General features: G+C 42.3%; 4 protein-coding genes across 12 annotated transcripts; 3 read left to right on the top strand and 1 right to left on the bottom strand.

Annotated features, from left to right (window-relative positions):
• Positions 1-28,840: 28,840 nt before the first annotated feature.
• LOC106589450 (protein mono-ADP-ribosyltransferase PARP9) lies at positions 28,841-45,259 on the top strand. Of its 3 annotated transcripts, none has more exons than XM_014179447.2 (8): positions 28,841-29,048; positions 36,118-37,050; positions 37,222-37,443; positions 37,626-37,844; positions 38,100-38,175; positions 38,323-38,801; positions 38,906-39,065; positions 44,161-45,259. In XM_014179447.2, exons 2-8 carry the CDS (start codon positions 36,157-36,159, stop codon positions 44,463-44,465), a joined length of 2,355 nt encoding a protein of 784 aa, XP_014034922.2. In that variant the 5' UTR covers positions 28,841-29,048; positions 36,118-36,156; the 3' UTR covers positions 44,466-45,259. The 3 variants fall into 3 exon arrangements, with proteins under 3 accessions (XP_014034922.2, XP_014034921.2, XP_045565961.1); XM_014179446.2 differs by having other exon boundaries at positions 38,100-38,205; XM_045710005.1 differs by having other exon boundaries at positions 28,890-29,035; positions 36,114-37,050; positions 38,100-38,205.
• A 12,742-nt stretch (positions 45,260-58,001) lies between these two features.
• LOC106589232 (tudor and KH domain-containing protein) lies at positions 58,002-61,200 on the top strand. Of its 2 annotated transcripts, XM_014178955.2 has the most exons (4): positions 58,002-58,758; positions 58,985-59,136; positions 59,358-59,533; positions 59,725-61,200. In XM_014178955.2, exons 2-4 carry the CDS (start codon positions 59,104-59,106, stop codon positions 59,831-59,833), a joined length of 318 nt encoding a protein of 105 aa, XP_014034430.1. In that variant the 5' UTR covers positions 58,002-58,758; positions 58,985-59,103; the 3' UTR covers positions 59,834-61,200. The 2 variants fall into 2 exon arrangements, with proteins under 2 accessions (XP_014034430.1, XP_045565960.1); XM_045710004.1 differs by having other exon boundaries at positions 58,002-59,136.
• A 5,385-nt stretch (positions 61,201-66,585) lies between these two features.
• On the top strand, positions 66,586-86,667 carry LOC106589448 (MBT domain-containing protein 1). 4 transcript variants are annotated; one of them, XM_045709942.1, is made up of 18 exons: positions 66,586-66,779; positions 67,733-67,934; positions 68,255-68,388; positions 68,530-68,650; positions 68,816-68,898; positions 69,051-69,168; positions 69,387-69,521; positions 69,668-69,756; positions 72,558-72,783; positions 72,900-72,955; positions 73,078-73,182; positions 74,306-74,453; positions 74,682-74,764; positions 78,557-78,791; positions 80,424-80,470; positions 80,570-80,641; positions 81,342-81,500; positions 82,002-86,667. In XM_045709942.1, the coding sequence occupies exons 1-18, from the start codon at positions 66,759-66,761 to the stop codon at positions 82,017-82,019; spliced, it is 2,052 nt and encodes a 683-aa protein (XP_045565898.1). In that variant the 5' UTR covers positions 66,586-66,758; the 3' UTR covers positions 82,020-86,667. The 4 variants fall into 4 exon arrangements, with proteins under 4 accessions (XP_045565898.1, XP_014034919.1, XP_045565899.1 ...); XM_014179444.2 differs by lacking the exon at positions 80,424-80,470; XM_045709943.1 differs by lacking the exon at positions 81,342-81,500.
• Positions 86,668-87,633: 966 nt separating this feature from the next.
• Positions 87,634-95,312, bottom strand: nme2a (NME/NM23 nucleoside diphosphate kinase 2a). Of its 3 annotated transcripts, none has more exons than XM_014179441.1 (6): positions 95,173-95,312; positions 91,435-91,537; positions 90,680-90,852; positions 89,668-89,769; positions 88,173-88,285; positions 87,634-87,937 (listed from the first exon to the last, which is right to left on the bottom strand). In XM_014179441.1, exons 3-6 carry the CDS (start codon positions 90,803-90,805, stop codon positions 87,823-87,825), a joined length of 456 nt encoding a protein of 151 aa, XP_014034916.1. In that variant the 5' UTR covers positions 90,806-90,852; positions 91,435-91,537; positions 95,173-95,312; the 3' UTR covers positions 87,634-87,822. The 3 variants fall into 3 exon arrangements, with proteins under 3 accessions (XP_014034916.1, XP_045566371.1, XP_014034917.1); XM_045710415.1 differs by having other exon boundaries at positions 91,435-91,534; positions 95,173-95,296; XM_014179442.1 differs by lacking the exon at positions 95,173-95,312 and having other exon boundaries at positions 91,435-91,553.
• Between the last annotated feature and the right edge of the window lie 20,689 nt (positions 95,313-116,001).

Raw genomic sequence — 116,001 nt, 5'->3', positions numbered from 1 at the left:
TTCCATAAAAAATCTGCCGTTTCCAGCTACAATAGTCATTTACAACATTAACAATGTCTACACTGTATTTTTGATCAATTTGATGTTATTTTAATGGACATTTCTAAGTGACCCCAAACTTTTGAACGGTAGTGTATATAAAAAGAAAATGCATATAGGGGAAACACTGCCCGAGTAGAGTATCCCAATACCAGACTAGAAAAACACCTACCATCAGGTGATGTCTGGAGGAAACTGGATTCAAGTCAATATGGGGAACCTAGGGAAACACACTAAGCATTTCTCAACAAAGCAATCTCAAGGCTACTCTCTATAACCCAGCCTTTTAGCCAGATAATGAACATGGCATTTTCTAAACCAGGATGTAAGAGAATATATATATATATTTTTTTTCTTCTCCTTTCTAACAAATATTTTCTTTGTTTCACACACATGCTCCGTCTCCCGAGCTAAGCCAAGGGCAATCCTCCTGCTGTAATGCAATAAAGAATACATATTAATATAATGTACTTTGAAAAGTACAACTGTATTAGTCTTGTTTAGGTCAGTTGTATTTGAAGAATGTGCTAGCATGCCACTTTGAAACTCATGTACTGTAGGAAAGTTTTGTTGTTTTATAATCATCAATCATCATAGACTGGTTTGATCCCTGTGTACATTCTTCCATCCTATTCTTCCCACCAGAGTACTGTAGTAAAGAGGGGACTATCTTCAACTGTAGCTAACAAGGTTTCGTCTGTGGTGTTCTCGATTACAATCCCTTCTAGAGCGTCCCAGGGTATTCTGAAGGTGCTTCATATCATTCAGTTGCCTTTTTACTAGCCTGGGTGCATGTTTCTGCATTCGACATCAACAACACACAAGCTGACTAAGTCCGGGATTCAATCAGATCACGCTTGTAGACAGTGCTGCTTTCAAAGGCAATTTTACTGGGTTCGTGGAGATCGCGTTTAAGGTAAACACTGCGGATGTCGGCTCAATTGGAAATGACCAATGTCAAGCGCGCTGATGCACCGTTTCGGATTGAATCCCGGCCTAAAAGCAGAAAGACTCACCCACCAGGCTACATGTCTGTGTTGGGTGATCAAATCAGTATATCCATTTGAGCTTTTTTATCCCTGATTACGACTTTTCCGTGTCCGAAATGGCACCCTTTGTACTGCTTTCGACCATGGCCCCATAATGTTCTGGTCAAAAGTAGGGCACTATAGAGAATAGGGTGCCATTTGGGAAGCAGATTGTCATTAGTTGCCATTGCCCATGCAGCTTTTCCCTTTTATTTCTTTCTATCCTGTGTATGTATAAGTTGTATTTATTTATTTATTGATGCCTTCGTTATAGCAGATGTATGTATCGTGCTGTCAGACAAACTGTCATGCTGCACAAACCGGCCTTTTCCATCGTGCTTCTGGTGAATTACCTATTCAGGGCCAGGAGTTTTTTTTCTGACCATGACATCTGACCGTGAGACCCAGAGTTGTTCCCTGGTTGGCTCACGGGGTCAGGAAAACCTCCTGTCCCAAGTCATACTGTATATATAAATGGATATATTTTATCATGTGTGCGCCACACCTGCTCTCTCTATTTTGATTGTGGGCTACAATGAAGGTCAAATGCTAAGTTGACTAGGAGTCTGTTCCGGGCCTAAGATGGCACAAAAACATGGTGCCTAGGATTAACACCTCGACTCAGGGCGCTTGCACACTTGTTCCCTTCATAGGCTCTCTTTGATTGGAGTGTACCACAGGAGGTTGGTGGCACCTTAATTGGGGAGGACGGGCACATGGTAATGGCTGGTGCAGAATAGGTGGAACGGTATCAAATATGGTTTCCATGTGTTTGATGCCATTCTGGCCATTATTATGAGCCGTCCTCGCCTCAGCAGCCTCCACTGGAGTGTATGTACTTACTTTTTAAGTACACTATTTCATAGGCTAGTTAGTAGTTGCATAATCTGATAAGAGATGTGTGTGAGGAAGATATAACGTAAAAACACTGATCTAATATGTATCCTAGATAGGGTAGTCTGGTAACCGATTTTGTCTTTTATTTTATTGCTCGGAGACCACTTGAACTAAGCCAGTCATTTTCTATAAATAGTAAACTTACATCTGTCTCCTAATCATTCATACCAGGGGGCAATTAACTATTAACTCTTGTATATATTGTGTAGCATGCTAGCCGCTAATTGTATCCTATCAGGTCCAGATGGTGAATCCAGGGCTGCCGTTGGATCAGCCGATGGCGTTGGGCCTGGGACTGGAGCGTAGTCAGCCGGTGGGTCCAGGACAGGGCCAGACGTTCTCCCGAGGTCAGGGCTAGTTCTTGAGGACTGCAGTTGATGCTGGAATCAGAACAGGATCAGGGTCAGCCGACTGCAGGTCCAGAGTACATGGCGCTGGAGGCTCTGGTGCTGGATGGGACGCCAACTGGGACTCTTGCTGGAGAGTCGTCGTGCGCGTCAGGTCCAGGCCGAGCAGGTCTGCAAGGGCAGCAGGTAGTGTAGGGACCAGCACCGGAGTTGAGTCCGGTTATGGCTGTCCCAGGAGTGACAGTAACTGGAGTGTTGGCTAGGGTGCTGGCTCAGGCACTGGTAGCTGCAGGTCTGGCAGGTTGTCTGCAGGTTGGAGCTCTGACGCTTGCTGGACTGGCTGCAGCCCTGTCAATGGCTTCACTGGCTCAGGTGCTGCTTGTGGTGGGCGCCTGCTGGGCTGCAGGTTGGAGCGGAGCTGGCTGCTGGATGTGCTCAGGTTCCAATGGTGGCCGTTTTGACAGTCTGAGTAACTAGCTTGGGAGCACTGGCTGTCATTGAAAATAAGAATTTGTTCTTAACTGACTTGCCTGGTTAAATAAAGGTAAAAATATATATTTTTTAAAGTCAGTTAAGAACAAAATCTTATTCACAATGACGACCTACCGGGGAACTGCTTTGCTTGAAGTGCATGCTTTTGGGTGCTGCTAGTAGCCAGGCGGAGGTTGTGGAGCTAGTGGTTGCTGGACGGGCAGGACTCAGGACCGGCGCTGCGGGTTCTCTATGCCCACATAGTGCCTTGGGTTCGTCCTGATGTTCGTCCCATGCCACCCCTCGCATCTACCGCCCCCAGTTTCTTGATGACAGCATCTGTCATACGCTGGAGCCTCTTCCCTATACACTGGAGTCTCCGGAGTTCCCGGTCCTCCTCTTCTTGCCGGTGTGTGTGCCTCGTCCTGGGCATGGTATGCAGCATGAACTGCATCCCTTCACTACTGGTCATAGTCCAGGACAATTGCACCTATCCGGCTTGAAGGACCGTGAAAAAGAACCGCACCATTTGGTGGTCTCTGAAAGAGGTACCGGTTTAGATTTGGTACAACTTTCCCAGCACCCCGGTTAGAAGGCGTAAATGACCAGTAGGAGATAGGGATATAATTCACACCTTTATTTCCATACACCAAACACACACACGGCAAACAGGAAGAAAACACTAGACTGTCCTCATGGGCTGATGAGGGCCATGGACCCAGGGCTGGAGCTGGGTCAGCTGGTATGCTGAGGACAGGAACCGACAAGCGCACATACATGGCAAACAAGAAGAGGAGAAAACAACTAGTGGAAGTGATAGTGTAAAGACTCACTAACACCAGTTGGGAGGTAGTGTTGTCCATGTGGAAAGGGTCCAGATGTGAGTTGAGGTGGAGGACAGGAGTTTAGAGCCCTTCTCAACCTGCCCTACTGGAAAGAGCTGAGAGGCAGAGTGGGGTTCTGATGCTCCCAGGCTAAGCCACTGATTGGCTGACCAGGTCAGCTGACTGTTCCCTGGCAACCTGGTCCCTAGCACATAGGTGTGAAGTGGTCTTCTGCAGCAGGACAATAGATGGGTTGGTTGTTTAGCAACAAAACCGATGCGTGCGCAACTATGGGTCCAAACAGACAGGATTGACTTAGTTTACATGTTGTCAACAACCTATGTTTCGTCGACGGTGTTTATTGAAAACCTAAATAAATGTTGCACAATGAGCACTCGTTACAGTTGTTGGTTAGTTACCGAGCTAATTTTAGCCATATTAGCATTGACATGAAATCAGTCAAAACAAGACATGGTATCAAGAAACTAGCTGAAACGAGTCACTTACGACTCCCCACGTGGCAGTTTCTTGTCATTGTTAGTAGCCATCTGGCCATCCAGAATCACAACCTCGCAGACTTCTGCCCCATTTGAAGCGTGCACATCGTTTTCGTGACGTTGTCAGCTAGCCCATCTATAGACTCAGGCTACCAACCCTCGACCTCACACTATCTCAGCTGTAAGAAGTACCAGGGCCAGAGAGAGGGTTTGAAATATGTTTTTTAACAGTAGCTGGGGTTAAATGTAACACCTAAAAAATAAAGCAAATAAATTCACTTAACTTAAAAAAACATTGTTTATGTATTATCATATGTAATGATTTTGCAACAAATTAGTATTTCTATGTAGTAACCAATAATTACAGTATGTTTGTGCATGGGCATTCGGTTCCTCTCAAAACGTCTGATGGTTCCTAGACTACTGTTTACAACTTCTTTGGTACACTACAGGACCCCAGGGCTAGTTAGTATTTGTATAATGCATGTAAAAATCACTTGTTTTCATAATTTGGCTGCTTGGCTCAGGGTAATTTTTAACACTGCTTTACAATTGCCCCCCACCCTAGCAACCATGACAAAACCTCATGTGCCTATCAAGAGACAATAATAGTGTCACATGACAATGTTCAGCCAGTATATAGTGATGAAAATTATGCTAGTTTGAATTATTGGACAGTAAAAGAAAAATACAGCCGATTGGGGTGGGCGGGGAAACTACATTCACCCCTAAAAAAAAAATAACATTTGACCATAAAATGTGCAAAGAGTGAGATATTTCGCTGTAACTTTTCAAGCAGGGAGAGACCTTACATGGGCATGTACTGTGTGAGTTTCATCACTCAAGCTTGTTTCTGTTTGGAGAAATGCACGGTGTTACAATTGTCCCGTTACAACTGCCTCCAGTCTATCTTACTGTTGTTGAATGAACCTAGCTTACGAGGGAAAACAGTCTGAAGTAAGCAACTGAATGTCGATTTTTATACACTACAGTAGAACGCATCCACACGTTGCATTTCAATCCATTGTTTTAATTTTCCATTTTATATCACTGCTTTAAATATATGCATGAATGAGACCTTATGGATGCCCAGTCTTGGTCATGATGATATTGTTTCAGTATGTAATGTGAACTCAGTGGATCTTGGCACTGCAGGTGTCACTAGTGTTTTTTCACCACACTGACCGACCTAGATACCTACTTACTTAACCCTCTGCTACGGTTCATCTCCAAATCTACCCCTAGGCACGTGTAGATCTGAAAGGATTGGATTGGCATAAGCAACACGGTGATAAAAATCCACGTTGCTCATACCTATCCAATCTTTTAGAAAGCTCACACCCCTTTTTCCACATTTTGTTACCAAGTGGGACTAAAAAAATTATAATTGTCACAGATCTGCACAAAATACTCTGTCAAAGTGGAAGAAAAATTATTATAAAAAAAAGAAACCCTATTAAATCTTGATTATATTCAACCCCCTGACTGTGAGTCTTTCTGGGTAAGTCTCTAAGAGCTTTCCACACCTGTATTGTGCAACGTTTGCCCATTTTTTTTTAATTATTTTCAAAATTCTTCAAGGTCTGTCAAATTGGTTGTTGATCATTGCTAGAAAACCATTTTCAGGTCATGCCATATGCAGATTTTAGCCAAAACTGTAACTCTGCCACTCAGGAACATTCACTGTCTCCTTGGGACTCTCGAGTGGTGCAGCGGTCCAAGGCACTGCATCTCAGTGCAAGAGGCGTCACTATAGTACCTGGTTCGAATCCATGCTGTATCACATTCGGACGTGATTGGTAGTCCCATAGGGCGGCGCACAATTGGCCCAGCGTCATCTGGGTTTGGCCGGAGTAGGCTGTCATTGTAAATAAGAATTTGTTCTTAACTGATTTGCCTAGTAAAATAAAAAAGCAATTCATGTAGATTTGGCCATGTGTTTTAGGTTATTGTCCTGCTGAAATGTGAATTCATCTCCCAGTATCTGGTGGAAAAGCAGACTGAATCAGGTTCTCTTGGATTTTGCCTATACTTAGCTCCGTTTCTTTTTTATCCTGAAAAAACGGCCCAGTCCTTAACAATTACAAGACTACCTATAAGGTGATTCAGCCACCACTATGCTTGAAAATATGGAGAGTGGTTCTCAGTAATGTGATGTATTGGATTTGCCCCAAACATAACACTTTGTATTCAGGACAAAAAGTTAATTGCTTTGCCACATTTTTGCAGTATTACTTTAGTGCTTTGTTGCAAACTGGATGCATGTTTTAAAATATTTTTATTCTGTTAAAACTTCCTTTTCACTCTGCCAATTAGGTTAGTACTGTGGTGTAACTACGTTGTTCATCCATCGTCAGTTTTTTCCTATTACAGCCATTAAACTCTGTTTTAAAATCACCTTTGGCCTCATGGTAAAATACCTGAGTGGTTTCCTTCCTCTACCATAACGGAGTTAGAAAGGACGCCTGTATCTTTGTAGTGACTGGGTGTATTGCTACACCATCCAAAGTGTAATTAATAAACTTCACCATGCTAAAAGGGATATTCAATGTCTTTTTTTGCGCATCTACCAATCTGTGCCCTTTGTGAGGCATTGGAATACCTCCCTGGTCTTTATGGTTGAATCTGTGTTTGAAATTCACTGCTCGACAGAGGGATCTGTATGTGTGGGGTACAGAGATGAGGTAGTCATTCAAAAATCATGTTAAACACTTATTGCACACAGAGTGAGTCCATACAACTTATGTGACTTACACGCTTACTCCTGAACTTATTTAGGCCTGCCATAACAAAGGAGTTGAATAGTTACCTCAAGGCATTTATTTTTTTATTAATTTGTGTGAGGAAAAAAAAAAAACTTAATTCCAGAATATTTTTTTTTAACTAGGCAAGTCAGTTAAGAACAAATTCTTATTTTCAATGATGGCCTAGGAACAGTGGGTTAACTGCCTTGTTCAGGGGCAGAACGACAGATTTGTACCTTGTCAGCTCAGGGATTTGAACTTGCAACCTTTCGGTTACTAGTCCAATGCTCTAACCACTAGGCTACACTGCCGCCCCAATAATGACAATGATCTCAATTTAATTTAGTCTAACACAAAATGTGGAACAAGTCTAGGGGTGTGAATACTTTCTGAAGACACTGTACATGAGGTGTTGAAGGTACAGGCTATGGGTTGATTGGGATAGGAATACACCAGTTTGGGTTAAGCAACCAAGGCTCTGGAACTCTGTTCATACAAATGCTTGAAGCTGAACCCTGTGTCGATTGACTTGCTGTGATTGACTATTTGTTGTGGTTCACAAATGTATATTTTGCCGTTTTATTTTAAAGGTCTATCAATGTAAAATGATTTGTTTTTTGCAAAAGTTGATTTGTGAATCGATTGTCAATAAATATGGTATTTTAAAATAAAACAGTAGGCTTATATGAATTTATTGACTTCACCTAGCTTTGTATACCACATAAATAACAAGCATACAATGGCCGTAGCGATACCAAAGGGATTTTGTGGTGTTCAGATAAAGGTGGCTGCTTGAGGCTTAGAGAAGGACATTTTGAGATTGGATAGAATGCACTTATTGAAAATGTCTTTGAATAGCAATACACGGGAGTGCAACTATTTATTCAACACAACAAAACTAGATAACTATAGAAGGTCAATATACTACGCTGACCCTATAAATCAGAGCTGTGGCCTATACAGCACCATAGTACAGTCAGATTTGCCTCTTTTCCCATGGTACAGGACACACATTAGACAGAGTAACCTGGGGTTTAAAGGTCTTGGATGGAACATCGCTGTCCGGTCCAAAATTGTTGGCACCCTTGATAAAGGTGAGCAAAAAAGACAAAGAAATTACACAAATAGGGAGCTATATTGTATGCAAAGAATACTGATACCATTGCTCAGAAAAATGTATTTCTCAAAGATAGGGGTCAAAGTTATTGGCACCTGTTTTCAATACCTCATCTTGTGAGGGTAATGCCACTGAGCCTTTTTCTAAAATGTTTTATGAGATTGGAGAACACATTGGGAAGGATCTTAGACCATTCCTCCATATAGAATCTTTCCAGATCTATGATATCCTTATCCTGCGCTTAAGGACTGCCCTCTTCAATTCAAACCACAGGTTTTCAATGTGGTTCAGGTCTGGAGACTGAGATGGCCATTGCAAAATTTATTTTTTGTGGTCATTTAACTTTAATTGGGGATTTTGATGGGTGCTTGGGGTTATTGTCTTGCTGGAAGATCCACTTGCGGCCACGTTTTAGCCTCCTAACAGAGGCAACCTTGCCTGGCTCCCCAGACTCCTTGCTCCGACCAAACTCTACACCCATGGACGTTAGTTTCTTTTCCGCAATGAGTCCCTATCGGAGTACCTCCCCTATGAGTTCTAGAACGCAAACATTCTAACCGTTCTGATTGGTCCCAAAAACCAATGGGTTGAGCCAGAACACACATGGATATGCAGCGTTAAGAAAATGTTTCTGGCTTTGATACTCTTATTGGTTAGAGATTATCCAATCGCTGATGACTTTGTTTTGAACAAAACCACTAATTTCGACGTCACCACAAATGACTTCAGCGATGTCAGTCTCAGACTTAAGTATGTAGCAACTATAAGGCAGCGGAAGAATTCAGTTTTAGTCGTCAAGCAAGAGGCAACCAGAAGCAAAATAGCTCCATAACATCAAAGATCCACCAACATATTTTACAGTAGGCATGGGAATCTTTTCTTTTGACGGAAAACCCACCACTGGTTTGCATGGCCAAAGAGCTGTATTTTCATGTCATCCAACAAATGTAAACGCATGGAGTTTGCAAAAAGGCGTTGGCACTTGGTTTGGACCCGGTGCTATGTTCAAATTACATGAAAATAGAGCTCTTTGGCCATGCACACCAGCTCTTCACTTTGTAGTCACATGGGTCGCGTCATCCAGGCTATGTCTCTGGAGCCGCTGAGCCAGAGGAGCATGTATCATACTGTAGGACTCATTGCAGCCAGCAGGTCAAACAAACAACAAAAATTAACGAGACACGTGATTCATCACTCCAGAGAAAGCGTTTCCACTGCTCCAGAGTCCAATGGCGGCGAGCTTTACACCACTCCAGCCGACGCTTGGCATTGCACATGAGGATCTTAGGCTTGTGTGAAGCTGCTAGGCCATGGAAATACATTTCATGAAGCTCCCGAAGAACAGTTTTTGTGCTGACATTGTTTCCAGGGGCAGTTTGAACTCGGTAGTGAGCAGTGGTGATTTTAGCATGTAAATCTTCGCGGGGCAAACTCAATTTTTTTTTTAGATGCATGCCAGCAAAGCCACAATACAAAACAAAACAACACTAAACAATACATTCATTGCACTATAACGGTGACAAACGGTGCCCAAACTGTTGGGACAGCTTTATGCAGGCCCTAACAGCAAAGCTTTCTTTTCAGCACAATGGAGTGAATCCTTACCACTGCTACACCTGGCTATTTATTAGCAGAGCCTTGTCTGGCAGCGAAACAGTTCATTCAGCCTCATTTACTGCCTTTAAAAAAAAACATAGCTGATATGGCTGACTTGTTTAAACAAATGTGCTTTCTACTGACAATTGAGATGTACAACCTTTGGCATAAGGGGACAACGAGCGGATAAGGGGCGATCCGTAGTTTCGATAAAGACATTAATGAGCAAGCTAGGACGGACGTAGTCAAAATAACTATTTGTTCAGCGCTTTTGAAATGTATAGTGACAGAATTCAGAACATGTGCCGTTCTTACAGTATTCTCCCTTTACACCAAGTCAAAACTGTAGGATAAATAAAGGGGACATATAAGCAGACAATGAAAGCTCTTACAATATTTGATGATTACATTTCTCTAAAACAGGCTATAGGCTACATGTGCACCACCAAGTCAGAAGTGCAATTTGGCTAAGTTATGAGGGGGAAAGGGACTAAATTATTAGGGATTTACTACACAACATACACTTAGTATTACTTTCTTAGCAACAGTAGACATATCTCCCTGGCATATTACATCATTTATGCAGCAGCATACAATACATTTTTGGATTCACCTTGGTGTGCTGTGCTCACTTGAACAGAAAGGTGGCACGGCAATCCATCTTGTGGGCAAATTTTGTAATCAAACTTTGCTATCAGAGTCTGTCATTCTCTGGATTTATGGCGCTTTCAAAACAACTGGGAACTCTGAAAAAAACAAAGTTGAATCATGACATCAGGTCAGAGCTCAAGTAAGAGGCCTGAGTTCCCGACTTGGAATTCCAAGTTGGATGACTGTTCAAAACACATTTTCCCAGTTGGAGCTAGTTTTTTCAGAGTTCCCAGTTGTCTTGAACTCACTGAAGTCTGAGATTTCCCAGTTCCGAGTTATAAGTTGTTTTAAACGCAAGCATGCTGGATTGAGAGCATGACCAAGGCATTCAACCTTTTCTGGCCCATGGTGTTGAATGTTTATCCTTTTAAGCTTGGAAAAGAGACCCTTAAACCCAGACTTGGACCACACACCCACTCCACTGAATAGGAGGCTAATGATTGCTTTGCAATGGTTGCAGTTAGCCATTGATTCCTCCCAAACCAGTCATTGTTGAATTTGTGATTTCCCACTTGTGTAATGTTTATGTCCAATGGCCGATGAGCACCGATACATTTTATCTATAATTTCTCTTCATATGACAAGGATTGAAAAGGATTTGCCAGTAGATTGTTGACTTGATTCATGACTGCTTGTCTAGCTTGCTAGCTAAGATTTTGAAAGTATGATGTTGACATGATCAGTCCAATTAAAGCTACGGAAAATAGCTTTAATTGATCATTAATATGTCATTTTATCGGCCTTGAGCCTTCTTGCATTGGCACTTCTAATGTAACTCTATGGCAGCACACAAGGCGCTTGAATTTTCTAGCTCTCCCCGTAGATTTTGCAGTGACGTAGTGAGAGAACACTGAGCCAATCACGGCGCAACTAGAGAACATTATCAACCCCTACGCTCTGTATTTTCTGCTGGCTGCCCCACCACCACAGAAAGCACAGAGCTAGGCTGAAACCCCTGCATTTTTTTACTTCCTTACTCAAGAAAGCCAAAAAGAGAACATGTTTGTATGCGGCTTTATTAACTCAATGATTATTACATTGTTTGCTAACTGATATGTGACACGTATTAATGCCAAAATAACATGCAAAACAGGCAACAACAACTACAAAAAAAGATTTTTGTTGAACAGTTGGGGCTCAAAACAGGCTCTGTCCCACCTGCCCTGAATGACGGGTCGCCACCGTCATTCGATTTTGACGCTCCATGCACTTCAGCACTCACAGTCCCGTTCTGTAAGCTTGTGTGGCCTGACACTTAACGGCTGAGCCGTTGTTGCTCCTAGTCGTTTACACTTCACAATAACAGCACTTACAAGATGGCGCCGGAAGAAATTACAGCCGTTTTACGGGCACCTAACCAATTGTGCTATTATGTGTTTTTTTTTGTACATAATGTTTCTGCCACCGTATCTTATGGCAAAAAAGAGCTTCTGGATATCAGGACAGCGATCACTCACCTCGGATTAGACAAAGACAGGATGTGTATATTTGTAAACAACAGCTGGGGCACGAAATCTAAGGAAGTCTCTAGATTTTGCTTGCCTGAAGTAGAGTATCTCATGATAAGCTGTAGACCACACTATTTGCCAAGAGAGTTTGTTTCAATTTTTTTCGTGGCTGTTTATTTACCACCACAGACATTTTTTTCGTGGTTGTTTATTTACCACCGCAGACGGACACTGGCACTAAAACCACACTGAGTCAGCTGTATAAGGAAATAAGCAAACAGGAAACTGCTCAACCAAAGGTGGCGCTCCTAGTGGCCGGGGACTTTAATGCAGGGAAAGTTACATCAGTTTTACCTAATTTCTCTCAGCGTGTTAAATGCGCAACCAGAGGGAAAAATATTCTAGACCACCTTTACTCCACACACAGAGACGTGTACAAAGCTCTCCCTCGCCCTCCATTTGGCAAATCTGACCATAATTCTATCCTCCTGATTCCTGCTTACAAGCAAAAATTAACGCTGGAAGCACTAGTGACTCGGTTTATAAAAATGTGGTCAGATGAAGCAGATGCTAAACGGGCATGTGCTGTTCAACTGGCAGGTGTCTTCACTGATATTTTCAACATGTCCCTGATTGAGTCTAATACCAACATGCTTCAAGCAGACCACCATAGTCCCTGTGCCCAAGAGCACTAAGGTAACCTGCCAAAATGACTACAGACCCGTAGCACTCACGCCCATAACCATGAAGTGCTTTGAAAGGCTGGTAATGGCTCACATTAACACCATTATCCCAGAAACCCTAGACCCACTACAATTTGCATACCGCTCAAACAGATCCACAGATGATGCAATCTCTATTGCACTCCACACTGCCCTTTCCCACCTGGACAAAAGGAACACCTACATGAGAATATAATTCATTGACTACAGCTCAGCGTTCAACATCATACTGCCCTCAAAGCTCATCACTAAGCTAAGGATCCTGGGACTAAACACCTCCCTATGCAACTGGATCCTAGACTTCCTGACAGGCCACCCCCAGGTGGTGAGGGTAGGTAGCAACTCATCTGCCATACTGATCCTCAACACCGGAGCCCCTCAGGGGTGCATGCTCAGTCCCCTCCTGTACTCCCTGTTCACCCACGACTGCATGGCCAGGCACGACTCCAACACCATCATGAAGTTTGCAGACGACACAACAGTGGTAGGCCTGATCATCGACAACGACAAGACAGCCTATAGGGAGGAGGTCAGAGACCTGGCCGGGTGGTGCCAGAATAACAGCTTGTCCCTTAACGTAATCAAGACAAAGGAGATGATTGTGGACTACAGGAAAATGAGGACCGAGCACACCCCCATTCTCATCGACGGGGCTGTAGTAGAGCAGGTGAGAGCTTCAAGTTCCTCACCAACAAACTAGAATGGTCCAAACACACCAAGACAGCTGTGAAGAGGGCATGACAAAACCTATTCCCCCTCAGGAGACTGAAAAGATTTGGCATGGGTACTCAGATCCTCAAAAGGTTCTACAGCTGCAACATCGAGAGCATCCTGACTGGTTGCATCACTGCCTGGTACGGCAACTGCTCGGCCTTCGACCGCAAGGCACTACAGAGGGTAGTGCGTACAGCCCAGTACATCACTGGGGATAAGCTGCCTGCCACCCAGGACCGCTACAACAGGCAGTGTCAAGAGGAAGACCCTAAAAATTGTCAAAGACCCCAGCCACCCCAGTCATAAACTGTTCTCTATGCTACTGCATGGCAAGCAGTACCGGAGTGCCAAGTCTAGGACCAAAAGGCTTCTCAACAGCTTTTACCACCAAGCCATAAGACTCCTGAACAGGTAATCAAATGGCTACCCGGACTATTTGCAGTGTGTCTCGCCGCCCCCCCCAACCGCTCTTTTACACTGCTACTCTCTGTTTATCATCTATACATAGTCACTTTAACTATACCTTCATGTACATATTACCTCAATTAGCCCGACTAACCGGTGCCCCCACACATTGACTCTGTACCGGTACCACCTGTATATAGCATCGCTACTGTTATTTTCACTGTCATTTTACAGTTGTTGTTTTTTTTGTATCTATTGTTTACCTAATACCTATTTTTTTACTTAAAAATTGCACTGTTGGTTAGGGCTTGTAAGCATTTCACTGTAAGATCTACACCTGTTGTATTCGGCGCACGTGACAAATAAACATTGATTTGATACAGTTGACCTAGGCAGATCTAGGAGGGCAGAAATGTTACAAACTGACTTGTTGGAAACCTGGCATCCTATGATGGCGCCACGTTGAAAGTCACTGAGCTCTTCAGTAAGGCCATTCTACAGCCAATGTTTTTCTATGGAGATCGCATGGCTGTGTGCTCGATTGTATACACCTGTCAGCAACGGGTGTGGCTGAAATAGCCGAATTCACTAATTTTAAGGGGTGTCCACATACTTTTGTATATATAGTGTATTTTACCTACTTGCTTTTCAGTTTGGGAATATTGGAGTTCCCCTCCTGCTCAACAAGCAGGGCAATTGCGTATGCATCTGCCATTGCAGCCTGAATAACCTCAACTGGCAAACAACAAATATATTCACTGTAGGTGTGGTAGCCTGTATCAGTTTAGTTTCACTTTTGATTCGTGTGAAACTATATTATATAAAGGACATTGAAACTTGATCGGTATCGATCGTTCGTCTGTATATTTGCTTTATTTTTTGTTGACATCAATACATTTGCACACTGACTGTACGCATGCTTTTTCTTACAGTTTGCATGCATCAAGTCTTAAATTTATTTTTTTAACTAGTATTCTGCCAGCAGCACAAATGATGACATCGCGTTTGTATGGTAATATAGGACCTTCAAAATAACAGCACGTATTTCAAAACTCCTTCAACAGATATTGAATTTTAATCAATTGACACTTTTATTGTGCCAACAAGAAAAGGCAATAAGACAGTTTTGAAAACAAATACAAAATATGGTTAATAAAAACCAAGATCAATAATGAAAAAATACAATGTTGACTCTGGTATGTTGAGATTATTGAGCTGCAGAGAGAGAACTTTTCGACCTGTCTCAGCTAAAGTGGGGTGGGAAGTACTCAGTAAGGTCTCTCTACTAACCAAATATGTGTAGTTTGGAGGGGGGCTATGTAGCACGGCCTGCTGCTGGCTTTTTACTCCGCCCACTAAATAGCCTTCAATGCAATAATACACTGTAATAGTCAGTACATGGGATCGATACTGGCTTGTAGAGAGAACTTTTTGACCTGTCTCAGCTAAAGTGTGTTGGAAAATACTCAGTAGGGTCGATACTGTAGGTGTAGTTTTGGAGGGGGACTGTGTCCTATATATCCATCAGCACTTTATTTTACACCCCCTCCATAGCCCACAATGCAATACATTGGCTTGTAGAGAACTTTGGGGTTTGAAATACTCAGTAGATAAAATGCAAAACTTGTAAACCAGAGAACATGCACTACAAAAGAACATCCTTATTTGCATTATGTATATATTTTTTTGCCGTTTACACAGTTATGCCAATTAAACCATTGTAGGCCTGTACATTTTGAATGACTAACAATAACAAAGAAACAAGCTTTTGATAAATATACACAGAGTAAAAGTGTAAATGAAAGTGACTTGGGTAGCCTATGAAACAGTAATGCACTGAGTGCAGTAGGATCCTCATCTCATTTTAGTGTTGGATTTGGGCCCCAGGGTTGGGATCAATTTGAATTTAAGGCAATCAATTCAGGAAGATAAATTATATTCCAATGCAATAATTGAAAAGAGGTAGGCATATCTATTTTCATTTACTTCTTAATAAGCTGATAAGGAAAAGCTATTCATGTCAAGTTCTCCCATTTTGTAAATTCAAATAACTTCCTCAATTGACCCCAACTCAAGTAGGACTATTAAATTGCCAACACATATGCCTACATACACAAACCATAATAGCACCAACAACATTGACTAATAACAACAAAAGCATTGTTGCCTACCTGATAAAGCAACGAGGTCTCTCACCAATACTCTCGGAATAGAAGGTTGAATCACCAAGCTGAGTCAATCAAGGTGTGTCCAACCAAGGTGTGTGTTAATGTCCATTGTCCCATTTCTCTTGTTGGGGGGCTATGACACCTCTCCTCTTTTACAGCTAGGCCTATCAAATGAGAGATTTCTGTAAGAAATGCTATCCAGCAATTGGAAGGAAGGTTGGAAGGAGCGCAAGTTAAAACAACCAAACAACCATTGCTTAGGACTTTAAGACAGGAGTTATAATAAGACGAAGGCCAAGTAATAACATTTTATTTTCTCACAAAAGACAATTTGGAGAAATGGGTGATGATGTATGAATAAGTCCAAAACCCAAGTCCAAGAGGCAAACCAAGAGTTTAAGAAACTTGTTGCAAAGCTATGCATAATTGGGGTGATATAAACCTATAGCAAGATGATTTTATTTGTAAGGCCAAGCCATTGATCTGATGCATTTTTGGCACATTTCAAAGCTGGCCTTGAATGTGTGAAGGTGCAGCAATTACCATCACCATTAGGTTAATCTAGGTCGTTAACAGGTATCAAATCCTATTTTATTTGTCACATGCGCCGAATACAACAGGTGTAGAACCTTACAGTGAAATGCTTACCGTAATTTCCGGACTATTAAGCGCACCTGAATATAAGCCGCACCCACTGAATTAAAAAAAAATCTTATTTTGAACATAAATTAGCCGCACATGTCTATAAGCCGCAGGTGCCTACCGGTACATTGAAACAAATTAACTTTACACAGGCTTTAACGAAACACGGCTTGTAACAAAAATAAATAGGCTTTAACAAAACACGGCTTGTAACAAAAAATACAAAATTTGCAGTAAACAGTAGCCTACCAAGAAAGTCATTGCTCCAGACCAAGCTCCCGTGCAGCAGCTCTATTTCCTTTTCCAACAGCCAGATCAATCGCCTTCAACTTGAAAGCTGCATCATATGCATTTCTCCGTGTCTTTGCCATGATGAGGTTGACAAAATGACTACCATAATCAGAATGATGGGAAGTTTGAGCGCGCTCGATTTAATCTAAACAGTAAACAAAAAAGTTGTTTGACCTTAACCCGTTCGGCAATTTCATTGGTCTAATGAAAGCTTCATGCCGCCAAAAAACTGAGCATGTCACAGAATGTGTTTTTTTAAATTTTGTATTATTTGAAAGCGGGAAAAATCCATATATTAGCCGCGTCATTGTTTAAGCCGCGAAGTTCAAAGCCTGGGAAAAAAGTAACGGCTTATAGTCCAGAAATTACGGTACTTACAATCCCTTAACCAACAATGGAGTTTTAAGAAGATACCTAAAAAAAAGTGAGATAAGAAAAACAAATAATTAAAGAGCAGCAGTAAATAACAATAGCGGGGCTATATACAGAAACAATGTGTCAATGTGCGGGGGCACCGGTGTTGAGGTAATTAAGTACATACAGGTAGGGTTATTAAAGTGGCTATGCATAAATAATAACAGAGTAAGCAGCGTATGGGGGATGGGTGCAAGTAGTCTGGGTAGCCATTTGATTAGCTGTTCAAGAGTCTTATGGCTTGGGGGAAGAAGCTGTTTAGAAGCCTATTGGACCTAGACTTGGCGCTCCGGTACCGCTTGCCGTGCGGTAGCATAGAGAACAGTCTATGACTAGGGTGGCTGGAGTCTTTGACAATTTGTAGAGCCTTCCTCTGACACCGCCTGGTATAGAGGTCCTGGATGGCAGAAAGTTTGGCCCTGGTGATTTACTGGGCCGTATGCACTACCCTCTGTAGTGCCTTGCGGTCAGAGGCCGGAGTAGTTGTCATACCAGGCAGTGATGCAACCTGTCAGGATGCTCTCGATGGTGCAGCTGTAACAACTTTTGATGATCTGAGGACCCACACCAAATTTTTTCAGTCTCCTGAGGGGGAATAGGTTTTGTTGTGCCCTCTTCACGACTGTCTTGGTGTGCTTCGACCATGTTAGTTTGTTGGTGATGTGGACAACAAGGAACTTGAAGCTTTCAACCTGCTCCACTACAGCCCCATCGATGAAAATGGGGGCTTGCTCGGTCCTCTTTTTCCTGTAGTCCACAATCATCTCCTTAGTCTTGATCACGTTGAGGGAGAGGTTGTTGTCCTTGCACCACACGGTCAGGTCTCTGACTTTCTTCCTATAGACTGTCTCATTATTGTCGGTGATCAGGCCTACCACTGTTGTGTCATCGGCAAAGTTGATGATGGTGTTGGAGTCGTGCTTGGCCATACAGTCATGAGTGAACAGGGAGTACAGGAGGAGACTGCGCATGCACCCCTGAGGGGCTCCTGTGTTGAGGATCAGCATGGGGGATGTGTTGCCTACCCTTACCACCTGGGGGCGGCCCGTCAGGAAGTCCAGGATCCAGTTGCATAGGGAGGTGTTTAGTCCTAGGGTCCTTAGCTTAGTGATGAGCTTTGAGGGCACTATGGTGTTGAACGCTGAGCTGTAGTCAATTAATAGCATTCTCACATCGGTTTTCCTTTTGTTCAGGTGGAAAGGGCAGTGTTGAGTGCAATAGAGATTGCATCATCTGTGGATCTGTTTGGGCGGTATGCAAATTGTAGTGGGTCTAGGGTTTCTGGGATAATGGTGTTGATGTGTGCCATGACCAGCCTTTCAAAGCACTTCATGGCTTCAGACGTGAGTGCTACGGGTCGGTAGTCATTTAGGCAGGTTACCTTAGTGTTCTTGGGCACAGGGACTATGGTGGTCTGTGTGAAACATGTTGGTATTACAGACTCAGTCAGGGACAGATTGAACATGTCAGTGAAGACACTTGCCAGTTGGTCAGTGCATGCTCGGAATAGATGTCCTGGTAATCCATCTGGCCCTGCGGCCTTGTGAATGTTGACCTGCTTAAAGGTCTCACTTACATCGGCTACGGAGAGTGTGATCACACTGTCGTCCGGAACAGCTGATGCTCTCATGCATGTTTCAGTGTTACTTGCCTCGAAGCGAGCATAGAAGTAATTTAGCTCATCTGGTAGGCTTGTGTCACTGGGCAGCTCGCAGCTGTGCTTCCCTTTGTAGTCTGTAATAGTTTGCAAGCCCTGCCACATCCGACGAGCGTCGGAAACGGTGTAGTATGATTCAATCTTAGTCCTGTATTGACACTTTGCCTGTTTGATGGTTTGTTGGCGGGCATAGCGGGATTTCTTATAAGCTTCTGGCTTAGAGTCCAGCTCCATGAAAGCGGCAGCTCTACCCTTTAGCTCAGTGCGGATGTTGCCTGTAATCAATGGCTTCTGGTTGGGGTAGGTACGTAGTCACTGTGGGGACAACGTCATTGATGCACTTATTGATGAAGCCAGTGACTGATGTGGTGTACTCCTCAATGCCATCGGAAGAATCCCGGAACATATTCCAGTCTGTGCTGGCAAAACAGTCCTGTAGCTTAGACTCTGCTTCATCTGACCACTTTTTTATTGACCGAGTCACTGGTGCTTCCTATTTTAGTTTTTGCTTGTAAGCAGGAACCAGGAAGATAGCATTATGTTCAGATTTGCCAAATGGAGGGCGAGGGAGAGCCTTGTGTGTGTCTCTGTGTGTGGCGTAAAGGTGGTCTAGTTTTTTTCCCTCTTGCTTCACATTTAAATGTATCAATTGAGCAATTCAGCACATTTGGGCAGACTTGATACAAAATATTGTCCAGTATTGAAATGCTTCACTGGATCAATCTGAAACTTCGCACACACACTGCTGCCATCTAGTGGCAAAAATTGGGCCTAAACTGCAATAATACATGGCCTTTCCTTTGCATTTCAAAGATCATGGAACAAAAATAAAATAATTGTTTGCATTATCTTTTACCAGATCTAATGTGTTATATTATCCTACATTAATTTCACATTTCCACAAACTTCAAAGTGTTTCCTTTCAAATTGTATCAAGAATATGCATATCCTTCCTTCAGCTCCTGAGCTAGTTAGATTTGGGTATGTCATTTTTGGCAAAAATTCAAAACAAGTGTCTGATGCTTAATAGGTTTAACATGCTGGTAGAAATGAGGTAAAACGGATTTAAGTTACGCTGCATTAAAGTCCCCAGCCATTAGGAGTGCCGCCTCTGGATGAACGTTTTCCTGTTTGCTTATGGCCGTATACAGCTCATTGAGTGCGGTCCTAGTGCCAGCATCGGTTTATTGTGGTAAATAGACAGCTACGAAGAATATTGATGAAAACTCTCTTGGTAAATAGTGTGGTCTACACATTATCATGAGATACTCTAACTCAAGCGAGCAAAACCTCAAAACTTCCTTAAAATTCATGCACCAGCTTTTTTTTTTTTACAAATATACACAGACCGCCACCCCTTGTCTTATCGGAGGCAGCTGTTCTATCCTGCCAAAAAAGCATAAAACCGGCAGCTGTATGTTATTCATGTCGTCGTTCAGCCACGACTCGGTGAAACATAAGATATTACAGTTAATGTCCCGTTGGTAGGATATACGTGCTCGTAGTTCGTCTATTTTATTATCCAATGATTGTACGTTGGCTAATAGGACCGATGGTAAAGGCAGATTACCTACTTGACGTCCTATCCTTACAAGGCACCCAGACCTACGTCCCCGATATCTCCATCTCTTTCTCCTGCGATGACGTGGATGAGGGTCTTGTCGGGCGTCTAATGTAAATCCTTCACGTCCGACTCGTTAAAGAAAAAATCTTCTTTCAGTACGGGGTGAGTAATCGCTGTCCTGATATCTAGAAGCTCTATTTGGTCATAGGAGACGGTGGCAGAAACATTATGTACAAAATAAGTTACAAATAACGCCAAGAAACACACAACATAGCACAATAGGTTAGGGAACTGTAAAATCTCCTCCGGTACCATTATTGTTCATCAAATGAAATTTTATTGGTCACATACACATGGTTAGCAGATGTTATTGTGTAAGGGCTGTCGTCGTAAGAAAACCAAGATGCAGCGGAGGATGTGTATTCATTTTAAAGATTTAATCAAATGAACCACTATAAACAAAATACTCGACAGAAACGACAGCAAACAGTCCTGTCTGGACCTACTTGAACAAAACAGAAAACAATCACCCACAAACCCCAAAGGAAAAACAGGCTGCTTATGTATGACTCCCAATCAGCAACAAAGAACTGTTCCTGATTGGGAGCCACACACGGCCAACCAAAGAAACAAACCAACATAGAAAAATAAACATAGAACGCCCACCCAATGTAACACCCTGGCCTAACCAAAATAACGAACAAAAAAACCCTTTCTATGGCCAGGGCGTTACAGTACCCCCCCCAAAGGTGCGGACTCCGGCCGCAAAACCTGACTCTGAAGAGGAGGGTCCGGGTGGGCCTTCCTACGGTGGCGGCTCAGGTGTGGGACGTGGCCTCCGCTCCACCCTCGGCTTTGCCCACTTAGGTGGCGCCCCTGGCCGCGCCGGAGGACTGGTGGGCGACCCTGACTGCGCCCGGCTGGCGGGCGATTCTAGTTGCGCCCGGCTGGCGGGCGACCCTGGCTGCGCCTGGCTGGCGGGCGACCCTGGAAGCGCCCGGCTTGCGGGCGACCCTGGCTGCGCCCGGCTGGCGGGCGACCCTGGCTGCGCCCAGTTGGCGGGCGACCCTGGCTGCGCCCGGATGGCGGGCAACTCTGGTTGTTCCGGCGGTTCCGGGCAGGCGGGCGGCTCCGGTGGCACTGACCCAGGATTCACCAGGCTGGGGAGACATGAAGGAGGCCTGGCCCTGGGCGCAGGCACAGGACTCACCAGGCTGGGGAGACATGAAGGAGGCCTGGGCGCAGGCACAGGACTCACCGGGCTGGCGGGCGGCTCTGGCGGCTCCGGACAGGCGGGCGGCTCTGGCGGGTCCGGACAGGCGGGCGGCTCCGGACAGGCGGGCAGCTCTGGCGGCTCCGGACAGGCGGGCGGCTCTGGCGGCTCCGGACAGGCGGGCGGCTCCGGACAGGCGGGCGGCTCTGGCGGCTCCGGACAGGCGGGCGGCTCTGGAGGCTCCGGACAGGCGGGCGGCTCCGGACAGGCGGGCGGCTCTGGCGGCTCCGGACTGGCGGGCGGCTCTGGCGGCTCCGGACTGGCGGGTGGCTCCGGACTGGCGGGCGGCTCTGGCGGCTCCGGACTGGCTGGCGGCTCTGGCGGCTCTGGCCCAGGACTCACCAGGCTGGGGAGACCCACTGGAGGCCTGGTCCGTGGAGGAGGCACAGGACTGACCAGGATGGGGAGACCCTCTGGAGACCTGGTCCGTGGAGGAGGCACAGGACTGACCAGGATGGGGAGACCCACAGGAGGCCTGGTCCGTGGAGGAGGCACAGGCTTGACCAGGATGGGGAGACCCACTGGAGGCCTGGTCCGTGGAGGAGGCACAGGCTTGACCAGGATGGGGGGACTCACTGGAGGCCTGGTCCGTGGAGGAGGCACAGGACTGACCAGGATGGGGAGACCCACTGGACGCGCTGAGCTGGCACAATCCATCCTGGCTCGATGCCTGCACTCGCATGGCACTTTCGGGGGGCTGGCCTATAGCGCACCGGGCTATGAACACGCACTGGAGACACCGTGCGCTTAACCGCATAACACGGTGCCTGACCAGTACTGCGCTGCCTCCCGTAAGCACGGGGAGTTGGCTCAGGTCTACCGCTTGACTCCGCCAATCTCCCCGTGTGCCCCCCAAAAAATGTTTTTGGGGCTGCCTGCCGTGTCCGTCGCTCTCCCTCTGCGGGCGGCGATAATCCCCAGCTTGAGCCCTTGGTCCTTTACCGTCCAGGATTTCCTCCCAAGTCCACAATTCTAGATAGCTCCTCTCCTGGTTCTTCTCCTTGCGCTGCTCCTTCCTCCACTGCTTGGTCCGTTTTTTGGTGGGTGATTCTGTAAGGGCTGTCGTCGTAAGAAAACCAAGATGCAGCGGAGGATGTGTATTCATTTTAAAGATTTAATCAAATGAACCACTATAAACAAAATACTCGACAGAAACGACAGCAAACAGTCCCGTCTGGTCCTACATGAACAAAACAGAAAACAATCACCCACAAACCCCAAAGGAAAAACAGGCTGCCTATGTATGACTCCCAATCAGCAACAACGAACTACAGCTGTTCCTGATTGGGAGCCACACACGGCCAACCAAAGAAACAAACCAACATAGAAAAATAAACATAGAACGCCCACCCAATGTAACACCCTGGCCTAACCAAAATAACGAACAAAAAAACCCTTTCTATGGCCAGGGCGTTACATATTGCGAGTGTAGCAAAATGCTTGTGCTTTTAGTTCCGACTTGTGCAGCAATATGTAACAAGTAATATCTAACAATTCCAAAACAAATACACACAAATCTAAGTAAAGGCATGGAATAAGAATATATAAATATATGGATGAGCAATGTCAGAGCGGCATAGGCTAAGATGCAATAGATAGTATAGAATACAGTATATACATATGAGATGAGTAATCCAAGATATGTAAACAGTATTAAAGTGGCATTATTAAAGTGACTAATGTTCCATTTATTAAAGTGGCCAATGATTTCAAGTGTGTATGTAGGCAGCAGCCTCTCTGTGCTATTAATGGCTGTTTAATTAAAAGTCTGATGGTCTTGAGATTGAAAAATAAATTCTGTCTCTGGGTCCCAGCTTTGATGCACCTGTACTGACCTTGCCTTCTGGATGGTAACGGGGTGAACAGGCAGTGTGCTCAGGTGGTTGTTGTCCTTGATTATCTTTTTGGCCTTCCTGTGACATTGGGTGCTGTAGGTGTCCTGGAGGGCAGCTAGTTTGCCCCCGGTGATGCGCTGTGCAGACTGCATCACCCTCTGGAGAGCCCTGCGGTTGTGGGCGGTGCAGTTAACGTACCAGGCGGTGATACAGCCCAACAGGATGCTCTCAACTGTGCATCTGTAAAGGTTTGTGAGGGTTTTAGGTGACAAGCCAAATTTCTTCAGCCTCCTGCCTCTCTTCACCACACTGTCTGTGTGGGTGGACCATTTCAGTTTCTCCGTGATATGTATGCCGTGGAACTTAAAACTTTCAAACTTCTCCACTGCTGTTCCGTCGATGTGGATAGGAGGGTGCTCCCTCTGCTGTTTACTGAAGTCCACGATCATCTCCTTAGTTTTGTTGCCGTTGAGTGAGATGTTATTTTCCTGACACCACACTCCGAGCCCTCACCTCCTCCCTGTACACTGTCTCATCGTTGTTGGTATTTAAGCCTACTACTGTTGTGTCGTCTGCAAACTTGATGATTGAGTTGGAGGTGTGCATGGCCACGCAGTCACGGGTGAACAGGGAGTACAAGAGGGGGCTGAGCATGCACCATTGTGGAGCCCCAGTGTTGAGGATCAGCGAAGTGGAGATGTTGTTTCCCCATCTCCTCCCCCTGAGGGCGGCCCATCAGGAAGTCCAGGACCCAATTGCACATGGAAGGGTTGAGACCCATGGCCTCAAGCTTAATGATGAGCTTGGAGGGTACTATGGTGTTGAATGCTGCGCTTTACTCAATGAACAGAATTCTTACATAGGTATTCTTCTTGTCCAGATGGGATAGGGCAGTGTGCAGTGTGATGGCGATTGCATCATCTGTGGACCTATTGGGGCGGTAAGCAAATTGAAGTTGGTCTAGGGTGGCAGGTAAGGTGGAGGTGATATGATCCTTGACTAGTCTCTCAAAGCACTTCATGATGACAGAAGGGAGTGCTACGGGGCGATAGTCCTTTAGTTCAGTTACCTTTGCGTTCTTAGGTACAGGAACAATGGTGGCCATCTTGAAGCATGTGGGGACAGCAGACTGGGATAGGGAGAGATCGAATATGTCCGTAAACACACCAGCCATCTGGTCCGCGCATGCTCTGAGGACTCAGCTCGGGATGCCGTCTGGACCTGCAGCCTTGCAAGGATTAACACATTTAAATGTCTTACTCATGTCGGCGACGGAGAAGGATAGCCCACAGTCCTTGGTTGTGGGCTGCGTCAGTGGCACTGTATTTTCTTCAAAGCAGGCAAAGAAGGTGTTTAGTTTGTCTGGAAGCAAGACGTCGTGTCCGTGTCGTGGCTGGTTTGCCTTTTGTAGTCCGTGATTGTCTGTAGACCCTGACACATACGTCTCGTGTCTGAGCCGTTGAATTGCGACTCAACTTTGTCTCTATAGTGACATTTTGCTTGTTTGATTGTCTTGCGGAGGGAATGACTACTCTGTCTGTATTCTGCCATATTCCCAGTCGCCTTGCCACGGTTAATTCCGGTGGTACACTCTTTCAGTTTTGCACGAATGCTGCCATCTATCCACGGTTTCTGGTTAGGGTAGGTTTTAATAGTCAGAGTTGGTACAACATCTCCTATACACTTCTTTATAAACTCACTCACCGAATCAGCGTATACGTCGACATTTTTCTCTGAGACTACCTGGAACATATCCCAGTCTGTGTGATCAAAACAATCTTGAAGCATGGATTCCAATTGGTCAGACCAGTGTTGAATAGTCCTTAGCACGGGTACTTCCCGTTTGAGATTCTGCCTATAGGAAGGGAGGAGCAAAATGGAGTTGTGGTCAGATTTGCCGAAAGGAGGGCGGGGGAGGGCCTTGTATGCATCACAGAAGTTGGTCCAGTGGTTTTCCAGCGCGAGTGCTACAGTCGATATGCTGATAGAATTTAGGTATCCTTTTCCTCAAAATTGCTTTGTTAAAATCCCCAGTTACAATAAATGCAGCCTCACGATATATTGTTTCCAGTTTGCATAAAGTCCAGTGAAGTTCCTTGAGGGCCGTCGTGGTATCGGCTTCAGGGGGGATATACACGGCTGTGACAACAACCGAAGAGAATTCTCTTGGGAGATAATATGGTCGGCGTTTGATTGTGAGGAATTCTAGGTCAGATGAACAAAATGACTTGAGTTCCTGTATGTTACAATTACACCATGAGTCGTTAATCATGAAACATACACCCCGCCCTTCTTCCTGGAGAGATGTTTATTCCATTCGGCGCAATGCACTGAGAATCCAGGTGGCTGTACCAACAGCATATCCCGAGAGAGCCATATTTCCGTGAAACAGAGTATGTTACAATCCCTGATGTCTCTCTGGAAAGCAACCCTTGCCCTGATTTTGTCAACTTTGTTACCTAGGGACTGGACATTAGCGAGTAATATACTCGGAAGCGGTGTATTGTGTGCACGCCTCCGAAGTCTGACTAGAAGACCGCTCCGACGGCAGTGTTGTTTTGGGTTGGCCTCTGGAATCAGTTCAAATGCCCTGGGTGTTGCGGACAAAGGATCCGCTTTGGGAAAGTCGTATTCCTGGTTGTAGTGCTGGTAAATTGACGCCACTCTGATATCCAACATTTCTTCCCGGCTGTATGTAATAACACTTAAGATTTTCTGGGCTAACTATGTATGAAATAATACATAAAAAACAAAATACTGCAAAGTTCCCTAAGGACTAGAAGCGAGGCTGCCTTCTCTTTCAGCACCATTTCCATCCGTATGTCTGAATGTCAGTTCATTATAACGTATGTCTGAAAGTTATCAAAGTAACAGTAAGTAATATACTCGGAATTACCTATTATTACACAGCATGTAAAACTCCCAATAAACCCGCCTGCAACTTACATTTCGATGGTGCACAACATTCAGACATTCGTGTTACTGTCGACAAAAATTCCTCTGAAAAATGCATCTTCTCCCTTTGGTGACTATAACACTGACCTCAGTGGGCGGGTGCAGTGTCCAGATGCGTATTTCTAAGCGCTATGATTGGTTGGGAATGGTAGGGTTATGATGGGTGAGGGATAACTAAGGTAGGCTGAGCAGACAAACTAATGGGATTTAAGGGAAACTGAATGGACTGTGAGGGGACTCTAGGTAGTGTCACGCACTGATCTGTTTCACCTGTCCTTGTGATTGTCTCCACCCCCCTCCAGGTCTCACACATTTTCTCCACTATCCCCTGTATATTTATACCTGTGTTCTCTGTTTGTCTGTTGCCAGTTCGTCTTGTTTGTCAAGTCAACCAGCGGTTCGTCTCTGCTTTTTACACTTGACTGTCCTGACTCTGAGCCCGCCTGCCTGACCACTCTGCCTGCCCCTGACCCTGATTCTGCCTGCCGTCCTGTACCGTTGCCCCTACTCTGGATTTCCGACCTCTGCCTGAGCCTGCCTGCCGTCTTGTACCTTTGTCCCACCACTCTGGATTATCGACCCCTGCCTGCCTTGACCTGTCGTTTGCCTGCCCCGGTTGCTGTAATAAACATTGTTACTTCAACACAGTCTGCACTTGGGTCTTACCTGAAACGTTATAGGTAGAGAGGAGCAGAACTGCCTTTTTTTACATCCTGGATGATCATCAAGACTCTTGGAAGAATGTTCTATCGACAGATGATTCAAAAGTATACCTTTTTGGACTCATGAAATGTAAAACAGTTAGGAAGGGAGACTTTCAAAACAGGGTTGAGTGAAGTTGCAAATATGTTGTATGAGCATGGAGAACCTTGCGAGCCTGACGAAATGACCTTATATATTTCAGTATAATACGGCTATTTACTTACTTTTGTAGCTCTTTGGCAGAAGCACACTTTTTGTAAGTATATAGTTAATCCTTACTGTCCTCCAAATTATGGACATTGGCCTACGATCGTCTTGCGCTGCGGAGAATATCAGATCTCAACAACAACTATTGGAGAAGTGTTTAACATCACCAGTACCCAGTTCATTCAGCCTCATTTACTGCCTTAAAAAAACATAGCTGATATGGCTGACTTGCTTAAACAAATGTGCTTTCTACTGACAATTGAGATGTACAAACTATTGCATTAGGGGACGACAAGCGGATAAGAGGCAATCTGTAATTTCGATTAAGACATTAATGAGCGAGCCAGGACGGACTAGTCAATATAACTACTCGTTCAGCACTTTTGAAATATACAGCGACAGACTTCAGAACGTGGGCCGTTGTTAGTGTTACTTTCTTAGCTACAGTATACATATCTCCTTGGGATATTATATAATTTAAGCAGCAGCATATAAGACATTTTTGGACTCACTTGAACAGGAAGGTGACGCCGCGGTCCTTCCTGGGCAAATTTTGTCATCAAAGTAAGAGAAAGAATTTACAATTCCAAGATGGATGACCGTTCAAAATGTATTTTGAGCTTGTTTATTCCCGACTTCCCAGTTGCAATGCTTGCAGTTAGCCACTGTCACCGATTCCATCCAAACCACTCATTGTTGAATTTGCGAGTTCCAACTTATTGTGTAGTGTTTATGTCCAATGGCCGATGCGCACCGATATATTTTATCTATAAATTCTCTTCATTATTTATCTTCATATGACAAGTATTAATAAGGATTTGGCAGTATATTGCCTACTTGATTCATGAGGATGACTGCTAGCTAAGATTTTGAAAGTAAGACATTGACATGATCAATCCAATCAAAGCTACTGTAGATATAAAGTGATTTGATGTAATCGTATCTGTGGCCTTCTTGGAAGGGCACTTCTAATGTAAGTCTATGGCAGGACACAAAGGGCCTACATTTTTTTTTATGTCGACCCTTACTAAGGGTGGGTGACATAGTGTCCCCATGAGTGACAGAACACTGAGCCAATCACGGTGCAATGCTCCTATTTTCTGCTGGCCAGCACCACCACCACAGAAAGCACTGAGCTAGGCTTAAACACCTGCATTTTGGAGCTGCCTGTTTGTATGCGGCTTTATTAACTCAATTATATATATATTTTTTACATTGTTAGCAAACTGATATGTGACACGTATTAATGCCAAAATAACATGCAAAACAGGCAAGCCCCAATTTTATGTATTTATATATATATATATATATATATATATTTATTTTTTTGGTTGCTAAAAATGTAGGGCTCAAAACAGGTGGGGCTCTGAATGACGGATAACGGGTCGCCACTGCCAGTACCACATCCGTATAATATATCTTTCCATAACGTGACTGCAGGAGACAGGTTGGAATGTGACTGGAATACGGGAATATGTTTGAATTTAGTGGGAAAATGCGGACATGATTGCGAGACGCAGGACAAAGGGCTAAAATTCGGGACTGTCCCGCACAATACGGAACATGTGGTTGCCTTAGACCGCCCCCCCCAAAAATCGATATTACCAAAGTTTAGCATGTCTTTGCAGGGGGACTCTTATTTTGAAGAAAACAAATCCGCGATCGTGTTGCCAACATAATATCCTGCTGCTAGGAGAACGGTAGGCACGTTAGGTTTCGCATCCAAGACTGGGCGTGTTTAAATGTCATTTTACTGATCATTTCTTTCAGTTTTGAGCTTTGTCGACGACGACTCGACGCATTGAATTCCATATTTTTTAATATCCAGTCGACTCGTCAGGTGAGTAGACTACGTAGCTTTACTATTTCTTTGCTGGTTGGTTCGATTGTAAAAGTACAGCAGGTACGTTGTGACAATGTACGTTAGTTGTTGGGAGGGATACTGTCATCTGGAAACTGATTGTTAGATTTAGGTCGCTTTAAAGTTAGCCCGTTTCTGTATTGGGCTAGAGTGTGTTTTGGATGCGTGGATAGTAAGCTGTTGTCCATTTATGGCGCGCGTGCAGGATGTTTAACATGAGGTGTAAGTGTGTCCAACAAGACCGACATTTGGAAAGTGTTTAGAACTGCTACACAGTGTGCGTTAGTAAATTCACTCTGGCTATCTACTCCGATTTCAAGCGCTCTCATCCGAGTGTCAGAGCGCAGAATAACTGAGGAATTTACGAACTGGCAACACGTTGCATATGACCATGTCAGTGAACGTAATTAAATTGCCTGTAGCACAGGACCAGTCACCAACGCTCTAGATAACAACATGAAAACAGCCTAACCAGCTATGCTAAGGCGAGTAGAATGGTCAGAGTGCGGTGTTCTCATTAGTGTCTGGAAGTAGCTGGCCAGTTAGCTTGGGTGCCGTTGATGTCCGAATTTACGAACACACCCATAGAATTTCTCAGGACTTAACCCCTATGTGAAAGCTAGGTGAATTGAAACAGAACTGTAACTTGGCAAAGATTCGCGCTTGAGCCTTTCTCTTTCGGTTTTGGTCCACCAGCTTCAAACTACTCCAAAACCAAATATTTTTGCTTATTGAAAATATTTCACTGTGATTTAGATGATTCCCAGCACCAGTTAGTGCTTGTTTTCTCACAAACTGAATTTGAGCGAACAGTGTATAATTTCAGCAACCATGACATGACAGAGTATTGCATACACACCTGCGATTAAAACGTTTGAGTGCTCACTTTCCGACGAGATATAAAGTAAACTGGCACTGTGGTAAAGTTGAAACTTCCACGGTGGTTGGCATCCAATACATGTTGCATTACCGCCACCTACTAGATTGGAGTATAACTCCCTTATACTTTGCTCAAAAACATGAAATACAATCAACAAATACCCTACACACACTAAATAATTGATTTTTTTTTTAACCCACCACCCTACTCCACTATTTCAATCTATTTAGTCCTACCTCAGGCCACCAGCCAGAAAGGATGGGACACCACCACTTAACACACCCTGTAACTTTTCAAATCAAATTTTATTTGTCAGGTGACGAATACAACAGGTGTTGCAGTGAAATGCTTACTTACAAGTCCCAACAATGCTTTAAGAAGTTAACAACAAATAGTGTTAAGTATTCTGATGTCATAAGTACACTTTAGTATATTTGAGTGTATCAGCATTCAGCAGGTAATATTCATATGTGCATTCATTATATTAATTATGACACTTCCTATCCAGGCATGCATCTGGATTACAATATGTGTCTACTTTATATATGGGCTTTTCTCATGCTATACAGGTATGATTACAGGTTCCTTTAAAGCTTTTAATAATTTCATTACATTATTTCACAATATGCTGCAAAAAAATTACTATAGCCCCTAGCCAACAATGCTTTAAGAAGTTAAGAAAAAAATGGTGATAAGTATTCTGATTTCAAGTCTCGCACACCCAAATACCTCTGCAGCTGCCACCACAACCTCAATTTTCTGCGACTTACATTCCATCCCTGCAGTACAGTTGATAACCATTGCTATAAATGCTAAAAATCCAATCTTACTGAAACATATATCACTTGTTGGCCTATCCCTCTGTACTGGTACAGATCTACTACTCACACCGCTCCTCTCACGAGCCTACCAGACAAGCTAAACTAGTTCTATGCTCGCTTCGAGGCAAATAACACTGAAACATGCATGAAAGCACCAGCTGTTCCGGAACACTGTGTGAAAATGCTCTCCGCAGCCGATGTGAGTAAGACCTACTGCCGGGCTAGGGGGCAGTATTTTGACGTCTGGATGACAAGCGTGCCCAAAGTAAACTGCCTGTTACTCAGGGCCAGAAGCAAGGTTATGCATATCATTAAATTTGGATAGAAAACACTCTAAAGTTGATAAAACTGTTAAAATAATGTCTGAGTATAACAGAACTGATATGGCAGGCGAAAACCCAAGGACAAACCACCCAGAAAGAAAAAAATATTTAGCCCACCATTGATTCCAATGGCTGTTATTTTTAATATGAAGGGAAAACCTCTCAGATTGCAGTTCCTAGGGCTTCCACTATATGTCAAGTCTTTAGAAAGAGTTTCAGGCTTGTTTTTGGAAAAATTAGCTAGAATTTGTAGTTTTTCTAAGTGGCTCCCATTTTGGCTGTAGTGTTTGTTACGCGTACTGGCAAATGCGCATACTTTGTTGTTTATCTCCGGTAATGACAATGACGATTCTCCGTCTTAATTTTTATAATTTATTTACGTATTAGGGTACCTGAGGTTTGATTAAAAACGTTGTTTGACTTGTTTGGAGAAGTTTATTGGTAACGTTTGGGATTTATTTTGAAGGAGGGAAATCGGTGTATTATTGAATGAAGCGCGCTAGCTAAACTGAGTTTTTGGGGATATAAAGAAGGACTTAATCGAACAAAACGACCATTTGTGATGTTGCTGGGACCTTTTGGAGTGCCTGATTCGAAAATGTTTTTAATGCTTTTGTGTGCTGGGCACTGTCCTCAGATAATCGCATGGTGTGCTTTCGTCGTAAAGCCTTTTTGAAATCTGACACAGCGGCTTGATTAACAAGAAGTTAAGCTTTTAACCTCTTACATCTAGACGTTCCGCTAGCGGAACACCTGCTCCAATATCCAATGATGGGCGTGGCGCGAAATACAAACTCCTCGAAAATCCGAAAACTTCAATTTTTCCAAACATATGACTATTTTACACCATTTTAAAGACAAGAATCTCCTTTATCTAACCACACTGTCCGATTTCAAAAAGGCTTTACAACGAAAGCAAAACATTAGATTATGTCAGGAGAGTACCCAGCCAGAAATAATCAGACACCCATTTTTCAAGCTAGCATATAATGTCACAAAAAACAAAACCACAGCTAAATGCAGCACTAACCTTTGATGATCTTCATCAGATGACACTCCTAGGACATTATGTTATACAATACATGCATGTTTTGTTCAATCAAGTTCATATTTATATCAAAAACCAGCTTTTTACATTAGCATGTGACGTTCAGAACTAGCATTCCCACCGAACACTTCCGGTGAATTTACTAAATTACTCACGATAAACATTCACAAAAAACACAACAAATATTTTAAGAATTATAGATACCGAACTCCTTTATGTAATCGCTGTGTCCGATTTTAAAATAGCTTTTCGGTGAAAGCACATTTTGCAATATTCTGAGTAGATAGACCGGCCATCATGGCTAGCTATTTTGACACCCACCAAGTTTGGCACTCACCAAACTCAGATTTACTATAAGAAAAATTTGATTACCTTTGCTGTTCTTCGTCAGAATGCACTCCCAGGACTTCTACTTCAATAACAAATGTTGGTTTGGTCCCAAATAATCCATAGTTATATCCAAATAGCGGCGTTTTGTTGTGCGTTCAAGACACTATCCGAACCACATTTCGTGACAAAAAATTCTAAATATTCCATTACCGTACTTCGAAGCATGTCAACCGCTGTTTAAAATCAATTTTTATGCATTTTTTCTCGTAAAATAGCGATAATATTCCGACCGGGAAACCCTGTTTTCGTTCAGACTGAAAATGTAAACATGGAGTCGTCTCGTGCACGCGCGCACCCGTCTCATTGTTCTCAGATCGACCACTATCCAAATGCGCTACTGTTTTTCAGCCAGAGACTGCAAAGTCATCATTCAACGTTCTGGCGCCTTCTTAGAGCCTATGGGAGCCTTAGAAAGTGTCACGTTACAGCAGAGATCCCCTGTTTTGGATAGAGATGGCAAAGAAGGCCAAGAAATGGTCAGACAGGGTACTTCCTGTACAGAATCTTCTCAGGTTTTGGCCTGCTGTTTGAGTTATGTTATACTCAGACACCATTCAAACAGTTTTAGAAACTTTGGAGTGTTTTCTATCCAAAGCTACTAATTATATGCATATTCTAGTTTCTGGGCAGGAGTAATAACCAGATTAAATCGGGTACGTTTTTATCTGGCCGTGAAAATACTGCCCCCTATCCATAACAAGTTAACTGATATGAGACTTGTATTTTCATGTATGTTAAATATGACTATTTCTGTAATTTGACTTTCGTACACTGCAATTTCACTGGAAGTTGGGCTGCCCCAGATGGTAAAGGGTAGATAACAAAACGTGCGCCACGCTGATCCTCAACAAAGGGGCCCCTCAAGGGTGCGGAATCAGTCCCCTCCTGTACTCCCTGTTCACTCGTGACTGCACGGCCAGGCACGACTCCAACACCATCATTAAGTTTGCAGACAACACAACAGCAGTAGGCGTGATCAATGACGAGACGGCCTATAGGAAGAAGGTCAGAGACCTGACCGTGTGGTGCCAGGACAACAACCTCTCCCTCAACATGATCAAGACAAAGGAGATGATTGTGGACTACAGGAAAAAGAGGACCGAGCATTCACCCATTCTCATTGACAGGGCTGCAGTGGAGCAGGTTGAGAGCTTCAAGTTCCTTGGTGTCCACATCACCAACAAACTAACATGGTCGAAGCACACCAAGACAGTTGTGAAGAGGGCACAATAAAACCTACTCCCCCTCAGGAAACTGAAAAGATTTGGTGTGGGTCCTGAGATCCTCAAAAGTTTCCACAGCTGCACCATCAAGAGCATCCTGACGGGTTGCATCACTGCCTGGTATGGCAACTGCTCGGCCTAGGACTGCAAGGCACTTCAGAGGGTAGTGCGTACAGCCTAGTACAACACTGGGGCCAAGCTTCCTGCCATCCAGGACCTCTATACCAGGAGGTGTCAGAGGAAAGCCCTACAAATTGTCAAAGCCTCCAGCCACCCTAGTCATAGAATGTTCTCTCCGCTACCGCATGGCAAGCAGTACTGGAGCGCCAAGTATAGGTCCAAGAGGCTTCTAAACAGCTTCTACCCCCATGCCATAAGACTCCTGAACACCTAATCAAATGGTTACCCAGACTATTTGCATTGCCCTCTCCCCCTCTTTTACACCTATGCTACTCTCTGTTGTTATCATCTATGCATAGTCACTTTAATAACTCTACCTTAATGTACATGCAGTTGAAGTCGGAAGTTTCCATACGCCAAATACATTTAAACTCAGTTGTTCACAATTCCTGACATTTAATCCTAGTAACAATTCCAAGGCATAGGTCAGTTTGGATCACCACTTTATTTTAAGAATGTGAAATGTCAGAATAATAGGGGGAATATTTCAGCTTTTATTTCTTTCATCACATTCCCAGTGGGTCAGAAGTTTACATGCACTCAATTAGTATTTAAATTGTTTAACTTGGGTCAAACGTTTCAGGTAGCTTCCCACAATAAGTTGGGTGAATTTTGTCCCATTCCTCCAGACAGAGCTGGTGTAACTGAGGCAGGTTTGTAGGCCTTGCTTGCACACGCTTTTTCAGTTCTGCCCACAAATTTTTCTATAGGATTGAGGTCAGGGCTTTGTGATGGCCACTCCAATACCTTGACTTTGTTGTCCTTAAGCCATTTTGCCACAACTTTGGAAGTATGCTTGGGGTCATTGTCCATTTGGAAGGCACATTTGCGACCAAGCTTTAACTTCCTGACTGTCTTGAGATGTTGCTTCAATATATCCACATAATTTTCTGCCCTCATGATGCCATCTATTTTGTGATGTGCACCAGTCCCTCTTGCAGCAAAGCACCCCCACAACATGATGCTGCCACCCCTGTGCTTCACGGTTGGGACAGTGTTCTTCGGGTTGCAAGCCTCCCCCTTTTCTCTTCAAACATAACGATGGTCAATATGGCCAAACAGTTATATTTTTGTTTCCTCAGACTAGAGGACATTTCTCAAAAAAGTACGATCTTTGTCCCCATGTGCAATTGCAAACCGTAGTCTGGCTTTTTTTATGGTGGTTTTGGAGCAGTGGCTTGTTCCTTGCTGAGCGGCCTTTCGGGTTGTTGATATAAGACTCGTTTTACTGTGGATATAGATACTTTTGTACCTGTTTCATCCAGCATCTTCACAATGATAAATTGGATTTCCATTGATTATTTTTGTGTGATTTTGTTGTCAGCACATTCAACTATGTAAAGAAAAAAGTATTTAATAAGATTATTTCTTTCATTCAGATCTAGGATGTGTTGTTTAAGTGTTCCCTTTATTTTTTTGAGCAGTATATTACTGTAGCATAGGCTATGCTGCAGCAAATGTAGGCCTTCCTGTCACAAGTAAAAAAGGTACCATGATGAGACGGGCTGTCTGACCCCACCTTGAGAGTTGATTAATCATGCAGAGGCCATAGAGAAGCCAGATGTAGACATTGCATATCATTTAAAAGTTCCATTTCATGCCATGCTGTTCATATAAATAAGTTATTATAATTGACCAGTTTCTCGCAGGTACTTATCCCGGGAAAAGTGATTTTCGGTGGTAAATCTCGGTAATCGGGTTCCCACCATTCAACCCTAATCTACACCCTGCAATATTTGTGCTTTACTCAAATGTAATATTAAATTCAATTTTGTTGAGCTTGTGAGTGATATTGACTATTGTATCTTTTTAATTTACTTATTTAACCAGATCAGTCAAGTCAGTTTACTTTCAGTTTTGATTATAGCCTAGTCCTCAAGGTCACAGTGTTGTTCCAGCAAAACTGCTTTCTGATGTCCCAATAAAGTATTGTTTTCATAATTATCAAATTAATAAGTGGTAACACATTTAGTTATTAGAACAACATGCACCTTGATAGGGTGTTGGTAATGTAAGCTAGGCCATGTGAATGATCTATGAATGGGAAAAAATTACATAATGTAGGCTATTACAAAAAAAACTAATATATGAAAGCTTGTGTCATGTTCATAAGAAGCTCATTTGACTTGTGTAATGTATGCCTTAATTGCATATGACGTCTTACACTCAAATGTTTTCCTCAGTCCGCAGAACAACATTGGATACCCTGTTTTGTGTGAGCCATGGCCAAGTCAGATAATATCCCTGTGGAGGAGGAGATGGTGAGCATCCTGGGCCAATGTGGACCAGCTCTGACTTACGCCCTGCAAAGCAAGTTTGGATGCACTGCCGTGCTCCATGGTGTGAATGCTGCCAGTGCAGGTGCAGGACAGTCCATGAAGCCTGAGATTACGTTTTCTACCCAGCTGTCCAAGGGCCTCAGGGTGTCTGTATGGAGGGACGACCTTACCACTCACTGTGGTGTAGATGCTGTGGTCAACGCGGCCAATGAGCACCTCAGTCATGTGGGAGGTCTCGCCAAGGCGCTTAGCGATGCCGGTGGCCCAGATATCCAGCGAGAGAGTGACCGGTACATCAACGCCCACGGAAGGTTGTTAACGGGATATGCCATCGTCGCCTCACCTGGATACCTTCCATGCAAGAAGATCATTCATGTCGTTGGTCCAAGCCTACCATACAAACCCCAAAAAGATGATGTTAATATTGCCACACCAAAACTTGAAAAGGCTGTTAGAAACATTCTAGAGGAGATGAAGAAACATAATCTGAAGTCTGTTGCCATTCCTGCCATAAGTTCTGGCCTGTTCAACTTTCCCCTGCCGCTCTGTGCAGACGTCATTGTTAAAACCCTGAAACAGTACCATGATCACAATTACTCCGGAGCTCCTTTAGAGGTTCGCCTGGTCAATCACGATGACCTATCGGTCGGGGAGATGAAGAGAGCATGCTGTGAAATACTGGGGTCAACGGTTTCACACAGTCAACCAGCGGCAGCTTGGGGGCTGCCACCTAAAGCTTCATACAGTAAAGTTGTAAGTCACGGAAACGGCTCAACTTCGATGAAAGTCAACAATGTCTCTCTGAACCTCAAAAAAGGATACATTGAGACACAAAAGGTACAAAATAATAGAAAATCTAGCATAAAGGATAAATAATCAGAATTTAATGGTAGACATGACTGATGGAGGAATGTGTATGAATATTTGGCTTTGGTTCAGCATTTGGAACATATTTCCAAATATATGAAAACATTAACTGGTATTCTGGCTTGCTCGTCTTTTTGACAGACAAGCGGCATTGTGAACACAATTTCTTCCGACCTTGATTTGTCATACGGGGCAATATCCAAAGCAATTCTGCAAAAGGCTGGAAAAGGCATACAGGAGGAGATATCGAAATGCTACAACTACAACAAATACGGTGACGTTATTGAGACCACTGGACACAAATTATCATGCCGTTTCGTGTACCACACGATATGTCCTAACAGAAAGCAAGCATTTGAAAAGGTAAATACAAATAAGGCTGTTGAGATCAAACATAAAATAGTTATCCTACCTTGTTCCTAGCAATATGTTAAGGGTAGTATATCAAAGATCTAACTATATATTTTACTATGGCTCTAGTCCAGAAGTATAACATATAGAATAAAAAACTGACTTGTAAGCTTTCTGTATTCTTGTCATGACAGATTCTTGGTGATGTCATCTCAAAGTGTCTGAGCATGGCCCAAAAAAAAACGCTGTCATCAATCTCCTTCCCAGCCATTGGTACTGGTATGTTGGGCTTCAACAAGCAAGAGGTTGCCCAGATTATGGTGGACACAGCAGTGAAATTTGCCAAGAAAAACAATGGAACGATCATGGATATCTATTATGTTATATATCCAGCGGACACTGAGACATATAGGGTATGTGTACGATCAAAGTATTATCAGTCACTTTCATACTAATCCTTCGTGGCCTGGTAATAGTCCCACAGCTCTTTGACGATTTCACTCTTTTGAAATTAAATTACTTAACCGTTTTTGAACCGAAGAGTTGCGAATATGATACATTTCTAAACCAAAAGACTTCAGTTCTTTGCTGTCGTCTTATGACACCAGAGTTGATATAGTTACCAGTGATAGTTACCAGTGATCACATATTTCTGCTCTTTTCCACAGGCTTTTGAAGACAAACTGAAATCTCTTCAAGGCGCAACACAATATTCTAGCTCCTTCAACAGCGCCTCTGCTCAAGGTGAGATCCCAGTCAAAAGAAGTAGAAGTGGTATGTTATTATCATTTGTGTGTTAACAGAACTCTTGATACATATTTATTACAACGGTTTTTGCACTATGCATGCAGTATTTTGGATTAAATTATTATTTTGTGTCTTGTGTGCAAGGATTTCAGCCCACAACTGGCTATTTTGACTCCAGAGATCCAAGGGAAAGTGCACAACCATATATCGAGCTCAGCAGTGCCTTTGATGAGACATTGAGAGAGGCCAGACACTGGTATTTTTCTGTTCTGTACCCTCCCTTCAAGAAGGACTTCACCATTCGCAACAATTTCATCCAGCACTTTGGTCAACATGAGTTTGAAAAGCTGCTGACCTTTCAGACCAAGTTCAAAGTTTCCATTGAGGTGTTCTTTAAAGATGGTTGTGCCGGCATGAACATCCATGGGGCTTCTAGAGATGTCATAGCTGCTGTATTCGAGGTGGAAGCCATGTGCTGCAAAGTCCAAGAGGATTTCGCAAAAGAAGAGGAGCGTGACATTGGCCTGAGAACTTCCACCAGTTCCCCAAGGAATCCTGTCAGCGAGAGCAGTTCTGACTATAGACACAGCCGGCTGGATTTTTCCGGGCTAGAAATTGTCAGGGTGAGTGTCCGCACAAGAAACAACAGATTTAACAATAAAGGTGCAATCTGAGATATTAACTGCCTGATGACCAATAAAATATGGTTATGGAAAATGTGTTACAGGTTGAGAAAGTGGAGAACAGTGCCCTGAAGCAGGTCTTCGAGCTTAAAAAGAAGCAGTTGGCGGTGTCTACCTCTCAGCGAATGTACCAGCGCCTGCCAGCACAATACTGTGGTCTGCTCAACAGGGTGGGCTTCCAGAGGGAGTTTGCACCACCAGACGGTAAGAGAGAAGCCACATATTCATGGGTTGTACGTTGCGTCACAATATTGCATTGCACCCAACTGCATATTCTGCTTAATGCATTCTCAATTGGAGCTGATGAACTTTGCCCACTAAAGGCAACATTGCCGTCTAAAGTAAATTTGACATCATAATGATGTTTCCGACTAATAATTTGCCTACTTTAGCAATGTCATCGTATTACCTGGCTGCTATAGTGTAATTTAGACCAAACAGTCACGAGCCCCCATTCAGAATGACTGGTCACGACTCGACTTTTGGGCGCAACTATGGCTGAGGCGTCTGTAAAACTTTGATAACAATGGCATGCCGCAACCGATTGACGGAGGTGGAACCCTTGAATAAAAACAAATGACATTCTTTAGAATTACATTCTATTCATTCTAATGACATTCAATGTGTTCTATTTTGATGGAACCAGCAATGTGTTTGGAGAATAGCTCTGAAATAATTGTTGTGAAGCAATTAATTTAATGTATTACTGCAATATGTAACCTTTTGGGTGACCCAACTAGGGTTGCAAAGGGTCAGAAACTTTCCGGTAAATATCGGGAAATTTTCCATGGGGACTTAAGCCTGGGAATTTGGGGAATTCTGCTTAAATTCATCAAAAACAGTTGGCTTATAACAGTGAACCTTTTTTTGTGGGATACACATAGGCAATTCTAGGTCTTGTGGCATATTTTGGTTAAACTGACCCCAATTCAAAGGAATTCCAACCCTCTGCATACGCAGTGCATTCTTTCATCACATGCACAGTGCATTCTTCCATCACATGTGCAGCTGATTCTCAAGTTCTTGCACACTAATGAGATGCTATTCAGCCCACACTACTACACTGTCTGAGCCAAGGACTACATGCTTTCTGGTAAGTATTGATTACAATACTGGATGGGGTGAATATTTTATGACATACATGATTTTTTTGTTAACTAGTAAATAGTAGCCTACAGCAAAGTATGTTTTAAAATCATTTCTAACTTGTTAACAATTTCTGCAAGTTAGTTTTTGCTACCATGTGGGTTTTAGCTTGCTTGAGCCTGCTAACTGAGGAGTGTTAATTCACCTGTTTGCATACATGTTTCATTTTAAACATTTATCTTACAAAGGAGTTGTTTAATCTAACTGCTTAACAATTTATCTGTACATGGAATTGTATTTGGAGGTTTTTTTTCTTCATTTTTTTTCTTCTCATCTTTACAGGAAAATGCCACGGGCACTATCTGATGTGTGGAGACATTTCACTGCAGCTAATGTAGAAGGAAAAGCTGTGTACATTTGCAAATACTGTGTCAAATCACATGTGAAGAATTCAACAAAGATGCAGAATCATCTAGCCAAGTGCATAAAGTTCCCTCAGCGCTCACAACAACCAACCTATGACAAAAGTCCCTTTACTTTTATTCGAGGTGAAAATGATGCATCAGACACCTTATCGACAGCAACAGCTCATTTTTTTTTTTAACTCAATGGAGGAACGTAGTCAGAGAAATGCTGATGAATGTCTTGCTCGAGCTGTGTATGCGACTGGTTCACCTCTGATGCTCACAGGCAATGTGTATTGGAAGAGATTTTTGAATGTTCTTCGCCCAGCATACACCCCTCCAACCAGACATGCTTTATCTACTCATTTGCTGGATGCAGAGTTCAAGTGAAGGTCAAAATCATAGAGAAAGAAGACTGTATTGCAATCATCTCTGATGGGTGGTCGAATGTTCGTGGGAAAGGAATAATTAACTACATCTCCACCCCTCAACCAGTATTCTACAAGAGCACAGACACAAGGGACAACACACACCGGTCTCTACATTGCAGATGCGCTGAAGGCAGTCATCAATGACCTTAGACCACAGAAGGTATTTGCACTGGTGACAGACAATGCTGCGAACATAAAGGCTGCTTGATCTAAAGTGGAGTAGTCCTACCCTCACATCACACCAATTGGCTGTGCTGCTCATGCATTGAATCTGCTCCTCAAGGACATCATGGCACTGAAAACAATGGATACCCTCTACAAGAGAGTCAAGGAAATGGTTAGGTATGTGAAGGGTCATCAAGTTATAGCAGCAATATACCTCACCATGCAAAGTGAGAAGAATAAGAGCACCACATTGATGGTGCCCAGCAACACCCGTTTGGGTGGTGTCATGTTTGACAGTCTCCTGGATGGGAAGGAGTCTCCAAGAAATGGCCATATCACAGTCTGCCGATATGGACAGCCCCATCAAGAGGAACCTCCTGGATGATGTATTTTGGGAGAGTGGTAAGCAGCCTGAATCTCCTGAAACCTATAACAGTAGCCATTGCACGGATTGAGGGAGACAATGCCATCCTGTCTGATATTCAGACTCTGCTTGTAGATGTAAGAGGAGAAATCCGTACTACCCTGCCCACTTCACTGTTGCTCCAAGCAGAGGAAACTACAGTTCTGAAATACATCAAAAAGCGTGAAGACTTCTGCCTGAAGCCCATACATGCCAGCATACCCCAAGTATGGTGCAGAGATCAACAAGGCCTATGGTGTCATCACGACTGTGTCTCGCCACCTTGGCCTGAATGAAGGCAAGGTTCTTGGCAGTTTGGTTAAGTACACTTCCAAGCAAGGGCTTTGGGATGGAGATGCAATATGGCAGTCATGACAATGGATCTCATCAGCCACCTGGTGGAAGGGACTTTGATCTGAGGCTCTTTCCCCTGTTACCTCCATCCTCCAAATCCCACCAACATCAGCCGCCTCAGATCGCAACTGCTCCTTTTTTGGGAACACACGCACCAAAGCATGTAACAGGCTGACCAATACAAAAGGTTGAAAAATTGGTGGCCATCCGGGCAAATTTGAGGCTTTTGAGCCTGACAACGAGCCATCCTCAACAAGGTTGGAAAGTGACAGTGAAGATGAGGCCTCAGAATCTGATGTTCAAGAGGTGGACATTGAGGAGGTCCAGGGAGAAGACATGGAAGCCTGAGAGGAAGACAACCAAAGCTTTAGTTTCTAGACTATCATTTTACAGATGCATGTTGAAAACGTTTTTGGGAGATGTGATGGATCATTCAATATTCCTTTCTTTTGTTCAGTGAATTCATCCCATGTGAAGAGTCAACTCATTTAATTAAAGTTCCATTTCTAACTCAAGTTTTTTTTTCTATTGGAAGGATTTAATCATTTGCAATTATGTATACTTATGGTAAGGTAAAAGGTTTATGTTTCTGTCTCCATATGGTAAATAAACCCAGCAAAAAAAGAAACGTCCCTTTTTCAGGACACTGTCTTTGAAAGATAATTAGTAAAAATCAAAATAACTTCACAGATCTTCATTAAAAATGGTTTAAACACTGTTTCCCATACTTGTTTAATGAACCATAAACAATTAACACACACCTGTGGAACGGTCGTTAAGACACTAACAGCTTACCGACGGTAGGCAATTAAGGTCACAGTTATGAAAACTTAGGACATTAAAGAGGCCTTTCTACTGACTCTGGAAAAACACCAAAAGAAAGATGCCCAGGGTCCCTGCTCATCTGCGTGAATGTGCCTTAGGCATGCTGCAAGGAGGCATGAGGACTGCAGATGTGGCCAGTGCAATAAATTGCAATGTCCATACTGTGAGACGCCTAAGACAGCGCTACAGGGAGACAGGACGGACAGCTGATCGTCCTCGCAGTGACAGACCACGTGTAACAACACCTGCACAGGATCGGTACATCCGAACATCACACCTGCGGGACAGGTACAGGATGGCAACAACAACTGCCCGAGTTACACCAGGAACGCACAATCCCTCCATCAGTGCTCAGACTTTCCACAACAGGCTGAGAGAGGCTGGACTGAGGGCGTGTAGGCCTGTTGTAAGGCAGGTCCTCACCAGCAACAACGTCGCCTATGGGCACAAACCCACCGTTGTTGGACCAGACAGGACTGGCAAAAAGTGCTCTTCTCTGACAAGTCGCAGTTTTGTCTCACCAGGGGTGATGGTCGGATTTGCGTTTATCGTTGAAGGAATGGGCGTTACACCGAGGCCTATGCTCTGGAGCGGGATCGATTTGGAGGTGGAGGGTCCGTCATGGTCTGAGGCGGTGTGTCACAGCATCATTGGACTGAGCTTGTTGTCATTGCAGGCAACCTCAACGCTGTGCGTTACAGGGAAGACATCCTCCCTCCTGCAGGCTCATCCTGACATGACCCTCCAGCATGACAATGCCACCAAGCACAGAACAAGCAGTATGGCTGATTTCCTGCAAGACAGGAATGTCAGTGTTCTGCCATGGCCAGCGAAGATCCCGGATCTCAATCCCATTGAGCATGTCTGGGACCTGTTGGATCGAAGGGTGAGGGCTAGGCCCATTCCCCCCCAGAAATGTCTGGGAACTTGTAGGTGCCTTGGTGGAAGAGTGGGGTAACATCTCACAGCAAGAACTGGCAAATCTGGTGCAGTCCATGAGGAGGAGATGCACTGCAGTACATAATGCAGCTGGTGGCCACACCACATACTGACTTTTGATTTTGACCCGCGCCCCCCCCGTTCAGGGACACATTCAATTTATGTTAGTCACATGTCTTTGGAACTTGTTCAGTTTATGTCTGTTGTTGAATCTTATGTTCATACAAATATATTTACACGTTAAGTTTGCTGAAAATATACGCAGTTGACAGTGAGAGGATGTTTATTTATTTTTTGCTGAGTTTATATCCAATGCAAAAAACATCTACATTTAACATGTTAGTTTCCACCTCTGAATATCCCCGAAATGTGCCAGCCTAGACCCAACCAAATTCACGTAAAAATGTGTTTATAGATCTGTCACTCATTGAAAGCAAGTCTAAGAAGTGGTAGATCTGTTCTATTTCTATGCTTCCCGTTCTTAAGTTTAGTTTTGTATACCAGCTTTGAACAGCTGAAAATATATTTCAGTGGTTTAGATGATACAATGATTCTCTGCTCTATACTTGCTTGTTTTGTCACAAACTGAAATTAGGCTAACTATTCAAATTTTAGCAACCAGGAAATGGAGGAGCGATTTCTGGATAGCACATCTTTAATTTTAATTGTTAATGTGTTCCTTTCATCCGTAGTGCAAAACTACGGAGAGGGGATCTACTTCAGTGGCAGCGTGGATGGGGCAAAGAAGCAGTGGAAACGCTTGGCAGACGAGGTATACCTGTACTTCGTTGAGGCGCAAGTGCTTACAGGGAAGTCCACACATGGCTCACCAGGTCTTATTGTGCCACCGGTGATCCCCAGTGGAAACCCCATCACTCTGTATGACAGCGTGAAAGGGGGTGTGGACACCTGTGTCATCTTCAATGGTCACCAGGCGCTACCTGAATATCTGATCATCTGCAAAAATAATCATGCTATGAGTTCTGATAAGAATTAAGTTGATAATGGGTGAAAATTGTCCTATGAAGTAATTTTGTTTTAAAATAACCATATTGATCTTTATTTTGTGCTCTACTGTAGACTATGCAGGAAAACTGGATTTAGATCCACTTTATTGTCCCACCAGGGGGAAATTAATTTGGCCATGTGCTTAAGACTGTTCATGAAAACACAGAAGCTACACAAAAGGATTCATTCAAAGAGCTACACATTTAAAGTGAAAGTGCAAAATGCTGTATACTGGAGGGACACAGACTATTATACAGCCTAATGACTGTTGGAGTAAGAGTCCCTATATCTATCTGTTTTGATTTTCTTTCGAAGAAGTCTCTTTCCCCTTGTCCGGCTGCTGCTGCGACTGAGTTTTGAGTGAAGGGGATGTGTACTGTCCTGTAAAATGCCTTCAAGTTTTAGTTTTGTGTATAGGTTGGTGGCTGATTCTTGATCTATGCCAATTATCCTTCCCGCCGTCTTAATCAAGTGCTGAAGCTTGACTTGGTCTTGCACTCGCATGTTTCCAAACACGCATGTCAGACCAAAGGATGGCGCACGCTGCAGGACAGATTTATAGAGGGTTGGTCTGGGTGGAGGGAAATTGAATTCGACATGTTTACTTCACATTTATATGGTTTTAATTTGTAATGGTTTTGTTTCATTTTATGCTTCAGTATCTAAGCACTATGGTTTCAGTTTATAACCAACAAAATGAATGCAGTTTGAATAAATGTTACAACATTTACAACCCATTGCTGAAATTATATGTCAGTATTATCAATAAAAATGACAATCGTTTGTTTTGTAATGAGTGCGTATTGTGATAGCATTATGTAAAAGTATAGCAACATGCTTTGGTAGACAGTAATTTGCTTTTATTACACTGGATGATACTGTTGCATAAAAAACAGAACTCTACTCTAGCCATCAATGAACAAGGCAATAAGCTAGTTTTTTTGGCGGCATAAAGCTTTCATTAGACCAATGAAATTGCCGAACAGGTTACGGTCAAACAACTTTTTTGTTTACTATTCAGATTAAATCGAGCGCTCTCAAACTTCCCATCATTCTGATTACGGTAGTCATTTTGTCACCCTCATCATGGCAAAGACACGGAGAAATGCATATGATGCAGCTTTCAAGTTGAAGGCGATTGATCTGGCTGTTGGAAAAGGAAATAGAGCTGCTGCACGGGAGCTTGGTCTTAATGAGTCGATGATAAGATGTTGGAAACAGCAGCGTGAGGAATTGACTCGGTGCAAAAAGACAACTAAAGCTTATTGCAAATTTTAAATGTTTTGTTACAAGCCGTGTTTCTTTAAAGCCTATGTAAAGTTAATTTGTTTCAATGTACCGGTAGGCACCTGCGGCTTATAGACATGTGCGGCTTATTTATGTTCAAAATAATATATATTTTTTAAATTGAGTGGGTGCGGCTTCATATTCAGGTGCGCTTAATAGTCCGGAAATTACGGTAGATGTATGTAAAAAGGTTATGGTTTACAACATTCTGGCAATGAGCGACTTGAAAGGACTACAGAGTAGGATTTTGCCATGTTGCGTTAAACAATTAAATATACTGTAACTGCTTACATACTGATACTGTACTTCCACCTAGTACATCAATAATTAAAATATGCTTGCGGATATATTGGGAAGGGTGTTGTTAGGCAAACCATGCCAATATATCCTCAAACACCGGCTTTAAGGGCATTATCACTTTTATACAACGGGTTACCAACATATTCAAATAATAATTGACATTTTTATTAAATGTTATTTTGATGAATTTATTCATACCATTTCATCCTTCCACAAGATATTTTCTGGAAACAAATCTAGGGTTGCTACCCAAACCGGTTGGTCGTTCGTTCTATTGGTTCGGTTGCCAGAGACATGACCCAGACATTCAGTCTTTTTGTTCTGTATCTATGGATGCGACCCAGTCGTTCGTTCTAAATGTTCCATTGCCATACTGGCTAGCAATGTTCTTATCCCTTGCTTGTTAGGTAGCTAGCCATCTACGACTAACTTACGGTCACGTCAAACAGTCCAGACAGAATAACAACAGTAGCTGGATTTAACCTCTTAGGAATCCTTTAACGCTCGAATCCCGTTACCGGGATAGATTTGACAACATCCGGTGAAATTGCAGAGTGACAAATTCAAACTACAGAAATATAAATATTTAACATTCATATAAATACAAGTGTAATACATCAAAATAAAGCTTAACTTCTTGTTAATCCAGCCGCTGTGTCAGATTTCAAAAAGGCTTTACGGCGAAAGCACACCATGCGATTATCTGAGGATAGCACCCCGCATACAGAAACAACCATTTTTCAACCAGGCTAATGCAACACGAAAGTCAGAAATAGCGATATAATAAATGCCTTACCTTTGAAGATCTTCATCTTTTTGCAATCCCAAATATCTGACACAATGAATGGTCGTTTTGTTCGATAAATTCCTTCTTCACATCCCCAAAATGTCCATTTATTTGGCGTGTTTAATTCAGAAATACACCGGTTCCAACTCGCCCAACATGACTACAAAGTATCTAATAAGTATCTAATAAATTTCTAACGACTTGACATCTAGTGGAAGCCATAGGAACTGCAATCTGGGCTCTAATAAATCAGGTTTCCGATAGAAAAGTATTGGAAAACAGAATGACCTCAAATGTTTTCCCTGGATGGATTGTGCTCGGGGTTTCGCCTGCCAAATCAGTTCTGTTATACTCACAGACATTATTTTAACAGTTTTAGAAACTTTAGAGTGTTTTCTACCATGCATATGCACATCCTAGCTTCTGGGCCTGAGTAACAGGCAGTTTACTTTGGGCACGCTTTTCATCCGGACGTGAAAATACTGCCCCCTATCCCGAAGACGTTTTAAGCTGTTTTCTAGTGACATTTATTTGGATACATCCATAACAGTGAGCTAATGAGGCACGATTTCGCCTGGAATAGAAAATGTGCTCTCTCATTAGGCCACTGTTGTTCAGAGGCGGTATCTAACAATACAGCTAACACAGTAACTTCAAACCGAAGCTGGAAAGACTGCAAACTAGCTGCACTTCGTTTCGTTTAACTTTTTTTCAATTGACATTTCTTTGTATATATGCATAAAAATGATGCCAGCTGATTCATGATTTCGACTGGCTGAGAAACACTGCATGCCTCACTCTCGTCCCGACCCCTACACATTCCTTACTATGGGACAGTTGGTGATCGAATTTGAATATTGAAACAATGTTGCAGAGACAGACATCAAGGTTTATACAAATCAGTACCGAGTCGATGTGCAGGGGTACGAGGTAATTGAGGTAGCTTTGTACTGCACATACAGGTAGGGGTAAAGTGAGTTGGCAACAGGATAGATAATAGACAGTGTGTGGCATCAGTATGTGTGTGTGGGCTTATGTAGTGTGTGTTTCCACGTGTTTGCTATTTATCAATCTTGTTTAGAAATGTTATGTGTTGGGGTAGATGGGTGGGTGGGCGAGCTCGGCAAAATCGGTTTCCTGTAATCCATGATCAGCTCCTTTGTTTTATTGACATTGAGGAAGAGGTTGTTGTCGTGGCACCACACTGCCAGGTCTCTGACCTCCCTATAGGCTGTCTCCTCGTCGTCAGTGATCAGGCCAACCACTGTCGTGTCTTCGAGTGTCATTCCTATTTCTGACGCAGATCGCACTGCAAGTCCTGCCTCTCCCATCTCCTCATTGGTTTATAGAAGCAGGTACCCATGTGCCATCTCATTGGTTATACCCACGTGGGTGATTGAAAGACGAACTGTTGCCGGTTGTCGTGGTAATACTATGAAAGGTTAGATGCCAATCACCATATAAGTTAAACGATGAAAAGCCTGGAAGGAGGAGAGATGACTAGAAACAATTGTGTGGATTAATTGCCGGAGTAGAGGACCTTGTGCATTTCAGGTAAAATAACTCCCTAATGTTTATATCCCAGGACAAATTAGCTAGCAACAGCAAGCTAGCTAAATAGGACAAATTAGCTAGTAAGTGCAAGCTAGCTAGCTAAATTGCCATACATGTTTAATGCTTTTCGACCTGTCCCCAAATTAATGGAATTGGTTCAGAGTTTGTTTTGATATTTTAACCTGCGTGTCGTGATCACGTTTGATGTGGGGGGACAAAATAAATTGACGCACGATGACGCACACGCGCAGCCGGTTTGGGTCCCGTGTTAGGTTGGAGTCATTAGAACTTGTTTTTTAACCACTCCACAAATTTCTTGTTAACAAACTATAGTTTTGGCAAGTTGGTTAGGACATCTACTTTGTGCATGACGCAAGTAATTTTTCCAACAATTGTTTACAGACAGATTATTTCACTGTATCACAATTCCAGTGGGTCAGACGTTTACATACACTAAATTGACTGCCTTTAAACAGCTTGGAAAATTCCAGAAAATGATGCCATGGCTTTAGAAGCTTCTGATAGGCAAAATGACATCATTCGAGTCAATTGGAGGTGCACCTGTGGATGTGTTTCAAGGCCTACCTTCAGACTCAGTGCCTCTTTGCTTGACATCATGGGAAAATCAAGAGAAATCAGCCAAGACCTTAGAAAATTAAATGTAGACCTCCACAAGTCTGGTTCATCCTTGGGAGCAATTTCCAAACGCCTGAAGGTGCCACGTTCATCTGTACAAACAATAGTACGCAAGTGTAAACACCATGGGACCACGCAGCCATCATACTGCTCAGGAAGGAGACGCGTTGTGTCTCCTAGAGATGAATGTACTTTGGTGCGAAATATGCAGATCAATCCCAGAACAACAGCAAAGGACCTTGTGAAGAAGCTGGAGGGAACGGGTACAAAAGTATCTATATCTGTCAGGATCGTCAAAAGGAGTGGACCAAAGCGCAGCGTGGTAAGTGTTCATCGTAGTATATTTATTTACCTCAGAACACTAAAAACAAAAGGAATAAACAATGAATACGACCGTCACGTCTTCATTGCTTAACAAGCCGTACAAAATTAAGATCCCACAACTACAGATGGGGAAAGGCTGCAAAAGTATGATTCCTAATCAGAGACAACGATAGACAGCTGCCTCTGATTAGGAACCACACTCGGCTCAAAACAAAGAAATGGACATCATAGAATGCCCACCCTGACCTAACCACATAGAGAAACAAACCCTCTCTCTCAGGTCAGGGTGTGACAATATCCACAGTAAAACGAGTCCTATATCAACATAACCTGAAAGGCCGCTCCGCAAGGAAGAAGCCACTGCTCCAAAATCTCCATAAAAAAGCCAGACTACGGTTTGCAACTGGACATGGGGACAAAAATCATACTTTTTGGAGAAATATCCTCTGATCTGATGAAACAAAAATAGAACTGTTTGGCCATAATGACCATTGTTATGTTTGGAGGAAAAAGGGGGACGCTTGCAAGCCGAAGAACACCATCCCAACCGTGAAGCACGGGGGTGGCAGCATCATGTTGTGGGGGTGCTTTGCTGCAGGAGGGACTGGTTCCATTCACGAACTAGATGGCATCATGAGGAGGGTATTTATGTGGTTATATTGAAGCAACATGGGTCTTCCAAATGGAAAATGACCCCAAGCAGACTTCCAAAGTTGTGGAAAAATGGCTTAAGGACAACAAAGTCAAGGTATTGGAGTGGCCATCACAAAGCCCTGACCTCAATCCTATAGCAACTTTGTGGGAAGAACTAAAATAGTGTGTGCGGGCAAAAAGGCCTACAAACCTGACCCAGTTACACCAGCTCTGTCAGGAGGAATGGGCCAAAATTCACTCAACTTATTGTGGGAAGCTTGTGGGAGGCTATCCAGCATGTTTGACCCAAGTTAAACAATTTAATGGCAATGCTACCAAATACTAATTGAGTGTATGTAAACTTCTGACCCACTGGGAATGTGATGAAAGAAATAAAAGCTGAAATAAATCATTCTCTCTACTATTGTTCTGACATTTCACATTCTTAAAATAAATTGGTGATCCTAACTGACCTAAGACATTTAATTTTTACTAGGATTAAATGTCAGGAATTGTGAAAAACGGACTTTAAATGTGTTTGGCTAAGGTGTATGTAAACTTCCGACTTCAACTGTACATGAGGTGACTAAGCACGCACCCCTGAGGGGCCCCCGTGTTGAGAGTCAGCGTGACCGATGTGTTGTTGCCTACCCTCCCCACCAGGACATGGCCCGCCAGGAATTCCAGGATTAAGTTGCAGAGGGAGGTGTTCAGTCCCAGGGACCTTAGCTTAGTGAACACTGAGCTGTACTCAATGAACAGCATTCTCACATAGGTGTTTCTTTTGTTCAAGTGGGAAAGGGCAGTGTGGAGTGCAATAGAGACTCTTTCATCTGTGGATCTTTTGGGGTGATATGCAAATTGGAGTGGGTCCAGCTTATCTGGGATGATGGTGTTGATGTGAGCCATGACTTTCAAAGCATTTTGTGGCTACAGATGTGAGTGCTACATGACGATAGTAATTTAACAGGATACCTTGGCTTTCTTGGGCACAGGGCTATGGTGGTCTGCTTGAAACAGGTAGGTATTACAGACTGGGTGTAGCAGGATTGGATCTTAGTCCTGTATTGACGCTTTACTTGTTTGATGGTTCGTCTGAGAGCGTAGCGGGATTCCTTATAAGCATTTTGGGTTATTGTCCCACTCCTTGAAGGCATCAGCTCTAGGGCCTAAAATGTATTTTTTGGCTAATAAGCCACTGGCAGGTAGATGAGAAAATTGACCAACCATTTTTTACCAGACCAAATTTCTGTTCGCCATAATTACAACCAGCAGACTCAAACTAATATTGAAAAACAACCGAGCTTGTGAACAAAACAGTGTAAATATCCAAGAAACAGAAGGACAAAGTCATAAAGTTATAGACTTTCAAGTATTTAGACCAACTTTTATGGCTGTGCGCAGGGCCTCCAAAAATGAATCTCTCAGCACTTCACTCAGTGCTCACAGCTCCCTTGCCAGGCAGTGTTGCTGTGCGAGGTGGGATATAGGATTTGTATTTCTTTGTGAGATTAGCTGCTATGAAACAAAACAGCAGAAATACTGCAGCATTTTTCTGCTACAAATCGCAACTCGCATGTGATCATACTTGACTTTTGACAATTTTTATTTGCGAATGTAATGCTCACACTGTATCCCTGGAAATTGACCACCCGCCAACATGGCTGGTGAAATAGACATTCTTACCCACCAATACCTAAATCTACCCGTATTTGGCAGGTGGCGGGTGTTAATTTTATGCCCTGGTCAACTCTAGCCTTTAGCTCAGTGAGGATGTTGTCTGTAATCCATGGCTTTTGATTGGAATATGTACGTATGGTCACTGTGGGGGACGACAATGCACTTATTAATGAAGCCAGTGACTGATGTGGTAGACTCCTCAATACTATCGGATGAATCCAGGAAAATATTCCAGTCTGTGCAAGCAAAACAGTCCTGTAGCTTAGCATCTACTTCATCGGACCACTTCTAAATTGAGCATATCATTGGTACTTCCTGTTTGGGTGGTTGCTTGTAAGCAGGAATCAGGAGGATAGAGTTCTGGTCAGATTTGCCAAATGGAGGATGAGGGAGAGCTTTGTATGTCTCTGTGTGTGGAGTAAAGGTGGTCTAGAGTTTTTTTCCCCTCTGGTTGCACAGGTGACATGCTGGTAAAAATGAAATAAAACGGATTTCAGTTTTCCTGCATTAAAATAACCGGCCACTAGGAGCTCTGTTTCTGGATGAGCATTTTCTAGTTGGCTTATGGCCCTATATAGTTTATTGATCGTGATCTTAGTGCCAGCATCGGTTTGTGCTGGTAAGTAGATGTCTATGGAAAATATAGATGAAAACTCTTTGTAAATGGTATGGTCTATACTGCTCTATGCCACTACGCAAATGTGATGATATGCATGCAATGCTTTATTAGAAAGGTTATTCTTTTTGGAAAAATGATGCATTCCGGTACCTCAGAGCTCCTCAGGTCAATCCCTCTTGCGCTCATTTTTTGTTCCGGCATCTCCAGATTTACAAATTAAGCACTGTGAAGACCCTTGTTTTATAGTAATACAATTGCTCAGAGGAAGAGATTTTGTTTACCAACTAACCTTTTTTTCTGAAAAGGTAACGTTAGCGGGCTTCTGGAAACTGCTTTCTTCTGGAAAATGTGAAGTCCAAGATGGACAAAGGGGGCATTGTTGGGGCTGTTTCTGGACCTAAGGAAGGCTTTTGATACTGTTAACCATGAGATTGTCATCACAAAATTGTCCAAGTTCAACTTTTCCCCCGATGCCTTGAGATGGATGAAATCATACCTTGAAGGCAGAACTCAGTGTGTCAGAGTGAGCAATGAGCTGTCGCCCACTCTTAGCTATGATGTGGGCATGCCCCAAGGGTCAATACTGAGGCCCCTCCTGTTCAGCCTGTACATTAATGATCTGCCTTCTGTCTGTACTGGGTCTGAAGTTGAAATATATGCAGATGATACAGTGATATATGTTTATGCAAAGAGCAAACAACAAGCTGCACAAGAACTCACTACTGTAATGGTCCAGGTTACAAAGTGGCTCAGTGACTGTCTGCATGTTTTTCACAAAGAGGGCAACAGATGCTACTGAGCCAGATGTCAATGTGTCAGGGGAGAAGCTCCAGGTGGTATCTGATTTTAAGTACCTTGGCATCATACTTGATTCCAACCTCTCTTTTAAAAAGCATGTGAAAAAGGTAATTCAAATAACCAAATTCAACCTAGCTAATTTCCGATTTATACGAAATTGTTTGACTACAGAGGTAGCAAAACTGTACTTCAAATCTATGATACTCCCCCACTTAACATACTGCTTGACTAGTTGGGTCCAAGCTTGCTGTACAACATTAAAACCTATTCAGTCTGCCTACAAACAGTGCTTGATAGGAAGCCCAATAGCCATCATCACTGTTACAACATCAGAAAGCATGAGCTCCTAAGTTGGGAAAATCTTGTGCAATACACCGATGCATGTCTTGTATTCAAGATCCTAAATGACCTGGCTCCCCCTCCACTCAGTATTTTTGTTAAACAGAAAACCCAAACATATGGCAGCAGATCCACAAGGTCTGCCATGAGAGGTGACTGTATAGTTCCCTTAAGGAAAAGCACCTTTAGTAAATCCGCTTTCTCTGTGAGAGCTTCCCATGTCTGGAATACACTGCCATCAGACACACATAACTGCACCACCTATCACACTTTCACAAAATGCATGAACACATGGCTAAAGGTCAATCAGATTTGTGAACATAATCCCTAACTGTGTATTGCCGCTTTCCATGTTGTCTGTTGTCTGTAGCTTGTGAGGTGTGGAAACACTTTGTTGCTTTTATGGATTTTGTCTTGTTGCTTTTTGTTCTATGTTGCTCTGTCTGTTATGCTACGTCTTGCTTGTCCTATGTTGCTCTGCGTGTGCTCACTGCTCAATGATTGTCTATATTGTAATTGTTTTTAATAACCTGCCCAGGGACTGCGGTTGAAAATTAGCCGGCTGGCTAAAACCGGCACTTTTACTGAAACGTTGATTAATGTGCACTGTCCCTGTAAAAAATAAAATAAATAAACTCAAACTAAACTCAAAATTATTGACAACCCCAAATATTCGTATAAATAAAGTAGTCAAAAATGTAGATGTGTTTTAGCAGTTTCTTTTGGTTGTGTTTTAGATTATTTTGTGCCCAATAGAAATACCTGGCTACCCAAACTCCTTGCTCTGGCCAAACGCTAAGCCACGGACATTAGTTTCTTCTCCGCAATGAGTCTGGTTCTGAGTACCTCCCCTACGATTTCTAGAATGGAAATACATTCTAGACCATCTGATTGGTCCCAGAAACCGATTGGTTGGGCCAGAGCCAGAACACACGTGGGTAAAGCGACATTTTGAAAAGATCATACCCCCAAGACATGCTAACCTCTCAACATTACCAATAACAGGAAAGGTTAGCATGTCTTGGGGGTATGATCATTGACCCTGTGGTGGTTAATTTCTTTACTAGAGACAAACTTATCGCACAAGTTAGAGTTATACTTAAACTAAATCTTTAATCACTTACAGTGGGGGGAAAAAGTATTTGATCCCCTGCTGATTTTGAATGTTTGCCCACTGACAAAGAAATGATCAGTCTATAATTTTAATGGTAGGTTTATTTTGACAGTGAGAGACAGAATAACAAAAAATCGAGAAAAACGCATGTCAAAAATGTTATAAATTGATTTGCATTTTAATGAGGGAAATAAGTATTTGACCCCCTCTCAATCAGAAAGATTTCTGGCTCCCACGTGTCTTTTATACAGGTAACGAGCTGAGATTAGGAGCACACTCTTAAAACCTGTTAGGGCTAGGGGGCAGTATTTGCACGGCTGGATAAAAAAATTTACCCGATTTAATCTGGTTACTAATCCTACCCAGTAACTAGAATATGCATATACTTATTATATATGGATAGAAAACAGCCTAAAGTTTCTAAAACTGTTTGAATGGTGTCTGTGAGTATAACAGAACTCATTTGGCAGGCAAAACCCTGAGACATTTTCTGACAGGAAGTGGATACCTGATGTGTTGTATTACCTTTAAACCTATGCCATTGAAAAACACAGGGGCTGAGGAATATTTTGGCACTTCCTATTGCTTCCACTAGATGTCAGCAGCCTTTACAAAGTGTTTTGAGTCTTCTGGAGGGAGATCTGACCGAACAAGAGCCATGGAACGATGATGGCCCATTAGACACCTGGCGCGAGTTCATGTTGGGTACCCTCGTTCCAATACGTTATAAAAGAGAATGCATTCGTCCACCTTGAATATTATTCATGTTCTGGTTAAAAAAGGCCCTAATGATTTATGCTATACAACGTTTGACATGTTTGAACGAACGTAAATATATTTTTTTCCCCTCGTTCATGAAGTGAAGTCCGGCGGGCTTAGATCATGTGCTAACAAGACAGAGATTTTTGGACATAAATGATGAGCTTTTTTGAACAAAACTACATTCGTTATGGACCTGTGATACCTGGAAGTGACATCTGATGAAGAGAATCAAAGGTAATGGATTATTTACATAGTATTTTCGATTTTAGATCTCCCCAACATGACGGCTAGTCTGTATCGCAACGCGTATTTTTCTGGGCGTAGTGCTCAGATTATTGCAAAGTGTGATTTCCCAGTAAGGTTATTTTTAAATCTGGCAAGTTGATTGCGTTCAAGAGATGTAAATCTATAATTCTTTAAATGACAATATAATATTTTACCAATGTTTTCTAATTTTAATTATTTAATTTGTGGTGCTGACTTGACTGCCGGTTATTGGAGGGAAACGATTTCCTCAACATCAATGCCATAGTAAAACGCTGTTTTTGGATATAAATATGAACTTGATAGAACTAAAAATGCATGCATTGTCTAACATAATGTCCTAGGAGTGTCATCTGATGGAGATTGTAAAAGGTTAGTGCATCATTTTAGCTGGTTTTATGGTTTTGGTGACCCTGTCTTTGAATTGACAAAACATTACACACAACTCTTGTAAATGTAATGTCCTAACATACTCTAAATTTATGCTTTCGCCGTAAAACCTTTTTGAAATCGTAAAACGTGGTTAGATTAAGGAGATGTTTATCTTTCAAAGGGTGTAAAATAGTTGTATGTTTGAAAAATTAGAATTTTGACATTTATTTGGATTCAAATTTGCCGCTCTTGAAATGCACCTGCTGTTGATGGAGTGCACCACGGGTGGGACGCTTGCGTCCCACCTAGCCCATAGAGGTTAAAGGGAGTGCTCCTAATCTCAGTTTGTTACCTGTATAAAAGACACCTGTCCACAGAAGCAATCAATCAATCAGATTTCAAACTCTCCGCCATGGCCAAGACCAAAGAGCTCTCCAAGGATGTCAGGGACAAGATTGTAGACCTACACAAGGCTGGAATGGGCTACAAGACCATCGCCAAGCAGCTTGGTGAGAAGGTGGCAACAGTTGGTGCGATTATTCGCAAATGGAAGAAACAAAAAAGAACTGTCAATCTCCCTCGGCCTGGGGCTCCATGCAAGATCTCACCTCGTGGAGTTGCAATGATCATGAGAACAGTGAGGAATCAGCCCAGAACTACACGGGAGGATCTTGTCAATGATCTCAAGGCAGCTGGGACCATAGTCACCAAGAAAACAATTGGTAACAAACTATGCCGTGAAGGACTGAAATCCTGCAGCGCCCGCAAGGTCCCCCTGCTCAAGAAAGCACATACACATGCCCATCTGAAGTTTGCCAATGAACATCTGAATGATTCAGAGGACAACTGTGTGAAAGTGTTGTGGTCAGATGAGACCAAAATGGAGCTCTTTGGCATCAACTCAACTCGCCGTGTTTGAGGGAGGAGGAATGCTGCCTATGACCCCAAGAACACCATTCCCACCGTCAAACATGGAGGTGGAAACATTATTCTTTGGGGGTGTTTTTCTGCTAAGGGGACAGGACAACTTCACCGCATCATTTGATGGGGCCATGTACCGTCAAATCTTGGGTGAGAACCTCCTTCCCTCAGCCAGGGCATTGAAAATGGGTCGGGATGGGTATTCCAGCATGACAATGACCCAAAACACACGGCCAAGGCAACAAAGGAGTGGCACAAGAAGAAGCACATTAAGGTCCTGGAGTGGCCTAGCCAGTCTCCAGACCTTAATCCCATAGAAAATCTGTGGAGGGAGCTGAAGGTTCGAGTTGCCAAACGTCAGCCTCGAAACCTTAATGACTTGGAGAAGATCTGCAAAGAGGAGTGGGACAAAATCCCTCATGAGATGTGTGCAAACCTGGTGGCCAACTACAAGAAACGTCTGACCTCTGTGATTGCCAACAAGGGTTTTGCCACCAAGTACTAAGTCATGTTTTGCAGAGGGGTCAAATACTTATTTCCCTCATTAAAATGCTAATCATTTTATAACATTTTTGATATGCGTTTTTCTGGATTTTTTTGTTATTCTGTCTCTCACTGTTCAAATAAACCTACCATTAAAATTATAGACTGATCATTTCTTTGTATGTGGGCAAACGCACAAAATCAGCAGGGGATCAAATACTTTTCCCCCCCACTGTATTAACAAGGGAGCAGGTCAATACAACGCACACATATAAAGTGAATCGATTGAGTGCTCTACGATAATGATGACTGGTCATAGCTGGTCGACAATTCACGCTCAGATGATTCGTTGAGAGCCCCGAGACAAAAGTACAAACGTCTTTTATAGCCAAGATACACCCCTTTCAACCTACATGACGAACAACAGATACATAGAATGGGTCACAAGGTTAAGATCTGGATGAAAGATACCTATAATACATAGCATACAGTATCTGCTGTGTCAACAGTTTTCATTGTATAGACCAGAGTCTGTCCCTCTGACTCCAAACTGGAACCATCTCTCCCTGGTACGGTATAGAACAGAAACATTAACTCATGCTCTGGAATGCTCTTTAGGTTTTATCACCCAAAAGACCTCATAAATCTCCTCTGTCAGTGTTATCTCCCAGAGGCCCATCCTCAGTAGAACACACACACACAATAGTTAATAGAATACTCTATTCTGTTCCATAACACAACCATTTGATGCAATAAAGGTAGTATAACATAGTCTTGCAGTTTTGCTCTCACAACCCTCTATAACGTTCTCATTTATCATTATTCACGATTCATTCAGGATTATCCGTAAATTTGTCACAAGCTTGATGTAGTCCTTACGTACTAAGAATATGGAACCAAGTACGACATTTCTGACTACTTTATTTATAAGAATCTTTAAGGCTGTCAATCATTAATCACCCCTATAAAAAAAATACTTAAAACAATCTATTTTTCTGAGCAATTGTATTAGTATAAAATAATATAATTTCCCCTTTTTTTTTGCTTACAATATACTGTAGCTTAGTATTAGATTTTTTACATTTTATACAGTCATTATTGTTCATATTCATCAATGGTGTCAATAATGTCGGAACCCACTGTATGTATAAGAGCATCTGGGTGTGTGGACCCTACACTGTTACTACAAAGTTCAGAGGTAACTGATATCAAACCCACACAGGAGCTGGAGCCGGAGGAGGCTCCACAATCTTTCAGGGTGAAGGAAGAGGGGCTGGTCCAGGCTAATGGAACCTCTGCCCAGGCAGCAGGAGAGGAGTTACAGCTGGCTAGAGAGGCACGAGAGGAGGAGATGGAGGAGGATGAAATTGTCTCACCTTGCTCCCTATCAGAGGTTTTCAAATTCTAAAGTAGGTTTGGAAGTTCTGAAAATGTGGCTTTTTGAGTAGTTGTACCCATTTTGAAATTGGCTGTACAATACTGAGATTAATAAAGGTGCGCTGTCATTGATACTAAACATTTTGTCAAAAATCATTGACTACGGAATGAGTTTTCCTTTTCTCTGCACCACAATGCAATGGCGTGCATGTTGATATTTTCGTCCAATTATATCGACCTTTCTCTTGTCCTGTCCAGTTCCCAGTCCAGACCTGAGCTTCCAGCCAGATGAGCACCTGGAAGTGTATGTGTCAACGTCAGAGAACCCCCACCACTTCTGGATCCAGATTCTGGGGCTGGACAAACTTACTGCCGAGATGAGCCGCTTCTACAGCAAAGGAACCCGGCAGGTCAGTCATACCTTGCTTGTGTTCTATAGACACCAAACAGACAAATGCTTTCCGTTGTGTGCCCTAATGAACATGACTTTCTAGATTCCATCTACAATGAACCACTGAAATAGAATGGTGTCTAGAGCTGACACTATTATTTTATTCTCCATTACAGAGAAACACAATATGTTTCTATAGTGTTGAACTCTAGTGTTGAGCCCTATGTGTGATGTCTCCAGGAGCAGCCAGTGGAAATCTTCATGGTGGGGGACATTGTGGCTGCTCTGTACCGGGACTGTAGCACCTGGAACAGGGCTAGGGTCCTGGGGGAGATGTGCTCTGGTTTGGTGGACCTCGACTATGTCGACTTTGGAGACAGTATAGAACAACACAGGGACAATCTACGAAGTATGAGGTGAGAGGTCAGGGTTATGAGGTTAGGGCTCTGAAATAAATAATTTTGTTTCCAAGAAAGAGCTGGACAATACATTCCAGCACTCCTCGTTGTATTGCAAACGTAATAAATCATAGATGAAAGCTGTTACTCTAATAGCTGTTAGCTATTTGGCTAATGGTTTGTATTTTCTTCTCTCATGCCCCTTTTAGGAGTGACTTCCTCAGCCTACCATTCCAGGTCATCGAGTGCAGCTTAGCTGGAGTCAACCCAGCAGGCAGGTGTGGAGAGAAGAAGTCCTGGATGACTTTGACCGCCTGACATAGTGGAGACCCCTGCTGGCCAAACTGTGCAGCTACACCCACTCTGGCCCAGTGTACTGTACAGCCCTACGACAACACAGAGGGCAAGATCAGTACTAAACTGGACTGGGGTGGAAAATGGCACTATATCTCTCGCCTATCTCTTACTGTCTCTCATTCACTCACTCACGCTCTCTCTCTGTCCTTCTCTGTCACGGTCTTACAGGCACAGTCTCTCTCCCTGTGTATGTTATCGCTGTCTCTCTCCCTGGAAGATGCCTTGTCATTTGTCTCTTACCATGATCTCCCCCTTTGTGTGTGACTGGTTTCTCATTCTCTCTCTGTCAGACTGTGGATCTAGGAGAGGAGCTGGTGAGTCTTGGCCATGCTCTGCCTAGCCAGGATAATTGGAACGGTAGGGGCGACAGGTACTACCCCGGATCACCACAGAGGATGTTGGTAAGAGCACAAGGCAGAGGAGAGGGACAATAAATTAGAGCGATTTAGAGATACAAATGTAAAGTATGTAACTATATCAGGGTTTCCGTTAGCTGGTAATAGACGGCTTTTGGATGATATATTTTGTTTGTTGAAAAACCAATAAATAAAATTGGGTTTGTGCAGATTTATAGAATATTATGACGTTCAAAATGAGACTGATATGAGGTAATAATAATTAATGGATGATTAATACGATAATGATATGTTCTGATATTGTTGAGTTTATTTTGGGAAACGGTAACTCATTAAACAAACTTTTTCTGTGGTGCCCCAAGATTGCTAATGAGTTAATTGTTACATGATTAATTTAACCATCGTATTAATTAAACATAGTTAAGTTGATTTGATAAAATAATCATCATCACATTAATGATATTCACATTATATACAAAATAAGTTACAAATAATGCGAAAAAAACATACACAATAGCACAATTGGTTAAGGGATCGTAAAACGACAGCCATCTCCTTCGGCGCCAAAATCAGACCATATCCGTGGAGGCAATTATTTTATATAAACTTTCTTTCATTTTCCAGTAGCCAAAGGCACAAACCTAGTCATATTAGCAACTCATGCTAGTTGTTGCATCTTAGATCTCCCCTCTTTCAAATTTTCAAAAGGATATTTTCATCTTGGTCACATGATATTCGTCACATGAAACCGCTCACATGTGCGGTGCGCTTTTGACAGTGGTATTTTCCTGCTAATTGAATTATTGTGCACATTGCTGCCCTTATAATGTCATGAAATAATAAACTGAACAAGAACATAAACACAACATGCAACAATTTCAAATATTTTTATGAGTTACAGTTCATATAAGGAAATCAGTCAGTTGAAATACATTCATTAGCCCCTTTTCTATGGATTTCATATGAATACAGATATGCTTCTGTTGGCCACAGATACCTTAGCGTGACCCTGGACAACACCCTGTCGTTCTCCGAAAACATCAAGGCGGTGACCCGATCCTGCGCACAATCCACTGGCTTCCAGTTGAAGCTCGCATCTGCTACAAGACCAAGTTGCTTGCCTACGGAGCTGTGAGGGGAACGGCACCTCCGTACCTTCAGGCTCTGATCAGTCCCTACACCCAAAGAAGGGCACTGCGTTCATCCACCTCTGGCCTGCTCGCCTCCCTACCTCTGCGGAAGCACAGTTCCCTCTCAGCCCAGTCAAAACTGTTCGCTGCTCTGGCACCCCAATGGTGGAACAAGCTCCCTCATGACGCCAGGACAGCGGAGTCAATCACCACCTTCCGGAGACACCTGAAACCCCACCTCTTTAAGGAATACCTGGGATAGGATTAAGTAATCCTTCTAACCCCCCCACCCTCCCCCCCCCAAAAAGATATAGATGTACTATTGTAAAGTGGTTGTTCCACTGGATATCATAAGGTGAATGCACCAATTTCTAAGTCGCTCTGGATAAGAGCGTCTGCTAAATGACGTAAATGTAAATGTAAATGTAATACCTTAAATAAAGGTAGGGGCATGGATCAGAAAACCAGTCAGTATCTGGTGTGACCACCATTTGCCTCATGCAGCGCGACACATCTCCTTCGCATAGAGTTGATCAGGCTGTTGATTGCGGCCTGTGGAATGTTGTCCGACTCCTCTTCAATGGCTGTGCGAAGTTGCTGGATATTGGCGGGAACTGGAACACGCTGTCGTACACGTCGATCCAGAACATCCCGAACATGCTCAGTGGGTGACATGTCTGGTGAGATTGCAGGCCAATAACTGGGATATTTTCAGCTTCCAGGAATTGTGTACAGATCCTTGCGACATGGGGTCGTGCATTATCATGCTGAAACATGAGGTGATGTTGGCGGATGAATGGCACGACAATGGGCCTCAGGATCTCATCACGGTATCTCTGTGCATTCAAATTGCCATCGAAAAAATGCAATTGTGTTCGTTGTCCGTAGTTCATTGCTACCCATACCATAACCCCACCGCCCCCATGGGACACTCTGTTCACAACGTTGACATCAGCATACCGCTCACCCACACGATGAAGCCGTACACGTTATCTGCCATCTGCCCGGTACAGTTGAACCTGGGATTCATCTGTGAAGAGCACACTTCTCCAGTGTGCCAGTGGCCATCGAAGGTGGGAATTTTCCCACTGAAGTAGGTTACGACGCGGGAACTGCACTCAGGTCAAGACCCTGGTGAGGACGACGAGCACGCAGATGAGCTTCCCTGAGACGGTTTATGATAGTTTGTACAGAACTTCTTAGATTGTGCAAACCCACAGTTTCATCAGCTGTCCAGGTGGCTGGTCTCAGACGATCCCGCAGGTGAAGATGCCTGCAGTCAGCATGCCAATTGCACACTCCCTCAACTTGAGAGTGCAAGTTATTGTAACCTCTTCAAAGTGCGCATCAGAATTCGGTAAGAAGGACTGCACATCGTTGCATCCTCAACTTGCATGTTCTGTTAAGATTAATTACCATAAACTAAATGTGATTTCTGTCATTCTGAGCACCATGGGTGGATGCCCTAATCAGGTTACACACACAATACATGTGGGTCCGGTAAATTTTTCAAATGTCTGATAAATTAAAATGCTTCTGGTCAAATGTCCGGCGCCACGTTTTCCTAACAGAAACCCTGAACTATATATGACTTTACTGTGTCTGTATTTCGTTAGGATGATGTGACGGAAGCCTGTCCTGCATCAGCTTATCAGGTGGGTTTACACTGAGAAGGGTTACATTCAGTAGCTAAGAAATTGACTAAATGTTTTGAAATAGAGGAATGGATTATGTTCTACCTGAATGTGTGAAATCACTTACTTTCATTTTCTGTTTCAATACATTTTCCACATTTATGAATTACATTATATTACATTATTACCATATACTACCCACCACTGCGACCTGTACGCTCTCGTTGGCTGGCCTTCGCTTCATAATCGTCGCCAAACACATTGGCTCCAGGTCATCTACAAGACCCTGCTAGGTAAAGTCCCCCCTTATCTCCGCTCACTGGTCACCATAGCAGCACCCACCTGTAGCACGCGCTCCGGCAGGTATATCTCTCTGGTCACCCCTAAAGCCAACTCCTCCTTTGGTCGTCTCTCCTTCCAGTTCTCTGCTGCCAATGACTGGAACGAACTACAAAAATCTCTGAAACTGGAAACACTTATCTCCCTCACTAGCTTTAAGCACCAGCTATCAGAGCAGCTCCCAGATCACTGCACCTGTACATAGCCCATCTATAATTTAGCCCAAACTACTACCTCTTCCCCTACTGTATTTATTTATTTTATTTATTTTGCTCCTTTGCACCATGTTATTTATATTTTAACTTTGAACTTTCTTCAAACTACAAATCTACCATTCCAGTGTTTTACTTGCTATACTTTATTTACTTTGCCACCATGGCTTTTTTTGCCTTTACCTCCCTTATCTCACATCATCTGCTCACATTGTATATAGTCTTATTTTTTTCTACTGCATCATTGATTGTATGTTGTTTTACTCCATGTGTAACTCTGTGTTTTTGTATGTTGTCGAACTGCTTTGCTTTATCTTGGCCAGGTCGCAATTGTAAATGAGAACTTGTTCTCAACTTGCCTACCTGGTTAAATAAAGGTGAAATTAAAAAATTCAAAAATATTAAACACAGTTGTCCACAGGTGTTTTCTCTCCTTTCAGTATGAACAACTCCTTTTGGCGGCACATGTCTTGATTAAAGTACAGGCCCTCATAATGGAGAGTGGGTGTCAGAACTGGCCACAACATCATCTCTGTTCCCATTGTCTTCAGGTTCTTTGAGGTTTCTGGAGCTGCAGCGGGCTGATGTTGAAGACAGCCCCTCCTCTCCCCAGACCACCAGGTCCCAGCCCAGCGCTTTCACACGCTCAACCGAACCACCAACCTCTACAGCTTCTCGGTGCCCCAGCTGCCGCTCACACACACTTACTTTAATGTATTATTATTTTATTTTATGGAATATTAAAACATACAATCTACTTGCAGTGAAGCCGCTCAACATCTACATCACATTCACTCATCTAACAGACTCCCGTCCAGAGCGACCCACAGAAGCAACCAGGGTCAACACCCTGCTCAAGGGCACGTCGACAGATCTCCCACAAGATTAAAAACGGGGACCCGAACCAGTGACCTATCAGCCACTGGCCCAAGCTCCCAACCGCCAGGCCACCAGCCCTCCAAAATGTAATCATTCCATTCCCCACCCCACCCCCAAGACCGCCCGTCCCCACAAGCCCCTGTCACCCAATGCACTAACAACCAAAAAAATTAAAAAGACAAAGGCAAAGAAAAACAAAAGACATCAAGGACAACAAAAATCATAACAGCAAGGCCAACTGAATATGTTTGAGTGCATGTATGGCACTATTACCTGTGTGTGTGTCCATGTATGTGCACATGTGTGCATTTGAATGGGTGTGTGTGTGTATATGCATGTGTACAAACACATGCACGGCAGCAGCCTCAGGCAAACCGGCATTAGCTGTAAAAACGCTGCCCCTCAGTTTCATTCAAATATACTTTTTGTTATGTTTTATTTTGACTTTGTTGAATTTTTTTAATACTTTTATCTTTGACTGTTATTCTATCCCTGCCCAGCAACTCCACTCCCTCTTGTCTCTAATTCCACATTCCAACCCTCAGCCCCTCCCATCTATCTCTGCTGGCCACCCTCTTCGGATTTTTATGCACCATATATCTTTCAACTATGCTGTGATGTTTAACATACAATTTCAATCTATGTAATTGAATAGAATCCACAGATTGCAAGTTGAAGATACATACTTTTACTAAGAATATTAGTATATTCTTAATTGACTGACCCGGTCTCTCCAGATCTCCCAACAGTACTATTTCTAGGGTCAATTTTAGATCAATGTTCTGCATTTTTAGCCATTCCTGAACCTGAGACCAGAAACAGGCTACCTGAGTGCAATACCAAAATAAATGGTCTATTGATTCTGCATCCTCACAACATTATCTGCAGAGCTTCGATGATTGAATGCCCCAAATATTCAAAATTTAGTTGGTGGCAAGAATTGTATATAATCATTTCTGCTGATAATTTTATATATCAACTCATACACCCTGTAACATGGAATTGGTGCGTCAAAAATCTCTTCCCTACTATTTTGCAATCTGTATGGCACAGCTGTCAACATCCTGGTCCTCAAATGAAACTGGTATACTTTCCGATTTATGAATATTTTTATTCCTCCACCCTTTTTGATCCTTTATATTGGGCAGACAGACCAGTTCCCTACTGTACCTCCTCCCGCTGCCACCTGCCTCCTCTATTTTTGGGATAATGCTGTAATCAATTGGTTGTAATCTTGGATTGAGCAGACCTTCCCATACAATTCTGCTAACTCCATGAAAGACAACTCTACCATTCCAATTTACAATATCATTTAAAAACAAAATACTCTTTTCAAACATCTTTACCATAAATACAGGTATTTTATTAACCAGGTTTTATCAATAGGTGCCCTTCTTTGCGAGTTATTGGAAAACCTCCCTGGTCTTTGTGGTTGAATCTGTGTCTGAAAGATAATTGTATTTTGTGGGGTACAGAGATGAGGTAGTCGTTCAAAAGTCATGTTAACCACTATTATTGCACACAGAGTGAGTCCATGCAATTTATGTGACTTGTTAAGCAACTTTTTACTCCTGAACTTATTTTGGCTTGCCATAACAATGAGGCTGAATACGACAATTCAGCTTTTAATTTTTTATTAATTTGTAAAAATGTCAAAACATATGGGGTATTGTGTATAGGCCAGTAACACAAAATCTAAATATAATCCATTTTAAATTCAGGCTGTAACACAACAAAATTCAGAAAAAATCTAGGTGTGTGAATCCTTTCTGAAGGCACTGTAGGTAATTGTGGCTAATGTTTGGATTGTGTTTGGTTTTCACTTATTTTCTATCTGTATGGAAATGCAAATGTAGGCCTCTGTAATATTGTGCTTCAGATGTTTATGTTGTGAGAAAGAATTAAGATATATTACACTTTAAAATATTTCAATATAAGAAGGGTTTTCTGATTTTATTTCAAAGTACACTACAAATTCCTTTTCAATTATCTTGAATCTGAACCTTTTGCCAGTTTACTTTGATCCTTTTACTTTTATGATCAAAGATTGTGGTCATTTAGTAATCAATTTACATGGAGGGTAATCTATTTACATGACAAGAGGGATGGTCTGTTTTGTTTTCTACAACTCTCGTTCAACTCTGACCAATCACAGCAAAGTGGGTTAAACACGCGCGTGCGCTTTCGATGCATTGTGTTTTTGTTGATATCCTGATATTTTCAGGCTCCGACTTTAGCTTTCTGAAGCTAATAAACCTCCCCTACTTTGGGGGGTTTTACTATTATAGCCAATTGAGACAATAATAAAATACCATAGCTAGCTATATGAAGGGCTGATGGAGAACACAAGGAATTTGGTGAGTTCATTTCCCCGATATGGTTCGTCCGCTTCCGACTTGTTGTGTAGCTAGCTACGTTAGCTAACGTCGTTAGTTGGCTAACATTAGCTAGCGCTCCCCCTTCGTTGTTATCAGATTATAGTAAGAACAGCTGATTGAATCACCAAAATTGCTAGATAATGTCCAATAGCCCTGATTTGGAAAGTGAATAAACGGATGCTTTATTCGTTTTTTACACGATAAAGGTCTACTCGTTTATTGAAATAATTTATTGCAAACGGTCTTGTTACTAGCCAACGTTAACTAGCTAGGTCTGGCTAGCTAACTAACGCTATGGTGGAACTGAAATAACAGATATGCTAAGGCCCCAGCTCTCACATTCATTCTACACAAGTCGGTTAGTTACTTAGCCAGCTAAGTGTGCTAACTAGAACATTCTAAATAGCTAGCCAGTAACGTAGTGCGAAACAGATCATGGGGAAATCATTTTACAGTAACGTTACTGTCATATGCAGAAGAGGAAGTGGTAAATAAATGCATACTCTGAGACGGCTTTGTAGTTGTATAGGAAGGTAACTGCTATTATATATGCTAACTATGTGGCTAAGACTCAGTCATTGCTCAGTAAAACGTTATCTCATACTATTAACGTTAGCTCTATTGGTATGGATGTTGTTTCTCATCTCATTGATACCGGTAGCCATGTACATATGCATAGCCATTGTTTACCATACCCAGTTTCCAAGTATACCAGTTTTCAAGTCAATATTCTATTATGACTATGCCATAATAAAACATGTGGTTACAAAGTTATAATTACTTACTTTTTGAAAGAAAAAACAGTCATAATAATGAATGATAGATCTCTTAGTCTAGCTCTCCATAAAACTCTAGCACAACATTATAGACTCACTCACACACCCCTCACTGTACAGTTGGTGTCATTCACTCCCTCTCTTTGCTCCTTCCAGGCTGAGCGCACCCCGCGTTCGGAGCGTAAGCGTCAGGACTCGTTCGGTATGTTTGACGGGTACGACAGCTGCAGTGAGGAGAGCACCAGTAGCTCCAGCTCAGAGGACAGTGAGGACGAGGTGCCATCCATCCCTGCCAGCCTGCCCATCATCAAGAACAATGGACAAGTTTACACCTATCCCGACGGCAAGGCCGGCATGGGTCAGTACGGACAAATATAGATATAGAATCTGAAGATATAGATCGAAATTGGTCAGGAATATCTATGGGTCAGTCAGTGTCACACTGGGGTGATCGCACAAAGCCGGTTGGGGATTGGTGGATGGAGCCGGTGGAAGAGATTGTGAATTAAATGGCTGCCTGTAATTGAGGTTAGACTATAGAGTGTGTATTGACATGGATCCCGGGCCTGCAACTGAGAAGAAGAACTGATGAAAGAATACATTACTTTGAATGAATTGGAATTTCCTGCTGTATTCTTAGTTTCCTGGGAATGTTTATGTGTTGCCTCTGTTCTCCAGCCACCTGTGAGATGTGTGGGATGGTTGGAGTGCGAGATGCCTTCTACTCCAAAACCAAGCGCTTCTGCAGCGTCTCCTGCTCTAGAAGTTATTCTTCTAACTCTAAAAAAGCCAGTATAATGGCTAGACTCCAGGTAATCATGATATGCCCAACTATGTTCTGCATTTTGTTTTAGCCAGATGGTAGAATGAGAATCTTTTATTGTATTTCCTTTGGAAATGCAAGAAAACATCAGTAAAATTTGTTGTCATTGTTATGTGCTTTTTACTCGAAGGGTAAACCACCTACGAAAAAGGCCAAGGTCTTACAGAAACAGCCTCTCATGGCGAAGTTGGCAGCTTATGCCCAGTACCAAGCAAGTCAACAACAACAAAACCTGGCTAAATCAAAAGCAGGTGAGTCCCCCAGTAGACCAAACATACAGTCTCTCATATTGTTGTAATGGAGAAGAATGACCTTGAATGGAAAGTTAGTTCAGTCAAAAGAACACACGTTCTCTGTATTTTCTTGACCCAGTATAGTGAACATGTGATGTTGACCTTGTTCCTTCTCCCCTACAGTAGTTCCTGTTGAGTGCTTTGATTGGGGAAGATACATCTGTAGCAATAACCTGGTTGGAGCACCAGTCAGCTGCTTCAAGCACGTACGTTTAAACAATAGCCAGACATTAAAATTGTCTATTACAGATGCTAATGTTATACATCTGTAAATCTACACTGTTTTGATCAAAACAATTGTCCCTTGTGGGAAATAATATGAAGTCGTGTTAAATTGAAATGTTTCTCTGTGTCTTAGGTCCCTATGGGTACGTGCTGGGGAGACCTAGCTGAAGGAGTGAGGGTGGAGGTGCTCAACTCCGATACTAACCTCTCTACTAAAGTCTACTGGATAGCGGGGATCGTCAAACTTGCAGGTAAGAATACATCTAAACACATGGAGGATTTTGTAAAAATTGTACCTGGGGTACAATAGAAGTATTACGTGGCTTTTTGTCACTATGATCACACTATACTTGTATAACAAGTATAAGGTATTCCTCTTAGAAGAATGGACGGTAATGAGGTTGTAACGATGTCACGTGAAAGATTCTGTTTTATCTGTTGTCTCTTTCTGTTTTGTTCTCTTCCCAAGGGTTCAAGGCTCTGCTGCGGTACGAGGGTTTTGACAACGACACCATCAGGGACTTCTGGTGTAACCTCTGTGTTCCAGAGATCCACCCCGTGGGGTGGTGCGCCTCCAGTGGGAAACCCCTCGTACCTCCCAAATGTAAACATCACTCTAATCATAATAATGATCATAGTAATACGCTTTGTTTTGAACATGCCATTGATAAAATAGTCACCTATTCCCTAACAGAAGATGAAAAACCAGGTTGATAGACTGATGGCGGATATGTTTTTGTGTTTTCTCAGCGATACAGAATAAGTACTCTAACTGGAAAGCTTTTCTTGTGAAGCGACTCACTGGAGCCAAGACACTGCCACCGGACTTTGCTGCTAAGGTAAGATTTCATAATTACGAGCCGCAGAGGCAAGATGATAGCCTAAGCACACCAGTATTTCTACTTACACATCATCATCTGCACATCTCACTCCAGTGTTAATTTGCTAAATTGTAATTACTTCGCTACTATGGCCTATTTATTGCCTTACCTCCTTACTCCATTTGCACACACGGTATATAGATTTTTCTATTGTGTTATTGACTGTACTTTTGTTTATCCCATGTGTAACTCTGTGTTGTTGTTTTTTGTTGCACTGCTTTTCTTTATCTTGGCCAGGTCACAGTTGTAAATGAGAACTTGTTCTCAACTGGCCTACCTGGTTAAATAAAGGTAAAATAAAAAATAGAGCTCTTAAAGCTCCCACTCTAAACCAGGGGTTGGAACCGGTTCAGGGAACAGAACCAAAAACTGGAAAATAATGTACATTTTTCAAGGAACAGAAACAGAACAGGGAATGAAAGTGACCTCTGCTGCTCCTGTACAAAACCGTTATTTTTAAAAGCATGGAACCGGTTTATAATGTTCTTCTTTTACATAGTGCTTTCGGGAAGTATTCAGACCGCTTGACTTTTTACACATTTTATTAGGTTACAGCCTTATTCTAAAATTGATTGTTGTTTTTTCCCCTCATCAATCTACACACAATACCCCATAATGACGAAGCAAAAAAAGTTTCAGAAATTGTTGCTAATTTAAGAAAATTAAATAATGATCACATTTACGTAAGTATTCAGACCCTTTACTCAGTACTTTGTTGAAGCACATTTGGCAGCGATTACAGCCTCGAGTCTTCTTGAGTATGACACTACAAGCTTGGCACACCTGTATTTTGAATTTCTTCCGTTCTCTGCAGATGCTCTCAAGCTCTGTCAGGTTGGATGGGGAGCGTTGCTGCACAGCTATTTTCAGGTCTCTCCAGAGATATTCGATCGGGTTCAAGTCCGGACCCTGGCTGGACCACTCAAGGACATTCAGAGACTTGTCCCAAAGCCACTTCTGCATTGTCTTGGCTGTGTGCTTAGCGCCGTGGTCCTGTTGGAAGGTGAACCTTCGCCACCCCCAGTCTGAGTTCCTGAGTGCTCTGGAGCAGGTTTTCATCAAGGATCTCTCTGTACTTTGGTCCATTCATCTTTCCCTCCATCCTGACTAGCCTCCCAGTCCCTTCCGCTGACAAACATCCCTACAGCATGATGCTGCCACCACCATGCATCAATGTAGGGATGGTGCCAGGTTTCTTCCAGACGTGACGCGTGGCATTCAGGCCAAGGAGTTCAATCTTGGTTTCATCAGATCAGTGAATCTTGTTTCTCATGGTCTGTAAGTCTTTAGGTGCCTTTTGGCAAACTCTAAGCAGGCTGTCATGTGCCTTTTACTGAGGAGTGGCTTCCATCTGGTCACTACCATAAAGGCCTGATTGGTGGAGTGCTGCAGAGATGGTTGTTCTTTCTCCACAGAGAAACTCTAGAGCTCTGTCAGAGTGACCATGAAGTTCTTGGTCACCTCCCTGACCAAGGCCCTCCTCCCCCGATTGCTCAGTTTGGCTGGTCGGCCAGCTCGAGGTAGAGTCTTGGTGGTTCCAAACTTATTCCATTTAAGAATGATGGAGGCCACTGTGTTTTTGGGGACCTTTAATGCTGCAGAATTCTTTTGGTACCCTTCCCCAGACGTGTGTCTCGACACAATCCTGTCTCGGAGCTCTACAGACAATTCCTACGACCCCATGGCTTGGTTTTTGCTCTGACGTGCACTGTCAGCTGTGGGACCTCATACAGCAAGGTGTGTGCATTTCCAAATATGTCCAATCAATCAAGTTGTAGAAACATCTCAAGGATGGTCAATGGAAACAGGATGCACCTGAGCTCAATTTCGAGTCTCAGAGTAAAGGGTCTGAATACTTATGTAAATACGGTATTTCTGTTTTTTTATTTGTAATAAATTAGCAAAAATGTCTAAACATGTTTTCACTTTGTCATTATGGGTTATTGTGTGTTGATTGCTGAGGATTTTTATTTTTATTTCGTCCATTTTGGAACAATGGAATTTTAGAACAGTGAATACATTCCGAAGGCACTGTATTTCCAGTCCCACCAAAAAACAAACAAATAAGGGCTTATGCAAGGCCTACTGACATGCCAAGTGTGATTCACAAGGGGACAGAGATGTTTTATTAGAGAAGAACAGATTAACTATAGTATCCTTAACTAGCATTGAAAAAGTTATCACATTTCACATTTGATTTATTAGCTACAAAAAGGTAATACGTGTTTTTAATTCTGGTGCCGCTCTGCACACACAAGCTTGTTAGCTAGCTCTGGTCCAGCGTTAAACCTACTCCGTTCAAAGGACTTTGAAAGTTCCTCCATAGAAGCCGCTCCTCCGTAGATGGGCTATATTCTGTGAGCCTAATTCAGGTAATGCATGTCATCACAAGATGCCCAGCGCTTCAAGCCTCCTCTGCTCTCTCCCCAACCGCACAATTTCAGTCGTATCTCATACCCTACACTTGTCCGTCCATTACGTATGTTAACAACTAGCTTGCCCGCTCCATAGCAAGCTGCTCTATCCGCATTGATTGATGTAGTAATTTAATGAGCTAAATGTTAAAAAACAGTAAATTTTCACAGGTTAAAAATGGAACAGAAAGGAGCAATATTTGTTTTGAACTGGTTCAGAATTGTATTTTGCTGGTCGGAACAGCGGGGGGGAATGTGTGGTTCTGTTCAGAACGAAATAGTTGGAAAATAATTTAGCTTCCAGTCCCTGCTCTAAACGCCTTCCATTCCCCCCTCTCAAACCAGGTCCATGAGAACATGCAGTTCCCTTTTAAGAAGCTGATGCGAGTGGAGGTGGTGGATAAGACACATCTGTGCCGAACTCGGGTAGCTCTGGTGGAGCAGGTGATTGGGGGAAGGCTGAGACTCGTCTACGAGGAGAGCTCCGACGACTTCTGGTGTCACATGTACTCCCCGCTCATACACGCCATCGGATGGTCCCGGAGCATCGGACACCGCTTCAAACGATCCGGTCAGTCAAGTTCGTTGTTTTGGGTAGTTAAGTTGTTAGTGAGTTAGGCCTAGTTAGTTAGTTGGTTAGTCCAATGTGTTTGTTTTCTGGCTCTGATGGCAAGGATTGTTTTCCAGATGTGTCAAAGAAAATCGATGGTCAGATGGACGCCCCCGCCCCGCTGTTTGCCAAGGTAATGTAATACCTTGCCATGTGTAGTTACAGTGGCCCAAGTCTTTCTGCCTCTGTGGTTTCTATTGATATTTTCCTATGTATGGATCCGGAATGATGAATGTGTCTGTGATGTTTCCTCAGGTGAAAGATGTGGACCAGAGTGGTGAATGGTTCAAGGACGGGATGAAACTAGAGGCCATTGACCCTCTAAACCTCTCAGCTATATGTGTAGCCACTGTAAGAAAGGTAACTGTCTCACCCCTCCGCTATATGTGTAGCCACTGTAAGAAAGGTCACTGTCTCACCTCTCAGCTATATGTGTAGCCACTGTAAGAAAGGTAACTGTCTCACCCCTCCGCTATATGTGTAGCCACTGTAAGAAAGGTCACTGTCTCACCTCTCAGCTATATGTGTAGCCACTGTAAGAAAGTTCACTGTCTCACCTCTCAGCTATATATGTAGCCACTGTAAGAAAGTTATGGCAACAGTTTGGATTGTTACCAATGGAAAACTTTCATATAGGGCAAATTCAAGGGGCATTTAGCCCAATCATACTTCTCCATTGTTGGTACCCCTGGATTGGGGAGTCCATGTTCTTATTTTCAGTCCCCTGTAACCTGTTCAGGGGTTCCGTTGTACATTTACATTTAAGTCATTTAGCAGACGCTCTTATCCAGAGCGACTTACAAATTGGTGCATTCACCTTATAATATCCAGTGGAACAACCACTTTACAATAGTGCATCTAAATCTTTTAAGGGGGGGGTTAGAAGGATTACTTTATCCTATCCTAGGTATTCCTTAAAGAGGTGGGGTTTCAGGTGTCTCCGAAGGTGGTGATTGACTCCGCTGTCCTGGCGTCGTGAGGGAGCTTGTTCCACCATTGGGGTGCCAGAGCAACGAACAGTTTTGACTGGGCTGAGCGGGAACTGTGCTTCCTCAGATGTAGGGAGGCGAGCAGGCCAGAGGTGGATGAACGCAGTGCCCTTGTTTGGGTGTAGGGCCTGATCAGAGCCTGAAGGTACGGAGGTGCCGTTCCCCTCACAGCTCCGTAGGCAATCACCATGGTCTTGTAGCGGATGCGAGCTTCGACTGGAAGCCAGTGGAGAGAGCGGAGGAGCGGGGTGACGTGAGAGAACTTGGGAAGGTTGAACACCAGACGGGCTGCGGCGTTCTGGATGAGTTGGAGGGGTTTAATGGCACAGGCAGGGAGCCCAGCCAACAACGAGTTGCAGTAATCCAGACGGGAGATGACAAGTGCCAGGATTAGGACCTGCGCCGCTTCCTGTATACATCTAGTCTTGATGTTTGCTGTCTGTTTCAGGTGTTGCGTTGTATACATCTTGTATTGATGTTTAATTGTGTCTCAGGTGTTGGCAGACGGGTACCTCATGATCGCCATCGACGGGTCGGAGGCGGCTGATGGCTCAGACTGGTTTTGCTACCACTCCACTTCTCCCTCCATCTTCCCTGCTGGCTTCTGTGGAATCAACAACATTGAACTCACGCCCCCTAGAGGTACATTTCTATAGCCCCTTTCTTTTCTTTTCACAGACTACAACATTCCTTCACTCCGACTAATTTTTTTTTCATTCAACCATTGTTTATTTAATTAAGGATATTCTCATTTACATAAGAACTATTGGGACAAAGAGATACTAAGGTAGTTTTCCTTCCTCTTCCTTTCCTTCTCTCTGGTCGGGGGTTATATGTTAACCCAGCCTTACCACTGACTTTGCCCCACAGGGTACACTAAACTGCCATTTAAATGGTTTGACTACCTCAGAGAAACGAGTTCAATAGCCGCTCCTGTGAAGCTCTTCAACAAGGTAGGACTGATTCCTGACATCGTGGATTTGTTGTTTCGCCCGGTCCTGTAGTTCTGTGCCATGCCAACATGCATTTTGTTCTTCTATGATCACATGAAATATACAAATAAATAAAAATATGTTGATAGGTTTCGCTTGCATACATTGGATATTATAAGTATTCACCCCCCCCCTTGGATTTTTTCCACATTTTGTTGCATTACAAAATGGGATTGAATTTTATGTAATTGTGATTTTCTGTCATTGATCTTCACAAAATACTCCATAATGTCAAAGTGAAAAGAACATTCTACACATTTTCACAAATTAATAAAAACGAAATTACTAAAATATTATATATTGTATATTGTTGCGCAAGTATTCACCCCTTTTTTCCGCAAGCATAAATTAGTTCAAGAGTAAAATGTGGTTAAACAAATCACATAAGTTACATGGACTCACTTTGTGTGAAATAATAGGCATAACATGATTTCAACTACAAAGACCAGGGAGCTTTTCGAAAGTCTCAAAGAAGGGCAGTGATTGGTAGATGGGTAACAATAGCAAATCAGACATTGAATGTCACTTTAAGCATGGTCAAGTTATATAATTATGCTGTGGATGATGTATTAAACAACCCAGCCACATCAATGAAACAGTTGTTCTTCAGAACGGAGCTGCAGGACAGGAAGGAAACTGCTCGGGGATGTCACCATGAGTCCATTGGTGATTTTAAAACAGCTACAGAGTTCACTGGCTGTGATGGGAGGAAACTGATGAGGATCAAAAACATTGTAGTGACGCTGCAATAATGACCAAAAAGACAAGTATAAAAATATACTGAATATGCATCCTGTATGCAACAAGGCACTAAAGCAATACTGCAAAGAAACTAAACGACAAAAGGAATACACTTTTTGGCCGAAATGCAAAGCCTTCGGTTTGGGACAAATCCAACATATCACTAACGGCCTCATTTTTTTGCATGGTGGTGGCTGTATCATGGTATGGGTATGCTTGATATCAGCAAAAACTGGGGAGTTTTTCAGGATAAAAAGAAATAGGATGTAGCTAAGCACAGGTAAAATCCTACAGGAAAACCTGATTCAGTCTGCTTTACACCAGACACTGGAAGAGGAAATCACATTTCAGCAGGACAATAACCTAAAACACAAGTCCAAATCTACACTGGAGTTGCTTACCATGAAGACAGTGAATATTCCTGAGGAGCCAAGTTACAGTTGTGACTTAAATCTGCTTGAGAATCTATGGCAAGACTTGAAAATCACTGTCTAGCCATGATTCCCAACACCTTGACAGTGCTTGGAAGAATTTTGAAAAGAATAATGAGCAAGTATTAAACTATCCAGGTGTGGAAAGCTCAGATTTCCACCTGAGTTAAGCGAGAGTAAATGGAATGTAAATCCCTTAATGCACTTTTCTCTCTCCGCGTATTCTGACATTGAACTTAAGCATGAGAATAGCATGCTATTCACCCTCTATTCGTTTGGGGTGGATATCAAATAAATGAAGGTGTGGTGGAGGTGTCTACAGATACGCCATATTCTGACCTTGACTTAATTTCCCAATATTTCCACCATCTTTATGCACAAGGAAACCATGAATAAGGTCTAGCGAACCTACCGGTTCCAAGTGAGAAAAAACATCTACTTAATTTTTCTTGATAGAAATAACACCATTCTCCATGCACTGTAATGTACAACTCGATAAGAGCTATTGATAAGAGCTAGGTTAAATGAGTAATCAGTTTGGATAAGGAATTGTAAAAAATATTTTACCTTATAATCGTTAGAGACATGTGAAACCAGTCATATGGCAGCAAACTGAAGCATATCAACATATCTTTCCCGCTGTAAAGTTTATGAAATGACAACACCCTGTCGTTCTCCACTAACATCAAGGCGGTGACCCGATCCTGTAGGTTCATGCTCTACAACATTCGCAGAGTACGACCCTGCCTCACACAGGAAGCGGCGCAGGTCCTAATCCAGGCACTTGTCATCTCCCGTCTGGATTACTGCAACTCGCTGTTGGCTGGGCTCCCTGCCTGTGCCATTAAACCCCTACAACTCATCCAGAATGCCGCAGCCTGTCTGGTGTTCAACCTTCCCAAGTTCTCTCACGTCACCCCGCTCCTCCGCTCTCACCACTGGCTTCCAGTTGAAGCTCGCATCCGCTACAAGACCATGGTGATTGCCTACGGAGCTGTGAAGGGAACGGCACCTCCATACCTATCAGGCCCTACACCCAAACAAGGGCACTGCGTTCATCCACCTCTGGCCTGCTGGCCCCCCTACCTCTGAGGATGCACAGTTCCCGCTCAGCCCAGTCAAAACTGTTCGCTGCTCTGGCACCCCAATGGTGGAACAAGCTCCCTCACGACGCCAGGACAGCGGAGTCAATCACCACCTTCCGGAGACACCTGAAACCCCACCTCTTTAAGGAATACCTAGGATAGGATAAAGTAATCCTTCTAACCCCCCCTTAAAAGATTTAGATGCACTATTGTAAAGTGGTTGTTCCACTGGATATCATAAGGTGAATGCACCAATTTGTAAGTCGCTCTGGATAAGAGCGTCTGCTAAATGACGTAAATGTAAATGAAATACTGTGCCATTATGTAGAATTTAAATTGTACAGCCTTTTAACTTGCAGCCAGGGATGTGCACTCTCGAATGTCCTAATTATATGACCCCGACTTTCTCTGTTTCCTGTTTCTATCATGTTAAATATTAGCCACTATCAGTATCGACCATCAGTAGGCCTAATAACCACATATATTCAACTGCCAATTTACTGTTGGTTCCCTTTAGTTGGTATAGCCTACATTATCATTCCATTTAATTACGTTGTTTCGTTTACTTTCATTTGCTTCCTCTGTAAACATCGTCACGGCGGTGTGATTATTGCTGAGGATCATTAGTAACAGTTGATAATATAAGAAGAAAAAAACATGTAGGCTAATTAAATCGGAGCGCAGGCCAAGCCGTAACAGTGTGGCATAATACTTGGCTGTATCATCACACAGTTCCATGGTTAGTGCAGGCAATAAACGAGGAGGGTATAGCCTAACATTGTACACTATTCTCCCTATTATAATTTGAGTAGACTAATCTTCCAACATTACCTTGAGTTGAAGAACTCAATGAAGAAGAACTCAATGAAGAAGAACTCAATGAAGAAGAACTCAATGTGGCAATTTTTCTTCTTTCGTGTGTAAAGGCTCTCCAAACCAGTTTTTTTTTATGATTCATATATACTTAATTAACTAAACTTAAATAATCTAAAATAACCTTAAAAATGAAATGTAGATGAATATGCACATATTTAGATGACTTTCTTTCATTGATCCCTAATATTCTGAACTTGTTTTCTCTATATATTCTAGTCTGTCGACAAAAGGTACAACGTATTTAAAGGGATGTCTTAAGATAAATGTACTGAAATCTGTTGGCCGGCAAGTGGGAGGGTTTTCAGCGGTTGTATGAAGTTTATTCAGAGCGTGCAAGGTAGCCACACCTGCAGAACATGTTACGTGACTGAATAAAGTAAGTCTGAATACCAAATACTGAGAAGTCCGTAGGAAAGGCATACATTCCTAGGTCTTTGTAACACAATAAAATGTGAAGAAATCCAAGTGGGGTGAATACTTACGATACCCGCTGTACATCTTTGTTGTAAGAAAATGCATCAAAATTGTAATGGAAAAAGAAAGGAAAAAACACTGGATTGAACATTTAACCAAAAAATATCTCTCGTCTTTGCCTCCGCTATCTTGTTGCCCCTGCCCAGGATGTTCCAAACCATGGGTTCCGCCAGGGCATGAAGCTGGAGGCCGTGGACCTGATGGATCCCAGGCTGGTGTGTGTTGCCACAGTGACTCGGATCGTCCACCGCCTGTTGCGCATCCACTTTGACGGCTGGGAGGATGAGTATGACCAATGGGTGGACTGCCAATCACCTGACCTCTACCCCGTGGGCTGGTGTCAGCTGACCGGCTACCAGCTACAGCCCCCCGCCGCACAGAGTGAGATCAAGCACTATAGTTCTACCCAAATATAACACACTAACATGCTCAGACATAAACCAACCTCTACCCTTAGGTTCTCGTTGATGGATTGGATTAGGTTCCAGCGATATGTTGCTAATTACTCGATAACATTCAATTGGAGTCCCAAATAGGGTTTATTATTTTCCTTCCCCGATAAATTGCAAACACACCTGGGGCATCCATGTGTTCCTGTTCAAACCAGAAATGCTATTTATTCTCTAGAGTCTGGGGGGGGGGTCTTTAGTAACAAATCCCACAGAAACGCATTGAATAACACATTCATAAATGGCAAAAAAGACAGTCCAAAAATAGATCATAAGGTTTTGAAGTGTCTGTCCTATATCTAGGAGATATAAAGCTCAGGAAATATTTTAGTATTTTTTTTGACACATTTAACCCCTTTTTCTGGGGGTAGGCACAAATCCATACTTCAATTTTTTTTTTTTAAGTACCGGTTACCTTCCGACGAGTCCCGTGACACTTGTGGGGGTCGTAGAGCAAAGCGGAGAACACCGTCGCGTTCATGAGAATCTCCCCTTTCCACACCGATTTTCCGGATGTCTCATGAGCTGACGAACACCGCTGTAGCTCGGCCGCCTTTCACCGCAGATGCGGAAGGCCACCGTAGACGGATGCGGTGGATTCAGACGCAGCTCTTGCAACAAAAGAAAACATCTCTCTAGCTTAAAAGAGCATGTAATAAGAGTATGTAATACCAGCGAAAAAATCTGACCACTGTAAATGGAGAAATATATACACATGAATACGATGGTGTCTTGATGTACTGTATTTGTTGCCATTTAATAACTCAAAAGTTCTCTGTCACCACCCTATTTCGTTGATGAGGCACTGCGCAGACCAACTGTTAAGTGTCTTCGTTGATGAGGCACTGTTGGCCGACTGGTAAAATATTATAAGGTTACCTTTGACTGAAATATGTCAGACAGCTTGTTTGTCCTTTTCTCTCCCCTTGCACTTGGCTATCAGGGGGAATTTGGGAGGGTTGTGGCTGTTTTTACTTAATGCTAACCGACTTATTGTGGTGACTTTGTCACAGGGAATATATATGATTCTCTCTGAACAAACAAATGAGCAAGTAGAGGAGATCCAACACTATGGATAGCGCAGTGGTTGATCAATTTCCTGCAAATCTGACTAGTAAACCCGCTGTGTTCCTGCTTTTTAAGTTTAACATCATGGAACAATGTTGTAAATGTCTATTTCGGACCCAGTGTAGATGCTGTTTTGTTAACATTGAGTAGACTAGCACATGTTGAACCTCTGCCAGTGCCACACAGTTAGTTTGGAGATTTGTGAATGTAAGATGGAGATTTTCTACTGTAATGAGAGGTCGCATGTAACCTACACATGATAGTCAGCAATTCGATTTATAAAAGCCAAGTGTTTTTTTAACAGGGGACTTTATGTTGAGTAAATATGGTAGGCTGCTAGCGTTGTGATGACTGGTTTGATTTATGAATGAATCCAGAGAGTAGGTATGTCCGTTTCATGCAGCTATTTGGACGTGCGTATTTTAATATTTTTGCATTAGTGAGCCATATAATTTGTATATTATTGGTCCATGGTACCTTTCATTTTCTTTCTCAGGAAACCTTAAGGAGCTTGGTCGGGAAATCTCGGGATACCAGTTACCGGTATTACACCCTAGTCCCGAACTAACAGGCAGAAATGTACCTTTGTGTCAGTAAAACAAAAGAGAACTGTTTATTTACTACTAATTTATGTAATTTCAGTGGCCAGAGAAATCCCACCTGCTGTACCTAAGCAGAAGAAGAAAGCCCAACAGTACAAAGGCCAAAAGAAAAGTGAGTCATCACTCCTTTCCTCATTTCCTCATTCCGTTGGTCCACACTCTGGTGGGGTCAATCTATCTACCCTTTCTCTTATTGGTTAGTTTTTTCTTTCTTGTCTGTTCCTTGGGTTCTGATTGGTTGGCACGAGTCACATGAAAGGAAACTGTGGTACTTGGGGTAAAAGCCAAAGAGGTGGGGAAGGTGCTTGTAACACCAGGTGTGACTGTCCAAACACAGCTTGTTTCACACCTCAGGGAGTGGTTTAGCAGGGATATGTGCAGACACGTGGTCACACACACCACCAATGCTAGCTGATTTACTTGAGTCTGGCTTACCTGGTAGCTTACCTGGGGTGTATTCAGATTATGTAAGGTTCTAGAACGTTTCATAATCGAACAGAGATCATTCTCTGAACCGTTTGAAAGGTTTTTCAACAAAACAATTCATTGGGGCCTGGTGATTGGTGTTTTGAAATATTATATGAAAGGACTTGGAATATGTACATGTTATGTAATCTCATTAAAGCATGGAGTTATCTAGGCCTTTGCCTAATACACACAATATTATCTATGATGAATAAATGAATGCATTTACTACATTTTTCAAAATACATATAAAGCAACACTGTGCAACCAAACATTCAAATCTATTGGGAGCGCTAGCATCCTGAAAACACCCCTGGTAGCTTACCTGAGTCTGACTTGGTGTCTAGAGCGGAAGATTCCGGTTGGTCGACGGCCCTTCAGTCAGGCAGGCAGGAGGAGGAGCCTATCAGGGGAGGAGGAAGAGCAGAGTCCGCCCCCTTACTCCAGCCAGGGCCCCACTATGGTCCCCCGGCCCCGCACCCACCACCACCACACCCACAAACCAGGTAACACACTAACAATGAATAACAACTGAGACCTCCACACAGACAGAGGGCAGTAACAGAGGCCAGTCCTCATCCACTCTAGGTCCTGACCTTCATGTGTGATCGCTGTGTGTCGGATGCAACTGCAGGAAAGACAAATCTATTTGATCTATTTCTGTGTCATGTTATTGAAGTGGAAGTATTAATGTGAAAAATGTAATTTTCTCCTCCCACCTCATGATGCGTACTAGGTGAGCAAAAGTGGTAATATGATTTACTGTGTATGTCTGTTTGTATTACAGGAACCGCAGGCTCAGATGGAAGGCTAGGTATTAAGTCAGCTGTTCTGTGTTGCAAAGGGTTTTGTGAAGAAAAAAATGTTTTGCTGTTTTGTTCTGTCTTGGAGTTGAAAAATGAATGCTCTCTCTTGGTATGACGGAAACAGTTTCGCCTAGAATTTTGAGATTCATCTAACCCTCAATTTGGCTAACGCTCTCTACCCCTCTCTCTCCTGCTCTCCAGAGTCTCTGTTGCGTCTGAAGGAGGAGCCGGCTGAGGTGGATGAGTTCACCTTCTCCCAGGGCATCTCAGATCAGGAGAGCAACGGCTCGGGCAGCTATTACATCAAACAGGAGCCCTGATGATCCGGGGGACAGGGGCCTCGGGCTAGGCCTGGGAGGCCAGGGGGAAGCCGGGTAGGACAGGCCAATGGGAACCTCCTACATCCCCCCCCCAAATAGGATAAGACCAATCTTTAAACCAAGACGAGAACAACAGGGCAGGGAGCATGGAGTGCCCAAAAAAACGTATACAGAGAAGCCAGCTTCTTACACCCCAATCAGGAGAGAATGCTACTGGGGTACAAAACACTGAGTGACTTCATGCCCTGAAACCCCAACCCACAAATTAAGCTACTTGGGGCTCCCCAAAACCACCCAGGGGAGAGAACCCTTCTGAGCAGCTACAGCCTCAAACCCTGGCGCTCTGATAGACAGTCACTCATTCACTGAGACAGACATACCATATGAACAAGGCTAACGGGTAACTGGACACTTCCCAATGCCACCGGCCCGGCAGAGGCCGCTTATGATACCTGGACAACCTGATTTAAAATCCCAATTCCCTGGATGATTGGATACGACTGTGGCTCTCTCTCTTCCTCCATAAATGCATCTATCTAGGGGGCATTGAAGCTCTGGATGCCCAGAAACAGAAGCCTCTCATTTGGGTAGTCTCTCTCCCCCACACTGCCAGGCAGGATCTCTGACTCAAAACTTGGGGCCCAAACACACAGTCACCTGGACTAACTGTGACAGATATTTCTGAGCCAGGTCTTGGTTTATTTCTTTCAGGTAAGAAGGCTAGCCGCACATGGTGGGACTTAATTTCACACGGTCTTGAGAGGGAGGGAACAAGTTGTATAAAGCAGGATTATTATTATTATTTTTCCAACATTTTGCCAGGTGGACTTGCTTTGATTTGTTAATAGTACTTGAAGTTTTCAGTTGATATTTGTAAAGTTTCTGTTTTTTGTTTGTTTTTTTCCTTTAAATTGGAGGGTTGTTGTTATTTTGACTTAAACGCTGATTTGTTATCAACCTCTCTTTTGGGGGTTGAGATGCCGTCGGAGTGGTGTAGATATTATAATGAGGATACATATTCATAGATGTGACTATTCAATATAGAACTATATAGATATTAAGAATTGTGATTTGACGAGAGTGGGTTTTGAATAGATGTTGTATGAATCCGAAACCTTGCTGGTGTGATAGGACTGACGCTCTCAAACTAGATGGGCTTTGTGTCTTAATAGGGTAACTTGCGTACTACTTAGTATTGGCTATGCATACTAGGTAGTGCTAATGTGTCTATTGGGATACACTAGATAAACACTGTCACACATTGCACTACAGGAACAAACAACCAGTCTCTTTGGGTTGTTGGAACCACCCTTTACCATGTCAGCAGCTTTAGAATAGAAGGACCGGACTTAGCTAATGTTTGCATCTGTTTTTTTTAAGTACAGGATACAACTCCAGAAACAAAGCTAAACCATGATATACTCTTTATTTTACTCTACCATATTGTCATAACCTATTTTCCTCGAAGAATACAAGTGTAAACTTAGTAAGTCTGGCCCTAAAAGACAGAAAAGATTTAGTAATCAAGCAAAGTTGAATCCTAAAATGATGTTGTAAAGCAGGCAGAAAAACAATGTAGGCTACATTTCATGGATGACTTCTGAGATATGCAAAATCGGTCATTTTATTTCAGTGGTGTTTTTCCTCTTGTGTATGGGTAGTTCTTTCTGCGTACTGGTTAAGTATTCAACCGAGCCACTGGATAACAACTTTATTGTCGGTATTGTCTTCTTTTATTAAACACTGCTTTGTTGATAGTCTCTGTAAGTGTACGTTCATAAAACCAATGGGATCAGATTGGAGTAGGCTATAGCAGGAGAACCTTTCCCATTGGCTTCTTTATTCACCAATTAGAGGTCATACACTTTTATAAGATTCCTGATTGGTTGGAGGAGATCCTCCTGAATTCCTGAATCTGCTTGTGTGTTGTAGCTGGTACTGAGTGGTGACGCATCTGTATCTAGACTTCATTTCTATCTCTGTACTACCTCCTGGTGAGCTTGTCAGTCAAATAGAGACAGGGTTGGGGCTCATTGTGAATTCATGATGGGTCTCAAATTTGAAATGCAGGTTTGGGCAACTTGATATACCATATGCAAATAGAATAATTATATCCTCATATGTTTGACTTTAAGACTAGACCGCAAACACGGATATTTGTAACATAGCACATTTGAGGTAGTCCTCGAAATGGAATAATATGCAATAATGTTTTCTGTATTATTTTGCTATGTCACGTCCATGAATTATAACACTCTAAAGTGATATTAAGATACATAAAATATATTATACTTACATCAGTTTACCTAAATTCTATTGCATAACTGTGACAACTGTGAGCTATGGTCTATAATCAGAATAGAATAGTTAGGTTTGTTAGAACCACACGCTATATACACTGAGTGTACAAAACATTAAGGACACCTTCCTAATATTGAGTTGCTTTTCCTTTTTTTTTTTTATTTGAAGTGGATTTAACAAGTGACATCAATAAGGGATCATAGCTTTCACCTGGTCAGTCTGTCATAGAAAGAGCAGGTGTCCGTAATGTTTTGTACACTCAGTGTAGAAATAGACTAGTACAGAAAAATGGGTCTAGCTCAGTGATCGTCGCAGTGGATGTGAAATTAGCTAGAATCTCTCTCTATACCAGTAAGGTTGACGATTAACTTCTCAGGAAATGTTTGCTTTTTCTTGTCTGCAAGGGTCAAGCAAAGCACATTACAGTTAAAATCAAACAGAATGACATTGCGTAAAGTTACTTAAAGAAAAGTCTTAATGGAACAACTTGCTCACAAATTGTTTCTTCTTGTCCATGTCTGAATGTTGATTTCTCCCGTTTTGATATGGTTTCTTGTGTTCAGTGATTTACTGTTCAGTTGATTGGTAAGGTATTTTATATAAACCCTTCATGTTCTAACAGTAACAATTAAGATCCCTTGGATCAGCTTTCAGTTTGACGCCGTGCTTTGTGTAGATAGGTATGTTACCCTCATTGTTTCCATGTGGAGTTCCTTTTCCAAGGGATGTATAGTTTCTGCCAATATGCATTTCCTCTCTTTGTTGATTTAGATTGAATTGTTCATCATATTAATTAAGGTTATATACAATGTCCAGCAGAGCAATAAAATGTAGTGTCTCGTTATACCCTTATGTGTAAAAGGTTTGGAGTTCAGGATTTGCTTTTTGTTTGTGATTCACTTTATGAAATTCGATCTGGCACAGACTTTGACTAACTTGATGAGAACGAAGAAAGCATTAAAGGATGATGGTCATCTTAACCAATTTACTGACCAAATTACATTATCACCTTAAGGAAAATAAAGACACGGCTGTTTATAGACTAACTTTGCTGCTACTTTCCAAATAACCCAAATGATTCCTAACGCACAATCAAACACAGCAAACCTTTTCTGCATTTTGAAGAAAGGTTTCTACTTTTTCAGTGATACTATGCCTCTATCTTTATTCTTAGAAATGTATGTAAGAATATCCCAATATCACCTAGAAGCCCAATCCAAAGTCAACACCTTGCCTCTCCATCTAGACACTTCTGAATCCTTCTTAGAGATCTGAAAGAACAGGTTGGGTATAAGCAATATGACATTATATGCTCACATCTATCCGGTCTGTTCAGATGTACAAGGGGCAATTCAGGAAGTGTGTAGATTTGAGGAGTGGCTGATTTGGTAGTGGGTGCACTGATCAATCAAGTTAGAGTGCATGCAGAATAGTGAGGTCTTTCTGTGGTCCTGTACTGAGCATTTTTTTTTTGCTGTTATGGTCTTTGGCCGTGCTACCGCCCACTCTAAATCCACCTCTAGCCCCTAACCCTAAGTATCTCCTACAGATCTGAATGGATTTGATAGGTATGAGAAACATGGTAATACCTCCATTTTGCCCTTTTGGTAAGCTTGGTGGAATTTTGAGCCATATTGCTTACACCTATCCAAACCTTTTCAGACTCAAACATGGTTTCTAGTGGTGGGGGCTAGGGAGTCAATTTAGAATGCGGTGTCTGTTCATTGAATACTAACACGGGTCTCTTTTTGTATGCGACAAACCCTCTATATTCAGCCATTATATCATGGTGCTACATACATTTGATAACGTGATTATTAGTTATTTTATTGGGGAAATAATTCTCAATTGTAATTATGAACGGAGGGGCTTAAGTTGTGTTTTGATGTTTTATTTTGGATACAAATAACTAAACGATTTGTTAAAAAGATTGAAATTATTAACACTGGCCCTTGTGATACATATTAAGTTGCAGTGTAGGGTTTGTTAATTTTTTGATAGTGTGTCTATAAAAATGAGGTTTCCTTTCATCATTATGGTAATTTTGTGCTGTGATCAAAGTTTGATAGACAATTCCTTGAATTTGTAAATATACCAAATGTTTGGGGACAATATTGGTTGTATTATTTGTTTCTTTGTTTACAATCATTGCAAACTGTTTCCGCATGGCTGTGAAAAGGTATATCTGTTAGTGATTTTTGTAAGAACTAACTTTTTACACTGAATAAAATGATACTTATAAATTACTATATTTGTTGATGCATATTTTTTCCAATCTTTGTAGTTATGATTTCCCTTCACTGGAACTAAGGGACCTAGTCCGGACCATGAAAAACAGCCACACAACATTATTCCTCCTCCACCAAACTTTACAGTTGGCACTATGCATTGGGGCAGGTAGTGTTCTCCTGGCATCCGCCAAACCCAGACTGCTAGATGGTGAAGCGGGATTAATCACTCCAGAGAACGCCTTTCCACTGCTCCAGAGTCGGTGAGCTTTACACCACTCCAGCCCACGCTTGGCATTGCGCATGGTGATCTTAGGCTTGTTTGCGGCTGCTAACGATTGTAGAGTCTCCAGAGTCCTGCAATGAGACTGACTGCAGAGATCCGCCAGGCTCAGGTGCTTCCAGTGCTCACTTCACATGCACGTCTGATAGACATCTCAGGTCAAATCTTCCCCAGTGACACAGGTACTATTCTAAGCATACAGTATGTGTGTGATACCCCCTTTGAGCCTTTGTGTCTTCCCAGGTTCCAAAATGCTCGTCCACCATTAGGTTGACCGTTTACTCACCTGAGCAAGGCAGCAGATCCACAGTTAATCCCAACCTAAGATTATGGCGCTGGCTAATCCCTCTTAATGTTGGCAGTGACCTGGCCAGGCCTGCTAATGTTTGAACTATCAATGTGGTCAGCAGGACTGAGGCCCACAAGACTTTGACGTTGATGCAATAAACCCTATCAACCTACCGTAGGCCATGTCAGGTCAAGAGCAGTGCACTGAGTGGCTGTTGAAAGAAAAGGGTTTTCATGATGTGAGGTAGATCAAATAAAATCCCTGGTGTCTACAAAACACGGTTGGAACTTTCCCTGAATCACGAAGGAATAAGCAAGAAATCCAGAATCCTCCAACCAGGATTTCTGGAAAACCTGGGAATTTTGGTAAGGTTACCAGATTTTGGCAACCCCTAGCAACAAGAAAAAAGATGTGGTTGTGAGTTTTTTTTATTGGAAAGCTCAGTTGAACAAAACAGGCAGTCAAACACACATTTACCCTAGTAAATGGTCCTCAGTCGCCAGCTAGAGTAGGATGAAGTTGTCTCTGATCTAAGGCCAGTTTTACATTCCCCCTCCTAGTCCTAATGGTTAGGGTTTGTGGATGGTAAACTGATCCTAGATCAGTAAAGCCAGCTGGTGGAGCAGCTAGTGTAGCTACAAAGCTCCTCAGGTTTGAACCACAGGTTGATCTCTGTGTTGGCACTCTCTATTGAGTCACTGCCATGGATGATGTTCCTGAAAACAAGGGAAGAAAGATGGAGACTTAACGATGGGATAATTAGTGTCTGGATAGAGTTTACCAAGTACTGGAGTTGTCCAAGTGATGTCAATGATCACCGATGCAGAGGTTTTGTAATAAACACACATTTACTTAGTAAATGCTTTTGTGTGTTATCTGTTGTGTGTAACTAAACGCTGCTTTATTTTCTCATTGTATCATGTGCAGTCGTGTGGTGCGATGAATTTTCACCTGCCCACTTGGATGCAGTAGTCCCCTCGGATGGTTCCGGGTTTGGAGTCTGCAGGGTTGGTCTCTCCCAGCATTACTCTGCCTGTCTTCACCACGTTGAACCCTTCCCACACCTGGCACCCACACACAGATGGATAGCACTGTACTAACCAAGTATTCTTTATGATCTTCCATTTCGATGCACAGCAGTGAAATATATTTCAAAATACGAGCACTAATGTGAATATGTTGAAGCCTTGCGGCTCAAAGCAATTTTTTCATTTTTTTTTCACCTTTAACCAGGTAGGCTAGTTGAGAACAAGTTCTCATTTGCAAGATAAAGCAAAGCAGTTCGACACATACAACAACACAGAGTTGCACATGGAATAAACAAACATACAATCAATAATACAGTAGAAAAATCTATATACAACATGTGCAAATGAGGTAGGATAAGAGAGGTAAGGCAATAAATAGGCCATGGTGGCAAAGTAATTACAATATAGCAATTAAACACTGGAATGGTAGGATGTGCAGAAGATGAATGTGCAAGTTGAGATACTGGGGTGCAAAGGAGCAAGATAAATAAATAAATACAGTATTGGGATGAGGTAGATTGGATGGGCTATTTACAGATGAGCTATGTACAGGTGCAGTGATCTGTGAGCTGCTCTTACAGCTGGTGCTTAAAGCTAGTGAGGGAGGTAAGAGTCTCCAGCTTCAGAGATTTTTGCAGTTCGTGCCAGTCATTGGCAGCAGAGAACTGGAAGGAGAGGCGGCTAAAGGAAGAATTGGCTTTGGGGGTGACCAGTGAGATGTACCTGCTGGAGCGCGTGCTACGGGTGAGCTGAGATAAGGCGGGGCTTTACCTAGCAGAGACTTGTAGATGACCTGGAGCCAGTGAGTTTAGTGACGAGTATGAAGCGAGGGCCAGCCAACGAGAGCATACAGGTCGCAGTGGTGGGTAGTATATGGGGCTTTGGTGACAAAATGGAAAGCACTATGATAGACTGCATCCAATTTGTTGAGTAGAGTGTTGGAGGCTATTTTGTAAATGACATCGCCAAAGTCGAGGATTGGTAGGATGGTCAGTTTTACGAGGGTATGTTTGGCAGCATGAGTGAAGGATGCTTTGTTGCGAAATAGGAAGCCGATTCTAGATTGGAGATGTTTAATGTGAGTCTGGAAGGAGAGTTTACAGTCTAACCAGACACCTAGGTATTTGTAGTTGTCCACATATTCTAAGTCAGAACCGTCCAGAGTAGTGATGCTGGACGGGCGGGCAGGTGCGAGCAGCGATCGGTTGAAGAGCATGTATTTAGTTTTACTTGCATTTAAGAGCAGTTGGAGGCCACGGAAGGAGAGTTGTATGATCCGGAGTCTCTGACAGTGGTACAGGTAGTGAATGCATGCACGGTGAAATGGTATTAGAAGCATTACAGTGTGCAGGCTTTTCTGTGTTCTTGAAGGAGAAACCAGACCACTTGTCTATGAACACAAGGAAAGTCTCTCCTACCATGGCCACCACTGGTCCTGAGGTCATGTAGCTAACGAGGCCTGGGAAGAACGGTCTGTCCTCCAGGTCAGCGTAGTGCTCCCTCAGCAGAGACTCCGGGGCCTGGGTTAGTCAGACACAACATAACACCACAGGCAGTCAGAACCATCAATAAACGATCAATAATCCATATAACCATAGACACACAAGAGGCAGATCACAGCAAAATACAGCGGGCCATGTTGAACACCAGTGGTAGAATAGCAGAAGTAAAACAGTGGAGGCTGCTGAGGTGAGGACAGTTCATCATAATGGCTGGAACGGAGCTGATGGAATGCTATCGAACACATGGAAACCATGTGTTTGATGTATTTGATACCATTCCACCTATTCCGCACCAGCCATTACCACGAGCCCGTCCTCCCCAATTAAGGTGCCACCGACCTCCTGTGGAGTAAAGGATCCTGTAACAGTCATGTCTTAACAAAACAAGGGTTTCATAAAGCTATAGCCTAAATCTGGATACACTCTGCTATAGTGTATATAGCATCAATCACATGAAGTCAGAGTTTATAACTAGGTAACCGTTGAGTGCATGTGTTTAACCTTTAAACAGCCCATTGCAAACAGTGACTATTATTGGTGGGCACTTCTGATCCCTGGGTTCGTAGGTCACAGGCAGCCCTCTTTGGCCACAGACCAACGCAGACAGGATCAGGAGACCTATGCTAAACATACATGTGGTTAAGAAAAGCCAGCAAGCTAATCTGCTCACTAGGACCTACCTCAAGGACTAGATGAGGCCCCACTGTACTGCACTGTATGCCCAAACAATGTGTATTGGCAGTTATTGCTTAGACGATTTGTGTGCTTATTTAGAAAAGATGTCAGATAGCCTGTTTACATAAGAGACAGGCCTGCCATTCAGTCCTACTTATTGGCTATACCATTTGGTCTAGTAATGCGCTGAAAGTGCATAGGACTACAGCCTACATATAAAATAACAGAGATTCCAGTTAGTAGAATGACGTACCTGGACGAATTTCATCCCCACCATTTTGAAGCCCTTTAGCTCAAATCTCTTGATGATTTCTCCAACAAGCCTCCTCTGAACTCCATCTGGCTTGATGGCAATGAAAGTCCGCTCCTCGTTCGACATGGCGCGATGAGGATAGAAGATAAGGAACAGAGAGAAGAGGGAGAAAGCTACACAGTGACAGAGGAGGTGTGTGATATGAGAGAGAAAGAGAGGGAAGGAGGGGGTTAAGAGATCAAGGGGATGGAAGAGAGAGAGGATAGAAAAGAGAGAGAGAGGCGAATTGCACCGACTATAAGAAAACGTTATGCACATTTGGCACATTCAGCTTGGGGTCGCGGTGCCGAGGCCCCCCGACTCCCATCATGGGACAATCCCATAAACGGAGCCAATGACACTGTGCACACTGGACCCCCCTTAGCAAGGTAACCCCTCTGCCTTCGCATTTGAAGCCTGACAACTGTCATGCTCTGTGGCGTCTTTGACCCGCTGCCAGAATGTAATCTACCTAATCACCCGCATCAAAATCACCTTAGTGGATGATTTGTTCCAACACATTTTCTAGCAACACTGAGCAAATAAAATGTAATAAAATACCACAGCACTATGTGTATTTAAACGACTAAATATCCCAAATATAAATGAAACAAGGTTCCAACTAGGTCTATCCCAGTAAGATATAGACATATCATATCAGTTAAATAGGTCACAAACAGGTAGACTATACTATAGCTACAATGGTTTTACTATACCTTGACAACTGAGCCTCCGGGTTAGTGACTGACAGGCAGCTGGGCAGGTTATTTTCGCTAATGCGGTGCTTTCAGTAATCCAATGTAGATTGCAGGAGCGCTACTGGGTTTTACACATGGAGGCGCCCATTGGGCAAAAACTGGTTGAATCAACATTGTTTCCACATCATTCAAAAAAGCAATGTGATGACGTTGAATCAACATGGATTTGCAAAAGATCATCAACGTAAGGGATTGATTTCATTTTTTAACCTAAATCCAATGATGTCATTTTTTGTTGATTTCACGTTTAATTCACATTAGTTGACAACTCAACCAAATATATATGAGCAAGACAAAGAAGCTGATCGTGGACTTCAGGAAAAGGAGGGCCGAACAGACCCCCATTAACATCGACGGGGCTGCAGTGGAGCGGGTCCAGAGTTTTAAGTTCCTTGGTGTCCACATCCCCAACAAACTATAATGGTCCAAACACACCAAGAAAAGTTGTGAAGAGGGCACGACAACACCTTTTCCCCCTCAGGAGACTGAAAAGATTTGGCATGGGTCCCCAGTTCCTCAAAAAGTTCTACAGCTGCACCATCGAGAGCATCCTGACCGGTTGCATCACCGCCTGGTATGGCAACTGCTCAGCATCTGACCGTAAGGCGCTACAGAGGGTAGTGCATACGGTCCAATACATCACTGGGGCCAAGCTTCCTGCCATCCAGGACCTATATATTAGGCGGTGTCAGAGGAAGGACCCAAAATATTTCTGCTGAACAATTAATCAAATGGCCATTGACACCCCCCCACCCCTTGTTTTTACACTGCTGCTACACGCTGTTTATTTTCTAAGCATTGTCACTTTACCCTCTACCTACATGTACAAATTACCTCGACTAACCTGTACCCCCGCACATTGACTCGGTACCGGTACCCGCTGTATATAGCCTCGTTATTGTTATTTTATTGTGTTACTTTTATTTTTTACTTTAGTTTATTTAGTAAATACTTTCTTAACTCTATTTCTTGAACTGCATGGTTGGTTAAGGGCTTGTAATTAAGCATTTCATGGTAAGGTCTACACCTTCTGTATTCGGCGCATGTGACAAATACAATTTGATTTGATCAAAACTAAATGTTGAAATGACGTCTGTGCTCAGTGGGCAGGGACTGGCAAACTGGTTCATGGAAAGCCATTAGAAGATAATAACATTTAAATGTTTATCTGATTCTACTCTTTGCCTCTTAGTGTGTGTCAGTTTAATGAGTATTGAGATGCTATATTGCCACTTTTACACTGGGCACAGTCATTGAAAGTTGTGACACCTGTGGCACGCCATCTCATACGAGCCATGGTGCATGTGAATTATTAAACTATTTTGATGGTTGTACAATGCTGGCCTTAATCTTCCATAAAAAATATGTCCGCAAACAAGGGATCCAGTTTGTGCTGTTTAATGAAAATCTTGTAACGGTGTGGTTTTACAGAGGAAAAGATAAACTGATGAGAATACGGAGCATTTATAGTACATTGGATAAAGACTATATACACACTAGAGGTCGACCGATTAATCGGCATGACCGATATCAAGTTTCCATAACAATCGGTAATCTGCATTTTTGTTTGCCGATTATGGCCAATTACATTGCAATCCACGAGGAGACTGCGTGGCAGGCTGACCACCTGTTACGCGAGTGCAGCATCAAAAGGACCTTGTGGCTGCAACGAGTTGCTAGCTAGCATTAAACTTATCTTATAAAAAACAATCAATCTTAACATAATCACTAGTTAATTACACATGGTTGGTGATATTACTAGGTTAACTAGCTTGTCCTGCGTTGCATATAATCAATGCGGTGCCTGTTAATTTATCATCGAATCATAGCCTACTTCAACTTCGCCAAACGGGTGATGATTTAACAAAAGCTAATTCATGAAAAAAGCACCGCCGTTGCACCAATGTACCTAACATTAACATCAATGCCTTTCTTAAAATCAATACACAAGTATATTTTTTTAAACATGCATATTTACTTAAAAGAAATTCATGTTAGCAGGCAATATTAACTAGGGAATTTGTGTCACTTCTCTTGCGTTCAGTGCAAGCAGAGTCAGGGTATATGCGGCAGTTTGGGCCGCCTGGTGCACAGCGCTGTTTATGACTTCTAGCCTATCAACTCCCAAGATTAGGCTGGCAATACTATAGTGCCTATAAGAACATCCATTAGTCAAAGGTTTATGAAATACAAATGGTATAGAGAGAAATAGTCCTATAAGTCCTATAATAACTACAACCTAAAACTTCTTAACTGGGAATATTGGAGACTCATGTTAAAAGGAACCACCAGCGTTCATATGTTCCCATGTTCTGAGCAAGGCACTTAAACTTTAGCTTTTTTACATGGCACATATTGCACTTTTACTTCTCCAACACTGTGTTCTTGCATTATTTAAACCAAATTGAACATGTTTCATTATTTATTTGAGACAATTGATTTTATTTATGTATTATATTAAGTTAAACTAAAAGTGTTCATTGTTCATTCAGTATTGTTGTAATTGTCATTATTACAAATATATATATATAAAAATCGTCCAATAATCGGTATCGGCATTGAAAAATCATAATCGGTCGACCTCTAATACATACAGTAAGGCCTATATTACAAATAGACTTACATAATGCAGCGACCCTGGCTTATAAACGCAGATATTGACTCTGCCACATGAGCATGCTTTAGTGGCACAGTATATGGCTGGGCTTTCTGCTAGAAGGTTGTGTGTTCGAGCAGCTCTCCCTGCCTGTTTCATTACATCACTCCCACTTCTGACACCAATGTAATGAAACAGGCAGTTGAAACTTCTCTCTTAAGATTTTCTCTGCTGTTAGTGTTCGGTTGTATTATGTATACGTTATACTACTTAATGCTTATTACAATCAGTTGGTGTCATTTAAAGTTAATTATATATTTAATTAACTTTAAATGACACCAACTGATTGTAATAAGCATTAAGTAGTATAACGTATACATAATACAACCGAACACTAACAGCAGAGAAAATCTTAAGAGAGAAGTTTCAACTTTTACAAACAGCGGTCGGTTCAAGTTTTCCTAAACTAAAGCATGCTCATGTGGCAGAGTCAGGATTCCTGCCTGCTTCATGGCAAAATGTGTAGAATTGCAGGAAATTAGCTTTAAAAATCCTAAATTGTCTCTCAGCTTTTTTGGCCCACCCAAATTTCTGCAGGCCCACCCATCAACTAATTACTGGCTATGCTACTGCAATGAGTGATTATACAGAAATAATAATAATGCCTATAACCACTGTGGACACGAACAGTACCATTAACAGGGCTAAACAAGCAGGCTGGTACATACAGGCTTCGATTAACAAAATAGCGCGTGTGCCTACAAGCACAACCACACTGCCATGAGGCAAAGGCATGCACACTAGCATGATGTAGCATATTACACTTAGTTGTAGCACTAACAAAGCAATGCCGCTGCATTTGCATGCAACCACATAATGTCACAACTAAGTAATAACAGTGTAGCTAATATTCATGAGGCAAACAATGTGACCAAATAGTAGGCTTTGGACCTATACAAACATCAAAGAGAAGCCATATCAGCCTAACAGCTAGTCTAGCAATCTGCCATTACTCAACGGATAAAGGTGAAGTTAACACTACTAATGGCAATTAACACTTGGGCTTTCAATAGAATTACGATATAACCTCAAATACTCACTAGTATCTGAACGCACACAAAACAGTTTTAGAAAAGTTGGGAGCCTCTCTTCAGATGGTCACCCTCAGTAAGTGATCTCGTCAAAGATTTTTTTATAACTAAACCTCAAGGAGTGAGATGCGTGAACAGCTAAACTGTGATTGGCTGGGATCAAATTAACCATATAATGGTTAAAAGAGTAAACTGCATGAGTGGCGAGCAGTGTTCCCTCATGTGTCTGAAGCTGCAAACTTTGCCTTCCCGGCAGGCCCAGAGAGCAAATCAAGTGCACTAGGCCTACTGCTGGCCAATCAGATGGCTTAGATGACCGTGTCTGCATTATTGTTAACAGGCATAAAATAACCATGGCTAGAGAGTCTGTCAACGAATACAGCAAAGAGATGCTGTTTTTATGAGTGAGTTCATGCTTAAGTTCTTTCTCAGCACTGTCAACACATTTATAAGGCATAACATGGGTGTTCGTCCTATTTCCACTCTGCTCTACAACAAGCACTGCAGCAGTAATGAGTATGAAAGTGTATCTAGGCTTGCATTGTTGTTATTATTAGCGGCTTGGGTCTTTTTTAATATCAAGGAATATTTCACTTTTTCTGTTCATAGGAGTAACAACAGAATTTTGTGCATGAGGCAGAAATAATGAGATGCGACTCGAGTTTTGCAATCAGCTGGAAGACGGTGTCCCCTTTTGGTCAGTGTCAGTGGAGAAAAGGGAGAGCTGAGGGATGTTGAGAGACAGACCCTCAGCCCTAGTCTATGGATTTCACATGACTGAGAATACAGATAAGCATCTGTTGGTCACATATACCTGAAAGAAAATGGGCCTCACAATGGGTCTCGGGATCTCGTCACAGTATTTCTGTGCATTCAAATTGCCATCAATAAAATACAATTGTGTTTGTTGTCAGTAGCTTATGCCTGCCCATTCCATAAACACACCGCCACCATGGGGCACTCTGTTCACAACATTGGCATCAGCAAATCGCTCGCCCACACGATGCCATCCATGTGGTCTGCGGTTGTGAGGCCGGTTGGACATACTGCCAAATTCTCAAAAACAACATTGGCCTCCAATGGTAGAGAAATGAACATTACATTCTCTGGCAACACCTCTGGTGGACATTCCTGCAGTCAGCATGGCAATTGCACGCTCCCTACAAACTTGAGACATCTGTGGCATTGTGTTGTGTGACAAAACCTTTTATTGTTCCCAGCACAAAGTGCACCTGTGTAATGATCATGTTGTTTAATCAGCTTCCTGATATGCCACACCTGTCACGTGGATGGATTATTTTGGCGAAGAACAAATGCTTTGTAAACAAATTTGTGCACAAAATTTGAAAGAAATAAGCTATGGAACATTTCTGGGATTTTTTATTTCAGTTCATGAAACATGGGTCCAACACTTTACATGTTGCGTTTATATTTTTGATCAGTGTAATAGGCTAAATGTTTGACTCAATCTGTATAATGATTTTACTATAGATAAATAAAAAATGTACTCAGGCAAGGAAAATAAACAAAAACTGAGTTGGGAAAAAGATAGACTCTACTGTCTGTAGTAGGCTGTGTACAAAGCATACTTGTAATGACCTGTTGGGATTGGCATAGTTTCGTTATCACTCACAATGATGGATGTGTCACCATGCAGCAACAACACTGCAGACACCAGACTAGTATGCTAAACCGGTTTGCCTGCTAGGCTACACCGACAGCCTCATTGCATTTTGGTATGCCAGAAGTACATTCACGCTTCAAACACACCGACTGCCTCCTTGCATTTTGGTACACCAGAATTATAATAATTTCCAATGAAATGCTGCGTTTGCCTTGCAGCATTGCATTGCAGAGGCAGTTGCAGTGTGTTCTGTGTGGTGCATATGTTGGATTTATCGAATGTATGCGTCAAGCTGTATTAATAGACGGCTTGACAGAAATGGTTGCAGGAGGTGAATGTTGAACTTTTGTTGCATACATATCCAGATGATGCTGCATACTATTTTGCGCAAAGATGCTATCGGCAGCTGCAATAGGTGACTGACAAACAACCCTAGTTGCTAGGGAAGGGGGGTGGCAGGAGGTGGGTGGTTTGATGGAGAGATGTTGGATGGGTGGGATTGGGGGAATGGGATGGGAGGTTAGGGGTGGAGGCTCACTTGTTGCTTCCAAAGTAAAATGATCAATACTTTCTACCTACAGTACATAAAAAGTGACCGTTAGTAGGATAAAAAACATTCAATATACATGGAAAAACACAGGTCTTGGAACAAAAAATTCTGAAAATCAACCTGCAATTGAGCGTGCTGGGAAATATGATAATGATGGGTGAGGTTTTGAGTGGTTTTGAGCAAACATTCATTTGTAATTTTACTCAACAAGCTTGTTCAAATTCAGTTCACTTCGAGCAGAGTTTGTTGATTCAACATACAATTTTAAGGCAACCAGCTGCAATAAGATTGTGAGTCTGCGCAACTTTTGGGCATATAGCTGAACCAAAATATAGTGTTGCCTTCCAAAGGCAAACATGAATTTGTAAAACGACTCAACAAGTAATATGCATTCAGCTAACTGTGAGGAATTTTGTTGAGCCAACAAACATTCACGCATTAACTCAATTTTTCTTCTCTTTTCTCTGTGTACATCAATGATGTCGCTCTTGCTGTTGGTGATTCTCTGATCCACCTCTATGCAGACGACACCATTCTGTATACTTCTGGCTCTTCTTTGGACACTGTTTACTAACCTCCAGATGAGCTTCAATGCCATACAACTCTCCTTCCGTGGCCTCCAACTGCTCTTAAATGCAAGTAAAACTAAATGCATGCTCTTCAACCGTTCGCTGCCCGCACCCGTCCGCCCGTCCAGCATCACTACTCTGGACGGTTCTGATTTAGAATATGTGGACAACTACAAATACCTAGGTGTCTGGTTAGACTGTAAACTCTCCTTCCAGAATCACATTAAGCATCTCCAATCCAAAATTAAATCTAGAATCGGCTTCCTATTTCGCAACAAAGCATCCTTCACTCATGCTGCCAAACATACCCTCGTAAAACTAACTATCCTACCAATCCTTGACTATGGCGATGTCATTTCCAAAATAGCCTCCAACACTCTCCTCAGCAAACTGGATGCAGTCTATCACAGTGCCATCCGTTTTGTCACCAAAGCCCCATATACTACCCACCACTGCGACCTGTACGCTCTCGTTGGCTGGCCCTCGCTTCATATTCGTCGCCAAACCCACTGGCTCCAGGTCATCTATAAGTCTTTGCTAAGTTAAGCCCCGCCTTATCTCAGCTCACTGGTCACCATAGCAGCCCCCACCTGTAGCACGCGCTCCAGCAGGTATATTTCACTGGTCACCCCTAAAGCCAATTCTTTCTTCGGCCGCCTTTCCTTCCAGTTCTCTGCTGCCAATGACTGGAATGAATTGCAAAAATCACTGAAGCTGGAGACTGCACCTGCACCTGTACATAGCTCATCTGTAAATAGCCCATCCAACTACCTCATCCCCATACTGTTATTTATTTTATTTATTTTGCTCCTTTGCACCCCAGTATCTCTACTTGCACACTCTTCTTCTGCACATCTATCACTCCAATGTTTAATTGCTATATTGTAACTATTTCGCCACTATGGCCTATTTATTGCCTTACCTCCATTGTCCTACCTCATTTGCACACATTGTATATAGACCTTTTCTATTGTATTATTGACTGTATGTTTGTTTATTCCATGTGTAACTCTGTGTTGTTGTTTGTGTCGCACTGCTTTGCTTTATCTTGGTCAGGTCGCAGTTGTAAATGAGAGCTTGTTCTCAACTAGCCTACCTGGTTAAATAAAGGTGAAATAAATAAAATAAAATACAATTCTTGTCCTTCTGAAGTCCACCCAACTCACAGAATAACACTGATTAAGCAATTGTTTTTTGTATTTTTTACTGTGTAGTTCAGCACTCCTACTCTGAGACACTTTGTGGATATGGGCCTAGATCACAAATCTGGTTGGGGTAGTCTGGTGGAATGCTAATGGGTGCATCTCAATAGTCTAATGTGGCATCCTCTCATCTCCTTCCCTAAAGTACATTACACTGGTGTGAAAGAGTTGGACAGGTGAAACCAGGAAGGCCATATTAGACTATTGAGATGCATCTCTGCTATATATCCGATTCAAACCTAAAAGGTGCTGGCTGACCTCTCTGACTTCAGTTAGGTGATGGTGTGAATTACATTAATGTTGAGACTATAACAGACACCACTTAAGAATGTACCTGTAAACATAGTACATGTTCATCACATCTTATAAATGTTTTTTTTTTAATCCCGTTTAGTTACATGTACACAACTGCAGGGCTCTCCAGAGGGTGATGCGGTCAGCCCAACACATCACTGGGGGCTCACTGCCTGCCCTCCAGGACATCTACAGCACTTGGTGTCACAGAAAGGCCAAGAAGATCATTAAGGACCTCAGCCATCTGAGCCACAGCCTTTTCACATTGCTACCATCTAGAAGGATGGAGACAGTACAGGTGCATCAACGTTGGGACCGAGAGACTGAAAAACAGCTTCTATCTCCAGGACATCAGACTGTTAAACAGTCACCACTAGCCTTAGTCACTGTTCTAGTCGGCTACCAACTGGTATTCTACCCTGCACCTTAGAGACTGCTGCCCTATATCTATAGAGTCATTGAACACTGGTCACTTTAATAATGTTCACATACAAAACACACCATTATTATTATATGTATATATATTTATAGTCCAGTCTCTGACATTGCTCGTTCTGATATTTCTTTTATTTTCTGGATTATGTGTGTATATATTCTTTTTTATTGCCAGGTATTACTGCACTGTTGGAGCTAGAAACACAAGCATTTCATTGCACCTGCGATAACATCTGCAAATCTGTGTACGTGACCAACACCATTTGATTTGATTACTGTAATGCTGAATGTAATGGGTACCACTATTACAGTTTACACACCTGAATAAGCTTGTCAATTAACACAAGAAGAACACCAATGGAATTATAACAATATAATATGGCTAACCAGAATTAAAAAAGTTTATGGTTTTTGTTAAGGATCTACAAAAAACTTTTGAGAAAAATAAATTGTTTATAGAACCATTCTCCATAAAGGTTCTTTAAAGAACCATCAAAAAGGGTTCTATATAGTCCCAAAAAGGGTTGTTGTAACCATAGCGAAACCGTTCTTTTTGGTGCTATATAGAACATTAGGAAAGGGTTCTTTATAGCACCATGAAGATTACATTTAGAACCTTATGAACTTTATAGAACCTTCACATTTTTTTATATATAGCACCAAAATGGAATCTGCTCTGGTTACAAGCCAAACAACCCTTATTTGGCACTATATAGAACCGTTTTTATTGTGTATGATCAACATACTCATCTCCTCTCCCTGTATCTTAAACTTCATTCTGTGAAAATGGACTGAGAATTTTAGAGCAACTCGCCTGAAGCTTTTTACGATGAAAACATTTGAAATCTCAACACTGACTCAAATCTCCCTCTGAGATGGAATCTACTTCATCCCAGAGCTCTTGGCCTGTGTCCCAGTCAGTGTTTACTACAAAGACCAGTCTCTTTCTGCAAGCTGGCTGACCATTACACAAGGAAAGCAGCTTCTGCAGGCAGAAGTATTTGTAGAGAAGCTCCCTGTTAATTAGTGTGAGCATTAGACAGGTAGAGGAAGGAGGAAGTGTAGTTCTACAGAAACATGGGGTGATGCTTCACTGGTTCTTTACACTCATACACAAGTGCAAACGAACTCGGGCACGCATGCACAACCATGTGAGGAAATTTCACTAGTCACTGTCTTGTCCTCCCTCCTATCTCCATGCATCCCTAAACCATGATTCATCATTCATCACCCTTTCAGCCTCTCCCCTTCTATGTGCTCCCTCTCTCTCAGCTCAGTGTGTCTAATGGATTAACAAGCACTAGCTTGCCAGGCCTGTCACACGAGCTGAACACCGCACCAGCAGCCAGAACCTCTCCAAGCCTTTCCCTTCCCTCGCCTCCCCAATCCACAGCGCTCACCGAATGGATAGCTAACTCTCTGCTGCCTGGATGACTGTTAGACCCAGTCCTATTTTTACCAGGGTTTAAGATCAGGATTAGGAGCCTTGGCAGCCAAGTGGTACTGTTTAATACCTATGTTTTAATATGGAGCTATTCCGGAGCGGCTGTTGATCGTAAACGTTATTCACTCAACTCCTGAAATCTGGTTAGGCTGCTCTGTGTGTGTGTGTGCATGCAGATTGTACTTCTGTTGTATGGGGCTACTATAAAGTTCCTCTGGGGAGGTGGAGTAGACAGACTAGGTGGTATAGTAATTGTACTTAAGTGTGTGTCAGCTTAAGGTTTTTATGGCCGTGTCTCTGTATGTGGAGTTCATGTTTCATTGAGAATGTGGTGCGCTGTGTGTAAGCAGGGAGTTGTTTGTGTTGTAATAGCTTGTAATGGTGTGTGATCATTCTATACCACAGCAGAGGCATCACCATTCATAATAGGAAGGGTGAAAATGGCACAGATTCACCCAGAGAGAAATGTATAGATATTGAGTTGTCAGGGGAAAAGGTTGGCCTAATGGTAGTTGCAGATTGCCTGGAAGGCAGGGTTGGGCTCAATTCAGAATTTTGCAATTGACTCCCATTCAACTCATGAGTTGAAATTCTGATTGAACTTGCCACAACCCACAGGATGTCAAATTTGAGTTTGAGTGACAGGAAATATTTAATTTAGTGCAATTCAAAGAAATTCCATAGAATTTCCATGGAATCTGACCTGTCACACTTCCAGATACCAAAAAATATATAACTTTTTCTATAAAACAATGTTCATATATTCTTTTAACCTTTGTTAAGAATAGCCAATTACATTTACACCAACAATTTCATTTGTTTGGCTTCTTTTTGAAGGCCTCGGGATCAACTGGTTAAATGAATGCATTCTCGGAAGTGTAGTATTTTCCCCATATTGAACAAAATGTAAATGATTAATGAAATACACAGAGTGTACAAAACATTAGGAACACCTCCCTAATATTGAGTTACACCCCCCTTTGCCCTCAGAACAGCCTCAATTTGTTGGGTCATGGACTACAAGGTGTCGAAAGCGTTCCACAGGGATGCTGGCCCATGTTGACTCCAATGCTTCCCACAGTCGTGGCAAGTTGGCTGGATGTCCTTTAGGTGGAGGACCATTCTTTAAAAAAAAATGGTTGTTGTAATTTTCACCCCATTTCTCTCCCCAATTTCGTGATTACGATCTTGTCTCATTGCTGCAACTCCACAATGGGCACCGGAGAGGCGAAGGTCGAGTCATGCGTCCTCCGAAACATGACCCGCCAAATCGCGCTTCTTAACACCTGCACGCTTAACCCGGAAGCCAACTGCACCAATGTGTTGTAGAAAACACTGTTCAACTGATGACCAGAGTCAGCCTGCAGGCGCCCGGACGGCCACAAGGAGTCACTAGAGTGCAATGAGCCAAGTAAAGCCACCCCAGCTGGGCCAATTGTGCGCCGCCCTATGGGACTCCCGATCACGGCTGGTTGTGACACAGCCAGGGATCAAACCCCAGGCCGTAGTGATGCTGCAACACTGCGATGCAGTGCCTTAAACTCGGGAGGACATGAATGCACCATTCTTAATACACACAAGAAAATTAAAAATCCTTATTTAACCTGTCTCTTCCCTTTCATCTACATTGATTGAAGTGGATTTAACAAGTAACATCAATAAGGAATCAAACTGTAGCTTTCCCTTGGATTCACATGATCAGTCTGTCATGGAAATGTTTTGTACACTCAATGTACATATTCAAATACAGGTTTTGATTTAATTTTAATAGTTTTCCCGGAAAATCAAGTGTTTCGACAATTGCATGTATAAATGACATGTATGATGTTTTATGTACAAGATGTATATTTCTATAAACAAAAATATAAATGCAACATGTAAAGTCTTGGTCCCATGTTTTATGAGCTGAAATGAAAAAATCCCAGAAATGTTCCATATACGTCTCTCAAATGTTGTGCACAAATTTGTTTACATCCCTAGTAGTGAGCATTTCTCCTTTGTCAAGATAATCCATCCACCTGACAGGTGTGGCATATCAATAAGCTGATTAAACTGTATGATCATTACACAGGTGCACATTGTGCTGGGGACAATTAAAAGCCACTTTAAAATGTGCAGTTTCATCACACAAGACAATGCCACAGATGTCTCAAGTTTTGAGGGAGAGTGTAATTGGCATGCCGACTGCAGGAATGTCCACCAGAGCTGTTGCCAGAGAATTGGATGTTCATTTCTGTACCTTAAGCTTCCTCCAACATCGTTTTAGAGAATTTGGCAGTATGTCTAACCGACCTCACAACAGCAGACCACGTGAAACCACACCAGCCCAGAACCTGTGAGGGGATGCTGAGGAGTATTTCTGTCTGTAATAAAGCCATGTTTGTTCAGTTTAGAATAGAAGAGGCATTTATTTAAAAATATACATTTTTTTAATTACTAATTCAATTCAAATTCAAGAATTTAATTGGAATTTATGAGGCATTCTCAATTCAATTCTGGTGACATTTAAAGGGCCTGAGATGGACAGCTATTGCATAAGGAAGATTTAACTACTCTATATTCTCTTCTAGGGGGCCAGACTAAATGTCTGGAGACAGATATTTTCTTCATGCCACCAGAATGAATGATCTGCGACAAAAGCGATTACATTTTTGGTCAGTTTTACCACAATATTTTCCTGTTATCCAAACGCCTCTGCCTGTACAATGGGGATGGAGTCATTATTGTAGTAGACTGCCCACTGGGATCAAAGTTGTAGCCCTCCTCTACAGCCCATTGCCCCTCATAAGCAGTATATGTAGTGTGTATTCAGAAGGGCACACATTACCTCAGAAATGCAGTAGTTTATGAATCCATAATTTAACAGCTTTGTCGAAAGAGATCTGTTTTCTTGTCAGTTCGAATGAGTTTCACCCGTTTTCAGTGTTTTTTGCAGTGAATATTTATCAAGATGTCTGAAATGAACTTGTAATCACACACACACACACACACACACACACACACACACACACACACACACACACACACACACACACACACACACACACACACACACACACACACACACACACACACACACACACACACACACACACACAAACACACACACACTTCGATCTGTGACTCCCACAATATCACCATAAACTGAGGGTCATAGAGTCGAGGTAAGGATCATTCTCAGCATACTTAAGAATTCCATAAAATGTTCACGTCTCTGTGTACATGATTTAAAACGTAAGCACTCATAACCTTCTAAAACAAGAGTAGTGTACTTTTAGGAAGAAAATAGGACGGCATATGAACTCATTCAAACATCTGAATTATTGATGATATCTACATCTGCCTGATATCTATTTGTACACAACACTATTGCTATGACTCATAAAAACTGCCCTGACTTTAGGATGGTTGGGTGATAGGGTCCATTTCAACACTCTAAAGTAACTTCCACTCCTTGTCTCCTCGCCTTAATTTACACTAATTCAAAGCCACAGGAAAGGAAGCCACTTAAAATAATTGAGATGCACCCAAGGAGAGGATGCATTTAGATTTGGGGCTCAGCCCATATCAACAATCCCCTGTCTGCCATTATATCTACCTCAACAAGATGGCAGTGTGGCAGTGTGAATGAGTTAGAGTGGAACCACTGACATCATGGACTAAGTAGTAACAATCTGAAAGAATCTGCTATCAATATGGTGGAAGAGTTCTAGTAATGACATGTTACACCTGTGTCAAAGTTGTTCCTTGCAGAGCACAAGTAGCTCCCTGTTGACATTCACTGAACATCTCTTCAGCTGCAAAACAAAACAGTAAACAAGTCGTCTCCCACGAATGATGCAAATTAATGTCAAACAGAACATACAGAACTCAGAATATCCAATATTAATGTTCTAGACACATTACATGAGAACACTGCAAGAACATCCATGTGTCCAGTTTTCTGTAGGTTAAAACCTGTTTGGGATAGGGGGCAGTATTTGCACGGCCGGATAAAAAGCATACCTGATTTAATCTGGTTACTACTCCTGCCCAGAAACTAGAATATGCATATAATTAGTAGATTTGGATAGAAAACACACTAAAGTTTCTAAAACTGTTTGAATGGTGTCTGTGAGTATAACAGAACTCATATGGCAGGCCAAAACCTGAGAAGATTCCATACAGGAAGTGCCCTGTCTGACAACTTGTTGTCCTTCTGTAGCATCTCTATCGAAAATACAGCATCTGTGCTGTAACGTGACATTTTCTAAGGCTTCTATTGGCTCTCAGAAGGCGCCAGAAAGTGGAATGGGGTGTCTGCAGTCTCTGGGTGAAGAACAGCAGGAGAATTTGTGAGTGGTCAGGCTGGGAACAGTGACACTGGAGATGCGCGTCCACGAGACTACTCAATTTTTTTCTTTCAGCCTTTGAATGAACACAACGTCGCCTGGTTGGAATATTATCGCTATTTTACGAGAAAAATAGCATAAAAACTGATTTTAAACAGCGTTTGACATGCTTCTAAGTACGGTAATGGAATATTTTGATTTTTTTGTCACGAAATGCGCTCGCGCGTCACCCTTCGGATAGTGACCTGAACGCACGAACACAACGGAGCTATTTGAATACAACTATGGATTATTTGGAACCAAAACAACATTTGTTGTTGAAGTAGAAGTCCTGGGAGTGCATTCTGACGAAGAACAGCAAAGGTAATCCAATTTTTTAATAGTAATTCTGAGTTTGGTGAGGGCCAAACTTGGTGGGTGTCAAATTAGCTAGCCATGATGGCCGGGCTATGTACTCAGAATATTGCAAAATGTGCTTTCGCCGAAAAGCTATTTTAAAATCTGACACCGCGGTTGCATAAAGGAGTTCTGTATCTATAATTCTTAAAATAATTGTTATGTTTTTTGTGAACGTTTATCATGAGTAATTTAGTAAATTCACCGGAAGTTTGCGGTGGGTATGCTAGTTCTGAACATCACATGCTAATGTAAAAAAAGCAGTTTTTTGATATAAATATGAACTTGATTGAACAAAACATGCATGTATTTTATAACATAATGTCCTAGGAGTGTCATCTGATGAAGATCATCAAAGGTTAGTGCTGCATTTAGCTGTGGTTTTAGTTTTCGTGACATATATGCTTGCTTTGAAAATGGCTGTGTGATTATTTTTGGCAGGGTACTCTCCTGACATAATCTAATGTTTTGCTTTCGCTGTAAAGCCTTTTTGAAATCGGAAATTGAAGTTATAGCATTTTTGAGGTATTTGTATTTCGCGCCACTCTCTACCATTGGATATTGGTGAGGCGTTCCGCTAGCGGAACGTCTGTCCCTAAAAGGTTTTAAGAGAATATTCCATCAACATCCCACCAAACATACATTCATGGCTGCCGTGTTCTCAGAACATAAGATATGAATGTTCTAGACACGTTTCATGGGAAAGTTGCAAGAGAATTTTTGTGTATCAGTTGTCACGACGTCACCTGATGGTCCTGAAGAAACTTTCTCCCCAAAAAGTGGTTAATTACACATAACGCCTTGTTACTGTTGCCAATCAAGGCCCTAATTGGTGAACCACTGATGCATTCATAGCTCGTTGTCTGTTGGCATGGCTAGGGAACATATATTAATAAGAATATGAGAGTAGAGCAGGGCTCTTCAACCCTGTTCCTGGAGAGGTACCCTCCTGTAGATTTTCACTCCAACCAAAATTGTATTGGAGCTAATCTGCTTCAATTTATCAACCAGCTAATTATTAGAATCAGGTGTGCTTTATTAGGATTTGAGTGAAAACCTACAGGACAGTAGCTCTCCAGGAACAGGGTTGAAGAACTCTGGAGTGGTGTGACTCACCTAGCATTTCTCAAACCCAGGCCACCAGCACCAATGATGAACACCCTAACCACTGGCCTAATAAGGGATATCTCTAAGAAATGTGCTTATTGGGCCAGTATAGTTAGGCCCTGTCCAGAAGAAAACCTAACCCCTTCTCCCTAGGAACTTATGTAGATTAAACAACTTAATAGGTGTAAGCAATAGGGTGAATGCACGTTAAAGTAAAACTCAGCTCTGTTAAAAGTACACAATAAAAAATATTTCAGGCGTTCAGGTGTATCGTTAAAGCAGGCTAATATGCTCCACCAACATTAGACAACAATACAGAAAGCCCTTAAATTGCTGAAATAAGTCATTCAAATCAATGATGAAAATAGAATATCCAATACTTGACAGGGACATGGTGGCAAAGTGGGAAGATCAAAGTACAGTGCATGTTTGGTTAGAAGTTGATGGAATATTCTCCTAAACCTCAGAAAACGGGAGACATGACTGTTCATGCAACGTTTCCATGAAACGTGTCTAGAACATTAATATCTTATATTCTGCGAACATGGCAACCATGTTCTGTGTATACATAATTTGTGGGAATTATTTAGTAATTTCAATTACACTGGGCTGAACTACACTCCAATTTATTTTATATTTTCAAAAAAAATTAAAAATAATCTATAACGGTTCACATTTTGTGGCCCTCCATTCACCCTGCATTGGTATCAGCACTATGGTGTGATAAAAGCATCTGCTAAATATACATTTACATTGCATTCGGAAAGTATTCAGACCGCTTTCCTTTTTCCACATTTTGTTACGTTACAGCCTTATTCTGAAATGTATTTAAAAAAATAAAAAATCCTCATCAATCGACACACAATACCCCATAATGACAAAGCAAAAACACGAATACCACATTTACATAAGTATTCAGACCTTTTACTCAGTACTTTGTTGAAGCACCTTTGGCAGCGATTACAGCCTCAAGTCTTCTTGGGTACAACGCTACAAGCTTGGCACACCTGTATTTGGGGAGTTTCTCCCATTCTTCTCTGCAGATCCTGTCAAGCTCTGTCAGGTTGGATGGGGAGTGTCGCTGCCCAGCTATTTTCAGGTCTCTCCAAAGATGTTCGATCGGGTTCAGTCCGGGCTCTGGCTGGGCCACTCAAGGACATTCAGAGACTTTGTCTTGGCATTGTCTTGGCTGTGTGCTTAGGGCAGATGTCCTTTTGGAAGGTGAACCTTCGCCCAAGTCTGAGGACCTGAGCGCTCTGGAGCAGGTTTTCATCAAGGATCTCTCTGTATTTTGCTCCGTTCATCTTTCCCTCGATCCTGACTAGTTTCCCAGTCCCTGCCGCTGAAAAACATCCCCACAGCATGATTCTGCCATCACCATGCTTCACCGTAGGGATGGTGCCAGGTTTCCTCCAGACGTGACGCTTGACATTCAGGCCAAAGAGTTCAATCTTGGTTTCATCAGACCAGGGAATCTTGTTTCTCATGGTCTTAGAGTCCTTTAGATGCCTTTTGGCAAACTTTTACTGAGAAGTGGCTTCCATCTGGCCACTCTACCATAAAGACCTGATTGCTGCAGAGTGCTGCTGGAAGGTTCTCCCATCTCCACAGAGAAACTCTAGAGCTCTGTCAGAGTGACCATCGCGTTCTAGGTCACCTCCCTGACCAAGGCCCTTCTCCACCGATAGCGTCCAGCTCTAGGAAGTCTTGGTGGTTCCAAACTTCTTCCATTTAAGAATGATGGAGGCCACTGTGTTCTTAGGGACCTTCAATGCTGCAGGAATTTTTTGGTACCCTTCCCCAGATCTGTGCAGCGACACAATCCTATCTTGGCGTTCTACGGATAATTCCTTCGACCTCATGGCTTGGTTTTGGCTATGACATGCACTGTCAACTGTGGGACCTTATATAGACAGGTGTGTGCCTTTCCAAATCATGTCCAATAAATTGAATTTACCACAGGTGAACTCCAATGAAGTTGTAGAAACATCGCAAGGATTATCAATGGAAACAGGATGCACCTGGGCTCAATTTCGAGTCTCATAGCAAAGGGTCTGAATACTTATTTTTTATTAATTTGCCAAAAGAAAAAACTGTTTTCACTTTGTCATTATGGGGTATTGTGTGTAGATTGATGAGGGAAAACATTTATTTAATCTATTTTAGATTAAAGCTGTAATGTAACAAAATGTGGAAAAAGTCAAGGGGTCTGAATACTTTCCGAATGCACTGTATATGTTCAAATTAGCAATTGCAAAGCATGCTGAGTACTATTCTAATGAGCTCTGCCCCTTTGCAGTTAATTTTGGTATGTTCATCATTTTCACATATTTACATTTTGGTAATTTAGAGACACGTTTATCCAGAGTGACTTGCTCAATTGCTCAACAACATATCACAGTCATAGAAAGTATGTTGTTGCTGTTCGGGCCGGCTACTTGCGAATGTATTTTTGTATTTTAAAATACGATGTGAAAAAATAAGAAACCTGTACACTGCTCTTGCTGGTGTCACTGCTCTTTAATAAGCTCTGACGAAGGCCTTGAGGCCGATACGTAAAGCTTATTAAAGAGCAGTGATACTAGCAAGAGCAGTGTGCGGGTTTCTTCTTTTTTCTCATCTTATTCAACTGTTACCATGCACCTGCAACAAAGATAGCTCAGATGTGCGAGTGCCTTTTGAATTTTGTATTGTAAAAAACAAAATATACTGAACAAAAATATAAACCCAACAATTTCAAAGATTTTACTGAGTTCCAGTTCATATAAGGAAATCAATCAATTGAAATAAATTAATTAGGCCCTAATCTTAGGATTTCACATGCCTTGGAATACAGATATGCATCTGTTGGCACAGATACCTTAAAAAAATGGGCCTCACAATGGGCCTCATGATCTCATCACAGTATCTCTGTGCATTCAAATTGCCATCGATAAAATGCAATTGTGTTTGTTGTCTGTAGCTTATATGCCTGCCCATACCATAACCCAACCACCATCATGGGGCACTCTGTCCACACGATGCCATACACGTGGTCTGCGGTTGTGAGGCCAGTTGGACGTACTGCCAAATTCTATATAACGATGTTGGAGATGGCTTATGGTAGAGAAATTAACATTCAATTCTCTAGCAACAGCGCTGGTGGACATTCCTGAAGTCAGCATGCCAATTGCACTCTCCCTCAAAACTTGAGGCACCTGAGGCATTGTGTTGTGTGACAAAACTGAACATTTTAAGGTGGCCTTTTATTGTTTCTAGCACAAGGTGCACCTGTGTAATGATCATGCTGTTTAATCAGCTTCTTGATACCTGTCAGGTGAATATCTTGGCAAAGGAGAAATGCTCACTAACATGGATGTAAACACATTTTTGCACAACATTTTAGAGAAGTAAGCTTTTTGTGCGAATGGAAACTTTCTGCGATCTTTTATTTCAGCTCATGAAACATGGGACCAACACTTTACATGTTGCGTTTATATTTTTGTTCAGTGTACATGTATTTTAATTAAATACATTACAAAAGTATTTTGTAAGACAAGTATTTTGTAGTTTATTTTGATACATTGAACTCTATGGTATTTTATACCTGTATTTTGTAATTGTATTTTGTAATCTTTGCTCATCCCTGGGCTTATTAGGTCCATCCTAGCCAATATTTGCCTTTACAATTGTATTGTAGGGGCGGCTCCTCAGTGACAGAGAGGCCAGGTTTGTTGTCTGTGACGACCACTTCTAGGAGATGGACAGGGTGAATGATGCTGGCCTGACACACAAACACACACACACAGAGTGAGCGATGCTAGGCTGTCAGACTGTGAGATCTAGTGGTGTCTCAGGTATATCTTTACAACTTTGTGATACTGCGTTTCCTCTTTCAGCCTCTTGTCAGATATCAATGGAGCTAATGGTCTGTTCTCCTTTACAACCCTCCATCACTCTAACTCTACCTACGATCTGGGCCAAAGATAGGCTGGGAGTGGAGGGGTGTGTGTGTGTGCGTGCATGTGTACGTGTGCATCATGCAACTCTCTCTCTCTGTGTGTGTGTGTGTGTGTGTGTGTGTGTGTATGTGTCTGAGTGAGAACGTGTTTATCTGTGTGAAATATAGTATGACTCCAAAATCAATGATCCTCTATCTGTTCCAATACCTTTTCAATGATCTTCCTTCACTCCCTATCTATACCAGGGATGGGCTACTTTGATGGGGGTGGGGGCCCAAAAAAAGCCTTGCGAGCAAAACATTTTAGCAGTCCCCCCCTTCATAGCAAAGAGAAAATAATACAGTTTTAAAGTTAATTTCCTGCAATTCTGCTCATTTTGCCATGGGGCAGAGAGAAGATTTAACAATTTTATAACTAATTTCAATCAATCATACTCATTTAGCCATGGGGCGGAGAGAAAAGTTAGCAGCAAATTTAGAAGTTACACCTTGTATATTCTATTATTCTAACTCTCAACAGTAAGTTGAGACTCCAACTGAGTTTATATTTATTTTTTATATATTAATTGGTCCACGGGCCTACAAAAGTGGAGCTGTGGGCCGCCAGTTACCCATCCCTGCTCTACACCATTACACATTAAAATCCAATCATTGGAAAACACAGGGACATTACTACCCATGTCCCAGTTACAGTAATAATTCTGGGGAGAGAGAACGTTTTTGCAATGTTACCCGTAATGTTCCCGTAATGTTTGTGTCCAGTTTTCCATTAGTTAGGGGAACATTCTATCAATGTCAGCAAAAACTTGAGAACCTTTTTAGCATGTTTTGGTGTTAAAGTTAGGAATACATCCCCTTAACGTCAAACGGAACTTGTCTATAACATGGTTACAATGTTCTCAGAATATACAACATTAAAGTTTTATGGGACATTGCAAGAACATTCATGTGTCCAGTTTCCTGAGGGTTAGGAGAATATTCCATCAACGTTCCACCAAACATACACCGAACATGGTTGGCATGTTCACAGAATATAAGATATTAATGTTCAAGACACTTTTCATGAGAATTTTGCAAGGGTTGATATGATAACTGATGATCAATGGACCCCACCCCAGTCGATAATTCCACCGTGCTTACTACAAGTTTAGATAGCTGGCCGCTAGACTAACTTACCAATCTAAAAAAAAATAGCTGACATGGGCTAATTGAGTGACTGCTGATGCACAACCACATTTTGAAATTGCACCTTGTTTATTCTATTGTTCTATCAACAGTAAATTGAGAATCTGACTGAATAAAAAAATAAAAAAAATGTTCTATCCTTGATATAAAAATTGAATGTTCTAGACTCATTTTATGACAATTTTGAGGGTTAGGAGAATATTAATGAGAACGTTAACATTAATGAGAACATTAATGTCCCACCAAACATAAACAGAACATGGTTGCCATGTTCTCAGAATATACAATATTAATGTTCTAGACACGTTTCAAGAAAATTTCTGTCACCTGATGACCACAAAGAAACATGACTATTGACAAGCCAATCAAGGCCCTGATTGGTCTGTTGGCAAGGTTAGGGATACTCACAGACAGTGCTTAAACTTACTTATTTGGCATATTGTACGTGATTGCATTGCACAGTAATTACTATTCAATATGTCATCACTTGGGATTTGAACTCACAACCTCTTGGTTCACAGCATTCAGATGGTTGTGCTACACCACCATATCTGTGTCAGTTATAATTTATTTGGACTATTCTCTCATCATGGATTTGATTGACTTATTTCAACAATTTAATTGTTTTCTGTATAATTATTGTCTAATGTTGGTGGGGCATATTAACCTGTTTAAATTATACTTCTGAATCACTATGATCAATAAAGGCTTTTTTGGGGTGTATTTTTAACAGGGCTGAGATGTACTTCCAAGTGTCTTCACTCTATTGCTTACACCTATTAAGTTGTTCCAGATTTACACAAGTGCCTAGAGAAGAGAGGTTAGGGTTTCTTCTGGACAGGGCCTAACTATACTGGCCCAATAAGCACATACCCTACAAATATGTCCCTTGTTAGCACAGTGGTTAGGGTGCTGGTTCTGGTGGCCTGTGTTCGAGACCTGTTAGAGGAGTCACCCTACTCCGTCTTTCTTAGCAATATATGTTATTGTTTGGCAACAGTTACAACACACCTATGTGATCTAATTAAGATTAGTTTCTCATTAAAAGATGGGAATTGGTAGAATTCTACGTAGCTCAGCATCTCAGTGAGAGCTGGCTATCGTCTTTTGAAATCCACAGCAAATACACCACGTAGCACTAAACACATCTCTGATAAGGAATCACATCAGCTCTCGTCATTGCATTTCTACCTGTAACATTCCTAATTTGTTGCCGAAACATGGCCCAGGTGGTAATGTTGCTTCTGATAGAAACGTACCCAGAACATGGTTGCCATATTCTCAGAATATCAGAAATGTGTTTATTTACAGGAGCATGTCTGTACTTTCTTACATTTGCCATTTAAACAACAATGATGCCAGCTATACCAAAACAATACACAACACAGAGTTTAATCTCCAAGTTTTCATGCGGAAATATAGACAATTGCAACAGAATACTTAGGACCAGTTTTTGGGATCAAATATTAATTACAGTAATTACTTTTATGAGTAACAGAGTAATATAACGAGTTACCGTCTTCAAATATTGTATCATGCTGCAGGCTAACGTGTTTCAAATAGAGTATCATAAAGCCAAAAATCTAAAAAAGAAGGCAGCTGTGTTGTTACTCCACTTAACCTTTTCATTGTGGAAATGCTCCCATTATTTTAAGTTATTCATGGAGAAAGAGAACAACATTTTAGTCAAATGCAAACTCTAAAAAGGCAGCGTTGATCTCTTCGTCCAGAAACACCACATCAAACCTGAAAAAGCATCTGGAGGTCATACACAAGAGGGGAAATGTACGCACATTATGGTAACAAAGATTTCCAAGTGTTCTAATGAAATGTCCATACAAACAATTGAAATGTCTGATGAATGCAATTTAAAATGGAAATAACATACAGTATATTTGTACGAATGTGAGAGAAGGCTAACTCCCATTTACATTACATTTTAGTCATTTAGCAGATGCTCTTATCCAGAGCGACTTACAGTAGTGAATGCATACATTTAATACATTTTTTTCCCCGTACTGGTCTCCCGTGGGACTCGAACCCACAACCCTGGCATTGCAAACACCATGCTCTACCAACTGAGCCACACGGGACCCTAGTGGGTCTTGAACCTAGGCCACCAATGACAAAAGCTCTAACCGCAATCCCAATAAGGCGTATCTCCAGGATGGGTGCTTATTGGGGTTGCACCGTAGTCTAGTGATTAGAGTGTTGGACTAGTAACTGAAAGGTTGCAAGATCAAATCCCCAAGCTGACAAGGTATAGCAGTTAACCCACTGTTCCTAGGCCATCATTGAAAATAAGAATTTGTTCTTAACTGACTTGCCTAGTTAAATAAAGGTAAAAAAAAATAAAAAATATTGGGCCAGTATAGTTAGGCCCTGTCCAGAAGAAAACCTAACCCCTCCTCCTCCCTAGGCACTGATGTAGATGAAACAACTTGATAAGTGTAAGCAACAGGGTGAACGCTCTTTGAAGTACATCTGAGTTCTGTTAAAAGCACACTCAAGAAAATAATGAATTGATCATAATGATTCAGGAGTATCATTAAAACAGGTTAATATGCTCCACCAACATTAGGCAGCTATACAAGAAACCCTTCAATTGCTGAAATAAGTCAAAAAAATCAATGCCTTAAGAATAGTTATATTATGTGATCCCTGACACAACCATGGTAGTGATGCAGGAAGCTCTGAGTATGATGACCCAAGAGGTTTAGGTGTTTTAGGTGTGGACATGTGTAATAATCATTTCTGTATAATACACAATGTAATCATGTGTGTCAGTTACAGTTGAAGTCGGACGTTTACATACACTTAGGTTGGAGTCATTAAAACTTGTTTTTTAACCACTCCACAAATTTCTTGCTAAAACTATAGTTTTGGCAAGTTGGTTAGGACATCTACTTTGTGCATGACACAAGTCATTTTTCAAACAATTGTTTACAGACAGATTATTTCACTTATAATTCACTGTATCGCAATTCCAGTGGGTCAGAAGTTTACATACACTAAATTGACTGTGCCTTTAACAGCTTGGAAAATTCCAGAAAATGATGTCATGGCTTTAGAAGCTTCTGATAGGCTAATTGACATTATTCGAGTCAATTGGAGGTGTACCTGTGGATGTATTTCAAAGCCTACCTTCAGACTCAGTGCCTCTTTGCTTGACATCATGGAAAAATCTAAAGAAATCAGCCAAGACCTCAGAAAATAAATTGTAGACCCCCCACAAGTCTGGTTCATCTTTGGGAGCAATGTCCAAACACCTGAAGGTACCACATTCATCAGTACAAACAATAGTATGCAAGTATAAACACCATGGGACCACGCAGCCATCGAATCGCTCAGGAAGGAGACGCGTTCTGCCTTGTGGAAGATGCTGGAGGAAACAGGTACAAAAGTATCTATATCCACAGTAAAACGTTTCCTATATCGACATAACCTGAAAGGCCGCTCAGCAAGGAAGAAGCCACTGCTCCAAAACCGCCATAAAAAAGCCAGACTACGGTTTGCAACTGCACATGGGGACAAAGATCATACTTTTTGGAGAAATGTCCTCTGGTCTGATGAAACAAAAATAGAACTGTTTGGCCATAATGACCATCGTTATGTTTGGAGGAAAAGGAGGGAGGCTTGCAAGCCGAAGAACACCATCCCAACCGTGAAGCGCGGGGGTGGCAGCATCATGTTGTGGGGGTGCTTTGCTGCAGGAGGGACTGGTGCACTTCACAAAATAGATGGCATCATGAGGGAGGAAA

Source organism: Salmo salar, chromosome ssa28, assembly GCF_905237065.1.
Source record: "Salmo salar chromosome ssa28, Ssal_v3.1, whole genome shotgun sequence".
NCBI classification, from domain to species: domain Eukaryota; kingdom Metazoa; phylum Chordata; class Actinopteri; order Salmoniformes; family Salmonidae; genus Salmo; species Salmo salar.
This window is presented reverse-complemented; position numbering and strand designations above follow the sequence as displayed.

Coding starts and splice junctions, on each gene's coding strand:
- nme2a (XM_014179441.1), bottom strand. CDS start 90,805: ATGTCGAACGAGGAGCGGACTTTCATTGCCATCAAGCCAGATGGAGTT. Junction 89,770..90,679: donor TGGGGATGAAATTCGTCCAG/GTACGTCATTCT, acceptor TGACTAACCCAG/GCCCCGGAGTCTCTGCTGAG. Junction 87,938..88,172: donor TACTGCATCCAAGTGGGCAG/GTGAAAATTCAT, acceptor CCTTGTTTTCAG/GAACATCATCCATGGCAGTG.
- LOC106589448 (XM_014179444.2), top strand. CDS start 66,759: ATGGAGAACACAAGGAATTTG. Junction 69,169..69,386: donor GGGGATCGTCAAACTTGCAG/GTAAGAATACAT, acceptor TCTCTTCCCAAG/GGTTCAAGGCTCTGCTGCGG. Junction 73,183..74,305: donor GTGTAGCCACTGTAAGAAAG/GTAACTGTCTCA, acceptor ATTGTGTCTCAG/GTGTTGGCAGACGGGTACCT.
- LOC106589450 (XM_014179446.2), top strand. CDS start 36,157: ATGGCCAAGTCAGATAATATCCCTGTGGAGGAGGAGATGGTGAGCATC. Junction 37,444..37,625: donor GAAAGCAAGCATTTGAAAAG/GTAAATACAAAT, acceptor TTGTCATGACAG/ATTCTTGGTGATGTCATCTC. Junction 38,802..38,905: donor CCGGGCTAGAAATTGTCAGG/GTGAGTGTCCGC, acceptor AATGTGTTACAG/GTTGAGAAAGTGGAGAACAG.
- LOC106589232 (XM_014178955.2), top strand. CDS start 59,104: ATGAGCCGCTTCTACAGCAAAGGAACCCGGCAG. Junction 59,137..59,357: donor ACAGCAAAGGAACCCGGCAG/GTCAGTCATACC, acceptor TGATGTCTCCAG/GAGCAGCCAGTGGAAATCTT. Junction 59,534..59,724: donor GACAATCTACGAAGTATGAG/GTGAGAGGTCAG, acceptor TGCCCCTTTTAG/GAGTGACTTCCTCAGCCTAC.